The sequence below is a fragment of the Cygnus atratus genome, chromosome 2, assembly GCF_013377495.2.
Source record: "Cygnus atratus isolate AKBS03 ecotype Queensland, Australia chromosome 2, CAtr_DNAZoo_HiC_assembly, whole genome shotgun sequence".
NCBI classification, from domain to species: Eukaryota; Metazoa; Chordata; class Aves; order Anseriformes; family Anatidae; genus Cygnus; species Cygnus atratus.
Genome location: NC_066363.1, coordinates 12,673,849 through 12,818,027, shown reverse-complemented (window position 1 = coordinate 12,818,027; position 144,179 = coordinate 12,673,849). Strand labels below are relative to the sequence as shown.

Here is a 144,179-nt window from a genome sequence, read left to right as displayed (position 1 = left end):
TGGGAGATGAGTGTTTTTTCCTATAATTTCTACATTTTTTTTTAATTTCTTGATTCCTTTTTTTTTATTTATCATAATTTGTAAAAAGCTCACAATTAGTAATAGTCAGGCAGCTCAGTTTGTCTAACTAAAAGAAGGCAGTACAAACATGACAATTATCAAAGGTCAAAGGTATGTAGTATTTCAAGCAATTCAATAGGGTAGTATTTTTTATCATGGAAAAAAGCTGATAGATAAAATTCTGAAGATCTCTGGAACCATAATGTATGGAGAGTATGAGCAGGAAATGATTTTTAAATTTCCTCTCCAAGACATGCACTAAGGCGCTTCAAATGATGGTTGTGTATAGTTTCAAAATGAAAATTGAAAAGTTTCCAGGTCACATGAAATTAAGATATAGAATTTAATGTTTGGGGAAGTTTACATGTTAGCGTTACAAAGAAAAAGAAGGAGAAAATCAGTAGCTGTTACATATAAAATGTACTTTCAACTCAGGAAGCCTTCAAGCTGCAAGCACTCAGCATTCTTGGGAAGTGTGTCACAAACTTCTTGTAGGTTCTCATACTTTCTCCTGTGCATCTGTTATTGGTAACTCAAAGGATGAATCCTGAGGTAGATGAAACTTTGACCTTACTCAGCAGACCTGTCTTATCATCTTTTATATGCCTACATACGGTACTACTAAACCCATCATCATGATTCATTACACAGTTAGAAGTTATAACGACATTGTTAGGCATGTGTTGGAGACTTTGTGAACTTTGGCCCATTGTATTTATCCTGTCTGTAATTACAAGGCCAAACTGTCCGCTTTCAGAAAGGGGACAGAGGTGTCGGAAGTTATTTCCTGATTTTGAAGACCAGTACAGTTCCAGTTCAGTTTAGGTATGTGTTAAGCTGCCCTGGTACATATACTTCTTAGTACGCCTGCAGTGGAGGATGGTTAAGCATCACTGAGTACAACATAGTTAGGGAAAATAGCAGGTGTATCTATTATCTTTTTAGTGAACATAATTACACAGCTGATTCACAGCAGATTGTAGCAGAAGTGGCTCTTTCAGAGGCACTGAAGATGGAAACAGCAGGAAAGAGTTTTTTAAGAGAAAGTCAAGAAAGATAACCTTTTCTGAAAAGTCGCTGCAAACAAATGCAGAGAAAGAGGAACAAGACGTGACAAGTTCAGATCATATGTCAAGTTATAAGAAGTTCAATTGCTTTTCTATGACATTTCATGGACATATGACTATATCTATATGAACAGACTGTAAGATATGCTAGAGAAAACAGCACTATTTCGAATTATCAGGCATCTATCAAAAACAAAATCAAGATAATTTGATTTCAATGGGATGAGAAGCCAACACTAGGACCATTAATGTCTGCCTAATTGACTTTCATTGCTAAGTTTATTAACAGCCAAATACACCTTGTATATTCATTTGAATAATTATGTACATATATAAACAAAGTTGTCTTTAAAAATAAAAATAAATAAACAAATTAATTAATTAATTAATTAATTAAAGAAAAATTTAAAAAGGAGGTGAAAAACATACATATTTTATAAATTAAGCATAAAATATTCATTAATTCTTACAAACTGACATGAGAAAGATAAAACCTTAAGTACTGATGGTCAGTTAGTTATGAACACCTTCATCTAAAATCATTCACTTCTGGGCACCTGTGTCAGAAAAGGGTAATGTGGTCTGCTTAATTTTAATGTGTCCACCAATCTATATTGTGAATAGCTTGAAAAACCTTGGTTCCCAAACTGTGCTAAATTACTTGCTAAATTTACTCACTAATATAATGAAATCGAATAAAAGATCACCCACCCATGTTAATTCTAAACAGCATATCAGAGCCAGGCCAGAGCAGCGTCAATGTTGATTTGTGCTTAAGATAATGAAATTTGAAAGTCTAGAAATGATAGGGTTGTTTATAGCAAGTTCATCTCTGTAAAATAATTGCATCCAAGTTCCCATAAACATAAAAGAGAGACATTCTGTTGCAGCTGTTTGAAAGGATGGTTTGATTAAGGAATACAGATAACATTTACAGCTTCAGAAGAACTTCAAAAGACTATCAAGGAAATCAGGGAATTTTAAAGAGAGGATACAATTTCCAAACTTAAAAGCATTATTTTTCCTCAGACATCTAATTTAGATTATATACCAGAAGCCTATAATAAACCTCCCACAAAGAAATAATAGCACACTGCACATATTATGGTTGTTCAACACCCCATTTAAATACAATTACTGGCCCTTTGCCAGAAGCCAGGAAGCATTTCTTCCCATAGCAACAGTAAAAGAAAGGTCAGGATAATATTTTTGCAGGAAAGCCTGCCCTTAAGGAGGATTCAGGATTACATGGTGGATTACATGCTTTGGAAATATGGTACTTCAAAGGTAAAATTCACCTGTATCATCCTTCTGCTCCCGTTGCGATAAAAACTTTGGATTTACAAAGCCTGCACCTAGCTCCTTATCCACCACCCCTTCCCAGTACTTAGCCGGAATAGAGTAACTCCAACCGTTATTTTAACAAGGGTGTAAATGAGAAACGGTAAATGTTCCTTGCTAATTCATTGAGAGCATAGCTCAGGATGTATTTAATTAAAAGCAATGAACTGAGCTAATCTACCTAGTTCATTTTATTGGATTTGGTCTAGTAAGCAGCCTTCAGATAGTAGAATATTTAAAGGACAATGTATTCTTGTTTTTTACCTTTTCTTTTTTTATGTTCTAAAAATGTACTTAGTAGCCTTTGCCTCTGTTAGTATGAAAGCTAATAGACTCTTTCCTAGCATTGTTTTCCATTCTTCTGCTAGGAGCTAGCTGGGCATTGTGTATGACTGGTAAACTAATAGCATCTGTTTTTGAGGATTAAGCTTGCAAAAACATATGCAGATGAGTCACTTTGATCATGTGAATGATTTCATTCAACTTCTGTTGAACACTTTGAATCATAGTCTCCCTCAGAATCATAATCCAGGGAGAACAATATTATTAGTTTAATAAAACTCCTAAAATAGGTCAAGAAGCAGGCCTAATTGGAAGCTTTCAAAAGTCAACATCTTTTTGGTAACTCAGTGTTTATGAAGAATGATCCAAATATTTACTTTTATTAAAAGTCCCTTAAGAAAGGCAAAAATTTGGAGAAAAAAAAATACATATATATATATATCTACATAACAGATTTCACTGGATTTTAAGTAAACACCTGGTGAGCTGTTATTTTGTGAAGTCATTATGTTATTCAGTTTTCTTGTGTGTATATATGCAATCATGAGCGTAAAAATCTACATAACTAATTTGTGGAGAAAATGTTTGCACATAAATACTGGAGCTTATTACTTAAAAGGTTATCCTGAATGTTCACTCTCATTCAGGAACACCAGTTGGACTGCACTGGACTGGATTGGATTGGCAAACTCATCAGGTCCAGGGATTACGAACATCCCAGTGTAAACCCCAGCAGCTGGAGAAGCCCAAGATTTTGGTTCATGGCCTGGAGACATCCAGATCAGGCCAGCAGAGCCAGGGAATACAGCCTCAGACTCTGGCAATTGGCTCTACTTTCCACATTTCATTCACTCAGCCAGGATCAGTTCCAAACACAGAACAACTGTAAGCAAAGAAATGGATTGAAATGTGCAGTAAATGCAAAATGTAGCCCAATTATAATACAACCTCCTTGTTGTCAAGAAAAAGAAGAGTACTCAGAACAAAACAAATGGCAGAGTCATTTTCCTCACCTACTTTACACTGTTTTTCTGTTTGTTTTTTCTTCTTTATACAAATACCTTAAAAATATCTTTTTTTTTCTTTTTTTTTTTCTTTTTTTTTTTTTGTGATTTATCCAATTTATTTAATAACTAATAAGAGTTATCTTGAAGAACAAGCTCAGCTGTGGAAGGAAACGCAGGTGATGACTCACAAAGGCATTCCCAGTGTTTTTTTGTTTGTTTGTTTTGTTTTGTTTTCCTTATGTCATAAGAAGGGTCTACCAACATTAACATCATTTGTAGTGTTAGTGAAACAGATTTAAGGTACAGCATTTTTCATGAAAGAGAACTTTCACAGTAAAGCTGTACTACACCTAATGCATCAACCTTTTAACCTCTTTCAGAAAGTCATTTCATCCTGTCATTCTTCTGAGAATGAATCATAATCTTTTTCTGAGGGACAAGAGTGGACAGGGATGAGTACACTCTGTTTCTATTTCAGGAAATTGCTTGGGGGCTCTAAAAAGGACCTGCATGCAGCAGCCAAAACACTGGTTATCATTAGAGCCTTGGCACGTGGAATAAGTCAAAGGATGTTGACACTGACAGCACCTCAGTCTGCTGGAGCAAGGCATGATGTGGCTATTGATGGCAGAGAGACACTTCAGATCTGAATCCTACTTTGCTCCACAAAGTACAGTTGATTTAATTATTTCTTTGTTTTGGTTTGGTTTTTAGTTTTTATTTATAGCATTTGGTGGGGAAGTATCTTGTATATTTTAATTACCTTTTCAAAATTTACTGTGTCTTCCTGTGGTAACTTCATAATTTCCAAAGGACTAGAAATTCACAATGTGGTCTAGATCAAAATTTACTCTTTATTTTGGCCTTAAGCCTTTCTTAAGTATTTCCTTTTGATGTGTTTGCTGATTATTTACTGAAGCTAGACTACGAAAGGCTCAGTTTAGGAAGTCTGACAGAGAATTTGGAAATCCTTTCCAAATTTCTTTTGAAATAAGTACCTCATCAAAAATAACTTCCCTAACTAATAGTTCTATTTTTTATGACATTTTCCAATTCAGAAAAAAAAAAAAGTTTTACTATAAAAGTTTCTGATTATACAACACTAAAGATCTAAACTCTTACTTATATATATATATATATATATACATATATATTTTTAGCAATTGTAGACAGATAAATAACTTATAATAAGTATATCTCAAGATAGCCACTGTCCACATAAATCTTTGAACAAAGGAACCTCAAAGGCAGAACATAAGATTGTCAGGTGATGGAAGTAACATTTTAGTTTCTAATCCTGAACATCTGATGAATGGTAATCACCAAATTTACTCTATCTAACAGTGATCTCACACGTATATCACAATGTTTGAGTTTTGAACATGCAAATTTTAAATGCAGTCAAGGGAAATAATTCAAAATATTTTCAAAACCTGTTTATGGATTTGCTCCTGCTCACCTTGAAGACAATAATGCCTTTGTACTCATCTCTGTCAGTTCATCTCTTCTATTAACAATTGTTATCACGACTGTTCTTTCCAGGTGGTTCAGATGTCATGCATCATTCCATATTACTAATATGCTGGTCCTACCAACTACTTTAGAGGTGAAAGAATGAAGAGGGAGCTCAGCTGATGTCTCAAATGAATATATTTTCATGCATATGTATTTGAGGGTTTCAGAAGACACTTTATTTTTAGAGTAAATACATGTCACTTGCCTAAAATCAAGACCTTTAACGAGTTTCTAACAAAAGAATCACCTGTCACTTGGAAAATATGGGTCATAAGATGAAATGAATGAATCCTCTAGATGTATGGTAGTACTATGAAGAAAAAATTGTATGTTGATTCAAGAACATGACGTGTCTGGAAAAAAAGGCTATGCTTCTAAAACATATACAAACACACACACACACACACACATACAAAAGTCTCCATGTCTCCAAAAATTTTGCAATAGATTTTAACAGAAACTTCTAAAATAAGATTTGCTTCATTTTCATTTCTTCTTTTATGGACAGACAGTTTTCTGACTCTATTTTATGATATTTACTCCTGCCTCTGTCTGCCAGCCTCCCACAGAATGTATTTCATATGACCCTCTATCTTTTCTCTTATATGCCTTGCCCTTAGTTCAAAAGTTTCCAGGAATAGGGTGAATTTTAATATAGCATGTAAAAATGGCAGCTTGATAGAATAAGAAGTTATTTAACTCTAAATAGAGATCCTAAATCAATTCCATAAATGTAAAGAATAATAATCAGAGAGGTTAGATTCAATTTTAAATTAATTCCAAAATCTCCAACTCAAATTTTAAATCAATTCAGCCTAACAGCTTATGAAAACCTGGATGTGCTTTTAACTTCAGGGGCAATAAATAGTATTGAGTATCTCCCCATCTCCTGGTCAAGTATGGATCCATAACATTGAAATCATCTGAGAAACCTCCTTTTGCTTCCAATGGCATCAGAATAACGCTGTGTGTAAGATTCCAAATGAATAATACTTGACAGCTCTTGTGATTACCCTCTTTTCATTGTAAAAAGGAAAACTTTTAAGTAGATGAATTCAGAACCCAGTAAAACATAGGCAAAAACAAATCAAATCTGGCCTTAAAAATTTAATGTTTATGTGACATCTTAGGCAACTCAGCAAGCTTTAATAGCAGCAAGCTCAAATCAATGAGTGGTGTGCTGCAAGTTGCTGTACTAACTAAAACCACACTGCTGGATCGAGAACAAATAGTGCAGCCTCAGGCTTTTTTGTTCCTACACCTGCAGAGGAAGCACAGTCCTGAGGAAGCCACTTCCACTAAACCTGAAAGGTTTGGATACCACTAACTCATATAAAAGGCAGTTTTAGCAGACTAGTTCCTATCACACAGCATATGCATGAATGCACTGCAGCAACCTATTCTGACAAGGATGATAATGTCCCTTGTACTCTCGCTCACCTAGAAAACCTGTGCTAAAGAGAAACGTTTCTCCCATATTTATTGATCTAATTTTTCATATCAAATTTTCCAAAACCAGAGGTGTTATATGGATTACCTTTTAAATGAACTTGTTTGAATTTTTTCTAATTTTGATTCTCATAGCTGTTCTTAGTAAGTAGATCAAGCCCTTATGCTACCCTACAAAGAAAACAGAATAGGAAAAAAAAAAAAAAAAAAGAACAAATAGATTTCTCTGTCAAACAACAGATTTAATTATTATAAATATTGTTATTCTTAATTAAGAAAGCTCAACATTTAATTTCAACACACATAAACAGCAATAACAGTCTTGTTTAGCAAATGTAAAGCAAAAGACTTAGGGCCTTATTCTGCAATTAGTTACACGCCATGTGCTCTGACTCTGATTCTGATACAATTTTAATGAGAATGGTTGTAACACAAGCTTCTTAGTTAAGGTACACAAAATTAGCATTTTGTCATCCGGAGAACAGAGTGCATTCTCTAGTATCAGCTGCAGAGAGTATTATTCATCCAACACCATGTGTGGCTTGGTTTACTAAAAGCAGTGATTTTTTTCTATGAGGAAGGTCCAGCAAAATGTTTGCTCTTGCGTCAAATCAAGTCTACAGACACCTTAGTGAAAGTCTTGTCATCCATCTCTTCTGACTTGTCCAACCTGGTGGACTCTGTAAGGTGCCAGGGATGAGAGCAATCTCTTGGCCTCATTAGTTACCCCTTTTCCAGTATTACTGAGGCTCAGCCACACAGCCCTGATCAGAGGTTTTTGACAATAAACCCTGCATAAATAATCTAGTCCCATCTTCTAACCCTTCCATATACTCCTTCTGTCAGCCACTGACACATAAGGACAACCTTAGAAACAGAGATGAAGGCTAAGTCTTCATCACTAGTTAGTGCAGAATGATAGGAGAGGGTCTACAGGTCCTGATATGTAAGTGTCCATACCCCATGCAGCTGATTTGCTGCAGGTCTGGTCCTCTGAATTCAACGTTCATTAATGGTTGCTAGGTGTCTTCTGGAGCACATCACCTGAAAGCATTCACACACTCATTTAAGATGAAAGCATGCCAAGCAAGAATGATCAGCAGATTCACTTCAGAAGTGTTTTTCTAACCTGGACTAATACATTAATGAAGACACATTCAAAAAGAATATGCACAAATACCCTGCAGAGTCCATTCTGCATGATACAAAGAAACTAGTGGGGGTGACTTTGTATAGTCTGCAAATTAAGGCATCCTCTAAGCGTTTAGAATCTTGTTTATAGCATGATGGATGGAAACTGGATTAAGTTTCCAGATCTGCTACTGATTTCCTTCCTCCATTGTCACCAACAGTCAGTTAACAAGTCAAGGGGAATGCTAATGTAATTAAAGCTCTGGAAGTACTTGCCTCGTTGAACTGAGACCATAGATCGTCTGCTCCTTACATTTGACTTGGTATTAAATTCATGCTAATGTGTTGCTCAGAATAAGAATTACAAAATAAAAGAAAAAAAAGAGAGAGAGAGAGAGAGAGAGAAGAAAGGGAAAATAGCTTTTCATTTCTTAGTTTTCCATCTGTGAAATCAGACAATATTTACTTTTTCTCTCAGTTTTTTAACATCTGTGGTGCCATAGGCATATGTTATTCTGTATAGTCCCTAGCAAAACTAAGCACCATTATTGGTAAGTCTTCTGCACCAGTCCAAGTGGAACAATAAAAGATGAAGGAAAACATAGATCAACTAAATTTATCCAAGCTGTAGCTTCACTGACTTCAACTTATTTACCGGTTTTAAGATTACATTTCTGTTTCATTAGGAAAGGTCCACGAACTCTTAGCCAACAATCTGCTTTTTTCATTTTCAGATGTTTGAGGAAGCTGACCCACCAAGAATTTCTGGTGTTTCCTTGTAATAATTTTATTTGAGCAGAACAGTAAATTCATCTAATATTTTCCCAGAAGCTTGATTTAATTAAAACACTATGTTGCAAACTGAGTTTCTGATTTGAAGCTTTTACCAAAGATAAAGAAAATTTCAGTAACACAACTTATTTCTCTATCTAACCAGTAAAGGAGAGAGTGAAAAACATACAAGATATGGGAATAAAGAAAGTCAAAACACTATCCCTTAAGGGTTACAGAAGTAAGTATATGTGCTGTTATTATAAAAGTTACACCAATAATTTATTTTTAACAACTTGTGCTTTCTTTTCTCAAATAGTTAGGCTGATAATCTAATACAGACAGTAAATCATGGGATTTTTTTCAGTTCTTTTAACATCCACATTTCTATATTTTTTTTTAAGTTTTTTTTTCAGCTATACCAATGAAATTTTCAAACTCCAGTGGTCCTCTATCTTTATTTAATTTCAGTAAATCAGCAAAATTCTCTAAGTTCATGCTAAAAATAATTTGACAAATTAACAGTGAAATAACCTGGTTAGTAGTTTTCTAATGTTTCTTTTGACCAAACTTTTTTTTTTTTTCACAATTTTTTGCACAAGAACAGAAGAGATAAATGTAACAAGCATTGGCTAAATCTTCCAGTAAAGTTCAACTTACAAGAACATTAGTATTAAAGACCAATAAGTTTGATGTTTGTTGAAAGCAATTTTACCAGATGGAAAGCATGGGAGCCACATCATCAGACCTCAGCAGGGAAGGCGTAAAAACTCTCAGGACACTGAGGAATGGAAGCCTCTGAATTCTGCCAGGGTTTCCTGCATGGGCATTTAAATATCAGACAGTTACCCAGTGAGGAATCCCAGTCAAAGCCAGGTTCCTTTCTGTCATGTTGCTAAAGTCTGAGCCAATACAACTCTCTGTGCCAACTCATCTCTCATCTCATGTGTTACTGGGTTAGGTATTTGTGTGGTCTCTGTAGAAAGCTGAAAGCACACCCACAATCCATAGCACCATAAAATATGCATAACTATTAACTTGTATAACAGGAAATTAATGTTTATTAGTGGTCTTAATTGAGTTTGGGAAGACTGATAATTAGGAACAGGAGTACCTGTGGTAGCTAACCCTTAAAAGCGTCCTGAATGACATTTCCATAGTTTACTCCTCCCATGGCTGAGTAGTAATGAAAAAGAGAAAAACAGTTGTGGACATTTGTACCCAAAGCCTAACTCCAAGGAAATACAAGTGAGTTTTTGCAATAAAAGCTTCTCTGGAGACATAGAGCCACCTGGCAGATATAGCTTAACCCAGGTTTTTTGTAGCCACAAACAGCACAAGCAAGATGAGGGGCACTGAACCAGCTAAGAGAGCAAGATGCTGTTAAAGAACCTAGAATTTTGTTCTTCATTTATCATAGTTCCAAGGTTTTGTTATCAGTCTTGTTACTAAATGCTCAATCTTACATGTTAGTCAATATAGCCTTGTTTTGGTGTCAAGCCTAGAGCTGGGGGTGCTTGGTCTTCCTAGCAACAGAGACTGAAAGCCAGCTTGCACATTCATATCCCCTCCTGTGCTTAGAGATATGGATAGGAAACCCAGGAACAGAGAACTCCTCCTGCAAAGCTGCAAAGAGTCACAATGACTGCAGGAACTCAGGCATCTTCTGAGTTGATGTAAATCCTGAAACATCACAACCATGCACCATAACACAGGTATAGTTTAGAATACAGATTTTTCCTGTACACAGGTGAAGATGCTCAGGTCTTGGCACAGTGACCTTTCCCTTTCTTCAGTTCTACCTTCGTGACCCTTCAGTACTTGGAGTCCTCTTCAAATTCCATTAAAAACAGTGAGATAAATCCCTTTTGGTTTTATCAGGAACTCATCAGGCCTTAGCAAAACAATCATCTTACTGCTCCCTTTGGTATCTCACACTCTTATTTGCACAGTTCCTCCCAATCATTTTCCTTAATCCAAAAATCATTCTCTAATCCAGGTTAATGCACATTTCACCCTTCCACAAAGTCCATAGCACTTAGCTAGTCCTCATAATGCTGAAAACAAAGCTGTGTTATTAACAGACAAGACACGTTTTGTGTTATCTGCTTCCATGAGAGTGAAATGGTGTTGAAGTGTGTGCGGTGGCAGTGACAGAGATTACAGAAGGAGAGTCACATCCAGAGCTCTGAACTGGTCAGGGTACAAAATAACTCCCACAGGAGCTGAGGTGATACAAGCCGCTCAGCACTGGCTGGAAGTCTGAATAGAAACATGACTTTTTTTTCTTTTTTTTTGGTGCTAATTCACTCATCAAAAATAAAATTGTAAATTTCTCATATTAGAAAAGCAGTCTTACCAGCCTTAGAACTAATTCATTGTAAACTGTTTGCTTCAACAGGGTCCAGCCGTCAACCAGTCCAAATAAGAATCAGGATCAAACCTAACTCTTCATCTACTGTTCTCCAGAAGCTAACTGTTTTCTATGATTTTCTATGTCAAAATTTTCATTTTTAATTTCAAAGGATAATACTAATTGGGTATTTTTGAGGTGAAATAAGATTCCTTATGATAAAGCAAAGTATTTCATTATACTGAATAAGATACTTCACTGCACTTTATTTTATTTTAAGTGAAACACTGGTCCCAGAGCAAAGTCATGTATGGCTCTTAGACAAACCAAAGCATTAGATCTTATACCATGGAGGAAAAAGCATATCAGGAGAGAGTCAAGAGGGCCTTATGCACCTTTCGTCTGGTCAAGGTTGATATTCCCTTACACTTTACTCTCACTCCACCTGTGCCAGACTCAGCCTAATACCTCTCCTCCCTTCCTCCTTTTCTTCAGCCTTGCAGATGCCCAGAACTTCTTTATCCTTTCTTCATTTTATAAATCTAAGCCTTGAGTTGCATCTTCCTAAATACAGGAGATTCCCATTGAGAAAGAAAAAGAAAGTCACAAACTGTATGAAGTCACAAAAGAAATCTTAGGGAGAACAAGCTCTTCCAGCAAATTTTGAGCTAGTTTCCAAACACTTTGTGTCAGTCAGTTTCTGCCAAACAGACCAGCCCCATGCATCCTCCTGAGAGCACAGTGTGCTTCAAGGCGCATTGAAGAAGGGAAATTTTCCTGTGCTGCTCACAGCCTGAAACACCTGCAATCAATTACCATTGCCATTCTGCTGTGACAAGTCCAAATGCTGGCACAATAATGGCACGGTTTGTGTGTAATTGTCCATCAGACCACAGTATAAATCTCTGAGCAGCAGTTCTAATGCATTGAAATTAATTTCCCTTTTTAAAATTCTACCTACACTGGGAAAGAGTATGTTTTCCTTTAATCACATAGGGTGGTTTAATATATTTCAATGTTTATTTCAGTATAAATTAGAAAAGAGAATGTGAGATATGCTTTCATTTTACAAACAAAAACTAGCTCAGGCTCTACTCTCTCACCCAGAGAATAGAGGACACATTTGTAGTAAATGTAGTAAAAACCTAGGCTGCTCTCAGGTCTCATATATTAAAAATGGTTTGCCTTAGACTATGCTCAGAAAGGAGACTTGCAGGGGAAAATGCAATGACTAAATACCATGAACGGAAAGAAATGGTGTGAGTGACTCACAGTGTGGCATGATTCCTTCTGAGCTAGTACTCAGGACCAGAGCCTCAGAACATGATATACTTATTAGGAGGTATTACACTGCTGGAGCGACAGGTCTTGTATGATGCACTGGGTGGGATCTTCTAGTGGCTTACAGGGATTTCAGTAAAGTGCTCCCAATTTGCTGTACCTGGGTAAATGGGGTGGGGTATGGAGCGTGTTTGTAAAGAAGCAGCTGAATTTATTGGATGACAATAAACTAATCATATTCTAAAGTGGCAAAGTGGTCTTTGTGGTTTTAGCTGTGTAAGCTTGTTATATTTCATTCCAAGCAGACTATCTTGGAGTAAAAAAAAAATAAAAAATAATCTTTTAGCAGAACTAGTTGTACTTCAATGAGTCTGTAATCACTCCTGGCTACTAAATAGGCTTGAAAGTTTCTTTGAGGTGCATCTGAGTCTGCTCCACAATACACAAACATGAAATTGTTAGGGAAAAAACACTAGTTAAGGAGTTATTCTCTGAGGTGAACAGGGTATATTGTACAGACCTTCTGGCAATCAAAGAGGTTTTGTTATGTTTCATAAAATATTTCATTTTTAATAATTATAATGATGTTTTCATATGATAAACTCATGCAATATGTATATTCAAGAACTGATTATTGTTTTCAAAGCTTATTTGATCAGCTTTTCTACAAGCACCACCGTTGCACTGAGAAGGTGGTCAAGCACTGGAACAAGTGGTTATGGCCCCAAACATACCAGTGCTCAAGAAATACTTGGACAACACTCTTAGATATATGGTTTAACTCTTAAGTTTCCCTTTGTGGTGTCAGGAGTTGGACTCTGATCCTTGCTGGTCCCTCCCAGCTCAGGATATTCTGTTTCTAAGTTCTCTGAAGCTTGTAAATGGCTTAAAAATATAAAATTATTTGTCTAGAAGTTAGTGTGGATTGCAGAGAAAATATGTAGATTATGGCCACTTTTACCTTGTAAAGGTATTCTATGGTGCCTTTCTTAGCTGCAGCATAGCCTGAGCAGAGATTCTCAGCCTGTTATAATTGAAGGATCATTTAACCTCTGAAAAAGTAAAAATAAATATCAAATAAAAATGTACAAAATAATTTAAGTGTTGTCATAGTATTTTTCTATTGGTAACCATGTAAAAATTAAGTTAAATTATAATGTTCTCATGTTGTTTATATTTTGCATCACATTGTTCTTTTTCCTGGCTTGAAAGAGTAGGAAAAGGTCTATTTAAAAGAATACATGTTTTACCAACTACCAGTACTATTTTGGCTACAAACTGAGAAACTCTGACAGAATGTTTCACAGCATCATATTCACTCTACTCAACAAACAGCTTCTAACCATTTTGATTATTGTTTATTATTTCTCTCATAGTGGCATTTAGAGACTCCAACACAAGGCGGTATTCTAATATATAAAAATATAGGTGTATCTAGATAGATCAACTGGAACTTGAACAGTCAAAGAGAAATAAATTTACATCAAATTTCCAATATAATATTTTGAAGGATAATAGCACAACAATAGAGAAGCAAAGTGAGATTAAATTGCTTGCTGAAAGTCGGTGAAAGCATATCTGTCTTCCAGAACCAGGAATATTCAAAACAGTCAGCTGGGTAGACCCACAGCCAAGCTAGCTTCAAAACTGGGAGCTAGTATGTCCTCCAGTGCTGCATTACAGCTAGTACACCTTGCTGAGAAGCTCATTATCTTCAGGTCACTATGTCTGTATTGCTTTTGATTATCAAGCTAATATATCTCTCTAGCACTGCACTATTCATTGTGGACATTTAAGTTTGGTTTGGCATTAACCCAAGGATTTCTTCATGACACCACATTTTCTGCAATATAGACAAGCCCACAGGAAGTCTACAAAAGAGCTATAAAGTTAAAAATAGGGTTTCTTGGTTTTAGTCCACTGTCTTAACCACAAAACCATCCATCTTCCAATAATGTATTTGATTTATTTTAAGCTATCAGGTGTTTAGTGTAGAGTATAACGTATATATCAGATCAAATAAGAATTCCTTACCACAGTTTCTGTACATAATGCCCTAGAGAAAGAAATAAGGAAAGAAAATGCCTTTTGACCTTCCTCAATCCTTGCATACAGGTTTATAAGTGGATAAAGTGTTTTCCCTTGATCAAAATCAAAAATATAAAGCACGCTTTACAAATACAAGCTAAAGAGAGAACAGAAATTTACTAGAGGAGAGTATATTCTCATGGTTTTGAATATAATAGTGATCTTCTGTTCATAAATGTCCAGACAACTTTAAGAATAAATTTAAAAGCCAAGGTAGTACTATAAATGTAGGACGAAAATGTAAGGAAGTAGTAATGAAATCCCTGGCGAGAATTCACTTGTACTTTGCTCAGTACTACTTACCACATCATAAAAAACTGGTTTCTTAAAATTGTGGTGAGAAGGAAGGAGAGTTGATCCTGGTAATAAAAGTTATGAGCTGTGAAGACAAGAACAGAAAACCCCTCGTTCTGGAACAGTCACTGAAAAGGCAAATAACTTGGACACAAATATTAAGCAATACATGTGAGCTCACACAGAAATATTTTTGGAATTCATTTAATTAAAATTTAAAATAAATGTAAATCTAAGGATAGGCATAATTTATGCATTTGATTAATATCATATATAAGTTTATATGCACACACATGGGTATCAGTATCTATATATATATTCAGGAGAATTTGAGGAATTGCACAATTTTTACTAACTTTTCCTTACATTATTTGGTATGATAAATTTTACTGTCCACTTTAAACTGGGCAATTTTTACCAATGAAAATACCCACAGACTATAGAGAGCTGGCATGTCTGTTCTGTTTCTTCCTGGTTAACTGGAGCTTGAGTATAACTTCAAATGATATAGGAATACCAAATGGCTGAATGCAGGATTACAACTCAGCAAATCACATGAAACATGAAGTCCTATCACTCACCATGAGTGCAGAAGAACACTGTGATTCAATCAGTAACAGTATCTCTTGAGAAAGTTACATGAAGAGAACTGAAGCCTGGTTTTCTCTTTTTCTTTTCTTCAATAACAGTTATGTGGGAGACAGTGGTGACAGTTTTTCAGTCTATAAAATACAGGTAGGAGGCCAAATATTGTTCTCAGTGATGTTGATCTGATTATAGTATTAGGGTCCATTTTTACTCATTCACTTGGATTATATGGCAAGACACCAGACAATATTTGAAAATGTTCTTTAATGCAAGGTGTAAATTCAGAAGTAATTTTTAGTTTTAGAAAAAATCTAATTTGGCAGCTTAACCTTGGCTTATTTCATGTAAAGATTATATTCATTCATCTGGTGGTAGCGAAAAAAATTACAAAATCAGAAATCTCAGGCAATGAGGTACATTTGTGTAAAAAACACTACTACAGAAGGGAATTAAACTGCCACATCTCCATTTGCTACCCACCTTTCTCCTTCCTTTCCTTTTTCCAATTCCACTGACATTTGTGTCTCAGTATCTCAGAATTTTACAGGTATTTATGTTGTCTACTTCCTGTAGAATGAGAGCTTCTTTGGCAATGCAGTTAAGCGGACCCCTGGTTGGCAAAATCTCCCCCTGACATGGATGCCTAGCAGTGTCAAGGGTCATATGGAAAAGCTAACCAGCGAATTGAACCTCAGCTTTTTAACCCTTCAACCTCATGTCCTTGTTAGGTGTTTGCTGGAGACAGGGTATGTGCACTGCAATATTTCTCTGCTAGACCTATGGCCTTAGACGTATGATATGCTGAGCTTCATTCTAGAGGCTAGGTATTTTCAATGTCTACATGGAAAATATAGTGCTCTCATGATATTGTATCCTGTATTTTGTATTCACTAGAAACCCCAAGGTCTGTCTATTAAGGCACATGCCCTAGCAACGATTATAATCAAATTCTAAGGGGAAAGGGTGATTTCTCTCATGGAAAGAAATAGGTGTCAAGTCAATACCAGACATTTCAATTCATGTTGCAGAGAAAACAAATATGCATCTTGTACAGGTGGAGAGGGAACATCACACAAATAGTAGTATAAGGAGCAAAAAATAGAAAAAAAAAGTGCTACAATAAGCTAATTACTGGAAATACCAAGAAATTAAAAATAAAACACATGAAAAATATAATTGAGTTAAAATGCACTGACAGCAGTGGCAAAAGATGAGAATCATATACTGAATAAAAATTGTTGGGAACATTTTTTTTCTCTATTTGTTTTGAAAATAGAATTATTGGAACCATTGTACCAGAAAGATTGTGAGAGCCTTCCTGTGTTATAATTAATCCTAATCAAAAATGTTTTTTATTTGCCACTTGATGGATTTTATTGCAAAAAGCCCTAGATTTCCAAATAATGTTACAATTATCAGCAGAAAGTGAACTACTAAGCAGATGAAAACTGTCATATAGAAGCTAAGGCCCAATCCCCCTGACAATGTAAATTGGTTTAGCTTCTTGCAAGGTTTTCAGGCTGTTTCATACTCTCTTGACTCTTTCTTGCCCCTAGATGTATTCACACAAAAATAAATAAATAAATAAATAAATAAATAAAGATATTTTGTGCCTGTTTTCACCTTTAAACACGTAAATGCGTAAAAAGTACTCCAAACCTTAGTTGCTACTAACCTTCTTACAGGTTATTCCAATAAATAAAATAAAATCCTTATCTCTATGTTTCTCTTCAGCTTAAATCCTATACTGATTTTAGCTAACAGGGATGGATTCTGCGCTAGCTAGCTCCAATCTTTACATCAGTACTTTTGGTAAGATAATTCTTATAAGACAGAAGACAGCATGCTTTAGGTATTTTTATAATGGATTTCTTTAGAGCTGTATTCCTGTGCATAGATAGGTGCATGTAAACGAGGAAGCCTCTAACAGTTGCTGGAAGCATACAAAACAGAACATGGGGTTTACCTCCTGATTTAACCATCAGGTTACTTTTGACTGCTGCACATCCTAAATGTCTAACTTCACCAGTCCCCTGTGTGAGGAGCACAGTAACATATCGACTAGAGATTGTATAAATTCCTGTAGAGACAAAGACATGATGAGTCAATGAATGGATTTCTGCCAGAATTGGTGGGTTTGGGATTCTGCCTGAAAACTGAGGGGTGGGAGAGGTGGGGTGGGCAGAGATGAATTTTCCTACTTGAAGAATTCAGCTGTTGGAAAGAAAGTGCAGTTTTTCTAAGAACAGAAGGTGTGGGAGCTGCTTCAGAAGTACAGCTGTGAGGGGGAAATATACTGTGAAATACTTATATTAAGATATCTCATGCAAATGATACATATGGGTCTAGTGTCAGAGTCACTGTAGATCTAATTATGTGGAATATACATGTGAGTTTACTTCTTATAGAGTAGTACCGAATGATCAGCAAATGTCATATAAATTCAGACTATGACAATGTCACCTTTAAATGTGAGTAGTCTTCCTTAATATGAGAAGTGGTATTTTACTGCTCCAGATAGATTAATAACATTGGCTTACATAGTATAGACAGATGCAATGCAGGCTTCTCTGTTGTCTTCTGAATGAACCGTCTTCTGTCATATCCATATTCCCACTCAATGGCAAGCAACTAAATGCATATACACACTGAAAACAAGCACTAGTTATTTTAAATAGCTTGCAGTCTCAAGTACCTAACATTTCATACTACCTAATGTTGATCTCTCCGAAATGAGAAACATCTGAAATGCCTATCCCAACAATAGGAAATAGTTTTGTATCTCACAGTCCTTTGTAAACTGAAAGATATTAATAGTGATACTTAAAAAAAAAAAAAAAAGAAGAAAAAAAAAGAAAAAAAAAAGAAAAAAACTACAACAAACACTTTTGTGATTATCTGTATTTCCCAGGCTCTCATTGCCAAAATATGAAAATATGAAAGCTGGATTCAGGAACAGAAATTTCCCCACATGTACACAGAAATCCCCAGGGATACGAGAAAGATCTAACTAAGCATTGTCATTGTCCATAACATTGCTGTAAAAGGAAATAACAAACTGGTAAAATAAAACATGAATATCACACTCTCGGATTTGATACAGGTGATGGGATTTTCAGTTGAATCATTGATATTCCATTTTCTTTTTAATGTCTCAAGCCTACTCCAGTTTCTAATGCAATGGGAAGAAATCAGTTACTTTAGCTAGGTTTCCATTTCAAGCCTGCCTGAGCTCCCTGCACTTAAATTCAATGCCAGCCTTTTCCCACAAATATATGCTGTTAAAGAAGAGAGCTAAAATTCACAGGGCTGTCAAGTAAGATATCCATTAAGATAGGAAGATGCCAGTGTTCAAACTTCAACATTACAGCATTAAATCTCAAAGGAATTCACTTTGTTCATGAGAAACAAGAGAGGAAGGAGTGTGAGATGCAAGGGGGTGGGGGAGAGGATAAGAATATGGAACAATATGACAGTAAAATAGAAAGCACAGATTGAGAGATTGAGGAACCACGAGTAATCTGAATTCCTCAACTAAGACTTGTCAATGAGATTTTTAGCATATGATATGCAGTTTTAATTAAATTATGGCCCAGAGTCAGAGAACAAAGCCAAAGGCCCAGTTTTTTTATTTCATTTTTAGAACAGAGATCTTATCTTCTACAGCATTTCATGCACTTCTAATTAAATATGGATTTATGGCTTTAAAGTACCTGGAAACACAACATGACTTTTAGGATTCATCCTATGCTGAACTCAGAGCAGTACAGTCAAAGGCAGTCAAAAATTCTGGACCCCCAGTGAAGTCAGGGGCAATGTTCTTAATAGGTTCAGAGGGATGTGGATAAGATATTAGGAAAAGAGTTCAGCTTCAGCACTGTATACAGAAAACATTCCTATACCTTGAAGTAATAAAAAAAAAAATCTCTCTCTTTATGTGCAAGCATATTCAAGAGAACTTTAATTGTGTTTGCTTAGAGTAACAGGGTGTAATCGTATACAAAGCTAAGGATTTACGGATACTGCAAACAGTACAATTTCAATCTGATGGTTATTTTTTGCTGTGCTCGCCAAATTGTACATTTATTGGCAATTCTGCAGTTTTTCTCACCTCATCACACTATTTGAAGTAAATACATTCTCTCTTCCACTTAAAAACTACAATATTCTTTTTCCAATGGGAAAAGGAGCCTATTACTGCTGAGGATTTTGCTGGTGGTGATGACTTATTAAATATATTTAACGTAAGTTTACTGAATCTCTTAAAATAGAAGTGTGGGCTGGGTGAGAATGTTACCTCCAATCCTGAAATAGTGAATGAATGTCAGAATCTGTTTTGCAGTGTTTGTGTAAGGAGAAAGTGTGGAAATATTAGTAAAGTGAATTCACCTGAGGATCCTGTGATATTACTAAAGGTAGATAACTTCTTGAATGTCAGCTGCCCTTAAAACCATCTTTTAAATTCTCACTGGGTGAAGGGTTGAGGCGCTAAAGTGAACAAAGCAATGCTTACAGGTAACCAAAGATATATATGCATAAAACATCAAATTCAGGAATTTGCATCATAACGCAAAACCATCCTTGATACACTTACCCAGTAAAATGAGGATAATATTGCTGGCTCAGAAATAATGAGGTTTGTGCTTGCATGGGACCAAAGTCTGTTGTGTGTGATATGATTCCAGAATAATCAGACATATGGGTGTTTCTTGTGGGGGCAGGGTGTTGATGTTATTTGCCAGCATGAAGTGTGGCTGTTAAGGCAGGTTAGCAGTGGTTCTTATTTTTTCCAGGACTAGCATAAACAGTTTCCAAGTGTATGTGGCTTTAAAATTAAACTGGCTTAATTTTTCCATACGGGTAAGAGAGATGCATTGTATTTGATTGCTGAAGTTCATTTTTTTCTTTTTTCCACAGAAATGGCTGCTATTAGAGAATTTTGAATCTTCACAGAATCACAGAATCACAGAATCACAGAATTGAAGGGGTTGGAAGGGACCTCGAGAGATCATCGGGTCCAACCCCCTGCCAAAGCAGGTTCCTTAGAGCAGGCGGCCCAGGTAGGCATCCAGATGGGCCTTGAGTATCTCCAGAGAAGGAGACTCCACAACCTCCCTGCGCAGCCTGTCCCAGTGCTCCATCACCCTCACCGTGAAGAAGTTCTTTCTCATGTTGGTGCGGAACTTCCTGTACCCTATCTTGTGGCCATTTCCCCATATAAAAATAATAATAATAAGTAGCAAGATTCACCGCAATGTATACACAATCTTTATTCCCATGGAATGCAGTGGTATCTTTCTCTTCCTTTAATCACACTGTGGACAGAAAAGAGAGCTAAAAATAGCATTCCACAAAGAGGAATCCTGGTACAAATTCACCAACTGCTAAACTACAGAATCACAAGTAAGAAGAGAATCAGCCTTGATGCTCCACTGCAAGTTGTTTTCATTGATTCTTGTATTTTAATCATATTTCAGCTGCTGTTTCTGTGAGATGATTTCAAAAACCATTGGATTAAATTGTATTACACTGAAGAGCACTGATTTCATTTCATTGAGACCACACTCAAAAAAAAAAACAAAAAAAAAAAACTTGTATGTTAGAAAGATAGAGGCATTTTCTGATGTGATCGAGTGTAGATGGCTCTTTTTTAATGTTCCCTTGAAAATTAGGTCTGGAAATCTGTTTGAAAATCAGAATAAATCAAAACACCTCTCCTGATAACTTAGTCTTTTTCCTTTCAACATTCCAACTTCAGTGAAAAGACTTCTGTTTTATGGTATTAGCAAGTAACCCATAACCACTAATGTGTGCCAAAATACTATGAATTTTGAAACTGTAGATTCAGCTTACAGTATTACTAATTAGGAAGCAATTTTGAAGTATGAACAGAATGCACTTTATCAGGGACTACCCAAACAGGTAAGGACTTGTATCCTGCACTTGTATCCTGAACTTTCAATAACAAATCCACAGGAATCAAAATTGAACAACAAATACAGAATTATCTGTAATTTCTAAAGAGCCACCCTCCAGAATGTAGACTAAGATTTTAAAGACAAATAATTAGAAATAATTTAGCCAAATATAATGCAAACTTCAGTAAAAACAGCAAAAATTCCCACCTTTGATTATTATTGATTTACAAAAATAAAATTATAACTACCTGAGTCTTATGAACTTCCACCCAAGATCTGAATTATACTATTTTCCTTCAGTAGTCATGCACTTAAAGTGAACATTTACGCTCATAAGTTTAATCATTTGTCAGAACAGAAGGCTTAGACATAAAAGACTGATCTATTCTGGGACTAATTTATAATTTTAGGTTTAAGATGGCTGAAGAAAATGAAATACTTTTTCATGTAGTTTTCACCAAAATTTCTTTTGGCAGTTGGATAGTTCGTGATCTTGTGTTCCTTTGAAAATCTCTTCCATCAGCCACCAAAGGGTGTTAGGAGACAATCACAAGTGGTCAAGAATTAACCTCTTAAGCTCCTTGCCGATGAGCCATATTTATTAAGTCTGCCCATGCAGTCCAATGTTAGTTTTAACCACATTCACGCTTATCCTAAAATATGCAATAAGGTATGAGTTTGAGCATGGCCTGTTAGTGCACTCATCAGCTAAGACATGTAAGAATTAGGTAAGCAATAGGTTGAAATATACTGATGGTTTGCAATTATCCTATCTCATTCTAAGTGTCATGGAAAATATCTTTGTAAATTTTCCCTTAAATTTCTCTTTCATTTCCTGGGTCCATCTCTTCAAATGGTGACTATCAAAGGGAAGTGATGCATTTGATGATGAAAATGTCTCAGTCAAACAGAGGTCCAAACATTTCAGTACTTCATGCAAAATCCTAACATCCATTCAATAGCTGAGACCACACAAGCACACATAATTACATTATATGGAAATGACAATGGAAAATTAATTTAAACTTGTATGCTCTCAGCCATGCAATTTTGGAGTAGTCTAATTTTTCTAGGAACTATCCCTAAGGCAAGGCTTATGTTGCCTAGAAAGAAAGAGGTTTAAAATATTTCAAAAAATTTCAATCCTCTTTATCTACTACTTCTTCCTGAGAAGATTCATGCCCCCAAAGGCTTTTTCAAATCATTTAACCTGATGTTAAGAGTGTAGTATATTCAGTCAGGAAATAAAAATGATGTGATTTGTGTGACCAATTTAACTCCAAAACACAGTTCTAATATTCACTGTTTAATCACCAAGTAATACATTCATGAAGAAATAAGAGGATAACATTCAGAACAAAAATCTATCCTGTAAATTACAAAAACAAAAATAATTAAAGAACTCCATAAGCTGATTGCATATATTATATAAGAAAAAAGTAATTTTGACAAGTCTTATTTGCTGTAAACAATGCACAAAAGCTCACTCTGAATATACTTTAAAATTTTCCCCTCCACTTTCATATCTAATAATACTCTGTCTCACCACAGAATTATTTTCCTAAGCTTTAAGAAAAGATCATTTATTTTCCATTCTGCTTTAATAAAAAAATAATATATAAGCATAATTATTTCTGCAACCTCAGCACTCCAACATTTCGCCATGTTAAGGACAAGCCAAATGTTTTAGCCTAGTCAGAGCTTCTATGTATTTTTTTTTCCACTTGAGATTTTTTTGTGGTGATTTTGAAATGCTTATGGAGTCTTGCAGCATTTAAGCATATCTTTTGCTTTTCTTAATAGAAAAGCACATAAGCTCTTATTCACAATGATTTATCACTATGATAACAATATAAATGTTGATTTTCTTTTGTCAAGCTGCTGTTTTTTCTAGGTAGACTTACGAAAAACAACATTAACAAAAGCATAAGAAATAAATGTGATGAGAAATGCATATTTAAGATGCTTTTCAAGTTGTGGAAAGATTTTTGCATTAACAGTACTCAGGCATTCTCTACTGCTGCATAGTAGTATTCTCTGAAGTACAAATCCAATTTGAGAAAGAAGTTAAATAAGTTTTCTAGTAGGATGTATGTCAGTTTAGAGTCTGCTCTGCTTAATACAGTCTATGTAATTATATTTTTTAACCACATATATGGGCACATACACATATGCATGCACTTCTTTGTTGTCTTGCTCGTTTAGCTGATGTAATTAGTCCTCCACTCATTTCACTAGAGGGGAGCATTTGTCTGCCATTTCCCAAAGTATTTAATGCATGAAGAATTACTAACACACCCACTTTTGTCTCCTTTGTTTAGTTTGGGGGTAAAGAGGAGGGTTGGTCTGTAGATAGGATCTCATGAATCACTCTGGGAACTGCACAGTGAAGTCAGATATATGTATTTCCTAACCTTATTACTAAAGTGATAAATGTCCTCTTATATGCTGTAGCAATGACTCACTTGTGCACACACTCACCTTCAACCATTTGACCATAGTCACACCCCAGCTATTGAAGAAAATGTAAAATGAGGCAACAAGGTATATGGTGTTTAGGAGTCTGCTGCACAAATAGTACCAGCAGGTTTATTCTCTCTCCTCTGGGTGATTCAGAGAACAAATGTCACATCGCCTGTTAGCTACACAGAACACAACCATCTGTGAGGTGACTTGTGTTACTTAAACGGGTGATTTTGGAAGCTATAAGCAAAATGTCTGTGTGGATTGAAACCTGTTGTGTGGTTAGCTAGAGCTGTGGTCCCAGTTTCAGTGGGTCTTACCTTGCCAGTTGCTGTCCCAGACATCATGCCACAGTGCAGTGTGGAAAAGAGGACTTCATCAGTTCAGTCCTCAAAAATGTCAAACTCTTGAGAGATTTTCATATGTAGTGTCTCTCTTTTTGCCTATGACTAAGAGCATTTATTAATACAGTAGGTTTCTTCTAAATTAGTATTTTTTTTTTCCTCAAGTCCCTTTATTAAGGGTGCATCTGTACTTTTAGATGCACAGTTTTGCTGGATATACAAGACAGGTCATAAACTCCATTTTAAAAAGCATATTTGGATTAAATTCTAATACCAATTTTAAAGAAAAACAATAAACTTATTAGGATATTGTTTATCCTAGATGCTTTAGAATAAAAGAAATATGTATATTTATATAACTACTGTTGTGCCTAAGTCCTTCAAAAGGCCATGGATGACAACAATGGTTCTTAACAAAAGAGGGTAGGGAGAATAGTCATGGAGACAGAAAATGACCAAAAAAAGGAAACTACTTTCATTTAATTAAACCTTTCATCTCTAAAAAGTGTGAATTCAATATGTACATTATTGTTAGATCATAGTCTGTTCTAAGACAGGTTATAGATTTATTTCCTATTTGCACTCTCAAAGCACGATGTTTAATCTGAACTAGATATTTAGGCTTCTTACATAGATAAACAGGAAGATAGGCAATCATTTAGATCACATTCTCATTTATTTTAAGAAAGAATTAGTTATTCTCAAGGGATTTGTTGCCTGTAGGGAACAATTAGCACAAAACAGATATCTAACTTCTAGGTGAGTAGGGTTAGGTAATTATAGAACTAGCTGGGAAATGTCCTTCACTGTGATTAGCTCAAAGATACAGTTTCTGTGGCATTCCAAATATCAGGAAAAATCACACAGTGCAGAATTCATTTTTTATCAGAATGAGTGGAAAAATAATACTTGTCTAGGGTAATTAAAATATAGTACAACAAGATCAAGATCCATGGGCTGAGGAAATACTGTCTCCATCAAAACAGCATTTCTCCATTTCTAGTAGACTTTGAACAATTTGATGTTTGACAACTTTTTCTATTTTACCTTTCTGTCCTAAGGCGGGATGAAAATATGTTCAGAAATACTAGAAATTGTCATGACATGAACCACTTTATTTTAATTTATTTAAAAATTGTATGAAAAAGCCTATTTTTTTTCAAAGCTGAGAGTTTTGGAACAAAGATTGAAGAAATTAATTTCACAACTGAAAACAAAAACAAAAAAAAATAGAAAATCAGTTTCATAATCCCTTTTATTTTCTTCCAAACAATATAACTATCAAATAGCTATGTGATGTTCTTAGACAGGCCTTGCTGATGACATTTTAATGCTTGCAAGCAGTATAAACACCACGTATGTATACAGCCCATGTTTATGGTCTGTTTACTTTTCAAATTTTGCATAATTTGATCTGAATATACCCCAGCTTCTTCTTCTTTTTTTTTTTTTTCTTTTTTTTAAATTTCACTTAAACGTACATAGTACAATCAATTTCGGTAGGAGAAAAGGCAGAAATAAAACCTTTCTGCCCTGCCTCCCCTCCAATCTTTCTTTGATTGGAACTTATGAAAAAGTTCTTGATAGAATAATTGTGTTTATTTGGTTTCATAAGCATTATTAACTCCATCTAAATTTTAGTGATGATGTTTATGCTGGAAAAAAATATAATGTTTGAACTCTAACAGGTTGCAAAAATGATTTTATTTTATTTTTTTTTTATCTTGCATTCCTGATTTATCTGGGGTTTACATCTGCATTTCTTGTTGATGACATTTATGTAGTAATTGAAACTCAGCTAATTGAGCATAGTTAGTTCTAAGGATACTTCCTGTAGTTGTATTCAGTAAAACATGAACTTCTGAGCTTACTTCAGTGACTAAACTTCAGTTATTTTTGAAACTGTACAATTAATTTCCATTTTGCCAGAAATATACATATATATATGCATATATGTTATTTCAAGCTTTTCCCTGCTGGCCACTGGTCAAGCAATGATTTTCTTTGAGAATAAATCACAATAATGACATATCCTCTGAAGATTTGTAAAAAGCACAACAATTTATAGTTTCTTCCATCTAAACTCATCTCTACAATGATAATGAGCATTTGAAGGACTTAAACTTATAATGCTGAGTGGTATAACTAGATTATTACTTAAGATAACTGCTATAAAGTACACTTTGCTTGGTGCACTGTAGCTTTCTTCAAAGGTTTGTGTGAATTTAGACTCCCATAGGAGTTATTTCAGATAAATTTGTCCCCCTCCACCAAATGACTGAATGAAGCATTGCTTTACACCATAAGGACACTGACCACATAAAGGCAGATGCTGTAACAGGAATTTCCCTCATGGGACAGTGACACCCATAATACTAAGCTGTTGCTTGGAGACAGGCCACCAGTTTTGAGTGTAACTTCTGATTCAGGTTGCAGACCCAACAGTAGATTCTCATCTCCTTTACAATTTTAGCTCTTCGTTTGTGTATTACAGATCATAGCATGGCCTTTTTACAACAGATAGAAAAGGGGGCTTTGCTGCAGAAGCAGTCAGTTCTGTGAGCTTCATGCCTGGCATTCTGTATTCAGCAGTGCTTTTGCCCAGGGATTGAAGATTACACTTTATATTTTCACCATTGGAAAATATTGATAGGAAAAATCAATCAAATTTTTGAGAAACTTCTAAAGCAAGAAATGAAATCCATGACTGAGAAATAAACCAGCTGTAATTTTCTTTTATTAGAGATAGGACCCATATAATTCTTTCAGCTGAAACCGGTGCAGCTTTGGAGGGTTGCAAATGTCACACTTTGATCTCTGTCTGAATTTCTCAGAGGAACAGGTGTCTCTTTAGAATGGGCCTACCTGTGCTTTAAATATGATATGCCTTAAAATTCAGATCTGAAATCTTGGGTTTCAAAGTAATCATTATGGAGACTCATAATTTATACAGGTGTAATAGTAGTGCTTACTAAAAAGTATACTAAAAATGTTTACTATAATACATTAAAAATAAAATATTTTCCTGCTATACCATCCTCTCCTTCTTAAGTAGATGGAAAGAAAAAGAAAAAAAAAAACACAAACAAACAAACAAACAAAAAACTTAGAAATAAGCTACTTGTTGGGTGCAGTTTTCTTTTCTTTGTGCTAACTTTCCTGCAAAACAATTGGAGCTAGTTACCATGGTAAATAAGCAAATATTGTGCTGGATTGATGTGGTGTGACTGTTCCTGTGTTCTCTTTCTTACTTTGGGTGTCTACTGGACTTACAAGAGGCAGAGCTGTCTGCTCTGCAAAAATAAAAGATTAACAGATACTTATTGGAATGTGATCTCCTCAGAACTAAACACTAATAGAGGTTGAAGTTAATTATGCATTTAACTTCAGGTTAATGTCTAACCAGCTAGGGCACTGGGTGTACTCGTGTCATTTCAACAAAATATAAAAGATGACTCATCTAAGCAATGGCTTAGCCCTATCTTGGGTCTACACAAGGGTTTACTATTTTCTGCTAAGAAAGTATGAGCTGTCAAGAAAGGTAAATGTTCCATACGCCCCATACTATTGACAAGCCTTGAAATCACTTTGGTGTTTGCTAACTCATTGACAATCAGATATGATTGGCTTAAAATAAAACTCCTGACAAAAATCATTTTACTTAGGAACTACTATTCTAATACTTCTACTTGAGGCATCTCTTTAATTCATTTATAGTTCTCACATGGTCTTTCCTTGATTAAAGTTAGCTTCTCCTGCCCCTTTTCTAAGTCTAGCCCTCACATGACTTAACTGTTGGCTTCGGATTGGTTAATCTATTTGTCTCCTCTTATGAGGTAGATACATCAAAGGAGCATGAATGTGAAATAATATTATACTTCACTTCCTATTCTTATGAACACAAATGCTGCCCTGCTCTGGGAGATAAGACTCTTGGTAGATCTCTTGGTCTTTGTTTTCAAACTCCTATTATCTCTGAGTTACTTTCTATAAGGCAAGCTTTGCATCATTCCCTATATTCTGGAGTTCTCCTTGTTGTTTACGCATGCAGGATCTAGCTGTTCTATGTTTTTTGACCTTAAATTGCTTTTTGAGGTTGGTGTTTACAAAATGCAATTTGAAAGAGGCATTTCTTTCCATAAATCAAAGAACACCTTACTGTATTCCCAGAAATTATTTTTCTAATTTCTCTGTCTCTCTAAACACACTCAGAGATTCTACCTTCTCCTCAGTACCTGTTTTTTGATCTCATAGAATCATAGAATGGGTTGGGTTGGAAAGGACCGTAAAGATTCTCTTGCCATAGGCAGGGAAACCTCCCACTAGACCAGGTTGCTCAAAGCCCCATCCAACCCATGCCTTAAACATTTCCAAGAGATGGGGCATCCACAGCTTCTCAGAGCAACCTGTTCCAGTGCCTCACCACCCTCTGAGTAAAGAATTTCCTCCTAACATCTAATCTAAATATCCTCTCTTCTAGTTTAAAGCCATTCCCCCTTGTCCTATCACTACACTCTCTGACAGAGTCCCTCCCTAGCTTTACTGTAGATGCCCCCTTTAGGTACTGGAAGACTACTATTAGGTCTCCCTGGGGCCCTCTTTTCTCCAGGCTGAACAACCCCAGCTCCTTCAGCCTCTCTTCATAGGAGAAGCGTTTCAGTCCTTTGATCATCTTCTTGGCCCTCCTCTGGACTCATTCTAATAGGTCTATATCCTTCTTGTGCTGGGGTCCTGAAGCACTCCAGGTGGGGTCTCACAACAGCAGAGCAGAGAGGGAAAATCCCCTTCCTCGCACTGCTGGACATGCTGCTTATGATGCAGCCCAGGGTACAGTTGGCTTTCTGGGCTGCAGGCACACATTGCCGGCTCATGTTCAGCTTCTCATCCACCGACACCCCCAGGTCTTTCTCCTCAGGGCTGCTCTCAATCCATTCCCCACCCAGACTGTATTTGTGCTTGGGATTGCTCAGGCCCAGGTGCAGGACGTTGCACTTGGCTTTGCTGAACCTCATGAGGTTCACACAGGCCCACATCTCAAGCCTGTCCAGGTCCCTCTGGATGGCATCCCTTCCCTGATCTAGTACGATATAACTCCCTTTCCTTTTAAATTACCTTTTTTTCCACAAGGGACGTTAGTTTATTAAACTTAGCATAAGTAACTGATAAGTAACTGGATTGGCAGTGCTATAATGCCTTTTGGAGTTCAGCTGAATCTTGCTGGATCATTTTGATTCTCTGAGTTAAACCAATGAGCAAACACTGCAAATGTCTTTTTTTTTTTTTTTGGTTTGTTTTTTGTAACAAATAACCAAAATGATACTTTGGCAATATAGATGGAGGTTTATCAGAGATTAAGATATTTGTAATAACCCTTGAGAATTCACTTTTTTTTTTTTTTTTTCTGATGTGAGTTTAGGAACTTAGCTGAGAACATTAAGTTGAAGCTAAAATACCTCAATTTTTTCTTACAAAAGCAGAGGAAACAATTATCACATGCAGAAAGCTGAATATATTTTATCTTGTGCACAAGTAATCTGGAAATTAAAGTTTTATTATGAGTCATTCTTTTCAGTTCTATATCTGACCATTTTTTCTTTCTGTATGTGTTGGTTTGTGCAAGACATGAGTCAATATTTAATATAAAACTCTGACACTGTGTTATTGGTATCAGTATTATAAATGTTTGTCTAATACATTAGGCAAACTATTGCAGGATTTGATTTCATGTCATATAAGGAGAGGAGAACAGCACTTGTTGAGATGTTGATCTTATCCTTATCAGCATTAGTTGTTTGAGCTTCTCAGATAATTATACGAATAATGATCACAAGTTGGATAATACTGCAAAAAATAAGTGTTTCTTGGAAAATATAGAAAATCTTTAATACATCAGGAGAAAAGGTAGTGAGTGTTTCTGGATTGTGTTGAAATATCTCCTACAGCTTTTCTCCTCCCATCGGTACTAATATGTTTCAACCCTCCTAAGTGGTGGGAAATATTTTAAAGGGGAGTTTCTTTGTGTATTTAGCAATGTGGGAAAGCTATGAGAGGGGTGTTCCCTGAAAGCAGTGACTCATCTGTTGGGTTGATTCTGTAAGAATACATGCTTTGTTTACTGTGGAACTACTGAAATAAGATACATTTTTTACTTAGGCATATAACTTTCACTATATGTACCCAAAATTAAAAATCCACAAAACTGCTTGAAATGGTATGCTTACTATTTTAAGGAAGGGCTCCCAGCTCATTTGTTGCTTCCCAAGCAGAACCCTTGTTTTTGAAGGCTTTGCATATATTGGCACATATCCCAACTCATAGTAAAATATACAGCAGTCCTTCTCTGGTAACAAAATTCTGAACATTCTTATTCTTTGCCTGTTGTTGAGAGAGATACCTCTCATTCTGACCAATTTTTTTTTTTTTTTTTTTTTTTTTTGAGCCTGTGGTGGAAACACGGGTATTTCTGGTTAGGCAGATGACAATGGATCTACAATTTTCTCTGATTTGGAGGACTGAATCTAAACAGCATATTACTTTATAACACCAAGGTTAAGTGTTTTAAGGGTAGTACTTTCTCTATTATTGAAAAGGCTCCATTTTATTTGATACGTAAGAGTTTGCCTGAAGGTGAAGTCTCTCTCTAGCTTCTAAGCTATTAAGGTTCTCCCTCAGTCCAATAAATATTTAATTACTCCATACAAAAGGAAGCAAATTTTGACAAAAGAGGTTTTTTCCTCTCCCCACTGACTATACAAGGAGTATAATCCTTTATCTTTGTCTTCTTAATTCTTCCTGAATTAGTCACCTATATAGATGGTGTGAATACTGCATGTGTTACTGAGGGCTGTGAATTCCAGCTGGTGTCCTAACATCTGAAAGGTGATGTTGTAATACTAGGTTTAAGGGCCTGCATCACATCTAGGCTATACACAGAAGGGTGTTGTCACAAGAAACTCTTCATTTAGATAAAATTACTGTGATTCATGGTAATGTGAACCAAGATATCTTAATGAAGATCAATCTACATGTTTTAGATTTTTTTTTAGGGTTTGCAGTGTGTGGGTAGAATATTAGAAGTAGCTTCACATATCTTTAGCTGTCCTAAAGGTATGTGTCAGTCAGAGGGTTTTTCTGTTTAGCAATTGGGTAAAAAACTAGGGATTTTTCTTCCCAACTTAAGACACATGCCTAAAATAAGTAGAGCAGTTTACAATATAAATTTCTGTTTTTGAGAGAATACAGACTAAAAACAAAGTAAAATTTAGATATTTAGTATAAGCTGAGGTTAAGTAAAATGAATCTTACCCTCATAATCCAGTCTTTTGGTCACAGCTCCACCATTTAACTTTGGGAATGGAAGCAATATACATTCTATAAAAAAAACCTGGTTCTATACAGGCCAACCTGAAATTATAGTGCTCACCAACCTATTAACATGAGTTCCTGGATCTTGAATATGTCAAAGGAAATAGAAAGTTTTGAACAGATTTGAACAGATGAGCAAAATTGACTATGACTATGATAGTCAAAGTCTGTGAGGAAAAGTTCATAACGCTAAAAGTGTGTGTTTAGGGGAAGAATGTCCCTTCGTACTTTTTAGCTCCAAGCTTCTTTAAATTTAGATAAATGCTTTAACATTTTCAGTGCAGTTACACATGAAATGCAAGAATGGTGAAAATATTTTAAATTCTCTCCTGATCTGAATAAGCTTTCCAGAATTGTGGAGGTCCCAAGAGGAGGAACTGAACTGCACTATTCAATTCCATAATTTAATTTATTTAAAATTTCTTGGAAGAAACACACTGAAGTTATGAGACTATTTCTTATTGCCCTGACAGAACAGGCTGCAAATTGACTTGATAGGGGAGCCTCTCATGTCATTCTTTTTTATACTTGAAGTGAGTTGTTGGTCTTCCATATGTTAAGCTCAAATATTATCATAGAATGGCATGGGTTGGAAGGGACCTTAAAGATCATCTAATTTCAAACCCCCTGCTATGTACAGGGATGCCACTCACTAGATCAGGTTGACCAGGGCCTCATCCAACCTTGCCTTAAACAGCTCTAGGGATGGGGCATCCACAGCTTCTCTGGGCAACTAGTTCCTGTGCCTCATTACCCACTGAGTAAAGAACTTCCTCCTAACATCTAATTTAAATCTCCCCTCTTTTACTTTAGAACAATTCTCCTTTGTCTTATCATTATCTGCCCAAGCAAGAGGTTGCTCTCCATCTCTTTTATAAGCCCCCTTTAAGTACTGAACAGCTGCCATAAGGTCTCCCTGAAGCCTTCTCTTCTGTAGGCTGAACAGCCCCAGCTCTCTCAGCCTTTCTTCATAGGAGAAGTCCTCATCTTTGTGGTCCTCCTCTGGACCCGCTCTAACAGCTCCACAGCCTTCTTGTGCTGCAGGCCCCACACCTGGATGCCTCCAAGGAGAGGGATGTCTCCTGGAGAACTCTAAGTTGGGCCTCACAAGGGCAGGGCAGAGGGGGACAATCACCTCCCTCTCCTGCTGGCCACTCTTCTGTTGATGCAGCCCAGGATGCAGTTGGCCTTCTGGGCTGCATGCACTCACTGCTGGCTCATGTCAAGCTTTTTGTCCACCAGAACTGTCAAGTCCTTCTCTGCAGGGCTTCTCTCAATCTGTTCATCCCTTGCTCTGTAAAGAATTCTTCACCCAGTCTGTAGCGGTGTTTCAGATTGCCCCGACCCAGGTGCAGCACCCTGCACTTAGACTTGTTGAACCTCATTAGATTCACATGGGCCCGTTTTTCAAGCTTGTCCAGGTCCCTCTGGATGGCATCCTTTCCTTCTGTTGCATCAACTGCACCACTCAGCTTGGTGTCATCTGCAAACTTGCTGAGGATGCAGCAAGTGTCTATGTTGTTAATGAGTACTATATCAGTACTATGAGTATATAATATGAGTATATTAGTGCTATTAATATGAGTACTATATTAGTACTACAATTAGTACTATATTTTTTATAATATTAGTACTATTGTTATTCACCCTATCTAAGTAGAGTGACACTTTTCAGGCCAAACAAGTTCTATTGTGTTATAATTACTTTAACCTTCTCTTAAAATGGTATTTCAAGGAAAACGAGACCTAAAATTACTCATTCTGAATTGAAAGTCTAATTCAATTTCTTCCACATTTAGTTTGATAGTTCCATTGGAGATATAACTCTGCTCTTTTGATGGCCTTTATAAATAGATTGTTGTTAGCTGTCCACCCAAGACCACAGTCCAAATTTTTTCAAGCTTCTAGAAAGAAAACATAATGCAGTATTGAGAGTTCCTCCTTTTGTCTAGTGAACTTCATTGATAGCTTGGTCCACATATTAAAGTCAGAGTCACATGTCTAATCCATTATCATTCTTACATCAATTCTCATCTGAAATGTCCAATTGCATAGTTCAGAGCACAAATCAACAAGAGAAATGTTGTAATCAAATGCAGAGAATGTTTACTGGAGTACACGTGTGTGCATATTTAAATACACGTATGTTAATTTTAATATTTCATTGTAAACAACAACTTACCCTGTGCCTATTTATAACGCTCATGAAATGTTCAGAGATTTAGCTAATAACACATTAGCACTTAGCCAGCTGGAGAAATGGTGACGGCTGCCAATTACTTAGAATTCTTCTAATAAACAATAGTTCCTCCCCCTCTTGAAATATATGGAAATGGACTATTGTTATTTTAAGTGCTGCTGTACTGAAATGGCACCTGTGCATGCTGTAATATGGAACATTGCATTCCAAGTGAGAAACAAAGCTCCATGGAACTCCGTGTCCCAACCTATTCTCTGCAGAATCGATGGATCTATTCAAGACAAAACAAGGAAAAAGAAAAATGTGACAGGGCAGCCATCTTCACTGCTTTGTGAACAAACACTAGACCATGTTTACCTATCACTTATTTTGCCATATACCCATAGTAGCAAAAGACTGAGCATATTTGTGAAACATTGAAGACAGTCTGGAGAATGCTAGTTTTCCACTTTTTTTTTTTTTTTTTCAACTTCTATGCTAACAGTTTAGGCATACCTCATACTCCTGTTCACTCAACTTCTTCGATTAAATTTCCATTAAATTACTAGTTGTTGGGTTGTTTTGTTTTGTTTTTTCATTTTTGGTTTTGATTTTTTTCCCAGTTTTTCTTCTACTGTACTTCAGTAATGAGAAAAACACAATTTGTTTTTACAAATCATAAACTGACAAAATGTAGTTTTATTACTATTAAGATAATCCAGTACTTAATTTCCTGCATAAATCTCTCCTGCTCCAGTGCAATTTATGAAATAGTCAGTTTTATAGCCAGTAGAATGGCTAGTTATGGTAAAACAAAATGCTACTGCTGTGGTATATGGCTTTTTACCAAGAAAGTGGCATGCTTCTGTAATCATTTAAACTCCTAAATCTAGACCAACAATAAAACAGCACTTTAAATATATTTATTCAGGTGACTAAGTGTTTGGGTTTTTTTTAATTATTTACATATTTTTTAAATTTAGTTCTTAATGAATTAGAAATATCAGCATTACTCTTCTTTGTCACGTTGGTGGTTTTTTTGATGTTTTTTTTTTGGGGGGGGGTCTGTTTTGTTTTAGTGAGGAGAACAAGCAGTTCTGAACCTTGCTATTGTATCATATAACATGGTGTAAATACAAAGATTTATGATCATACTGAATTGCAAAACATCACCATGAACCAGTACATTAAGAAAGCTAAAGAAATCAATCTTATTGGTCTGTGTCCTCCTCTAACATTCAATAGGTGAACCAATATCACAACCAAAACCATTTTTTAAAATACACATAAACTTTTCCAGGCATAAATCTATTTGGACATACTGATATTCATTTGTAAGACAAGTGCAGTGGTCCAAGAGGCTGTAAAGTCTGGTAAAAGACTCGAACAAATTACTTCTGCAATGCACAAACATGTTATGATTCAGATTGTTGTTGTTTATGTGTGTACACATAGAAATACATTCTTGTGTTACTAATGTTCTCTTAGTTTAGACTTGGGTTCTGATTTGATTAATATATATATTTGATTTATATATATATATATATATATATATTTATATACTTGAAATTGCTCCAAAAGAAGGTTTTGGCTCTAGCCCACTCCAGATAAAACTAATGTCACACCATATTTCTGAAGACTTTTCTGTGTCCAAGAAAACCCTTCTAAGTATTTTATCCATATTCAGAGGTACAATCTGCAGAGTATATGACCATTATGTTCACTGCAATTAGCATATTAAATCAGCATTTCAGCAGTGCTTTCTCCAACCTCTGTAACTAAACCAAAAAAAATGTTAAATTGTCCTGAGGCATTGTAACATTCCATTTTAGCTCAGGAGGGAAAAAAAAAATTAAAAAAAAAAAAAATTAAAAAGTCTGATCAAAGCCAATTAACAAGATTAGAGTTAAATGCTTTACACCTTGTAATAAAAAAAGTCTGTTACTGTCAGTGTACAGCACAGATCTGTTTATCTGCGAGGCTTTCCCATAAATGTCACTTGCCAAAAACCACTCGAATGACCTCCAAGACAGTCTACTTAACTTGACTGTGCTCTTGCTTCTATGTTAATTAGAATATAAGTGGTAAATATTTACTAATTGCCCTCTGGGTAAAAAACTAAGAAGTCTTAGTCTGTTTTGTTAAATTAACATTAATCTAGCAACACTTTCAGAACACAATCTAGACAGGTCTATCTTAATTAAATGTCCTCTTCCTCTACCATTTTTAGAAGCAGAAGTTTCAGAGATGTTTAGATTACATCTATATGGAGGGAACAGGCCCAGCAGGGCCTCAGATATTGCTGTACCTCCATGCTGCCTGCTCTGGTGGGAGAGTGGTTTCAGATACCCCCATTTTAGCCTGCCCACATGCACTGTATCTTCTACCAGCCCCCATCACACCAATAGTGTGTTCAAGTTCTGTTCTTCCACATTCTACCAATGCCCTACTTACTTGTGTCAGGGCATTGTAGGGAATTGTGCAGGCTGGGGTCTGGGGAGATGTACCTGCATGGAGGACACCCACCTGGGGTAGATAAGACACAGCCTGGCAGCCTGGGCCCCCAGGCAGGAGCCTGGCAGCTGGGGGACATCAGGGCAAGCCACAGCATTGGGCAACTTCTGGGGACAGGGATGGGATAAGCCTCCGCAGGATGTCGGCCTGCAGGTGGGCCTGGATCTGCAGGGCCCATGGTTGAACAAGGCAGAGTAGTGGGTAGATGGAAACTGGCCTTGTTGTGGAATCACTGAGACAGGGACTGAAACAGGGCTGAAATGGGGTCCCTCACCACTGGGTGAGATGGGGGGTGCTCCAGCGGTCCCAGCAGGGACAGGGAGGCCCCTCAGTGCTCTCAGCCCTAATCAGCAGAAAATCTGCCATACCACAGGCTTTTGTTTTTCATATTCTTAGAGCTTGTCTGATTTCACTCAACAAAAATTTTCCTTAAAAATAAAATGCAAGGTTGATTAAAGAACAGGATAGAAGTTAATATCTTTAATGCCAGGTTAAATCAATAAGACATTCTTATAAGGAATATAGCATTCTTTTTATTTGTAGTCTTTCTTAAAAGTTCAGCAACAAGTGACATTATTAGATGCATGAGGGAGAAGGAAAGGAAGTGTTTCTTAGTTTAAAGACAAGATCAACAACACGAAGATGATAGCAATACATAAAGAATAATTGGAGAATGTTGTTGAGCAAGCATTGTAACCCTATGTCAAACTTTATTATATGGAATTTCAAAACATTTAGTTTTTAACACAGATAATGGGAACGTCCATAAAAGACAAAAGATTGGATTGGAAAACTATCTAGCTATTCTTCAGGGCATACCTCAGATAACAATCTAGAGGCGTCAGGAAGCAAATTCTTCTATTTTCTAAATTCTATTGTAAATTTGTAGCACGGAACTGATTACAATCAGTTATGATGTATGTATTTATGTAAGTAGGGAGAGATCCAAGTGAATGGAAAGTTTTATATCACCTTAATGACTTAGGATATTTAACAAAATGTCTAAAGTTCTAAGCTTTCATTGTGCTTTCTTGTTTCTTATTGGATCACAACTATTTTTCTTGGATCAAGTATTAAGTTAAAAAGAAAAGAAAACAAACAAACAAGCAAACAACAACAAAGACAAGGTAGGTAGTTCCTGAACTTCATCCTACATTTACATGCAATATAGGATCAGAATAACTGTATGTTATGCTTAGGGGATTTATTTTTGTCTAAGATCAGAAGGACTAGAAAATATATGATGGATCCCAATAAGACATTCTGTTAAATTATTAGTATCTATGATGGAATCCAGTGTCACTAAAAAGAAAGACAAGAAAAAAGATGACAAGTCTTGTCAGGGCTTCTCTAGTGATGGGGGCTTTCTCTCTGATGAGATGAAAACATAAAGGAGATGCTAGTGAAGCCATTTTCAACATGATTCTATTAATACATTTAAATGACTGTTCAGAGAACAGAATAGTGTGCTAAACTGTATTAGATTCAAGACAAGCATTTCTGGTCTTTTCCAATCCTGCTATCTGTTAAATGAAGATTGAAAATAAAAGCCATATTTAAATATCTGTATAGTTGTTCCAGTGTTTCTGGGATTTGGGAAGGTGGGAGTGGGGAAGGGGTTAAGATTTTTTCCTAGAAGCTTACAAGAGCCTTCAGCCAAAACCTATATTTTATAGGCAAAAATGCATTAAAAGGGATAATTTGTCCCTTGAGACATCTACAGTTTAAGCAGACATCTGGGTGGGAGGAGAAGAAAGGAGGCACTAAAGAGGGTCAAAAAACAGGTCAGCAGCAAAGCTATGAAGAGAAGCCAAGTATCATGTCATCAACCCTAGGGCCTCTAGGCTAGAACAGCTTACTTGGGAAATTTCATTGATACCTACATACTTTTTATCAAAATCCACTCAACAGAAATAATATTTTGCTCTAATTCTCTTAGGGCAACCAGGCATGCAAAGATGCTCCTTGGCTTGGAACTGTAATATAGCGCTGCAGCTGCTTCCAGAAACACCAGGAAAGCATGTGTGTGTTGGGAAGGAGGGGTGGAGGGAGAAGGTTAGAGATCTCCTGGAGGAATATGAAAGATATAGCATGATTGCAGCTTCTTACCTCGACTGCCAGTCCAGCCTGGAATCTGCTCTTTGAGTAACCTTGCCTTCTGCCATCCTATTGTTCACTATTCATCTCCTGCCTAGGCTTTTAAAGCTTTGGCTTGGACAGGGGTTATACAGGTGGTCATGTAATCAATAGCCAAATAAATACAAATGGGGGAACCCAGGCTGAGTTCAGATATGTTTTCATTAAATAAACTGTTGCATACCTTGTGGAAGGGAAATAGGACTTCTCTCACTATTGGACTTTCTCCATTATTTCTAACTTGTTGAAGTCAAAAACCTACAGCTGAACTTGTATGGAAAATTTCTGTTGAAATCAGCAGGAGATTTGCATATGTTTGCTATATGACCCAATCAGTGTGTAATCTACTTGTGTTCTGGTTTTAATTAGGTACAGATGGGCAACCAGTTTCCAAAATAAATAGTGATTCCAATGAAAATGTTCTTTACCTACTCAGAACAAACCTCAAACCATTTTTTAAATGTGTTTTATGTTTTTATTTGTGCCTTTTTGGGTTTCTATTTAGTCAAAAGTAAAGTACCATATTTCATGTGTTGTGTACTTCCAGCTGTGACCAGAGAATGAACACGAACTCAAAAGAAAATCTGTTCCTAAGTAGTTTTTCTGTTTGATTTTGTGACTCATTAAATAGTTTATCTGGCCACCTAACATGTATTCTTTAAAACTTTAGACATTAGCCTTAATCTTTTTACTCCTATAAAGTGACTGAAAATTATAGGAAAATTGTTGTATTTTCTTGAGATATTGCCCAGAATAGAAAATCTCTTTCCAAATCTTAAACTAAAGCTGATGTTGATATAGTTGCTACAGAATCAATAAGTATTTTCATTTATTATTCATTGTGGGTTTCTTATGCAATAATTTGAGGCAGGATATGGTTTATATATTAATCTTATTACATATAAGTGTTAAATGTACTGTAATTTGTATGAATAAAAAACGCACTTCTGATTATTTTTTCCTCACCACTGAAATTGCTTAAGAGAGCTATTGCGTTACTTAATGGATATGTTTCTGTAGTCTAGTTAAAATAGTTTGATTGACCAACAGCTACAATAAAACAATGCTATTTTATCTTCATCTGAGAATTTTACCTTCCCTAATGTTTACCTTCTCTCTTGCCTTGCCTGTTTTGAAGTTAACATAGTTAAAAATACTGGAAAGGGAATTATAAATTGAGCAGTAATGACAGTGAGGGTCTACATTATTCTAATCAAAATAACATAGAGTCTTTCATCTTCAAGAATCTCAAAGTAATACATGATCTTTATATATTTATGTCTTGCCAGTACTGTTCTCATCAAAGTGTGTCGATATCTTCTTTGATGTCAAAAAGTGCAGTGTTTGTCTTCAAGAATTCCAAAACATTAAACACATGGGAAAGAGATGAACAAGAAGAACCAGGCATGAGGAGATGTACTTGCACCAGAAGGATCAGAACTGCATTATGAGAAATGTTGTCTGGACTGGGTGGCCTATTACAGGGTGATAGGATTATGAAAGGATTTAAAAACAAGGTGAGCACAGGGTACTCCTCTTTTTGCTATACTCTTACAGTTCCTAGGAATCAATAACTAAACACCTTTCCAAATCAAAGACTTTAACTTTTTGTATTCATATCCACTAGTGGATGTGTTCACCATTTAATTGTGCTGTTCCTTTTTGAATACATTACAGTTTTCTCCTCCATAATAATCTGTAGCAACAAGGTCCAGTGTGCAGTGTGAAAAAGTATTCCTTTGTTTTCTTTTTGTGTTTAGTTTGTGGAACCAAGTCTGGGAAAAACACACATAATACTATGCAAACACACTATAAGTGTGTTATGAACCTTTCTTTTGTACATAAACTTTCTAATCTTTAAAATATTTTAACCAAATAGAACCCAAATATGAACTAGTGATATCTCCATCAGTGTAGCTTCTCTCATGAACACTGCCAATACGGAATTCTGGCTCAGAGTACAAAACTTTAAGGTAAAACTGGGAAAAGACAAGTTATACCAGTGGTATTTGTACTCAGAGGAGTTTATTTTCTTAACAAACCACTTAAAATCATGATTTATGCAAGTCTGAAGTGAGCGAGATTAAGTAAATCAGCTAATATGAGATAGTATGGCAGTGCATTGCCTTTAACAACATAATTTAGCCTTTCAGTTCACTGATGAGAAAGGCTTTGAAGATGCATTTTTCCTATAATATTGTGGAACTAATTTTTTTTTTTAAGTTAATGATGACCTGATTACTGATCACAAGCACATCCAAAACGTCTGTCTTTATTTGTCACACTTCTTAACTCCATATCCCAGTGGACATTTCTAGCAATTGTAGAAGGAAATAAAAAGACTAAGCTCTCAGTTTCCTCTCTTACTAGGGATGGCAGAGTCCTTTCTTTTGTTCAGGCAATTAAATTCTGTCCCAGTGCATGGAGTTGTCAGAAAAGATTGAAAATCTGATTATTTAATCCTTTAAATTCTTTGAAATTCCCCTTCTGGTATATATCAGAAGTAACTTCACTGAAGAATTTTGAGAAGAAAATCTCATCTTCTGCATATACATAACTTTTTTATTGGTCAATAAAAATTAAAATAAAATAAAATAAAATAAAATAAAATAAAATAAAATAAAATAAAAAAGGCTTGATTTTGATTTAAAAAAAAAACAAAACTATTATTATAGTTTCTACATTGAAAATTATTCTTAAGCAAAATCCTCAGTTCTGTATAACTCAATGAGCTGATCAGTTTCTTTGGATGTGTATGCAAGATGGTTGCAATTCCATGGCATTTTCTGTTTTTAGAAGATAGAACCCATCAAGCTGATAGAATATTCAGGAACATAAATATATACTATAATATGTGCTATAATAAATAGCACAGGCATATCTCTCAATCTTAATAAAAAGGTGGCATTGAAAAAGAAACCACTCTGTAATTAAATAAATAATTTTTGTAACTAAATATTTTTTCCGTACATTGCCCTTCTTTGTTTCTCCTAATGATACCAAATATGCTAGAGAAGTCATAAATTTACTTCTCACTAAATAAAAAGAACAACTTGTAGAATGAATACATTTAGCCATACTTTTATGTTTAGAGCCCTGTTTAATACAAATTTGAAGTTTGCACAAATGACACTATCCTACAGATGTAGCTCTAACACAGTATGTGGTTTATGCTGAGCCGTTAGAGCTATTAAAGCACATTAACATTAAGTAGTGTAATAATGTGAACTGTGCTTTGTGCATTACTGAAATGTTTCTTTCCTTAATACTTTTATTCTGTATGATTTATTACCATGCAGCTGAGCTAATTTCAGTATTGCATGTCCAAACATTTTGGCCCTGTTTGGGCTAGTCATAAGTCTTTGAATAAAATTCAGTTTGATTAGACAGTTATCTTTGGCTGATCAGGTGTGTTCATCTGAACAATGAAAACACACACTATCACTGTACAAGACTGCAATCTGAACAGATTATTTCTGTTGTATTGAGTGCTTTTTGATGAATAACTCTGGAAAAAATATTGGAATAGTTGAAACTGTTCACATGGGTTTTCTTGTTTTTCATTTGTTTTGTTGTTGGTGGTGGTTGTTTGTTTTTAAGAGAGGCCATGACTAATACCAAGATCATGGAGTGACAGACGAAGCTTAAACAGAAAAATTGAGCTGAAATAATTCTCCTACAGAAGCTTAGCAGAGAAGTGGCAGCATCAAAGTGAGAATTTCCCAGGTTAGAGCCTCTCTTCAACATTGCAGTTGTTGTTTTCAGTGATTTATTTGTCCCTTCTGTAGTTGAGTTTTATGTTAAAGTTGAAGAGTAGTAAACATTCTATAGAGTGTTCTGTCTTTCGTTGGGAACTTTAATATTGGTCATTCTCTCTGAAGTATAGTTGAATGTCTCAGATAAACTATTGACAGATAAGAGTACATTATACCTGACTAATGGAAAATCTTTTCTTCTGTAAAGGTCATGGTGCTTTTTTTTCACTTTTTTTTTTCTGTTAAATAAAGCTTCATGTCCAGTTCTAGCAACAATGTAGCTGAGATGTTCTTACTTTATCATAAAATAATTGCATTACAAAACTGGAAAATCTTCAAGTCCTTTCTCTCTCAGAACAAGACTGCACTGAAAAGTGAGAGAACAAAATGTTTCTGAGCAAACCAACATTCAGTGCCAAACATAGAATGCCACATTAAAGATTTTTTTCTTAAAAGATAGTGACACTGTGGAGCTTCTAGTACATCCTAGGCTATCTTGGCAAACCTTTGGGTGTATATTGTGTGTTATCCATTTCAGAATCACAGAATCACAGAATTGTAGGGGTTGGAAGGGACCTCAAGAGATCATCGGGTCCAACCCCCCTGCCAAAGCAGGTTCCCTAGAGCAGGTTGCCCAGGTAGGCATCCAGACGGGCCTTGAATATCTCCAGAGAAGGAGACTCCACAACCTCCCTGGGCTGCCTGTTCCAGTGCTCCATCACCCTTACCATGAAGAAGTACTTTTGCATGTTGGTGAGGAACTTCCTGTGATCCATTTTGTGGCCATTGCCCCTTGTCCTGTCCCCACACACCACTGAAAAGAGGTTGGCCAAATCCCTTTGTCTCCCACACTTAAGGTATTTATAAGCATTAATAAGATCCCCTCTCAGTCTTCTTTTCTCAAGGCTGAACAGACTCAGGTCTCTCAGCCTTTCCTTATAGGGGAGATGCTCCAGAAGTTGTTTTCATTTCATTGAAACCACAAAGGCAAATAGACCTCCCTACGTCAATCCCATCTCTTAGTCTGTTTTGGTTTTTCACTTAAAGACATCAATGCTAAGGACCATGTTTTCAAGAGTGACATACCACATAATGAGAAGGAGATATACTTTATGTACATCTTCTGTTTATCAAAAAAGAATTTCCCCTTACTTTGTAACTTATAGGATACCTAAAGAGCAAGTTCCTTGCAATACTGTCCTTTATGTTGCATTTGGTAATTCACAAAAATTCATATAAGGACTCTGATGCTCTAAACATATGACACTTTATATCATGCCTTAAAGATAAAAATAGTTAAGCATAATATTAAATGGAAAGCAAAATGTAGTCCAAACAGAGTTACCAACAGTAGGTCATGACAGGCATTTCTGAAAAAAAAGTCTACTACAACTTCACACAAAGAATGCATCAGTTCTCTACTACCCAGACTTCTGTAAATGTTTCAGGTGTGCCACACAGAAAGCTGTTCAGTGATCCAGACAATATAGAAGTTAAAGAAGAATTGTAAGGCCGGTGGGGAACTAATCAAAAAGAAGATGGCACTGGGGACTTTTAGAAACATCAGACTGGAGGGTAGGTACTAGCCAAATTACTTGAGGAACAGGTTCCATTAATTATCTTTGCATAGATATTAAAAGCATCCTGGCGTTACAAAACTGGAAGCAGTATCAATATCAGAGAGAACTGAGACTATATATGCAGAGCATGCCTGACAACCCTGAAGACTCATGCAAAATGCTAGGTCATGCACTTGGCAGAATTTTATGTTACATCCTATATGCTGAATATAAATGAGATGGAGGAGGATGGGTTAATGACAAGATGTAGCTATGAAATAGGCCAATGCAGAATATTCTCTAGGATGATGCCAGGAAGATTTTAAGGCATCTTTAGGTTGTGAGAACTGTTTCCTGACAAGGTTAGAGATAGAGAAATGTTAATGCCAATTTTAAAGGACTTTGTGAGACTTGACCTGGATTATTGTTTTGTTTGTTTGTTTGTTTGTTTGTTTTCTGTTTTGGTCACGGATATTTAAGAATAACTCCATCTCTGAAAGATGTAGTTATGGTCTTCTTATAGAATACCATTTGATCAGAAGTGAAAAACTTCTACAAACAAACTAATTAATAACACCGGACCTATCTGATTATCTATAAATAAATAAATAAATAAAAATGTGGTGTCTTGATGGTTTTTACAGAGGATGATATGAAAATAATGGAAGAATTCAATTTGCTGGTACAACAGCAAGTGGCAATATGTATGGATATGTTCTAAGATAGAAACTAGAAGGAGGTTTGTATACATTACAGCAATTGCACATTACAACGTGTCGCTTAAGCTACAGGCAAGTAACAAGTAGTTCAAGTGCATCTTTCTGCTAGAGCTATAACATATGACCTACAACAACCCTCTTCTAATGTAACAGCTGTTTATTATTCCAAATCCTTAATTATGCACTCCAATACAGCAGCAGAAACTAATGGATCCAGCACAGCAATGATCTCACTGTGTTTCCAGTCAAGCTCCAGATCCCTAACTGGAGCCACTTTTCTCTGGCCTATGAACAGCTTTGGAATATCTTCCCAGAGGTTTCTGAAGTATATGAGGCAGTATTGTTATGATAATGTTACCCAGAATTAAAACCAAAAGTTACCCAGTATTAAAACGTCCTGTGGGATCTAATATAGTAAACTGAAACTATGTGAATTTTACGTGGTACTGAGCTAAGTTGCATATAGAGTTTGCTGCTCCTGCGCTATGACGTAACTGACTGCAGGGGGGGCAGAAAAAGGTTAATCAGTTTGGACTACTGAATGAGTTCACCCTTCTGTATATTATTTACTGTATATATATTTATTATCTATGCTTTGTTGCTTCCCATTCCTTATTACGCTAGCAACTAAGCTAAATGACAACTGTGGTATACAATCAAATCTGTTGTTGAAAGTATTTGGTTGAAAGCCCTTGTTCATGAAAGAGACATTCTCGGGAACACAGTGGACTATATACCTAACTTTTAAATGGCTAAATATAACCCTGACCCTGACTGATCGTCAGAGATGTTTACATTTGGAAATAGCAAAGAAAACAATATAAGGAAAAAGGAGATGGAGAAAAGTATTATTTAATCCAGTTTGCTAGCTTTTTAAGAACAATTTATATTTTTACTTTTTTTTTTTCAGTATAGTCTAATTTTTAACCATTTTTTTCTGTTTTTCCTGAGTGCAATGTAACTTTTCATTAAACTGTTATCCTCTAAGCTTCAGAAGAAAAAAATAAAAAAAGAGTAATTAATATTTGAGAGCAACTTCACTTACTTTTAATAAGCAACCCAAAGTCTATGAATATAGCAAAAACCCTTAACAAACAAACAAACAAACAAGAATTCATAATTTTAAAGTGTGAGCTATTCCACATAGCAATTAAAAAAAAAAAAAAAAAGCCTATGCAGACGTGGTAGATCACTGAGTATAGTCCATAATTTTTCACGTTTTAAAAAATTTCATTTCTCCATCCAGAGATTAATGGGTTTAACCTCCTTCATCAATTGAAAATTTTGCCCATTCTCTAAATTCATCTTACCATTTGCAGTAGTCTGGCCCGATATCCTCACCTACAGGCAATCTTCTCCACAAAGTTAATCAGAGGACTACTTATCACAGGACGATACTTAACATGTACTGTAAGAAGGTAATGGAAACCAGGCAGCATCAACAGAAAAGCTAGACCTACTGTCCCTCCTGTTATATATTTATTACACCTTGAGAGATGGAGGGATAGAAATAACACAGGATAAGGTCTCACTCAGGAGCAAGCTCTTAGAGAAAACTGGCATTTCATTAATGAGACAGGGACTCCCACTATGACTATATAGGGCAGCAAAAGCTGTGTATTGCAAATGCTACTACTCACTGTAAGGTTTTTGGCCTTGTAAATACAATATGACACACATCCTAGACAAATATTTGGTGCCTAAAAACCAGCAGAAAGGAAACAAAAAGAAGGAAAAATACTTTTCTTAGAGTTATAAAGGTCGTCCTTTTTTTTTTTTTGCCTGTCAAATCTGGAAAATTTACCTTAAAGTAAATGTCTTTAATACCTACACAAACTACAATAAATACAAGAGAAATGTCACTGGAGAAGGAGGAAAAGCACATTTGCCAACTATTTCATTTGCTCCCCATCCACTCTTCATAAGTGAAAAAAGCTAATGTCTTGAAAGCTTATGAGCTGAATGTCTGTATCCCATCATGAATGCTGTTATTGATTCTGCTCAGTAGCAAAGTGAGTGAACAAAAGCAAGGATTCGAATGTAAAGCAGGTGAAACAGCTTTTGACATCTACTTCACAGTTTATTTTACACTGCTTCAAAAGTAGCTGGCTCTCCAATGCCATTAGTGCTGTTTAGATGAATGGGCATTGCAATGGCAGATGGAATTCTCTGATGACAAATGCAAGGTAATGAACACGGGAAGGAATAAATTGAAATACTTACACATATTACTAGGTTGTAAATTAACTCTAAGCAATTACTCAGGGAAAAAAAATAAATTGAGGATCACAGTGGAAATTTCTGGCCAATATACTGTAGGTGATAAAAAAGGAAGTGCAATGTTGAAATATATCAGAAATGAAATTGAAAATAATTTAGATACTTTATTATGGGTTTGTATTGTTCCTAGTAATCATGGTATTTGAGAATCTCCTATGCAATGCCATAAATATTAAGAAACATCTGTGGCATAAAATGTAGTTTCTGGTGTTTTATAATGTGCCCAGGCTTCAGGTGCTTGTGTGTGTGTACATGTGAGAAAGACAAAGGGTACTTATGCTCATGTAGGTTATATTTCTCTCACAGAATTACAATGAGCTACGGGATAAAAATATCAGACTTGTATTAATCTTCGGTTAGTATTCCATATGCTGTGATGATACCATTTAAATCTGGCATACACATAAGTTTTATTTGACTGGTACATGTTATGGAAGAAAAATAGTTCATCTGGGCAGCAAGCCTGTTGCAAGAAACAACCTGATTACCTACATTTTACCTGAAGTAATTAAATGATAGAATAACGATAGATTTAGGGCAGCCTCCACTCTCAAGATATATTAGATCTAAAAATGCAAAAATAGAAAAATCAGTTCACTTTTATTTATAACTCAGATGACTTATTTTTTCTTGTTGTTCCTCAGCCTGAAAGGATTACTCATTTTGTGTCTGCTTATTTTTCTGAAAGTTTCCTGCCAATTGACTCTCATTGCCTTTAACGACATAGCTCCCAGTGTCTAGAAGTGTAACTTACATCCACAGTAATTCTTTTAAAATTCAATGATATTAATATTCTTAATTAAAATCAGCTAGGGAAACCACAGCAGTACTATTTTACAATGGAAAATAGTACTTAGGGAATTAATGATTATGAATGTTCACTGGAATTCTCTTTTTTTTTTTTTTTTTTTTGACTGACTTCTCTAGGAAGCCTGTTGCAGTGTTTGACCACCGTCACAGTAACGATTTTTTTTGTTTGTTTGTTTGTTTGTTTGTTTTCTAATATCTAGTCTGAACCTTCCCTGGTACAGCTTTGTGCCATTACCATACATGCTATCATTGGTTACCACGGAGAAGAAATCAGCACCTCCCTCTCCACTTCCCCTCCTCAGGAAGTTGTAGACAGCAATGAGGTTGCCTTTTAGCCTCCTTATCTCCAAGCTAGACAAAACGAGTGTCCTCAGCCTCTTCTCATAGGATATGCCTTCCAGCCCTTTTACCAGTTTTGTTGCACTCTGAATGCATTCAAGTATCTTAACTTTCATTTATTTATTTATTTATTTATTTATTGTGGAGCCCAGGACTGCCCACAATATTCAAGGTGAGGCTACACCAATGCTAAATATAGTGTGAGGATAACCTCTTTTGACCAGTTGGCTATTCTTTGTTTAATGAACACCAATATGTGCTTTGCTATCTTGGCTGATAATTAAATATTGTTTGAGATAAGTGTTTTATCTGAACTCAAAATAAAGGAAAACTTGTTCTTAGGAAATTTTGACCTGGGTATTGGTAGGTAGGCTGCTCTAAGATGGAACAGCACCAGAATTCACCACGAAAAGGACTATTCTCCATCCAGGTTTCTTCATAAGTTAAATGTACAATATAGAGAGAAATGGATTTGATGGATCGACTATTTGGTGGATAAGGAATTGGATGGATGGCTTTATCTAGAGAATTGCAGTGAACAGTTCAATCTCCAGGTAGAGATTAGTGAGGACTGGTATCTCTCAGGGTCCGTACTGGGACCAGTACTCTTTAATATCTTTATTAACAACATAGACAGTGGGATTGAGTGCACCCTCAGCAAGTTTGCTGACGACACCAAGCTGTGTGGTGCAGTTGACATGCTGGAGGGAAGGGATGCCATCCAGACGGACCTTGACAGGCTTGAGAGTTGGGCCCATATGAACCTCATGAAGTTCTACAAGGCCAAGTGCAAGGTCCCGCACCAGGGTCAGGACAACACCCCCATATCAGTATGGACTGCAGGATGAATGGATTGAGAGCAAAGAGGTGGAGAAGAACTTGGAGACATTGGTGGATGAAAAATTGGACACGACCCAGCAGTGTGCGATTGCAACCCAGAAAGCCAATTGTGTCCTGGGCTGCATCAAAAGAAGAGTGGCTAGAAGGTTGAGGGAGGTGATTCTCCCCCTCTACCCTGTTCTCATAAGACCCCACCTGGAATGCTGCCTTCAACTCTTGGGCCCCCAGCACAAGAAAGACACCGACATGTTGGAGTAGGTCCAGGCCACGAAGACGATCAGAGAACTGGAGCACCTCTCCTATGAGGAAAAGCTGAGAGAGCTGGGGTTGTTTACACTGGAGAAGAGAAGGCTCCAGGGAGATCTTATTGAAGCCTGTCAAATCTTAAAGGAGGCTTATAAGAAAGATGGGGAGAGACTCTTTTACAAAGGCCTTAACAGGACAACGGGGTAACAGTTTTAAATTAAAAGAGGGTAGATTAGGATTAGATATTACGAAGAAATTATTTCTTGTGAGGTGGTGAGGCACTGGAACAGGTTGACCACAGAAACTATGGATGCCCCATCCCTGGGGGTGTTCAAGGCCAGGTTGGATGAGGCTTTGATCAAACACATCTAGTCAGAGTTGTCCCTGCCTATGGCAGTGGGGTTGGAACCGGATGATATTTAAGGTCTCTTCTAAGCCAAAAAAAATCTATGATTCTATGAAAATAACAAAAGATGTGAAATACACATTGGTTGTTTGTTGTGACTTTAAGGACTAAAAGGAACTAAATGTCTATAATTCATAAAGATAAGGAGCTGAAAGAAGATACAGACGGGATTGCACAGTGCAGATATAGTGTGTATTACAGAATACAATCTTTTGTGCATTTGGGAAGGATCCAGTGACATATTTGTTGCATTTCAAGTTGACAGAGGTATCCATTTTAAGAAAGACTTGAGTTTTCTGGAGCCACCTTAAATCATCATTGTAGGAAAATAGTCTCTATGGAGATATTCTTGTTACAGCATACTCTGCCACCTCTCCCTTTTCCCCCTTACTTTAAATAACATGATTTAGGTTTCTTTGTGTTTAATAAAAAGAAGAAAGGGAAGGTGAATTAAATAAGGATAACAATATAGATGTAGGAATGAAAGGGATATTCTGGGTTATCAAGTCCAGTTCCCTTTGTAAAATTATTTTCATAATAGTATATAAAATATGTCCATAACAGTTCTCTGATGCTAAAGCCACCTGACAAGGAATTGTCCGTGCCTATTTCATTTATAACTCTTGTTCTCCAAAATAGACTGCATGTTAGGAATGGTCCTAAAAACTTTCCAGATGCCCTGGGAGTTATCTGGGAGAGTGTTAGAAGGTCTGTGACAGGGATGTAGGCAATTGTGTTCCCATGCTCTAAAGGGTGTCTTAGCATTGATTCGATCACTACTATAGGCCTAAGTAATACCTTTTTTTTTTGTGGTTTAACCCGGGAGACAGCTAAGCACCACACAGTCATTCGCTCACAGTCATTCCTCAGTGGGATAGGAGAGAGAATCAAAGTTGGTTGAGATAAGGACAGTTTAATAGGGAAAAAAATTACAAACAAACAAACAAAAACAAAAAATGAACACATCAATTGCTCAATACCAGTCAATGGATGCCCAGCAAGTCCCTGAGAAACGGCAGTCGCCCCGGAGAAATCCCCCCAGTTTTATTGCTGAGCATATCATCATGTCATGTATGGGACATCCCTTTGGCCAGTTTCATAGAATCTCAGGATCATTCAGGTTGGAAAAGACCTCTAAGATCATCTAGTCCAATCTTTAAGTTTGGGTCAGCTGTCCTCATTCTGTCCCCTCCCAGCTTCTTGTGCACCCCATCCTCCTCACTGGCAGAGCAGTATGAAAAGCAGAAAAGTCCTTGGCTCTGTGTAAGTGCTACTCAGTAACAATTAAAACATCACTGTGTTATCACCACTATTTTCATCTTAAATCTGAAACACAGCACCATACCAGCTACTATTAAGAAAAAATAACTCAATCCCAGCCAAGACTAGGACACCTTTATATGTTGATTGAACTGGCTTGGAACTACTTATTTTTGGTTCTTCTTACTGGAAAGCTTTTCTAGAAGTTTGCTTCTTTACTGAATAAAAATCTTTTCTAATTTCCATTACAAATTTGTTCATAGCTAGATCATACCCTTTTGTTCTTCTTAACAATGCTATACAATAGTAAACTAGTATATATTCTGTTTTATCAAACCCATAATTTATGTAAAGTAAGAGGAAAATCACCAAGAATGCTGATAACAAGTTCAGAATCAAGTTGTTTGGCACTGAATATTTGACTAAGGCTGCTGCCAACATTTCCTGTAAATTAACTTTGTAATAGTTAATGGGATGCTTTATATCATTATGATCAAGCAGAGTACATTATTGAACCCTGTGGTTTTTGTCTGGGCTTGTGGACCCTGAAGACATAATGAAGAACGAGAAAGTTATGTTAACTATTTACTACAGAAATATACTTAGTAAATCAGTTCATGTAATAGCTTCATAATAAATTATCATTCTCTTTTATTTTGAATCAATTTAGACTGAAAATTCTTGATGAAGAGCATTTGTTGGATTTAAAAGTATTTAAAAGTTATAGAACTGAGTGTCTAATTCTCAGCCTGACTGTGCATTGCTCATTTGAATATCCCAATTAACATCCATGGGATGGTGGTGTGATTAAGTGTCACTTGGTATGTAGAATCTTGTCCAATATAACTTTGGCAACAATTTACTGACAGAAAATTTAAAGTGGTATGAAAAATGTATAAACCATCAACCTGAAAATAAACTGTCAATCTGAACTAATCATATTTTAGTCAAATAGTTTTTTCATCCTGATATATTTACAGGATGAAATCCAATCATTCATAGGCCAGCATCTGCTGAAAAATACAGCTTTTGAAAAATCTGCTGAAAATACAGCTTTTGGTACATGTTCTGGCTGTTCCAACTTCTGCAATATTAAGAAAACATGAATATTTTTGCATATTCATGCACATATATACGCTCACCTTGGCCTCTGGGTTAAGCTAAGCAAATTCAGTGCATAAGTCTGAAACTTAACCAGAAGCTATTCTGTGAGTTGTAATCATGGCTCAAAAGATGCTATCCCCATAACCACAGCAAACAAATTTTCACACCTGTGAAAACAATTCCATTTGTCATTGCATGTATGTAAGTATAGATTTTATAGCCACAAAAGTTAGGAAATTTTTATGTAAGTGAAAAAAAAAAGTACATCTTCAAATTTAGTTTACTTGTCCAAAAGAAGCTTGTTCAATTATAAATATGTAAAAAGAGGGCAAATGATGAAAATGAAACTTGATGATGAGTTTGGAAATTAAACTAGGTGTTGAGATCATCCAACACCACTGATGTCCTAAAAGTCCCTACAAACTGAAAGCTCAGATAGTAAAGCTGACTAGGTACCTTACAAACCAATATAATAAGGTCAAGAGAGTGGATACTCAGATTGTTGTCTCGCTATCTGCCAATGGTTCATGTTCCAATTATTCCTATCGCTTCTGGTTACTTTTTCTGCTTGCTTTCCTTCTGTATTTCTCCCTTGCTGTGCTACATTAGAAAACTGAAGTGCATGCTGAGTTCTCACAGAGCGCTCCTCCTCTGATTCCCCATGCCAACCCCCACCACTCCCCAGAAAAAAAAAAAAAAAAGAAGAAAAAACAAAAGAGAAGAAAAAAGAAAGAGAAGAAAAGAAAAAAAAAAAAAAACAGAAAAAAGGAAAAGAGAAAAAAGAGGAGAGGAGAGGAGAGGAGAGGAGAGGAGAGGAGAGGAGAGGAGAGGAGAGGAGAGGAGAGGAGAGGAGAGGAGAGGAGAGGAGAGGAGAGGAGAGGAGAGGAGAGGAGAGGAGAGGAAAGAAAAAAGGAAGGGAAAGGGAAGGGAAGGGAAGGGAAGGGAAGGGAAGGGAAGGGAAGGGAAGGGAAGGGAAGGGAAGGGAAGGGAAGGGAAGGGAAGGAAAGGAAAGGAAAGGAAAGGAAAGGAAAGGAAAGGAAAGGAAAGGAAAGGAAAGGAAAGGAAAGGAAAGGAAAGGAAAGGAAAAAGAAAAGAAAAGAAAAGAAAAGAAAAGAAAAGAAAAGAAAAGAAAAGAAAAGAAAAGAAAAGAAAAGAAAAGAAAAGAAAAGAAAAGAAAAGAAAAAAGAAAAGAAAATGTTTTTAACAGGAATGTGGGAATCATCATAGCTAATGCTGAAGATTTATTTCTTTATTAGGGAGTGCTAAAGAACTTCATATTTTAATTTCTTATGGAAAAAGAAAAAACAATATTGACTTATTTCTCCCAATATTCTAATAGTTCCAGTTATTTTGTGAAAAATAAATAAATAAAAACGTACCCAAAGGTTTTCTACCTTTATTTAGCATCTGAAGGAGCTTAAATTTTATTACAATCTAGTTTTTCTGTCTTAAAATAAATAAATAAATAAATAAATAAGCCAGTAAAAATTTGATGAAATATTAGCTAAATTAGCTAAGTTTAGCACTCAGCAGTTTCTTCAACTTAGGCAAGATTTTTCACAGGCATACAGGTAATAAGGTAGAATTTTCTGAAATTTCTTGAATACCTTGGAAAAGCTAGATAAAGATTGAAAGCTGCAGAACTGTTACTGCATGAAAATTATCCTTTTAAGTAATTAATTTATTTAAAACTCCTAAGAACATAGAACAACATGGATGTGTCAAACATTTTAAAACATTGGCCTTTTTGAGAACTATTCCAACTGTTTAGAGGATAGTAAGTATTAATTAATTACTTAATTTGTTTTTGTATAAGATGTAGACCATAAAAGTCATTAGTCATCTTACAATGTAACTTTAAGGAAATTCACGTTCTTGTGGAAGGTTTCTAAACTGTGCCCTTAGAACCCAGACTGCTGACCTGTCTTCAGCACTTTGGTACAATGTAGGATTCATTTGATGAAATTTACTATTCTGAACTGATCAGCCCATGATCTTTATAGCATGTGAAGATCTAGCCTCAGTGAAGTCCAGGATACAATTCATCCCCTAACTAAATAACTGTCTAAAATAGGTCAGATGAATCACATTCCGAAAGCATTTAATTCTCTCCTTTAACTATTAAGAGAGATTTAGGTCACTGGCTGTGATGTTAACATCTGCATTGTGGAAGCTGAGAATTGTAGGTGAGAGAAAATCCAGACAATGTTTTCTGAATTAACTTACCACTATGTTCCTTTTCTTCTGGTTGGGGAAAAAAAAAAAAAAAAAAGTGTTCACCCACTTGCCAGAGAACTGTTGCTCTTCGATTGCCACAAAACTCCTATTTGTCTGGCTTCCAGAGAATAAAGATTTCTTTTCTCCCCTTACTCTAGGTCAGTTCTGATTATTGATGTATTTTATGGATATGATGAACTCAATGTTTATGATTGTAGATTTGATGAACTCAAACAGTTGAGTGATATGATAAAGGTGATCAAGATTCAAGTCCAGTGAGATATTTGCTTCTCAGGGACTCTTGACCTCGAGGGGGAAAATGTGTGCTGTACAAGAACAAAAAGATTAAAACTTTAATATGAGTGGCCAGTGAAAAAAAAAAAAACTGTTTTTCAGGGCTTCTAAGCACTAAATTCTTTGATCTTATAATGGAAAAAAAAATGCACAAAACATTTAAAAACATTTTTAAATGTTTTTAAAAATCAGTATAGTCTGTTTCCACAAACACTGAAGTTCCATATTCATATAGCTATTGGCTGACATGATTACAAAACACAGTAAATATTGTTTGCCTCCTTTAATTATGTAGTTCCCACATGAGTTCTTTTAAATAAAATCTTAATTCTCCACTTCATCTGCTCTGATACTCCTCTCTAGACATCTCTTTTTAAAGATGTTTATCTTAATATTTTTCAGAGACAATTTTCAGTTTCTATACTGAATATTAGTTAATCTCTTTGAAGCATAGGAGAAATTCTTCTGGGAAATTGGAGTGAGTAGAGAATAATGGTTCTCCCAACTAGACAAAGAAACATAGCCTAAATACTAAATATAGGGATCAATAGGAAAGAAAAAAAAAAAAAGAAAAAAAAAAAAAAAGGACCCTGGAAGAAATGTATGAACTAAAAGTTGTTGCCAATGTGGAAAATTAGTACATTAAGAAGGACTTGCCTACAGGCAAGTGTGTATATATATATATATATATAGTATATATACAAGTATATATATATATATATATATATATATATCTGAAACATGATCTTTATACTATAAACACAGAAATGTGATTGTGATAACCAACCTATTTTGGATAACAAAAAAAGATATTTGAAATACTTCTCAAATATTTTGTGATTTTCTGTCTTCATCTTTCCTACCCATGGTCCATTTCATTTTGATTCACTAAAATCCTTCTCCAACTCTTTAACCATATTTTTTGTTCCTGTCAGTTCTATTCTCTACCACTCACTCGCTGAGGTCTTACTCATTTAATTTCTACACAAAGTGAATTTTAGGGCATCTTACAAATCCCTTAAGGTGTTTTTTATCTGTAAAAATCTGACAGACCATTAATGACAGCAATACACAGCAGGCGCCACCAGAATTAAGGAAACATTTCAAAAATGTAAATCGCTAGTTATGATATTCTAAGACTTGAAAATGAAAATTAATTAGACACATTGCGGGGGGGGGGGGGTATTTGTTTTTCTTGAAGCCATTTTCTTTTTTTATGGAACTAGAAGCTGCTTTTTTGTCTCCTTCCTCCTCACTTTGTGCAATGAGGTCAATAGATCTGATTTGTGATGTCCCTTCACAGGTAGCAATACTGGCTATGGTAGGTGGTCTGATCCAGATCATAAGCTCCAGTTTTAACATGCCTAAATGCAATTATTTTACTTCATCCAGAGTTTCCCTCACATTTCTTTGTCATAAGTACTTGGTTGGTTTTTTTTTTCTTTTAACTTAAATTAGATTTCAACTGTTTTATATATATATATATATATATATATATATATATATATAAAGTCGTAGAGCACATAGGGCACATAATTACTATAATGAAGATGCATTGCTACTCTTTGGGATATACATCAACAATTTTGTCCAATTTGTTTAGGCACTGAAATGACAGTGTACTCCTCAAGAGAAATATCTAGAGATCAGATGATCCTTGCATGTAAGATGAAAAGAAATAGGAGGGTAGCCAACTACCTATACACACACAGTCAGGGGCTTGGTAGCCTTTAAATGGAGGACTTTCTCCTGGATCCACCCGATAGTATCATACCTCTGCTGTGTATCTTATTAAAAATATTGCATTGAATTTTCTATATATTTTTTTTTCACATCTTTCATTCAAGGGTGTAAAAAATCATTGTTAATACTAAAATGTATTCTTCACATCATCCTCAGTGTGCAATTGACATTGGAGATAGTGGCCCAGAAATACACAAAGGTCTTCCTCTGTCCCTCCCTTAGGATGCCATATTTTCAGTGTAAGGTACCACTCAAGCAGGAAGAATTTCTTTGGGTTTAGCAGAACTCAGAATGGCTCTTTGAGGGTCTTGCCCTTGCTGATACTCCATTTCTGGGAGGAAACAGTTATTTGTGAGATTTATTTATTTATTTATTATGTTTCAGATTTTAGTTTTATTCAGTTTAAACATATTTTAATCTGTCTCTCTTCTCCTTCTGAAGTCCCATGGCAGAAGAACTAGAAAAGGAGGAAAGAAGACAGAGATGGAGATGGGAAAATGGTGAGGAAGTGAGATAAACACTGAGAGATGAACTTAAGATAGCAAGAGAATGTTTCCTTTCTGAATAATCATTACCTTGGCTACTTTCAGGACATATCAATGAGCCAGCCACAAAATCTTTGTTGTTTTTGCCAAACTGGTTTTGAATAAAACAAGATTTCAGTGCAATTTATCAATTTTCTCTCTTTAAAATTCACCTTGCGTGTCATCTGCAAATGACTTCATTCTTCTATATAATGTTTTGGTTTGTCACTTGTTTCTAAAACTGCTCTTTTGTTTGTTTGTTTGTTTGTTTCTTACAAATATCCATGGAGCAAGTATTCTTGTATCTGCTGGTTTCCTTGTTCTCTATATCAAAGAAGGCATAAATAGTATGTTATTGAGAGAACAAAATAAAGACATTGCTTAAGGTGTTGGTATGTTCCAGCTTATTTGTCTGAGCATACAAGAGACAGCTGCTCATAACACCTTACTAGAAAGAATTTGGATGTCACCCTTTTGGTGAAAGGTTCTGATAAAAAAATAGGAGAGGTCAAGTAATGGAACAGGTTGCTCAGAGAGGTTGTGAAGTCTCCATCCTTGAAGGCGCAGAGCAATGAAGTGCCAGATGATGCCAAAGAAGGCTGTACACAAAATAGACAGATATCCCACTAACTGAATAGTGAGACTAAAGAAGCAGAGAAGTTAAAGGAACAGAGAAGCACATTAGTAATACCCTTGCCAAGACCATAGTGGGTTTATGAGGCAAGGTTTTGGTACGGGCAAGCTGCAGGGGTGACCTCTGTGAAAAGAATCCAGCAGCTGCCCCATATTAGGTAACAGCCAGTTTCAGCCAGCTTCAAAGGGACCTGCTGCTGGCCAGAGCCAAGCCAAGAAGTGATTTTCTTTGCGCCTCTGTGAGAGCAGATTTGAGAAAGGGGAAAAAAAAACTGCAACACAACAGCAGCTGGGAGAGTGAGGAGTGAGGAAACAGCCCAGAAAACCCCAAGGTGAGTGCAGCAGGACAGCAGGAGGTGCTCCAGGCACACAGCAGCAGTTCCCCTGCGGCCTGTGGAGAGGCCCCTGGTGGAGCAGGCTGTCCCCCTGCAGCCCATGGGTCCCAAATGGAGCAGATCTCCACGCTGCAGCCCGTGGAGGAGCCCCCGGTGGAGCAGGTGGATGTGGCCTGGAGGAGGCTGCGGCCCATGGAGAGCCCCCGCAGGAGCAGGCCCCGGGCCGGAGCTGCAGCCCGTGGAGAGGAGCCCACGCAGGAGCAGGGGTGCTGTGGGGAGCTACCACCCGTGGGGGACCCGTGCTGCAGCAGTTTGCTCCTGGGGGATGGACCCCGTGGTACGGAGCCGTGTGGGAGCAGTTCTTGAAGAGCTGCTGCCTGCGGGCAGCCGCCGCAGGCTCAGTTCGGGAAGGACGGCATCCCGTGGGAGGGACCGCACGTGGAACAGAGGCAGAGAGTGACCGTGAGGGAGTGGTGGAGGTGAAGCACTATGGACTGACTGCAGCCTCCATTCCCCTGTTCCCCTGTGCTGCTCAGGACAAAGAAGGGAGAAGAGGGTGGATGGGGGGAAGGTGTTTTTAGTTTGTTTTCTTTGTTTCTCACTTCTCTAGCTTGTTAGTAATAGGCAATAAATTTCATTATCTCCCTATACTGAGTCTGTTTTGCCCATGATGATAATTGTTGAGTGATCTCCCTGTCCTTATCTCAATCCTTGAGTTCTTTTCATTGTATTTTTCCCCCTTTCCCCTTGATTAGGGGGAATGAGAGATCAGCTGAGGTGGAGCTTGGCTGCCCGTCTGAGTAAAACTACCTCAAGAGTCCTCCAATATTTCATCTGAAGAACAAAGGGTCAGGAGATACTGCATTTTGACACATGCTGTATATGTCAAAGTTGGGTTCATTGAGGACTCAGGCAATACAATGAATTGTTCTTCTCCTGCCTATCACTTCTGAGAAAGATTCACCTTCCAGAAATACCCAGTCATACCTGATTAGGCATGGGGGAAAGAATTTAACTTACTCTGGGAGTCTGAGGGAATTTCAGACAGTGATGCTGCACCAGGGATACTACTGTCCCCTTTCAAATTCAAGCCCAGATTCTTCAAGTATTTTTCTACATTCTACTTATATTTACATGCATGAAAATATAATTGTTTTCCATTGCATGGAATGTTTTCTGTTTCACTTCTGGGTATAAATTCTAGCTCTGCTGGTGAAATCAAATCATATTTAGCTGGAATCCCCATCTTTCTGTGGTTAGCAGGCAGTGTCATTAGAGGGTAAGCCACTGGGAAGCTTAGGGTATTACCCTGCTGACACTGTAGACCTCTAACAGTAATTTACATGCAGCACACAGTGGTCTGGCACCCACTCTTGCTTAACTGGAGTAAATCCAAAACAGCTTCTCAGAAAAAAAAAAAAAAAAAGAAAAAAAAAAAAGTTGCATAGAAAATGCAGGAGTCACACAAGCATTAGCTGTAAGAACAGAGTAGTCTTTCCTGATATTAAAAAATTTTCATGCAGCTCATTTTATGCGTATATCTCAAAAGAGTATAAGGGAGATGAAAGCAATGCAGAGTGCTTGAGATGTATTTCTTGGCTTTACCAAACATGTCATTAAGTCATTTTTATGAGAAATGGGGAAACTGAGGCAGATATCAGTAAACACAGCAGGTCAATGACTTAACTAACAGACTGCAAACAATCAGAAATTAGTTTAACTATATATAGGCTATCTGCATCTAGGTACCACTTAATCCATTTACTTATATATTGTGTCTTTTTTCTCTATTTTTTTTAAATAGTTATAAAACAAAAGCTCATTATGCAGAGATTGTGGTTTTCTTTACAGTGAATACTGTTTATAAAAAAAAGTTCTTTATATCAGTGGCTACATCCTTGCATTTAATTTTTCAGTATGAAGTTGTGATAAATGTCCTTTTTTCATGCCCCAATAGTTATTATATCTAATGGTTATATCATTTAACTGTAATAGCCAAAGCTGAGCAAATAAGTCATAAATAGCCAATCATTTATTCAATTTATTATTCTTCTTGTATTAATGAATTGTCAATGACATTTTCATGGGCATATTAACCTATTGGAAATTAGTTATCAAAGAAATGCTGCAATTATTTCTTGGTCTATAATCTGAGAATAAGTAAGGCTGAGGTATCCTTTGCAACAATTAGAGGAGTACTTTTTCTTACTCCCTTCCCCCCCCCCCCCCGCCTTTTTTCTTTTTTTTGGCTAAGCAGTGTTTAAAGTTTTTATGCAAGAAAATGTATAATTTCACATCAAAAAGAAAAGATCAAATATTTCATCCAAAAACAAGTTCCTTATCTTACAATTAGAAGATGTTTTTCAATTTGCAATGATATGTACATATATTTAATTTTGTGTACATTTTCTACAGAAAATTAAATTCTGACAAGCTATGATCAGTGTGGTAAACACTGACTATTCAGTTGTTGCTTGGGTACATTTGACAGGCCACATGAATACTCCCTTTACATCCTCAGATAACATCTACTTTCCAAAGGGAAAACTTATGTGTATACATTTCACATGGCTTTCTTAGGGAGATTTTTTTTGTGATTCCTCTAACACGTTAATGTTTCAAAATGCTCCAAGCAAGAAGAGTCCTTTAAAGTGGTAACAAAAGCACTACAATAAAATAACCTGTTCATTGGGACAGGAGAGACAATATTATCGAACAAATTTTGTCTAGCTCTGGACTGGAAACTCCAACAAAGAGGAGAGGAGGCCACTTTCTTTTATTAAGTCCACATAACTGGCAGCACCACAGTTTATCTTCTGTCTTAGCTGGGACTTCTTAGTAAAACTGCATGTGCAGTAAATGGTATAGAATAATACAAAGAGATGAACTTTTGTCATGGAAACGTTTCTCTTCTTCCTGTCACTTCCCAGTGTTGGTAAATATACAAATTATCTTTCAGAACTAATAATCGGAACCCACAGAGTAAAAAAAGGAAGGAAAATGATCTTGTATTTGTATGAGGAAGTCTATGTACAGCACAACTGAATAACTGTGGCTGCCACGCTACAATAGTGTGTTGACTAAAAGAAGGATATAAAGAAGTGACTCTGTTATCAATGAGCATTGATCCATCCTACAAACAGATATCATCTGCTAAGCCTAATAATCTCTTACAGCATTGTTCACTGAAGAAATAAAAACAGCAGCCACACTGCTGAGTCAATATTTACAACTCAGTGAGATTTAGGTGCACCAGCAGTACAAATGTGCCATGTGTAAGCAGTTTCGGGGCTCTGCTGTTGTGCCCCAGACAGTCCTGAGCTGCAAGGAAGCAGCCACCCTGCACTGCAGGTGCCTGGTGCCCCACAGGGGATGACAGGGTTCCAAGTGTCATACGGAGCCACGTGGTCTCAGGAACGGTTGTGAATGGGGGTAGCAGGAAATAGCTTTGTTTTAGGAGACAGAATAACTCATGTTCCTACTGTTCCGTTTGCAAGGCAGAAATATTTCTCAGCTGATGTAATGAAGTACATTTGAATGAGTTGCCCTAGCAGTTTTTTTTAACTCTTTCCAAAGGCCTTATTAATTTGATAAAATGTGGTGGAAAGTCACCTTCAAAATTGCCTAATAGTGTTTTATCTTTTGGTTAAAACTGCAATTGCTAATACATCTTATGGATTTATGGCATAATATAAACTTCTTCAATAGAATTACTGTGTAAATTTTCTCACTGTGCATGTAAGCAACACAGCTTGTACAAGTAACTCAAAAGAATTCCACAGATTTGCTTGGGCGTGAAGATTGGCAGGACCTAGCACAAACAGTGTCTTTTTGCTAAAAGGACTGAAATAACAGGAAGGTTTTGGGGGTTGTTTGGTGGTGGAGGTTTTATGGAAGAGGAAAGCCCAGATCCTCCCAGAAATGTGTCTATAAACCTTGTCTATAATATATTAAGAAGCTGCAACTTCAAAGTAAGGACAATCTTTTTTCAAAGAGACTTTGAAAGACCAAAGACCTTTTGTAATGTCAAGATTAGTTGTTGAGAAAGCTAGATGTGTACGATGACCATGCTGATTGAAGCTTGGTGGTAGCACCAGAAATTCAGCTACGGTACAGACTGTCACTAATTTTTGTGGAACTATACTGGTTTGCATAAAGCTGTTGCAACCTCACAGATGAGGAACTGGGATCTAATTAAGGCTGGGATTTTTCTATCGCGGTAAAGAGGGAAAGGGCAGAGTATGAGCCAAGCAACAGAAATGGGGTTGTGGGGAGCTGTGTGTGTTGTTGCAGCTAACCCTAGACTGGAGGTTGACAAGAATTGTTGCTTTGGGGATTTGTCATCTCATTCAAACTGATGTTTTTAGGAAGAGAATGGACTTCTGGGATGTAGGATCACTGCTTCAACTTCATGTCCAAACCTCATATGCATCAAACCTCTCTAGACCACAGGTAAAATCCTAAAGTACTAATAAACCACTTTTCCCATTTCCTCTCTGTCCACTAAAATCCTGGCAAATCTTCTCAATGCTCTTTTGAGGCAGAAATATCAAATGTCTGCAAATATTTTTACTTACTGCTTGTGTTGCCCTGGACTGCAGAGAGGGTGGAGTTGGTGGGCAGTGCTATTTACTAGCACTGGCACTCTGCCTGTGAGAAAAGGAGTAGCAGCAGCTTTTGCTCATGTGACTTTTGCATTAATTCAGCATGACCAAAGTTTGCCCTTAGAGTAAATGTGAGGTTCCTTCTGGTAGCCACTGAGTGTCAGGACCACAGTCTTGACTGCTGGCCCAATAGTCTCAGAAGATCCAGGTTTAAAATAAGAAATACTGATTGATTTATTTTATTTTATTTTATTTTATTTTATTTATTTAGTTTATTCATTGAGTTTGATTCATTTTGATAGTGCCTAAATAGTGTTGTCTCCTTAAACACAGTCTGAGACACTTTCTGGGGTTAGTAAAGGTGCCAACTTCAGGTATCAACGAGTAGCAGAACAATGAAGTTAAATAAATGTGGTTTTTGGTATTTAGGCCTTTTAGAAATTGAAAGTGAACGCAATTCCTTTTTACATGAGGCCATTCTCGTTTCTTTTCTTCACTGAGCTCTGAGTATCTACTAGCACCTTGGAAAGCAGTTTTTAAAATGCTTGAGGAACTGTCAACTAACTTTGAAAATTAAATTTTCTGTTTCTTGGCCAATGGCATAATTGGTGCCTTTTTTTCTGGAAAAAAAAAAATATATATATATATATATATATATAATTTCCCATAGTACAAAGTATATTTTATTAAAACCTTGTCTCAGGGAGACCATCACCCTATTTGTAAGTGCCCATGCTCTCTCCATGCCAAAGTACATAATTTTATGAGGGATAAAAAAGTAGGGAAAATATCAAATCTGCGATCAAGTAAAAGCTCTCCAGAAAATTCAGATATTTTAAAGGCAATAAAATAATAAAATAAAGTGTGGATTATTTTTGAAAACATATTGGGGGAAAAAAAAAAAGATTAATTGTTCTAAAAAAAAATGAAAAAAAAAAAATAAATGACATTTGATAACATCCACTCATGGCTATTCAGTATGTGGAGCAAGACAGTGTGCAATAAAACTCCTGACACATACAGAGACTGAACATAGGACCTTAGCACCAAATTTTTGCTCTGTGGGTCCATTCCTTCTTGACTACACTACTTACCAATACAGAAACATTTTAGTGTCATTTGAACATCCAATTTTTGAAATCTGACAGCTCAGCATTTGGAACCAGAGCATACTAGATGGGGATAATGGGAAGATTTACTTAAAAAAAAACCCACTGAATCCAAGCAGAAACACTCGTGCAGACATCCAATGAAGAAAGATGTATGTGAGTGTGTTGCCCTTAAAACTTCATAAAGGTTACTTATATTCATGTGCTATTATTTAAGGCCAAAGGAGATCTCCTTTCTAGTAATTATCGTAAGGCTATTCAAAAGCAATTTTAGTAATGCTGGCTGGAGAGTTTCTCTGAGCTGGAACTTATGAGTCTTTACATAATAATAGGTTAACATATAAGTTAAATTGTAATTTGTAAGGTTAATTTGTAAGTGAAGAAGATCTCTCTGCTGCTCAAGTTTCTGCCTCATTGTTGCCAACTGTTCCAGGAACAGTACCTCTAGCTGTAGTATTTTTAAGGATAGATTATATGAACAATATATCAGGCTGTCCATTGAGCTACCTGTCACACTGACCCACATCAAGAGAAGCTTTTAGGTGGACCCTGGGATATTGCCTGGTGCCACTGAACCTTTGCTCTGTTCCCCAAATGCCGGAAGACTGGAACAGCCTCTCTGATACTGAAGCAAAACCTTCTCTGCCAGGAGACCCACACCTAGGAAAAAAAAGCAACCTTTGATTTCAGAGGTGATAACCAGATATATGCATATACTAACTGAATAAAAGTCATACCCTCCGCTGATATCCATTATTAGTGCAGCAGGCTGTGATCTGGAAATGAAGTTAAATAGCTTGGAGTGTTCCCAAGTAGGCATGGGTCTAGTTATAAAAGAGATAGCTTTGTGTTCAGTCTGAGTGAGCAATATTATCATGGCTTTCTAGTTGTTTTCCTCATGAATATGTATAGATGTGTGTGCATGTGTGTTTTTTAATTGAAGCATAAAGCTGAAGAGAGGATACATTAACATACTAGAGTTAATATACTGTGTCCAGTGAGATATATTACTTAAGTTAATGATTATGGTCATACTAAAAGAAAAAAAAATATTTAAAAAAAAAAGTCACATATCCTCCGGAAGAAAGAAAAGAGCACTGATTGTCATCAGGTGCTCTTAAGGGCACATCCAATGTTAAATAATGAGAGGTTGACTGTAGACTTTCTGCTTGCTGTCCTTCAAGTCCAGAAAATGGACCACCCCAAGTGCACGTACACAAATAAGGCACTACTAAGGGCACAGCATGATGGGGGAAGCTCTCACACATTTTCTGGAAAACACCATGACTGGGTGGCTCTCTGGAGAGCCTGCATGGAGCATGGGGAAGAGACAGCAGGAATTACAAGTTTGCATGTTATTGCAAGGCTACAATCCCACTGGGATCATGAAGGTGTGGTGGGATAGCTCACGACTGAGAGCTGCCGTGGATGGTTACAGGCTCTTTATGAAGGACAGGCTGGGAACATGGGAGCTGCCTGTTACGTAAGGGAGCAGTGGGGACACAAAGAGCTCTGTCTGGGATCGGAGGAGCCAGCTAACAGTTTACGATCCAGAATTAGCAAACATACCAACATGGGTGTCATTGAAGTGGCTGTTTGCTACAGACCACCCGATCAAGAAGATGAGACCTTCCTCAGAAAGTGGCACAAAGTTCAACTGGAGGTCAGGTACCAGTAGTATACCCAAGCATAAATCGTGGGGTCAATACTGTTTACCTTCAATACTGATCAGGACAGTTGATGGGATAGAGTATATACTCAGTTAACATATAGATGATACTCAGCTAAAAATGCATGATATACCAGATGGTTTTGATGCCATTTAGATGGACCTGGACAGGCTGGGGAAATGGGGAACCTCAGGAAGTTCAACAAAGGGAAATGCAGAAGTCCCAAGCTAGGAGAGATGCAAAGACATACAAAAAACAAAAATGTGTGTGTGTGTGTGTGTTGTGGTTTTAACCCGGCCGGCAGCTAAACACCACACAGCCATTCGCTCACCCTCCCCCCTCCCTCTCTGGGATGGGGGAGAGAAACGAGAAAACTGAGGCCTGTGGGTTGAATAGAGACAGTTTATTAGGACAGAAAATATAATAATAATAATAATATGTACAAAACAAGTGATGAACAATACAATTGCTCACCACCCGCTGACTGATGCCCAGCCTATCCCCGAGCAGCCAGCCCCCCCACCCCGGCTAGCCACCCCTATATATTGTTTAGCATGACATCAGATGGTACGGAATACCCCTTTGGCCAGTTTGGGTCAGCTGTCCTGGGTCTGTCCCCTCCCAGCTCCTGCTGCACCCCTAGCCTGCTCGCTAGCAGGGCAGAGCGAGAAGCTGAAAAGTCCTTGGCTTGGTGTAAGCACTGCTCTGCAACAATTAAAACATCAGCATGTTATCAGCACTCTTCTCATCCTAATCCAAAACATAGCACCCTACCAGCTACTAGGAGGAAAATTAACTCTATCCTAGCTAAAACCAGGACAGTGTGTGTGTGTGTGCGTGCACGTGCGTGTGTGTGACTTGCGCTCCCCTTTTAAATTCTAATAGCCTTTTCTTGAGGAGGAAAAACATGAGAGACAGAAGTATTTTTAACATCAAGACAACATAGAAAAGCTTAACATTTTTAATTTAGAAGTTTTATTTAAAATAAGTTTCTTTAAAAGTTCTGCTGTAGTGAAATATTTTAAAATAAAGTATTTTTAATGAAGACATTTCAGCAGTCTCTATTACAGGGAACACTCCATCCTTTTTGAAATGATACACACAACAAAAGAAGCTATTAGATGACCTTAAAAAGACTTTTGTATTTTGTTCCAAGTCAGATTTTGAGGGCTTTGAGTTTTGTCTTGTTTATGTAAAGCTAAAAGAGATCATCTACTGTTGGTCAAAATAAATTCTTACTTATTCTGTGAAAAACACATATCTTATTCCACCTAAAACATTCAAACATCAATAATTTAAAAATTATTTAGACTTTATGAGGGGTTTTTTTTGAAAATTAATTCCCTGAATCTAAAATGAAAAGCTTAAAGACACTCAGAAGATAGATAAAAACTTGTTTGAAGGCATTTAAAAAAAGCAGTAGTGTCAAACAGCAAACTCGGAGCTAGGAAGGAAGGGGTACATCATTTGCACAGCATAGCTCATGAGGCCTCAGAGAAGGAACTGGACAGTAGCCAAAGAGCAAGTAAACAGTAAATTACTCACAACTCAGCAAAACTTTGAGCGTTTTGAAAACATTTTTCATAGTTATGGCTTATGGCTATTTTTGGATTCTCATAATTCCTTAGGATACACAAGGATCTACAGGAATGAGTTTCTACTACATGTTGCCACATTTTTTACACAGTAATTGTGTGTTATGATTCTATAATTTATCTGGATCAGGGATAGAATTGACCAGGTTGTGGAGGAAAAAGACAGGAGAGAAACTTTTGTGATCCTGAGTATCCTCTAAATGCATCCCCCTGCTCTGTTTGTCTCTTTAAAACATCTCTCTGCAAACATTGGCAATGTTTTTATGGCTGTGGTTTGAGCCTGGTTTTAATCTCATGCTTATTTTTTTCATAGCAGAATCATCTGTCTGTACCAGATCACAGAGAGGGAAAAAACAAGCAAACGCATTTATAGTTATTGGATTGAATAGTGCATATCTCTGTAGCAGAGATTAACTCTTGTCTGTTAATAAGCAAATAAAACATGTTCTAGAAGTCTAAAGGAAAGAGCTTTATCACAAAATGACCAAGTAACCACCACATCCCTTTCTGGGGGACCTCTGCACTGGAGTAATCCCAGAGCTCATAAAATCATAGACTCATAGAATGGTTTGGATTGGAAGGGACCATTAAAGGTCATCTAGTACAACCCCCAAGCTCCATTTGACCTTGCTATTACCATGCTCTGTTTTAAATTACCATGTATTTAAAAAGTATATTTTCTGTAGAAATATACACATGCACACTGTTTACTATCAAAACTTACATTTCCATGGATTTTTGGTGTCAAAACTTTCCATCGTCCTGGAATTCCTTAAAATCACAACAGTATTAAATAGTTAAAAAGAAAATTTTGAAACCAGAATATGGTGAAAATTAGTTAAATTGATTTAGCAAAGTAACTGTCCATAAGCTTTCTGTTTGTTTGTAAATATAGATATTTGAGTTCAGTGACTGTCAGGGCATATAGAGTTAACTGAGACCATTCTTGTTTTCCTAATTTAACATGACTGATTAGTCACCATTAATTGTTCTGTGTTAGTAATCTTTGTTTCATTGATTGGGTGACTCAGTGTTATCCAATCATATAATGACGTCTTCAGAAAAAGGCTAGAAGGCTGCAATACTAATTAATATGAAATATTATCCAATGTGCAGTACTACAGGCTAGTACTTCACTGAAATATAATTGCATGTCCGCAGCTATTGGATAGGACATAAAAGATGATTATTTTTACTTTTGACATACACAGCAGCTCATACATTTCTGTAGAAACTCTTATCATTTTTTTGTTGTTGTTGGCATAGTGGCTTCTTCTTTATATGAAATAAAGCTTAAATTTTAGTGTTAAAGAACCCTGGGATCTTAAACTCCTTGAGTTTTGGTGTTAGCGTAGAGCATGGAGAAGCAGCAGCTATGCCGCTAATTAAAGGCATATTGATTTGTTTGGCCTAATCTAATCATAGTCTTTATAATAAATCATAAGGTGTTTTGCAATTAGGAAATCCATACTAAATACCAAAAGGACTGCTATCTTTGTAACCTTATTAACTATGGCTTAATGCAAAAGTATTGTTCATACAGATGTATTTTATGACTTTTCATTCGTGCCTCATTCAGTATTTTAGTGGGATATATTACTCTGCTAAAAGTCACTTAGAATGTGTATACCTAATATAACAGTAATGTTTTTGTTCCCTCGGGAGTTTTCAAAATTTTATTTCTATTTACATGTTTTCCTCAATTGCCCACTGCCACAACCATTGCTTAAAATCATAGCTACTAGAACTAACATCTAATTAGACATCTATCATAAACTCAAATTTATAGTCCACACATAAACGTATGGAATGCTTGTGTTTGCATGTGGGAGACACTTTAAAAAAAAAGTCTTGTATGTGTACCTCCCTCTATATACTTGTCACCTTCTAAAAATCAGAGGGTAAAAGTAGTGTCATTGCTGGGTTTGGACAGTGTGAAGCTACGTCATTGCTACTGGTATCTAATAGGTAAACTGGTGTCACTGAAACAAAAAATTGTTTGTTCTCTACCAGTGATACCTTTACCTTTCCTAAATGACTGTTTACATTGGATAATTGTATAGGGAGAGTAATGATCAATAAAAGTTTTTCAGATGCATCTATCAGAAACTTCTGTGATATAAGAACAGAACAAGAAGTTGTAATACTAGAAGTTCAATGAGTTCAGTATTTCTCTGTTGCTGCTTCTTAACTCCCATTTTGAATATGGGTTGTAATACCTGCCTACATTGGAAACAATAGCAAAAACCACTGATTTCCCCCAAATAATATTCAACCATAGAATAGAAACACATTTAGCCCATATCCTATTTGATCCTAGGGAGGAGCACAATACTGGAAGCATACAGACTGTTTTTATTGGTCTTCAGCACTCTTGAACAAGGTATGCATTTTGATCATATAGGCCCCTCTTTGTTTCCCTAAAGGGAGCTTTCAGAAGGAAGTGTATCTAATATGCTTCTTCCAGTGACGGGGTAAACTATTTTTTGGTCTTGTTTTAAGGAAATAGCTTCTTACAGTGGAGCTCTTTAATGTCTCGTGAGGAGTGCATCAAATAGGGATTTCTATCTTCATGGAATACATCTATGTGCACTAAACTGTGCATAGTTCAGAAGAGAGAAGGTAATGACTTAATAAGAGCTGTTAATTCAAATAAGGGGATTAAAAGCCAATTTAGGAGCAATTCATTAAATCAGGATTTATGTTATAGAGTAAAAATTAATTGTGGTACTGAAAAAGAATACCTGAAATTAACGTTAGGAAAGAGACCATATCCTAATTTGAATTAGTGGTTCTTAAAAAATATAGAAGAAAGATTAAATGGTTCCAGTTAAGCTTTCAGATTCACTAGTTTAATATACCTGTAGGCAAAACTTGTTGCTGAGGTAGCCTAATTCTCATTTTCACTTTGTTACTGCAACAGTATAAAAATGGTCTGATCATGGGTGCAAAATCAATTTGCTGGAGCAATATGTAAATTAGAGACAGGATGAAAATCTCTGTAATATTATTGTATTGAGATTCTGATACGCTCTACATCAGCAAGTAAAGACAGAATTAAAACTGAAACAGTGCTAATACACTCAGTAACACCATCAGTTCATTCCATTGTGCCTTAGTGCTATAACTTAGATGTATAAAGAGTAGTCTGAGTCCCTTGACAGTAGATAATATCACCATTAATACATATGGTAAAGCTGAAATTGTGCTCACTCTTTACCTCTGAATATTTTGCTCTGGTAGATTAAGTCTTACCCTTAGCACTATTGTAATACAGTTTTTTTGTTGATTTAGTTACATACTCAGGGGTATACTCTCCCTTCGAAAGGAGCACATAACTTCCATTAATGGTAGTGGCAGCCATGTGTGCATATCAAGAGGGGAATGTTCCCTTCTAGAAATTATATAGGAAGTCCCTAAGGGAATAATATTTTCTACAACTGCAGCATTACCCTATCAGAGTCTAAAAAGTTAGTGTGTACAGTAATTAAGAAAGCACAACAGGCAAATTCAAATTTCAAGAGTCTGGATTTTATTGTTACAGATGTTCTTCAGAGGAAAGTCTGCTCAGCAGTTCCTTGAGTCATAAATGTTTAATTTTTAATCTATTTTTTATCGGTTTTGTGTAATGCAAGCTCCTTGTACGCCAAAAGAATTTTACAAGTGTTTTTTATTTCTTGAAATTTTAAAGTGATAGTGGTTGTTTAAGATTTCTCTTTTAAAAAATAATTTGCCCAATAAAAGAGCAGTGTTATTTTTAATTCTAAACATAGATTTATTTGCTTTTGACTATTCTCTGAATTTGGCAGCAAACAAGTATCACGGTTCATTTGCTATTGTTGTTGTTGTGTTGTTGTGTTTTGTGTTGTTTTTTTTTTCTTGTTGTTGTTTGTTTTCAAGTGAATTCTGGGACTTGACTCCCTTAAAAAACACCTATGTGACCTTAAAAACCTGTCCCATTTGGAAACGATCCTAGGCTACTAAGTCTCATTGTGAAACCGGGCGGCAGATGCCTTGAAAATGTCTTTGGGCTGTCAAAAGAAGGTGAGGGTACACAGCACCCTGAAGGATCAGATCTGGTGAAGGATCAGATCAGGCACCTCATATATACACTCCTCATTTATGTTGCTATTTACAGATGGTAGACTATTTGCACAGATTGAATTTTCTCCTGTGAAAACCATACAAGTTACTCTGCCAGTGTATTGTTGGATTCACTTTGGGTTACGTCATTTATTTGCATTGAAACTATCTATTTAGTAGGCTCAGGAACTCAAAACAATAGCTGTTTCAGGAGATATTTATCTTTTGTGATTCAAACAGCTGTCTTGTCTTCTCATACTTGCATGGCCATGTGATGTAGGTTGTTAGCTAACAGGAGCTGATAAAAGGTAAGCTGTTTTTGAAAGACTGGAAATATAATAGCATAATGATTGGGGGGAAAAACTCCTGGTGATTTAAACTTATTTACATTTTATCTTCTGCCATCTGCTGTAAACCAGAAATAAACTCATCCACACAGTGATGTGTGTTCCAGTCACTCAGCCTACCAGACAGGAAATTACTGTTTTTGACTTTACAGAGTTAAATATTCCTCTGGCCACTGCCTGACCCAGTATAGCTCTCTTTATGCTAAGTTTAAAAAATATATATATCTTCCTTTTAATCTATAGAGAAAGGTCATCTATTATATTTTGTACAATTAGCCTCTAGTCAACAGTGCAATACAAATAATAACCTACAATTAACTAATTATTCTTTGTTGGTTTAGATGGAATGTTTTCTTGGGGCAGGGTCGCGTATTTACTTATTTCTCAAAGGTGCTATGGAAAATAATAATAGAGTCCTGAGGAAGCAGTTTAGTATTTCAGAAATGCATGAGTACCTAGTTCACTTTGCTTTCCATGAGATTTAGATAACTGACTAATTCTGGATCCAAAATGGATGGGTCTGGATCCAAATTCCATGGGTCTTTCTGTGCCCAAATACCTTTACACATCTGTGTCTATATCCCACTGGCTTTTAGCTCAACATCAGGACATACAGTTAATACAAAAACCTATTTTTTAGATTTATTCTTTTGCAGTGAAGGTGGAGGATAATCAGGCTGGTGCAGAGTGTGCCTGAGATGAGAGGACCTGTGTGCAGGGGGTTGTGATGCAGAGTCAATGGCAGCACCATGTACAACCTGGGACTCTCCATGCCTGGACAGGATGCAGCCATGCTCCACACCACCTGGTGCAACAGCTCTTACAACATCAGGACATGGATTGAGCATAATTGCCCTAGACTTGTTCACAGGCAAGAGTGCCTTAAAGAAAATACTGAGGCTTATCTGTGGGATAATCGTGTGTGAGTGCTCAGGGCTAAAAAACAGCATTCTTGGCTATGCAGTAGGGAGCGTGGCCAGCTGCTAGGGGCCATCCTCTCTCGCCTTGTCATACCTGCTGATGTGTACCTGGGAATTAGCCTGACAGAGGCTGAGCAGGTTCTCCACAAGACCAGGGTGGACAGGGAAGAGAGGGTTCCCATAGAGAGCACACGTGTTGGGGCAGGAACGGGAAGGAGGACTGGGAGACCGTGCCTGGTGGCACCTCTTGTGCTATGAGATGAGGTGCTGGTGTTCACGGCTTGTCCCTCCAGACCACACTGTGATTGCCATGTTGTGATGGAGAGCATGCAGTTGAACACAGAGAGAGCAAAAGTGCACCCCTCTCCTGCGTGAAATGGATTCCAGCTTCAGCTCTGCACCTAGTGCTTTCAATCAAATATATTATTGGAAACTGAGCTGTAATAACATTTTAATATTCTCCAGTTATTAAAGTTAAACAGAGAGGAATAATCCTCCTTGGTAATCCAAAGCATTCAAAAATGAGAACCCCGGTATCAGAGGATTGGCATAAAAATTAAACTATTTATACATGATAAGTTTTCGACTTCTTTGCATTCTGATTCTTACTTGCTTTTTCACCACTTCCAGATTTCACCAACTGCCATTAAGGCCAAACACTCCTATAAAAAGGAGGAAAAAAAAAAAAAAGAGGTAATGAGTTAAAAGCCAAAATACCTTGAGATTTTTTTGGTGAAAACACAAGGGGTAGCAGAAGTGTCACACATAGTTCCCTTGGAAAAGGGTAACCTCTCCACATGGCTGCGTAAGCTCATGCAGCTAGGGTCAGGGACATCACTCACTCACAAAGCCAGCCCATTTGCAGACGAAGGCTTCTTTGTCTTGCTGTTGTGCCTGATTTTAGAAATGTTGACAGAATAGGAATGTTTTGTTTCATTTTTTCCCTTTCATGGGAAATGATTTCTGTGGGTTTTTGTTTTGTTGTTGTTGTTTAAATAAAAGCCAAAATATTTGATATTCAGAATTGTCTGAAAACTGAATCTTCTCCCCTTTAAAGAGACCCATGAGCCTTTGTGAAACATGAAATTAAGATAAGTAATGATCCATTTTGTTCCATAACCTGAGTTTGTAATTTATAATCACTCCTATTCCAAATCCTTCAGTGTTTTACTACTTTTTGAAGAGAAAGGAAAAATGCAAGAAACATGTAATGCAGATATACTACAAGGCAGAATCTGTCACTGCAGGGAATACAAGAAGCATAAAGCACAAACTGAAACCTCTGAGGACACCCTTTTTCCTCTCTAAATCTTGGATTCTTAACTGCCTCTAAAGTAAAAATGAAAGCACTTGGGGTTGTGGTTATGGAACATTTCCCACTAAATTTCAGACATTTTTCCCTAAAAGAGTAAAAACTCCTCCCCTCACATACATACACATACACACAGATACAGTGGTGAATTTATAGTTAATCTGCTTGCTCCTTTGGTGTTCTTGACGGATCTGTTTCCATCCATTCTGCTTCTATCCCCACATTTTTTATGTAAATCTTATTCCAAATTCTTCTTTCTGTTCAATTCTACTTGTATTCTACATCACATTTAAGCTCCTCACCTTATAATTACCCACCATAGTTTAATTCCTGCCTATCTCTTTATTTCAGTTCAACAGCCAAGCAAATGTCCATCCAGTTGTGTCTACGCTTACTACATACAGTCTGTGCTTTCACCCCAAGTTTTGCAGTTCCTCCTTGGATGGCAGAATTTTTCCTAAAATATATTAAAACATATTTAAATCACTAAACCCTTTAGTAACAAATTTTGTAATTAACTGTGAAGAATTTTTCCCTATATTTTTCCCTAGACAAAAGCTCCAACACAAATAGATCTCCTAGTAACACCTGAATATCTTTTATACCATTGAATGTACACAGCTGGACTCAGTGCACTCCTTTGACTGATGGTGGTGGAAATATTGACTCTGGTAGTGAAAGATGAAAATACAATATACAATAACACAATACATCCTCTCCTTTTAGAAGTGATTTTCAAGGCTAGATATTTAGTAACTGCTATAAGAGCTGTTCATAGATCAATTTTTTTTTTGTTCCGTGTCCTTCAGAAAATGACCTTGCTGCTAAGAATGAATAAGGCAGCACATATGTTCCTTTAGACATGCTGAAATAAAAGGAATATCCTCACACATAATGCTCTTTCTTCATGCATATTTCTATATAGCACTATAGCTCACGCCTGTAAATCACAAGTTTATTACCCATCTGGATCACATCCTGCACCCACTGAAAATAAGAACAAGTTTTCACTTCAACAGAATTTTCATCTGATGACCTTAGGTCCAGGTCGTAAATGGTAATTGAGTGCATAAAAATGAATACTGTGAGTTAGACACCTAGACCCCACAAATCCCACTTGCCTGGAAAATTTCTCAGTGTCTTCTGTAGGCATATGTATCGGCTCATGGCTCATTTCCAGACCAGCAAAAATGTTAGAGGAAAAAAACATCTTTTGTGTGGATGAGCTTGCATTTCTTTAAAATAAATAAATAAATAAATGATTAATTATGACAGCTTATATGACCTATTTCCTGACTGAACAGCATTTCCTGTATAAAACAGTATTTTCTGGTGAATCTTCACTAAGACTTAAGAATCAAAAAAAATATATATATAAAAAAAAAAATTGGTATTTATCTGTATTGTGCCCTGATGTCACATCATATTTACACATCAGTCTTTTGAGTAGGGTTTCCAGATTCATGTGGATGTTTTCAGACGTAGCTTTCTCACCAGTGTTGTGTATCGCTTGCTTCAAAGTTTTTGTTTTTTTGTTTTTGTACATATCCATGCCATAAAGCTGTATCACCAGAATATTTGAAATATTTCAGTTGTGACAAGGAATTAACTGAAGCCCTCCATGCCTCAAATTCTCCATAGTGGCCTGCTTATCTTCTGTGCCAGCTGTCCCTGAGGAGGGCAGAACCTTCTTTCTTTTCCTGGCCTTCCAGGTCTTCCAAACTGGGAGCAAAAGCTCTACCACTGGTTGGTATCCCTATCTCTGCTGGACAAAAGATTCACTTCACCAGTCATAAACTGGCTGAAATACTTTTCTTGGCTCAGCCTGCACTATTTGGAAAGAGTGCAGGTGTCTGGAAACACCTCCACAGGGCAGCTCCTATCCCATAGTAGCATGAATTGCTGAAGTGAAATGCCTAAAATTCTGATAAGCTTTATTCAGGCTGATCTTTGTATTCATCATGTTAAAATTTGTGTCATGTTCAGTCATTCATTACTTCAGTCACCTCTGCCTTGTACTGCTGTGTTTCTTAATGGACTAAGGTTTAGAAACAGGATGACTGTGGATACATTCATTGCACCATCAGAACTGGTAAAAAAAAAAAAAAAAAAAAAAAAAAAAAAAAAAAACAGAAGCAAGTAGGTTAAGGGAAATAAAAGGACAGGAAATAAAGCATGAAGGTACAAGGTACCTGACATTACAAAATCAAGTTTCTCCACTTGGGATGTGATTCATCTAAGCGAACCTCAGGCATCCACGTTTTGCCAGTCTTACTGGAATCTCTCTTATCATAGTTGCTGAGTGAAAAACATTTTAGGGCGTGAGTCATCTGACTTAATGCAGACATCTAACTAACTTTATTATGCCATAAAAATACCTGTCACAAAGAAGGAAACTAATGTAACTAGCTCAAACATAGATGTCTCCACTATGGAAGTGTACATATGGTCAGATGAATCCTCTCCACAGCATGAAAAATACCTGCACAGCATAGAATCAGAACTTGAATCCTTTCTTGTGTGAAAAGGATATATGCATTGTAGAATAGAGATGACTTTGGATATAACAGCTTTATTTTGTATAACTAAATCAACCAACAAACAAATATTTAAGAAAAGCATGCTTATTTGTCAAAAGCTAGAAAAAGTGTTCTGTTTTCATATAAAAATCTTTATTCTCTAGACTGAGGTTATTCCTATAAAAAATAAGAGTATTTTTTGTTTTGTTTTGTTTTGTTTTCCACTGTGCTTGTTCCATATTTTTTTCAGGGATATATTATTATGACATTTTTCAGATGTCAGTAGAGGTTTCAGGTATTTTCAGAATTAAGTACCAAATCTCTCATGTTAATCAAGGTCTGTGCCTTCACTCCTTCAGTTGATTTAAGAAGCTTGGCAGTTAGTCTTACAAAGGACAGAGTGTCAGAAATGCTGAGCACTGCAGTGATTAAAAAGAGTGGTAGCAATTCTTAGGACATCAAATAATACAACCAGAACATTATGTGACTAATAACACTACAGCTATTTTCAAAAAGCAGGTATGTTCACGTCTCTTTTGTTTTCTCTTTACTTTTGCTTTCTTAAAAAATATTAAATATTAGTGTGTGTTTTTTTTCCTACTGCTATGAATATATGCCTTCTGCCCACCGCACAGAAATACCTCACCAATGTACGAATTCATTTTAAGTGGACTTTTTATCCTGCCCTCACCCTTTCTGACAATATTTTTATTAAAATGTTTTACACATAAAAAGAACAGATAAGACAGAAAAAATGCCCTCAAAATATTGGTTTATTATCACAAACATATTTTATATACATATATACATGTTCTGCTGTTTAATATTTTTACATTGAACTATTATTAAATATTTTGTAATCATAAGCAGAGAGGTGATGATGTCTTTCCTTCATGTATCCCCCTACTCACAACTAATACTAGTAAAATCTAGAGAGACAGACTTGTCAAGAAGTAAAGTGAGAGGAAGCAGGAAAACAAGAGAGAGTAGGAGAAAATGCAGGCATTTGAATTACTTCTTGGAATTTGTTTTGCAGTGATAATATATAATAGATAATAAATTGTAACTATTGTGCACACATGCTCATAAACATACAGTATGTAATCTATTCCTTTAGAGAAAGAGTATGTGTGTGAATATATGTACACTTTCCTACATAATTTTATATAAACTGTAACAGTATCATCATATTTACAGCAATTTTTGTAATCTATGGTTGTTAACTCTGGCAGGTTTCTCAGTAAAAATTATTTATAAGCCTACAGCAAATGTAGGGCTATGTTCAATTCATTTTACCCATTACAGGTAGCTAAATAGGTTACATGAGTTCACACTGCAGTTAGTGGGGAGAGAGGGAAAGAAAGAGAGAGAGGTGTTTCCAGTAAGTGATTCATATCATCCAAAAAGACACATGAAAAATAGATGGGGTGAATTGCTTCTGTCTGTAACTTTGCTAGCTGTGGATTCACTTGAAGGTGTCTGCATTTAGGTGAGTGATTTAACACTAATGAGTCATTGAGATGATAGATATATTAATGAAAAATAAATACTTTCTTTATACAAGATTATATGTTTCTTTTAGGTAATCCTGTGTTTCACACAGTTATTTTAATGTTACAGCTGCCTGTGCTTTGGGCACTATCACCATAGTAACTAACTAACTGTTAAACCAAGAGTTCAAAAGTCAAGACAGAGATTTTCCAATACCATAGTTTACAAACAATTCTGTCTTTTTAGAGCCACAGTTGAGACAGTCAGCAGTTTTCATGCTTTCCTTATTAAAAAAATAAAAAAGTAAAAAAAATAAAAGAGAGTTAAAACCTACTTTTCAAGTACAAATTTACTCAGATTACTTGCTTCCAGAATAAGAAACTTTGCTGCAGAAAAGTCTTCAAATATGGTACAGTTACACATTATTTATACTTGTAGTTCTCTGACTTTCTTGGGGTAGAAATAATTCCAGTGACTGAAGGTGACCCTCACACTTACTAACAATTTAACTGTTTTCTCTCTATAAATATTTCTGATTCGACTGTTTTTTCCCAACTGTATTAGTTGTTTCTTAACTTTTTCAATTTAGTTGTGTTTTTTTTGAGTGTTTAGTGATTTTGGAGGTCCCAGCATACTGAGTTCATTTAGAGATTTCTCTGAGGCTTCTGATTTTCAGGAAGAGCTGAATAAATCACAAGTCATAGATTAAGTGTTGCTTGAGTGTATTCTATAGGTTGTTCGTGACTTGCTTGCAATGAGAAATGGATAATTTGGACAAATCATGCAGTGTTTTTTGGCACCTCTGTCTAGGGGTGTTTTGCTTCCTGTAGAAGCTTATGAAAGTGTAAATCTTCTGACCCTAGGTTCTGTAGCTTGATTTGAATACATCACTCATAAGCCTTCAGGCTGGGGCTTTATATATGTGTTTCATGTTTTCTACATTAATAGGATACCTATCCAGAGCTGCCACATGCTTACCTCTTTTTCCATGCAGACTTAGCATGCAAGATTGTACACCTGGCCATTAAGTGCATCTGCTTTGAAACTATTTATCATGATGCTCAGAAGACTAGGCGTACACATGGCATCTTTGTTTCCAGGTGAAAAGAAATACAATTCATGTTATTTGCAGAAAATGCACTTGTAAGGGAACTGCCTACAGCTCCCTTTCTCACACATGTGATATATGTATTTGTCACCCTGACCTTTCAGGATCCTGTTCAAATGGATCAACACAGGATGTAGCATAGGCTTTTAGCTTTGGGAGTCATCACATTAATTCTGGGCCAGCATCTGCATGACATCCACGGCACGACCACAACCAAAGTGACTTAAGGATTCCAGTGCCCCTTCCTGCAGTAACCAGCTGGGTCTGCCAGCATCCACTGCATTGGACCCTGAGGGCTCCACACTGTTTTCTTTTACTTATTCAGTTACACAGGGATGAATTAACACAGAATGAGTTTTACAGCACAGTTAAACTTTCACAATGTCTAAAGTTCATATTTTTTATTTTTTTATTATTTTATATTTTTTATATTTTATAATTTTATAATTATATAATTATATAATAATTATTATTAAAAATTATATATTTAAAGCTAGAAAATTCTCAAACCGTTGTCTAAATGACAGGGACTCAAGCACTTGAGATGAGCAAGCAATGCAATCCAGAGAAAGATAAGGAATGTTAGTGGTTTTGAGATACTTTATCCCATTTGTTAAAAATAAATGAATGAATAGATTAATCAATACAATTTAACCTTTTTTTACTCTAACTGTGCTAAAGTTAAATGATAGATACTTCTTTATGTACACACATTTCTATTCTAGTATCTGTTTAACTGGTCATCAGCAGTACTGTTATTTAATGAGAATGAATTATCAGTTGTCTTTCTTTAAAGATGTAGCCTGCTGTTATCTTTTACCTTCTATTTGAAAACATGGATCTCATAGTTCACATTCTTCTTTTGTAAGTTATTCTTACCGTGCTGTAACAGAGAATTCAATAAACAAATTAGAGATTAATAAATTATACTAGAGTTTTCAAAAGCACCTAAAGAAGGTGGTTGTTGCTTTCTTGGGAAAACAAAGAGGACATGGCTGTCTAATTCTTCTAGTCTCTGCTGAGAGCTCAAATTCTGATTTTCTAAACAGGAAACCTTAAGAAATTTTAACAGGAAAATGTTCTGCAAGCCTGTCATTTTAACCATAGTTGAGCCTATGAGCATCTGGATTAGAATCCTGAGGTATGTAACAAGAAACCTTCAGCCAAAATTTGAATCAATCAATCTCCACAGCACTCTATACCTGACTCTGCTAAGCATGGAGGGGGACACACCATACACAGGAAAGCACCTTGTCTCTTGTTCACTGACATACATACACAGCACAGAAATCTTTCAAAGGAGCATGATGGCTGGATAAAGGTCAGCAGTCCTAAAAAGACCACAAATACTGTTAAATCAGTTTGGCTTCAGAGAAGACACATCACCCTATCAAAATTTCAACTCAAGCAGCTCTAATTGGGTTTGCTGGCAATGTATGAGGCCAGGTTCCCAGATTTAGCAAAATTCACTGTATGTACTTGCTTAAATTTAAATCAGCAATAAGACTTGATACTATGGAGGGCTGGGTTCTTTCTTCTGGACATGTGTTTTCAGTTAGGGTTGAACTCTTCTCCTCCTTGTGCTGAAGTCCTAAAACATCTTGCTGTGGCAGTAAATTTTGCAATCTGCTTATTAAAGGAGCATGTAGACATTCTATATGATCTGAGCACTCCTCTTATTAAAGTTGTCATTTGTTGACAAATGGGCCACAATTATAGTATTTGTAAGAACATTACATGTTCATTGTGCTGACATGCCTAATTACATAATTTTATATATATATATATATATATTACTAAGCAAATCAGAGGGAATAGTAATGGTGGATTTGGATAAGCAAGTAAGAAAATCGAAGTGACTTTATTTAAATGATAATGGTAGAACGTGCATTATGAATAACTATTAGGTAATGAAATATATTTATTTGATTTTTGTGGTACAAAGCAGACCTCATACTGAGATGCAAATGGCTCAAGGCCATTTCACAACATAAAATAGCTATCCAGATTAGGGGAGGAGACCTGCAGGGTTCTGGGTTGGCATCCAACCAACTCAATACAGACGTCTTTTATTTGTCTAAAGAAACAGAGCTACAATTGTTCATTTATATAATCCTCCACTTACTGTCTTGAGGTTTTTGCACTCAAACAAGAAGATATTAGGAAGTGGTTCTCATAACCAAAAGTAAAAACAAAGAAGAAAGGGCTGATGTCTGGATTTAAAAACACCTTCACACAATACATTTTTATGGCTTGTGGAGATACTGGCCTTAGACAAACTTCAGAAGCCTTTGTTTCCTGAGGATATCTCAGAAATAACATCAAACACGGAAGTCCTGCTCTAAATATTGGGGGATCAATGTGTGTAACCACATTAACTAAGACTCGGGTTCTATTCTTGGCTATGCCACTATGAATCCAGAGCTATTCCATTAATCTCAATTTCAGATGAAGGAAGAAAACAGCTTTGGAGTCTGGTACAGTATAAAACATGGACTCACTGTTGCCTTCTACAGAAGACAATATATCCTCTTGGTACACAGACATAATTTGCCATAGTGATGATGGGAGACTGCTCCAAGCAAATGTTGAGTGTAATTTGCAGAAGTTAGTTAATTTTAAGTAATATTTTTGTGTGTGTGTGTGTGTGTAATTAGTGCAAAGTACTCAGATGTCTTCTTGTTGGAAAGCCAATACAGTATCTAAAAAAATGATCTAACAGTTCCTGTGCCATCCAATTGGTGTATGAAATCAATGTTGCAAAGATTTTCTAGACAACTGCAAGAGCTATGAGCTAAATTAGGTTCTGAAAATGCACCTGAGCCAGCTTCCACAGCAGTCAGTGAGAACTTCATTAGTAAAGTTGCCAGAAATGGTACTGGGTTATATGGTCTCAAAAATTTGATGGGGACATCTGCATGAGGCTTTGTTTGTTTGTTTTTTGAAAGGATCTGTGAGAATAACAGATCTCAGATTTGCAAAAGCCTGAGCAAACAGGTGGGTTTTACATTTAGCTTTTAGTGTGGCAAGTAATCACTCTTGTTTCTTCACAGCAGCAGGAAACTGATGTAAGATTTGTCTGATCCAGCTAAATGAATATACTGTTTTATTTCTATAATAACCCATTTTATTTCTATAATAACCCATGATAACTATATTCCCTAAGAAGCCAGTTTTTTAAGTAGTTTCAGGACCATATTTCAGACATATTACTCAGTTACATATTTTTAAAGTATGTTTAAAATATATTTTCTTAAATGGCTTAAAATTTGACTAGTCATTGCCTATGAAAAAAATAATAAATCAGTATGAAGTAAGGTTTTCACTTGAACAGTATGAAATTTAGATATTATAAGTATCAATATCCATGAAGCCACTACTATGTCAACAGTATATTACTATATGAAGGGTGACATTACCACTGTAGAACTAATATATTTTTATATATATATATGTATATATATGTGTGTATATATATATATGTATATATATATATATTGCTGGAAGCAGTTCAGGTATTTTTGCTCTATTTGCACAATACAAAAATAGCCTAAATACATTTTTAATGCAATCAGCTGAATTCCGTAAATCCAAATTGTGTGCTAACTGCTCATGCTGATTAGTGTGAAATATTAATTTGCACTAATCAGCCTGAGGCAAGGGAAGCATAATAAACTTGACACATACATTTCACGCTTTACTGTGTTGGAACTGTTTTACAGCACAGTCCCTGTAAACAGTGTTGGTGCTGTTAGTTATGTCACAGGGTCCGTATATTCAAGGTGTGCTTGGAAAAATTTCCTTAGCTGATGCTTCAGCTAGCTCAGTGTTTTGAAAACCCTGGTCTTTCAGAACTGATGGTCTGCACCAGCTAAATGTTGTCAGAAGCATTTGTCTCTGCAATGAGCCGAAGCATCTGATTCCTGCCCTAGCAGTTTCATGGCTAACTCATTTACATTCACATTCCCTCTGCTCTCCATGTACCAGGGTGCAATTAGGTTCCACAAGCCAATGGCTTCATGATTCCCTTTACCTGAAACACATGCATTTACAAAAATATAATGTTAGGCCTAACGAAATATGCCAGCTACTAAGCAAACACAAAAGAGAGCACCAACATGTCAGGTTTTATATATTGCGTTTGAGGGTCACTCTTTGCACTCCCATCTCAGTCTTTTGCAAAATAGAGCTTTCAATTCCTGTTTTTCATGGGTTAGCATTACCTACAATCTGATTTAGCAAGCACACCCTCCCCAGACACTATGTTATGCCATAAATCCATCATGAAATGTGATAAGCACGGTCTCCTTATCTCTAATACATGACTAAACATGTAGTACCTTAGATGCTGTGAAAGTGAGAACCTGAGCAAAGGCTGGAGGGGAAATGAAATCTATTATGTGATTTAAGACAATTATGTGCATGAGTGAGAAGGGATAATCAGTGCAGGTAAACCTGTTGCTCACCACTGCCTGGGTCATCCATGTTGTCTCTTTACTGCTGTCTGTACATAGCTCTGTCAGGTTCTCGCTGGGGTCACAACCCTGCAGAGCACAAAGGATAGACATGAATGAAAAGTGTGGTGAAAGTTACCATTTGGTTGAACTGAAAAATTGCAAAACTGAAAAATTTTTATCTTCCTTTTAATGATAAATTACCCCAGGAGACAACCATGTGTATGCTGTGTTCACTGCTGTTGTTTTTTAGTTTGTTTGTTTGTTTGGTTGGTTGGTTGTTTTAATTTCCTTTCAGAGAGGTGTTACAAGTGAGATATAAAATGTGAGTCACCTAGCTTGTCACAAAGAAGGGGGCATCCCCTGTGTTGTACCAACAGTTAACATGGAAAAGTTTGAAATTGTGGTGTGATACGTTTGCATATGATGAATATAATCTAATAAAACAATGGAGTTATCTCATATGTTCTGCTCCCAAAGTACTCTCAAAGTACTCATGACAAGCTCATTGATCCCAAAGAAACCAGCAACTGCCATTTACACATAACCAGTCATACTTTTTTTTTTAAGAGATATTATATGCTCAACAATACCAATTTGATTAGTTATTAATGCTTTGTAGAAGCATATGGAATTTTTCTTTTATAAAAACATAAAAGGTGAATTTGAAACTTGAAACAGGTTGACAGTGTCAGTTCTAATAGTAAATGGCCACATACATCAAGGGCCACATGAAAAATGTACGGCATTCATTGGCTCTCTTTAGCTTTGAACAATATCTTTAGACTTGGAACAAATTTCATTCTTAGTTTCCTTTCCCCATCTCTGAAGATTTTCTCTCTGTATACATCAAAGGAAATTAAAAAAAAAAAAAGTAATTGTAATTGTATGTGTACAGATGTTCAGTTTGGGATATATTTTTAACTTTTAATGGTCTGCAAACAGACTCCAAAACTCTCTTAAATATCTTTGATGCAACCATTTATCTATGTATTTCACTCCACTATACTGAACTACAAAGTATCTAATCAAAAAGTGAAGCCAGTGTTTTATTAGGTATGTTTAACCTGAACAAACACAACTCCATTCTTTCATTTTTCACAACTCTGTCAAGTTTTATAAATTAAATATAGTGTGGCAAAGTCATCTGCATGGATGAAGATTTAAGAATACTAGATATTGCTACTTTTATCTCTTCTCTCACAAGAACATTCCACTTAAGTCCTTGACAGCTGGATGAAAAGGAAAACGAAAAAAGAGGGAGGGAGGGAGGGAGGAAGGAAGGAAGGAAGGAAGGAAGGAAGGAAGGAAGGAAAGAAGGAAGATTATGGCCCTTAAATGCATTTTTACCTCTGCACTGGGGAGAATTCCATTTTTGGAAAAATGTAACATTTTAGTCCTGACCACTCATAACTCATTATATATTCTCAATAACTGCATTCCTCTGTCAGAATTCATTTGTGTGATTATACCTGGAGAAACTTTAATTCTGTTTGTGGTTTCAACTTATCACATCTCTATATTCTCCCTTTTTAATTCTGACTTTTTCATCAACTAAACATTTTCTTTCTTTGCAAGTATTCCATCTCATTTTATCTTTTTCTTCCTCTTAGTAAGAGCCAACGAGAACTCATCTGAACAGAATTTCAAGACTTAACTTTACAACAGGACTCTTCTCTAATATTACACATATTTTTATTTACTAAATTAACATTAAGTGAGATAGAGAATATTCAGCAACTTAGAGTTTTAAGCTCTTTTATTTTTATTGTTATGGGAACAAAGCAACATATTAAGTTTTTCAGTTTGGGGTTTTAAGTTAGTGTGTTATATATAACAGTATAGGCTCTTTTGATTTATTTAAGCATTTATACTCTTTATAGTCAAGGCAAAAGGTAAACAACATAACATATGCATTTTGTTAAAATACACAATTGAACCTTTTTCCTTAAATTTATTACTATTCATAGGACTGGCTTCATTGTTTTAGGTTCTGTACAAACACTTAGGAAGAGACAGCAATTACTCAAAAGCACTTGTAATCACACTTATCTGTAGTTAATTAATTAAATTAAATCAAGAAGAAATCATTGTAAAGTAATTTAGCTGAATCCACCAAGGCTTTGCACCCTTTTAGCCTCATGTGTTTAAAAAGTAATTTTGTTTCACTGATGCAGATTGTGTTTAAAAATAAGATTTAATCATACAATACAATAAGGCTCCTGCAAACCTCCACGTTTGTACATAACATACATTAGAGGAAGAACATGTGTCACTATACAGAAATGGGTGTCTAAGTCTTCAATCATTTAAACATCTTGTCTAAAGAAGGCAAGTCAAGTTCAAAGCAGAGAACAATGGAAAGAATCCCAAAACAGGAAGTATCTGTTACAGGCATTAGAGATGCAGTAGATGATCCAGGTGCAGTCACATGCTGACCAGGAAAGCATATTAGGCTTTGTTGCACAGAATAACAAATCCCCAAAGCATTCAGCTTGATATGCAGCTGCAGAGTACAAGACAAACAAAAATTATTCCAGCAATAAAAAAATACAATAGAAATCAAAGGATATAGTTCTGCTTCTAAAAATAACACTACTCATTAGACTTCACCTAACAGGCAATATGCGGTCTACTTACCATGATTTAGAGATGATGTGAATATAAACTACACCAGTGCCTGAAGGCATGCAGTGTTTGGCAGGAGGGATATAAATTTTGGTGTTTATTAGCACCAGAATTAAAGAATAAAGGACTGAGAATGTAATGAGCCAATATAATTATTTCTTAAATGTCTCCATTTTGTGGAAAGATTGTTATAGAGTGCACAACAGTGACTAGGAGAAAAATAAGTTCATGTAACACAAACGAAGGAGAAAGATACAGTTTACCAGAAGGCTTCCAAGACTACTGGATCAATTGAATTTACACGTTGAAAAATGCACACACAAAGCCCTTTCCCCAAAAGCAGGATTAAGATCTTGCTCAACATTTTGCCTAGTTAAGAGCAGTCCCCTTTCACCAAAGAAAGTCAATCAATCAGCTTCTCACATATGGTGAAAAAATCTGTTTTGGGAAGTGGGGATCCAAAATCATAAGGGAATGAGCTGGAGGAAGGGTGATGAGAGAGCACCCTGAATCCCCACTCTGTGGTGAGGGATCCAGCAGCCACAGGGAAGTTGGTGGCTCAGGGGGATAAGCAGCTGTGGGGCTGCCAGCCAAGCACACCCCTATATGCCAGGAGTAGGTCTAAACACACAGCCCTGCTTCATTTCCTCCTCTTGAATTCTCAGAATTCTCAAAACACTAGTGATGGCTTCATGCCATATCATCCTCTGTAAGCCAAAAATAAAAAATAATAATAAAAAAAATGCAGTACATGTGCGTTGACTGTCACCAGGGTTGCGGAAGTGGAAGGATTTTCTTCTGATGCAGTGATGAAGTCTTTCTATGTAAACATTTTCCTCCAAACTAGAGACTGGTTGGACAAAACAAACTCTAGCAAAGTAATCACAAGGCTGTTTCCAAGAGATAGGGAAAATAAAACACGGAAAATATTACTGGAAACAGAAAAAAAATCACAAAAATTCAGCTACAATCTAACTTCTTTCTCTGAAAAGGCAAATGAAAGCCTTTTCTGTTGGATTGACCTGATCCTCTTGTGAGAGGGGTTGAGTCAGACATAATGCAAGAGCAATGCCAGATTATCATTGTCATATGAGAAGCTGCCTTTCCCTCTGTGACTGGTCATTCATCAAAAGACTGAGTGAGTTTGAAGTTTGCCACAGCTGGAATAAAAATATCACACAAGGTTTCAAAAACAGCAGCCTAAATATAGATAGGTTTCTAAATAAGTATAACCTGTTTTCAAAAATGTGCTGTTCTGTCAGCTCCCACATGAGAATCAGACCAAATCTACTTCATTGCTTCAGTAGGGATTCTGTAAGCCAAGTAAAAGCAGCAGCTTTTGAAAACTTTATCTCTGCTTTGATTTCAGTAGCTTTTCCCTTTCAAGTTAAGCACTTCAAATTCAGTCTATGAATACAGTAAGTGTACATTCACAAGTAGGTACACAGGAGGAAGATCAGTTTATGAGTTATCTGTCAATAAATGTCTCCTACCACAAAGGCTTACCTGCTCTAGCCAAACTAAGTGGGGATCTGAGAGTTGTGCTTATCTCAGACTGTGTCCCATCTCACCTTGACTAGAAAGCAACGGGGGGAAAGATACCCAAGCACCAGATTTACCAGAGCAGTTTTGGCAGATGAAGAAGCTCTTCCTCATTTCTATAGTGATTTGCAGACATTACATTAAACAAGTTGAAAAGTAGAGAAAATGGATAACAAATGCTCATAAAGCCCAAGCAATCACCCAACTTTTTGAACTGCAGTGTAAATTTTGATTAATGCACTGAAACCAGCAGTGTTAGTTCTAACACAAGAATTGGTGCTTGTGATCTTGCAAGATGCCGAATGGCCTCAACTCTGTCTTCAGACCACATTCTGGTAGTCAGTACGCTGAACCTGGTCTTGTATTATTTGGAAAACAGGAAATGAAAAGGAAATTTCAGAGAGAGGATTTCCTCAAGGAAGGGAGATTCTGAAGGGTGTGGAAGACAGATTCTTCAATGACTGTTTTGAGCTAGTGCCAAATTCAAGAAAATAGACATATTACTTTGAACCAAGAATGAAAATTAAAGTATAATTGATGTAGACGCCATTAATTACATGATAAAAGTTGAAATAATCAAACCTATTATAAACAAATTAAGTAATTACTGCTTATAACCCCAATGTCACTTCAAACAAGAAAAGGTACCTCATGCTTCAGCCTTAGGTTGTCTACGTATGCAGAATTAATTTCTAAATGATACACCAGATTGTCTTTACTGCATCATTAAATCCACTAGCTTTGTTGTGCACAAACACTGTATCTTTAGCTTTGAATAGAGGTTGCTGTTTTTACAACTGTGTCAGGAGTATTTTATTTCTCTAAAATATAATTTGTATTTGACTTCATTTACGAGATATAATATCAGTGGATTATGTCTTTTTAAACTAGCCAAATTTGATATTTCAACATAGTTTTGCGGTGAAGTTTCCATGCATAGAAATATAAAAGTGAGGGGTTCCCAAATCTACCTGCTTTCCCTCATCATTCAAAATAAAGCTAGGACAGAGTTTACAGAACACAGAACTAACCCTTTAAAACATTTTTTTCAGCTCTTTAATGGTATTCACATTGTTTTGCTTTAGAATTCACTAGAAACTAATCAGGGCTCACAGCCAGGACTGAATGTTTGTATATGCATAGTAAATATAGTTATTTGTAACCCAGAACTACATGTGTATTTATATTGTTTCTGCTAGGCAGAGAACAGACACAATAGCATCTAATAGTGTCCATAATTTGAGACCTGTAATTCCAGTGAAGTCAATGGGTCCTCTTTGGTGCTTAGACTAAGATATATGCTGGAATTACTTCAAACATGTTAAAAGAAAGCAATCTTAATATTTTAAAAGACATCATAATTTCTATATTTAGAAAAAAATTACTCTAAGGGAAAATTATCCAGACAGAACATGCTCTTAAATACTTAAATGCAGGTTTATTTTTTGTAATTGTTGACTGACTTCTGGGGAGATACATCAATTACTAAAAATAGACCTAAAGTAAAACATGTAGGAATAAATTTGACTTTCAATAGCAGTTTCATTTCCATAAAGACAGCACCATTCAGGGAATACACTTAAAATTAGGCAATTTATTTATGATTCCTTAAGCTGCATTTGCGTACTACAGTATCAGCTGTTTGCTCCTGTTAGCCAAAACTGCATGGTAATTTAGTCTGATTTCGATGCATGAAGTGCAAAAGCCAAATTCAAGTTTTGGCACCTGGGAATTTTCCCTTCGGAGGTATTTATGTACCTTACTCTCCCTGAAATAAGTGGAATTCAGCAACTAAAAATGATCAAAAATGTGACTTCATAGCAAAAATGAATTACTTCTCTGGTGTGCTGAAAATGCACTAGTTAAGTTCATGAAAACAAACATGCACAGCAGTGGGTTTCCAGCACAAATGCAGAGGTGTAAACTCAGTCAATACTTTTACCAGTTTTTAAGTTTGTTTTATTTTGTTGGGTTTTGTTTTGTTTTAATCCAGACTTAATAATTCCAAGAATCATGGAAACACATAATAATTGGGGTTGGTATGGACCTCTGAAAATCACCAACGACCTACTCCAAGCAGGATTATCTACAGCAGGTTGCTCGGGATCACATCCAGTAAGATTCAGAATATCTACAAGGGTGGAGATTGTACAACTTTTCTGTGAAACTTACTCCAGTAGTGTTTGACACCCCCATCCCTTACAGTAAAATTTTCTTCCTTTGTATAAATGGAATTTCACTGGGAAGAGTCTGGCACTCTCTTCTTTATACCCTCCCAGAAGACATTGATACATGAGGATAAGATGACCTCTACCTCTCCAACAGTCCCAACTTTTTCAGACTCTCCTTGTACAACAGACGCACACCTTTGTGGGCCTGCACTGTACTTAGTCCAATATGTCCAGGTTTCTCTTGTACAGCTGAGAACAACACTGGACCAAGTTATCCAGGTTTTTCTCATCAGTGCTGAGCAGACGAGAAGGATCACTTCCCCTGACTTGCTGGTGATGCTCTAAATCCAGTACATAAGGCTGCCAGAGGGACCCATTATAGGCTCATGTTTAACATGGTGTCCACCAGGTCCACTAGGGTCTTTTTTACATGGGTTGCTTTCCAGTTGGTCAGCTCCCAGCCTGTCCTGGTGCATGAGGTTATTCCTTCCTAGGTGCAGGACGTTGTATTTCCCTTGGTTGAACTTCATTAGGTTCTTGTTTTCCAATGTCTAGGTCACAGCCACCTAGTATATCAGCCACTCCCAGTTAGGTATGATCTTTGTATCAGTGCTGAGTGTGCTCTATCTCAACATCCTTCTCTCTGTGACCACAATGCAACTGTAGCCCTGCAACTTCATGCAGACGTCTAATTCATCTTGTTTGTTCGTCCATTCTGTATACTGATTTTGCAGAGTGTTCCACCTCCATAATGTTCCATTCCTGGCAATTCTTTATTTGTGTGCATGCAGGTGCGTTAAATTGCTTTCTGCCCTGTTCTGTTGATTTTGAAGTCTCTCTTCTCCACAGCAGCCTGTACCTTTTGTTTTCTGTCCCACTTAGAATCATAGAATAATAGAATGGTTTGGGTTGGAAGGGACCTTAAAGGTCATCTAAGTCCAACTCCGCTGCCATGGGCAGGGACACCTCCCACTAGACGAGGTTGCTCAAAGCCCCATTCAGCCAGGCCTTGAACACCTCCAGGGATCGGGCATCCACAGCTTCTCTAGGCAACCTGTTCCAGTGCCTCACCAGCCTCATAGAATTTCTTCTGAATAGCTAATCTAAACCTACCCTTTTTAGTTTAACCATTATGCCTTGTCCTATCACTACACTTCCTTACAAAGAGTCCCTCCCCAGCTTTCCTGTAGGCCCCCTGCTGGCCACTCTGCTTTTGATGGAGCCCAGGATACAGTTGGCTTTCTGGGCTGCAAGTGCACGTTTCTGGCTCATGTTGAGCTTTTCATCCACCAACACCCCCAGGTCCTTCTCCTCAGGGCTACTCTCAATCCATTCTCCACCCAGTCTGTATTTGTGCTTGGGATTGCTCTGACCCAGGTGTAGGACCTTGCACTTGGCCTTGTTGAACCTCATGTGCCCACCTCTCAAGCCTGTTCAGATTCCTCTGGACGGCATCCCTTCCCTCCAGCATGTCAACCGCACCACACAGCTTGGTGTCATCAGCAAACTTGCTGAGGGTGCACTCAATCCCACTGTCCATGTCACCAAAAAATAACGTTAAACAGCACCAGTCCCAATACTGACCCTTGAGGAACACCGCTCATTACTGATCTCCACTTGGACATTGAGCCATTGATCACTACTCTTTGAGTGCCACCATCCAGCCAATTCCCTACCCACCGAGTGGTCTATCCATCAAATCCACATCTCTCCAATTTAGAGACAAGGATATCATGGTGGACAGTGTCAAATGCTTTGCACAAGTCCAGGTAGGTGATGTCAGTTGCTCTTCCCCTATCCACCAATGTTGTAACCCCACTGTAGAAGGCCACCAGATTTGTCAGGCATGATCTGCCCTTAGTGAGCCATGTTAGCTGTCACCAATCACCTCCTTATCTTCCATGTGCCTTAGCACAGTTTCCAGGAGGATCTGCTCCACGACCTTGCCAGGGACAGAGGTGAAACTAACTGACCTGTAGTTCTTCCTTTTTTTCCCTTTTTTAAAAATGGGGGTTATGTTTCCCCTCTTCCAGTCAGTGGGAACTTCACCATACTGCCAAGACTCCTCACATATGAGATGATTGTGGATTAACATCTCCCTCCCACATTTTTCCAAATTTCAAACCCTCTGCAGGTCAAGTTTAAAACTGTTCTGCAGGTCAGCCGGCCTGCTGGCAAAGATGCTCTTGCCCTATTTGATCAGGTGGATCCTATACCTTCCTAGAAGTTCTTAGTCCTTGAAGAGGGATGTGGCTTTATAAAACAAATCTCTATCACCGACACCAGCTGTGCAACCAGTTGTTGACTCTCAGGATCTACCTACAACAGATGTGCATGAATAATCTCACAGTTATGATACTGCTTAATCATAATACTGTTTTATGGAATAGGCAGTTGGGGCTGATCCCCACTCTGAAGCAGACCCTGGTGATGTGATTCTTAATACACAATTCTGGGCTGAATTCACTGTGGTTGTAACAGAAAGTTAGTCTATACAAGTAGAGATTTGCCATGTAGATCTTGATGTGCTTGTCTACTATGGAGGAAAAAACTGTTCCTGGGGATTCTTTAGAGAATTAAGACAATATATATACCGAGTGGTTTCGTGAATATCTGGTGAGAATTTTTAAAAATAAAAAAATCTTGATTTGCCAAGTACTTAAGCTCCAACACAAAAATTTCATAAAGAGGTCAAAACCCAACCTGACTGTAACTTTGTCCATTTTAAAAAGAAATCCCAATCCCAAACTTTTTAAACTACTTTTAAAACTTTTTTTTTAACTAGTTTAATCTCTGCTAATTATTGTGAATTTATTGTTATTATTAATATTAATATTGTTCCTAATCTGAATGTGGTTGAAATGATGAAACAGCTGTAGAACTTCAAAATACTTTCAGCCAGTATCATGTTATCAAAGTTTTTGCAAGCAGTTTCTCTTTCTCTTTGTGGCTACTCATTTATTGGGAATAAACAAGCAGCAGTAAATTCCCAAATGTCAGTGTTTCACTAGAAATAACAATTACTCAATGCCTAGTAATATGCATTTCAAAAGTGTTTGGTGTTCTTTCAATATTCATTGATTACTGTTATCAGCTCAACAAATTAAAATGCATCAATAGGTATGAGAAGATATAGGATTTGTCATACTGTTTGAAATCCTGGTTATAGAGAAACCATTGACTTTGCCACTGACTTTAAAAGAATGTCAATTCAATGATCCTTCAAGTCAGGTGTTGAGTCTCTGTCAGTGGTCAATGAGTGATGGTTTCTTTTCCTTTAGAAAGGAAAAGAAAAAGAACAATGTTCATTTATTTTGGTTTCAGTAAGATTCTGGCTTTCACTGTTCTTCCCATAACCTTCAGATGAACTAAGTACTGATATTTGCCTGGGGTATTCCTAAGTGATCTTAGATACCACTGCTACTTCACGACATAGTGTAGAATATCTGTATCACGTATCCAATTAGTGGGGGAAGCAGCCTACCCTAAAGCAAAGAATTTAGCAAAGAATATGAAGAAATACACATTCTGCTGTATTTCTTCTGCCAGTTGACCAGTCGACCTTGGAACAGTTAGCTTGCCTTTCTAACACAGATGCTTAAGAAAATGTTTCCATCCTACGGAACCCTAGGCAATGTAAAAAGCATTCCTTTCCCACAAAGAGGTGAAACCAATGCCTTTCAATGTTGTGCTGCAAGTCCCAAATGATCACAATACGCTGATGGGAAGGGCATTAACTGGTAACAAACACAAGTTCAAGATGCATTTTAATCACTTAAGCAAATATCCAGCAAATGAAACTGAAATAGGTTTGAGATTTTTTAAAAACCTAGACTGGGATTCATCTTTTCTGAATGTCGATGCCTCCACTGAGACATCTAATCAACTGGTCTACTCACTCTAGGAAGCCTTTACAGCCAATGTAGACTGAGTCAGGGAAGTCTAAGTCTGACTTGTCACAATTCAAAAACCCTATAAATATGCGCTTTTCTGTTTTCAAAGAAGACTGAGGATGGCTTGCTTAAATGTGCATGTGTATATCAGAGGCGTTTGGGTTAAAATTCCATGAAATACAAGTGAATAAAGTCCAAGCTTCTTGTCTAAATTGGTCAGTTTAGCAAACAACATAAATCATCGGCTGTTCAAACAAAAGCCCCAAACGTTTGGTGCACACTGGTGCACCTTTGGTAATCACACTGGGATATGTCTCTTGCAATCAATAGACAAGTTTCGTTTAGAGAAATCTACACTGCTTAAACTTTTTTTTTTTTTTTTAATGGAAAATTCCTGCCATGTCTACCATGTGTGCCTCTATATTCCATTGTAAACTAGGAATAGTGGTTGCAATTTTCTGGAATATTACGAGATCAAAAGTGTGTAAGAAGAATTAAAACAGTATTATGGTTCTTAAGTTCTCTTAGAATCAGTAAAGTCAGGTAGCGAACATAAAATTAGAAATTAAGTGCCATTGCACATCTGGGCTTAAATAAAGGAAGAAAAAAAAATCTATTTCAGTCAAGCCTGAGTTTCAGTCCTGAAAAATGTCATATTACTCTTTCAACATAAGCCTGGAATCCTCATGGGTATTTTTGGCTAGTTCATGTATTATGTTGCTGTCTGGCTGAGTTTACATATGAACATATTGGTTTTCTCTTCTCCCTTCTCCTGCATCTCTCCCTCTCCAATATAAACAGCATGGAAGTATCAGCACTTCCATGCAGAAAAGAAACAGAAAGAAAGAGGCCTTAGGAATGGGCCAGCTCCTGGCTCATGCATAGGGAAAATCTTTTTGGTTTCTGACCAGATGCTCTAGAAACATATACTTTTCATTTCAGGCTTTCCTGTGACAAAAACAAGCTCTTTCTGAGTCTATTAAATCATTTCAATTTGAGGTCACTGACATGTTACATTTTTCAAGTGCCCTGTATTGTCAGCCTTGTTCATCTCGGGAGATGTTAAAAGTAAACATTTACTTTTACCTGGTGTCTCTTGTGGATACCAGTCAAATGTTTAAAAAAAGAAGTAGATTTGTGTGAGTGTGGCAACTTTTTTTTTTTTTTCTCTCCAGGAAATGCGGGTGTATGGTTAGATTCACTTAACTGCAGGGCATTTTAATCAAACCACATCATTGTTGTTATTTTAATGTATGTCTCACTGTGACAGTATGTAAAGGATCTAGTCAGTCTCATTTTACATGGATCTTTGAATGAGTTGTGCTTCATCTAAATCTCACCATCTAGAAACTGGGATCTAATTTAGTGCTTAAAACAACCCCTTAGTTTTCCTTTAATGAATGAAGTTTCACCAAATTGTCATCACAAGACTTTGACACCTCCAGAAGAAAAGTTAATATAAGCTTACCTTATACTCTGTTTAGGGCTATCACCTATCTACTGACAGAAGGCAAAGAAGATGAAGCTAAATGAAAGTCAGTAGTTACTTGGAAGCATGAGGAATGAGTCCCTCTCCCTCTTAAGTGCCTAAGGAAAGCAGGAGTTATGAAGCAACTGGAGAAAGGGTGCAATAGTAGGCATGTCTCTGGCCGTCAAACCTGAGTCCCAGAGCTGGGTAGCTGCAAAAGAGAAATATTCCAAACCTCAGATAGGCTAATACAAATAATGTTTCTTTTCTTGCTCAGGTGAAAGGCTCCAGGGACAGGTGCTTTTCTGAAGAGTAATGTCAGAATTCTCCATGTAAATTAGTAGGTCCACGATCTATTCCTTGAACAGAACACTAGAAAGTAGACCTGTGAATTTATCTTCCACTTCCCTTAAGAGAAAATATAAAACTTAGGGTTGCATTGTTTCCCTATAAGGAAAAATGAAAGAGTAGTGCCTTTATCCCACACCTCCCACCCCACCTCCAAAAAATCATGGTAAATCCTTGCTGCACGGTGAAAACATACAAAGGTCATGTAAGGCTAACATCAACTTCTGTTGGTTTGGGGTGATTTTTTCATTACCTTGGGTTTGAGTCTGTATGTTTTATCATTACTATTATTTAAATTGAAAAAAATATATATTTTTTTTTTATAACACATAAGAGTAGACATGGAAAAAAAAGTCTGACAGGTGTCTATGCTGTTGAGGCACAGATGTTCCTCTCTGAAGATACACTAATACAACTGTCTCTAAATAATCATGAGACTGTATAGTGAACAAAGTAAGTCTTCATTTTATTTATCTCTGAGCTGACACTCAGGTCAAGCTAAGAATTTTGCTTCCAGCTTTCCAAAACAATCCCTCTCATAGCCAAATTTGGAGTTGTCTCCAGAAAATATTCGCACTGGTTGCAACAGCAATACTTGGCTAGTGGTGAAAACTATGAGTAGATGTGTAGGAGTCTGACATCTAGAAGAGATAAACCTAAAGTCTGAATATATGAGGATATTCTGAGGGGAAGAAAGAAAAGGTCACCAGTCTACCCTGAAATTCCAAACTGTGATGGGCTTATGGCTGCTGAGCTTCTGAGATCATGGCAGCGTATAACAGGCAATACAGCTCAGGGAGAAGTGCTGGAGACAGAAGTGGATTTCTGTTCCATCCAGGAGTGTGGATTTCAGAAATTAAAAGAGAAAGAAAGATTGCAAACCCCAGAGATACACTAACATAAACACTTAAAAATGTAAGTACCACTAGTCTTTAGCTGGGTTCAAAAAGAAATTCCAAGGGGAATTACAGCTGTACAGGCTTACTACATGCATAGACTTAACGTGAAAATCATTACAACTTTCCAAGTTTCCAGAGCAGAGTAAATTGTAGCTACCTGGAGCTCCCCTCTCTTTCCTGTCCAAGTTCATTTTGCTTCCGCAGCTTGCCTTAGAGCTTGGCAATGTATAATCCTACAATTCCACCTGTAGTTTCTTTAGCTGCTGCTGCAGAGCATCCTGTATGACATTCCCTGGCAATATCCCCAGAATTCAGCTTTATTATTCATTCTGGCTTGCCACGAGGCTTCTGCTTTTGAAGCTTCCTGCTTCAGTGGCTTCCAGACGAAGAAATAATTTGGAGACAGAAGAAAGGTAAGATAAGAACAGTGATTTTCTGCTAAGAAAAATTCACCATGATTCCTGTGAAACCATTAGTATCACAAAAGTTCTGATACTGAGATTGAACTGATATAATTTAAGATTATTTTTCGGAGGAAAGGAACCTACAGGACAGCAGAAACTCCTTTGTTACAGGGAAGATGTTGGTATTGAGCTTTACTGTATGACTGTTATTGTAATAGCAGTTAGGTTATTTCTACATTGCACGACAGCATTCCATATAGAGATACCCCAGTGATCTGTAAAAAGGCCCTACTGAGAAACTAATTAGTCAAGGCAGAGCTCTGTGTTAATTCTACTCTGCTGCTGCTGGTATTGCACTAGGTCTTTCAGAGAGACAAATAAAAGGCACAGTGAGATGAAATAACTGGCCTGAGGATATAGAGGGTGGGATTCATCTCACCTGACTTCAAACATCAACAATGTAGGCATTTAAAACCAAGTTAGCCCCTGGGGCTCCATTTATAGTCACTGGAGATAAATATGCCCTTTTAGGGTGCCAATCATCTGCTGTATTTCTGACGTCTAATTTAGGAGGCAATGAATTGCCCCGTGGATTCTATTGACTAGTTCTTCGCTGACTATCAAGAGAGCCAGAAGCCCAATGCAGATGTCTTCCGTACAGACATCTGCATTTAGTCAATACAATTCCACCTGCAAAGTCAGTGATGGAACAGGTCATGTTCCCTTTGTTCCCAGTCCTGTATACTATTCTCTAGATCATACCACCACCTTGTTGCCTCCTGTAGTAACAAAAAGACTCATAGCTTTTGCTTTATGATGCCTGGTGATAGTTCGATTATCATATTAATTAAAGTTTATTTAATAGACTAGTCAGTAAACAGTTGGCTGGTATCAAAAACTAACATACTAAAAAAATGAAACCTAATTTTAGTACAATTAAAATCCATTCTATGCTTTTAGTTACATTCTCACTAGTCAACATCAAAACGGATTAATAATTTAAAATTTTGATTCAACAGTGAAAACAGAGATGTAGTCATGCAGTTATAGTGTCAGGTCTTGTCAAATGGAAGGACACAACATCATGAGATATAGCCCAGTCATTAAGAGTGCAGAAGGAGATCCATTTCCACTAGATCTGAATTAGTACCAACAACTCAGCAAGTATGGGCCGTGCTGTGAGAGTAAGCACTATCAGATAAATGAAAACACATCTGTGGTATCCTAGCTTCAATTTGCTACAGAAAACACAGTGAAGAAAATTCTCTTAGAAGAAGAGAAACTTATCAAAGAAAGGATAAAGGAAGGATACGGCAGAAAGTATAGCATCTCATCACTAATACTGGGGAGGGGGTTGGCTGAAGATTCAGGCAAATAAATCAGCTGTCTGCAAGCTAGGTGTCTATATGTGAGCTAGGTGTCTACGTTCCCAGCAGAGCTAACTGATACTTCAGCAGCACATAGCTGAGGGCTGGGCTGATCAGACACAGATGTATCCTGTATAGGGTAAACGAGCAGCTCTACCGGCTCTGTTGACACCAGAAGGAACTTGGATGTCTACCTCAGCTGTAGACACCTACAGTATAAATCTCTGTGTTAAGGTGTTTCAATACAAAGCCTTAATTAACCCTTAATGGCATGCAGGACAGTTATATCATCTTCCTACCTCTGCCGCAGTATTGTTTGGATTAGAGCCAGACACTTACAATTAGCTATCAGTTGTTAATTTTTTTGTTCCCTGTTTTCTGGGTGTGATTTGCAAAAATTCAGAGGGCTAAAGCACATGGATGTATGACTGGAATGTAGATTCCCTCTTTAATACTATTGCCCCTAAGAAATTACAGGCTAGGTGTCTAAAGTCAGTCATCAAAAATTAGTATAGAGATCTGACAGCTTTGGCTATAATTTATGTTGGTTTTTTTTTTTTTTTTCAGTTCTCCATCTGTAAAATGGTGGTAATAATGCACCTAATTGCTAGGGCTGCTATGAATATAAATTCATGATGTTTGTGAAGAACTGACAAATTACAAAAAGAGCACCATAAAAAAAAAAAGAAACACATGAGGAACTTAATAACATTGTAGTCAGCTGAAGTTTTAGGTTTTGATTAATAGGATCTGGAGCCATACATTGAATAAAGGAGATATAAACAACTAATTAATAATTATCCACACAGAAAAAAAAAAATAATAGATAACCATGTAATTAAAGTCTGTGTCAAAGCACACATGCACAAGGGGCAAATGAAGATTACAAATGAAAATACTAACATTTATAAAGCAATGTCAGTGAATGATAGCATAAAAATCTCTAAGTATGGTGCAAATATTGTCTCATTGAAGGAGGTAGAGGCAGTAAACCAACTTACAATTACCCAGTATTATGGGAACTCACTGAAGAGACATAATGTTGTTTGACACCCTTTCTTCATCACCTCTATAACTGTGTTCAGCCACCATAACTGTTATTTTCTTAACTCTGTGTTGAACCTCATCCCTCAGTTCGATTCATTCCCTCCTCCTTCCCCTTTTACGCTGTGGTTATAGGGATATTTCCTGTAATGACTCCACTTTCAGCTGCTGGATGCTTCTTGCTGCCCATAACACTGTGGCCACAGAACTATTTCAGCAACCAGCAGATCTTTGACTGGATCCAGATTTGTGTCAGAAATAACCTTTTCTCTCCACTTTTTCATTCTGTGCTACATTCAGGATTACTATAGCTCAGCCCAGCCCCTGGTCTGGTTCAACACAAGTCCCTATGAACCCTAGCATTGGCAGAGCTAGAGGAGAGATGTGGGGGGAGAAGGAACATCTCTGGGGGGAGAAGGAGCATCCAGGAGGGAGGGGGCAGATGAACAAGGGAGAAGGGCAGCTGGGTAAACTAGTGGGGACAAATAAGTCTGTGTGAAAAGCACTGCAACTGGAGGTCCCTCTAATCATAGTCCATCTATAAAAAAGCCCCTGAAAAAGACAGTTGGTTCATGCAGAAAGCAGTTTGCATTTTATTCTTTTCTTTCCCGAATGTGGCAGAAAAGTGCTATCCTCAGCAACAAGAATTCCCCTGAGAATGCACCTCGCCTTGCAGCTCTTGTGTACTGACTTCCCCTGGTGTGAAGGAAGGTTGAAGTGCCAGCTGTTAGAAGAAATAATTATTACAGTGCTTCCTGCTAGCACTTCAGATTTAGAGAGGAGGAGCAGAAGTTACCTGTTTCTACAATTGGTGTGTGGTTTTTTTTTCTTTTTTCTTTTTTTTTTTCACTTTTGCATTTTTTTTTCCATCTCCTACTCCCTTAAAGCCTTTGTCTGTAGTCAGTGAATGAGCTTTTACCCTGAGGATTCAACACGTTGCTAAGGGCTATCATTACAGTGAGCACAATCCTGTAAGTCATATTCACAATGTCATTTCAAATGAGGTATAGACTAACCCTGTCCCATTAAAGACATGGAAATCCTCTCACAATTAAATTTAAACACACCTTCTAACATTTAGGAAGATGGGGTGACTAGAAAATGTTGAGAAATGTGTCTGTACTCCAGATTACAGAATACAAAGGCAATAACTGTAATGTGCATTGCCATTACTCACCGCCTGCTTGTAGCTTACAGTTAATTGCATAGATAGGGACCATCATTTACTGCTGATGCCCATGCACAATTCATTCACACACAGCAGTCCCTTCCTTGTCCTTATGTTAATTGTCTGTCACTAGCACTGTAGCAAGTACCTCTGTGAGGGCATCTAAACATGCTGTTACCCTGCTATCCACTCTGCAGTTACAGCTTGCGGTCCCAGACAGACCGTAGCTGATCATCTCTGAAATAACAGCTATGTGTATTGGCTTTACAATGAGCTGAGACCAACTGAATTAACAAACCTGCTTCAGTTGCTTTCTATTATCCTTCCAAGACCTGATTAAAGCCTATTTGAATGATGCTGTATTTTCTCCTGTCACTGCTTCATTTCATTTTGTAAAATGTTGACACTCAAAATAAAAATATAATTAAAATATGGCACAGAAGCAGAGAGCTTAGATCCCACCTAGCTTAGTGAAGAAGACAAAACAGGCACATTTAATCCACTGTTTGTTCAGTTACAATGTGCTAGTTTTTAGCTATGCACATTCCAGTGAGTGTATGAATATATGAGGAATGCCAAAAATTAACGTGAGTTACTATTATTGCCATACAAAGTCTGTTATAGTATGCTCCAAAAATCTCTAAACAATGAGGTCATGTCACCATAAAACATAATGCATGGCTAAATCATAATGCAAAAAGAATTTTGAAATACCATATTTTCACGTGGCCAGCCTGTGATTCAGTAGAGCTTATACATATGCATTTGTAGAAAAAGAGATATCCCCTCTCCCAGATTTCCCCCCACACACACTGATTCCCTCATCTTCTCCCTCTTCACAAATTCTCCCCCTGCTTCTACTGCCCTCTGCCTTTGCCTCTGCTTGCCTGCGTATTGCCTGGGGATTAGTTGAGGGTGTTTATTAGCCTGAGGATTTATTTGCATAGGCATGCAGTTTATATGATATGCAAGTTTTACACATGAAAGTACAGTGTTCATTTTTTGCAAAAAACACACACACGGAGACACACACACACATCGCCAGGTGCGATGAAACCCATGTTCAGCATTTTTTATCCTCAAAATGCCCTACAAATGTTAACTAATTAATCCTCAGAACACCTCTTTGAGTTAGGCATGTTTATCCCAATTTCTTAGGCTGAGACGGGGAAGCAGAGAGACTAAGTGACTGTGAGAGCTCCTACTGAAATCAGGGGGAGTGAGAGGTGACGCAGAAAATAAAATACTCATCAGCTTTAATGGGACTTGAATCAGGTCTAAACTGATTTGTCTAACACCAACACAATGTCAGGATTAGAGCAAAGTTACCCGCAAATGGGAGTTTCTGGGACTAATTCTGATCCCGGCGTTGGTTTGTGCCCAGATCAGGCACAGGCAGTCCCAGCGCCTGCAGCAGCAGGATCCGGCTGCTGGCACAGCACCTGCATTTGCATTGCACCCTCTCCCCAGCACCTCTTTGCATCCCTTTCCCAGCAGAGCACAGGCAGACAACAACAACAACAAAAAAATGACAGCAGATGACAAGGTGGCTCTCCATCTGTGACGGGGCACCGAGTCATGCCACACATTTCAGTGGACAGCCATGGTGAGACGCTTTGCACTCCAGTGAGAGGTCCAAGGGCTGCAGTCCCTCTTGTCTCTTTACAAACAGCCCCCACCCCGTGATGATCTCTTAGTCATGACAGCTGAACAAAATGAAGGCTATTTCTGATTTACAGCTGCAACCTGCAATGAATTATACTTGGGTGGTTTATTAATATGAAACACGTTAGCAAGAGTATACTGTATGTCTGTCACAGATGGAAAAACTAACTCTATCGATGACTGCAATCCATTCATTGTTTTATGAATCCAGCATCCTCCAGAGAGCATCACAAAATCCCACTCAGTGTCTCTGAATGTTACATTTTACATTTAGATTTTCTGGCTTAGAGAAAAGAAGTGTAAAATCACAAGCCTGCATAGCATTCCCCACTGACTGTTGCATTTATGAAGTCTTTTGTGGTGTTATTACAGTAAGCATATGAAATACGATGTTCATGAATCTAGGAATAGGGAAATAAATATGCCTGTATTTTTTAAAGGAACAAGAGGCTGATATACATGTTTTATCCCACATTTTGGAGTTGGAATATTATCTTCTTTATTCTAGCTATAAATGCACAAACCCTAAAGTCACACAGAATTAAATCTGGGGTAAGATAGGCCTTTTGAGGCTTTTGCTCAGCAGTAATTTTGAGGTCTCCCCGTGGACCTTGTATATCCAGTCACATGGGTCTGGTAGATCACAGGGGTTCAGGCAAAGCCCTTGTAGTTAGGAATAAGAGCATATGGAGGTGTGTCCAGAGGGATTTAAAGTTGCCCAGGGACTGGTCAGAATGGTTGTAAAAGGTAGACCAGAAAGTAGGCCACATGGATTGTGTCACTTTTGACCAATTTTCCCCAAGCCCTTGGGCTGCACAAACATCAGAACTGAGTCCTCTGGGTCTAACTAAAAAGAAATGTGCATTGATAGGATGGACTGAATTTCCCCACTTTAGACTGCTGGACTTACCTTTCTATAGTATTTGTCATGCATAAACCTCTATATCCGAGTGTATTCTTGGTATTATGAGACCCGGAGCAAACATGGACCAAGGGGTTTTGTCCATTCCTTTCTTTTCAGATGGCTTTTTTACACCTGAAACCAACAAAACTGCATGAGGCTGAGCTTTCAAACTGTGTCCTTTGCAAGACATTCCTCACAATTAGCTGTTTCCCATGTGACTGAAGAGTGACACATTTTTAACCAAACATCATTCACATGAAAATTTATCCCAGAACATAAACCAAACCTCACCATGAAGCTTGTGGTCCTCACAGCCTTGCACCTCCACACAATGTTCTCATGTTGAGGGCTCTTGGGACAAAACTGCTGCTGGCCTGAGCCTCAGCCCTTCTTCTTCCTATTCCACCTGCTGGTTGAAGCTTCAAGATGCACTCAGGGTTCAAATAGGATGCATGCCTAAGCCTTAACAGCCAATGGGCATGTGGCAACCCCATAGGTTGGCACATGTATCAGCTCTGGGATCATCACCAGCATCTTACTTCACAGAGCCAGCCCAAATTCTCTAAGACCACTTCAAGGTTGAATTCTACACCAAACACCACATAATGGACATTTTCTAGGATATTTGCTCATGCAAATACTCATCTTGAATTCTGCAAGTCCCTTTTTGCCCACAGGTATAAAGCTATTTACTTACCTCAGATGTAATAAGACTTACTTTACTATGTATGAAGAAAGATTTCTGAATAATATATAAGAAATCAAAGCATTATTATTAATAAGCAGAGATCATAAATAAAGCCCTGCTTTCATACCCTTTATCAATCCAAACTGTTACTGAAGTCAGAGCATTATTTTGTGGAAACAAGTACTGCAAACTCCTTTAGAATTCTCCCTAATTGCTGCAGAAGTTTTGCCAGAATGAAGACAAGAGGGTTCAGTCTATTGCAGGAGATTCAGCCTAATACAAGAGATGTTTATACTTACTGAAACAAAATATTCAACTTATATTAGTTAATAGGAAAACAATCAGTTAATTTGCAGGTTTTTCTGTATTCTGAAACAAAAAATATATATATATATATATGTTTCTATTCAGAAACGTCTAATGTTGCATCTTCCCATGTATGAGAAGAGTGTCTCCCCTGAATACTTCTATGGTTCTTACAGTTCCAGTTTTTAAGACTTCTTAGAGACCTTTTAATTTTTGTTTGTTTGTTTGTTTTTGTTTGTTTGGTTTAGAATTTTTTTATCCTTATAACTTTCCTTAAGGATTGTTTATAGATGAGGTATAAATCTCAGTCATGTGATCAAGTTATTGCAGCTCAACAATTCGATATGCATTATCTGAGACATGGTGACTGTCCTTGTGCTAACTCAGCCTGTAGCAACTGCAAGGTTATGCTATTTATCTTAAACTTTCTTCATTGTAAGCTAAGTCAAGCTGAATTTGCTGTGGGCTATGGTTATGAACACAGGCAACTGTTATGGGTCATCTGACTCAGAGAAACTTGTACGAGTAGCTTGACTGTGCATCTGGGCCTACTAGAAAGCATGGAGTGATTTTCTTGAAGCTGCACAAAAAATCTGTGCCAGAATAAGGAGTCCTACTTCATGTTGAAACCAGCAGATACTTCTAAGCCATGAAATGCCATGATGAAAGTAACTGGTGATCCTGAGAGAACATTCACTCTAAGCAAAATATATTTTTCTTTTCAAAGGGGGTCAAATATATGAGTGACCTTGTTTCCAATCACCTAACAGAATGTTGAATACAGTGACAAGAACAACCCTACATTTGCATACAATTTCTCTGAACAATATTTTCCCTTTCTAATATTTTCCTTTTTTTTTTTTTTTCTCCTTTTACTTACAGTTGACTGAACTAACATCTCTTATCATGGTTTGCAAAGAAAAGCTGTAAAAAATTAAATTGGAAAAGCTAAATTATTTATACAATTTCATGTGCTGGATGTTTTGGTACAGTTGAGCCTTGCCTCTTCCTAATAGCATAAGACTATTAGGAATTGTAATACTCCTCGGGGGATGTAAGATTTATCAACCCTTGCAGAATGGGATGGAAGCCAAGGCAAGAGATTAAGGGATACTAGTTAAATTAATCAACCTTCTCTCCATATATCGGCCAGGAGAATGCAGTAAGTTGTTATTAATACATTTTACACAGTAGGAGCACAATTTGACCACAACCATATGCTGAATTTAATATTAAACATTGGATCTTTCCAAAAACAACTCCGTAAAAATGTCAATACTTTTTTTTTTTTTTTTGACAGATGACTCTATTCATTTTTAAGGCATTTAAGCGCGCACGTGCACACACACATACACACAGTGTTTTTCTTTACTAGCTCTCAAAGAGACCTTCCATTTTAGCCCTAGTTCAGGACCCCATTGTGCTTGTTTATGAGACAAAGTCTAAAGCAAAGATTAATGGAGAAGATACAAGAGATATGAATATTCCTTTTTTGCCCTCTATTTTTAACTATAACAGGGTCAAGAAGAAATTTTCCCTGTTAAACTGCAAACCTTGAAATGATATATTTTGCTTTATGCACAACACTGAAGTTTAAGTTTCCTGAAATAAATACAAATTATTCTTTTTCTGTACAAATTGAAAAACAATGTTACATAAGCAGTTTTTGGAACATATTAAAACTATAGAATAGTATTTTCTCAAAACCCAGAAATTTGTTAAAGTATTATAACACCAAGACTTTGGAGATCATCAAATTAGACCATCAATCTGTGCAGTTTGAAGTAAGACCATCTTTGTGTTATGTTTAACAAACCCCACAGGAAATTAATAGAATAGAACACAACTCTACATTGCAGTCAATACCTAAGCCAGTCATTAACACATATTGCTAATGAGGTGACCGTAGCTTGCCTATGACTTGTTCTGTAAGAAGGCTTGCTAGTCCAAAGAGTCTTTATATGGTGTTGCATCCCCCCTGTTTTCAGGTTACTTTGTGTAGCCTTACAGATAGGCTCTACCCATGCTGAACACCAGTGTGCCAAACTGAGCTATGGCCATCAGGTTTTAGAGGAGAAGCATTTGGTTGCTCAGTTCACTGTCATGGCCACATTGCCAGCTTTGTTGCTAAAGATGGGTGTGAACAAAAAAACAAACAACATGCCTTGTATATTCTTCGCATGAAGAGACTTTTCTTCAAAGATCATTTAAGCATGTCTACCATAAAGTATATAAACATGTCTCTTAAATTATACATGTTTAGGGCAGTGAATCATGGCAGGAAAAGAGAATTTCAAAAATTCTTCATGATAACTCTGACATCAAGGCAACCTATGAAGTCAATAAAGATAAAACATTTGACAGTTCAGATATTCAGTTATTTTAGGTAGATGAAATGAGGGAAAACTAAACATCGTTTATCCGTCAAACATGTTTCAGAACTATTTATTTTTCTATGAACTCTGACACTGGTGTACACTATAGGGCTGTAATTTTTCATGCCAATGAGCAAGATAAGGCTGTGAAATAACAAATATATGGAAAAGAATGGTTAGGGTAAAAAAGGATAAGGAAAAAGTAGTAATAATAATAATTAAAAAAAAAAAAAAAAGACAACGGGTGGTAGACCTCACAGAAGGTGTAGTACATACTCTCAGTCACATGAAAAAGTGCCTGCCATACCACTCAGAAATCCTCGACTGTATCTGGCTGTATATCAGCTGAGTGTGGAAGTCATCCCTCACCAATTATTGTTCTGTTCACCTTTTAATTGAAAGGGATCAATAACATGACTGTTAAATAACTAAATAAATAAAACCTTATTAACAGAACATTTCATACGACAACACAAAATCTGGGAAAGAAAAAAAAAAAAGAGTAAAACAAAAAAAAAGAAGTCATCCGCTGAGAAGATAACAGTGTTTGCAATGGTAAAATAAATCAATTGAAAGTGGAATGACTTCTGTAAAATGTCAACAGAAGTGTCTGGTTCACACATTCATATAATGCATAAGCCATTCACCTGACATTGTATCCACTTGCTGTTATAGTTTACCTGAATAAGGGCCTGTAAAAATTCATTTTTCACTCTATTATGCTATCAGAAGTGTTTGTTGTAAGTGAAACCCTTTCTAAAGTTCATTTATTATAAACCAAAGACAATAACATTGACATTAAACCAAGTAACCTTATTGCTTTCCAGTTTTTCTCTAGATGTACTTTGCGTTCATCTGCATTGTCACAGACCACCTAATCTAAAAGGGGATTATACAATCCTCTCTTGAAGGTACATAAGCTATGCCTGAAATAAAGCATGTGATTCAACAGCCCACAGGCACTATATTATAGCAACAGCTATGAAAGTTAGTCATAAACATACATTTCAATATGATTCAAAAAATCACCCATTGGAATTTATTGATTTGAAGACCAATGAGGACTTTTCAGTCATTTAGCCTGACATCTTGTGTTACACACACCATAGAGTTCACAGAGTTACTTCAATATTGAAACCAATGGAGCCATTTCTCTTGTCAAGATCAAACGCAGCTGTAACATAGGAACCTGTATGCCACCCCCTGAACCGAGGCTTGTGTACCTTTCAGGACTAATGGAAGGGTGGCTGCACATTTAGTTCTCCCCTTTTTCCTCCTTTTTCTTGCTCTTTTCCCAGTAAAGTCCATGGCTGATATTTTATATAAAACTTCTGGCAATAAAGTTCTTCTTAGGACAACAATTCCATAGGAAGAGAAGGAAGCAAAACATTGGTGCTATTTTCTCAGAGTTCAGGCAGACTGAGAACACAGGGTAGTAGTGGAGTATAGATGTAGAGTTCCCATATAGGAAATGTGTGTAATGCTGTGGTCCAGCTGAATTCATAAAACTGAGCAGCATGAAAATAAATTCCCAATAACAGAGTACACACGGTTCAGACAGGAAATAGTTTGCAAGAGATCCATGCCTGGTTTTGCCAGTTGTATTCACTCTGAGCATAAATTTACTCCAGAGTAGCCCCAAAGAAAAAAAAAAAAAAAAGTGAATCTTGTTTACAAATTATTTCTTTAAAAAATAAAGCGACTATATTTGATGAATGTGTTGTGTGCTGAGAATAGTTCATTCTACTCTACATGAGCCTGTACACAATGTTCTGAACTGTGCATGGTATTCAAAAATCTTCACATGAAAAAATAAATGCATTGAATCCAAATGAAGATATATTCCAAGCCTACGTTATGCACTGGGAAACTCTGGTCAAGAGTACCAGTTTTTGTTTATCAGCACCCCACCTGGCCATCACCTGGCTTTAAAGCTCTGTAACCAGATAAACATGTGCAACTAGTCCACAAAGGGAAAAGATCATACCAATCCATTCCAGCTATTTCTTTCTTCTCAGCCTAGTAAACAGGAAAAGATAATAATTGGTGAGGTCACATGAATTGTTTTCATAAAATTAAACATTTTCAAAAAATAGCCAGATATGTTTGCTGTCTTGATCTTTGACTGGATAGTTTCTATATCAAAGAAGTAATTTAGTTGCCCAAAGACTCCAGGAAGAAAAATCTCAATAACTGAGTGTTTGAGCTTGTAACTCAGGTGTCTGGAAGTGTCTCTTTGTCTCACAATGGCCATCTTTATTTTTCACATCTTCCCAAAATAAAGGCAGTGGTGTCTATACAGTTTTGAAACTGCCAATTTTTTTACCAGCCTGATTCATGACGATCCATTCTTTGTATAATGAACTTGGCAAAATTTAGAAGTTTAAAACTGTTTTTCAAGATTACTCTTTAGCAGAACATTAACTGAAAGAGAGAAAATCATCTGTATGGATGAAATATAATACATGTCAAGGAAGAGCAATACATCTTTCTTTCCAAGAATTCTTAGGACTTCATTAATTTTCCAAGCTCATTTCTTACCGTTTATTAATCCTGTGCTGCTGAATCTCCCTTTCTTGTGCTTTTTTATGATCTCTTTTATATTCACAGGTTGGGTTTCCCTTGTGAATCATCAAAATTCACATTATTTATATTTGCCTTACCCCCTCTATTTTTGCAGATAAGTCATGTCTGGGTACTGACTGAGACTGGGGTAACAGCAATGTTTTCTGGGTGCATATGGTATCACTGATTGCCTGTGATCACTGGCCTATAGACTGTTATCAAAAAGATCAGTGACATGAAAAGGATTGTGCTATGCTCATAAGACTATCAAGAGGAGTTAGCTATCTAATCTGCTGAGATACTTCTGTAAATCTTGTTTGTCACCTACTGCCTTGTAAAGAACCTCAATAGCTGCATAAATCCTGCCTTTGATCTACAGTTCTTCCTTCATATTGTATTACAGCAGCACCAACACAACCATGCCCGAGGCACTCTACAAATTCAGTAAAACATATCTCCCATCCTTAAGAGCTTAAAAGACCTCTTCTACATGTATGAAAAAGGGAAAAAAATAAAATAAAAAAATAAAAAAAAAATTAAAAGAATCAGAGAAAAAGCATAAGGATGACCAGAATTATGGAATGGCATTTTTCCAAGAGGAATCACCAAATATGCACTCCTTCCTGGAAAAGGAATCAATTAAGAGTCCCCAGAGGAACATGATCTATAAAATCATGAGTTACATAGAGAGGATAAACAGAGAATGATCATTCACTGCTCAATGTTGCAGTACAATGACATGAAATCAAAGTAGCAGTTGGCAGACTGAAAGCAAACAAGAGGACTTGGTTCTCACACGAAGTGAATATAAGACACAGACTTTAAAGCTGCAAGGCACTAGGGAGATCCAAAGGTTTACCCAGCTTCACACTGACAGAAGAGAAGTCTATCAGGGGTGATTGACTACTGAGATAGTGCTTCTGCCTGAGGCAGTCCATAAACATGAAATTGCTGGAAGTAGAGAGAGAATTCTTGGCAAGTTCTGCCAACTTTGCCCTGTTCTTAAACTCATCTGGTTTTGTTCCTTGTCAGAGAAAGATCTTGGACTAAATAAACCTTTAATATGGTCCAGAAAAGACTTTTTATGTGCTTATGTTACATTAAGAAAACAACACAAGTACAGAAAGCAAATTTGGATCAATGTGCATCACAGAACAGCAGCAGAACTAGTATCAGGTCTTCCATAAGAGCTGTACACTAACAACATTTGTATTTGTTCTCGTAAATAAAAGTGACCGGAGAATGTTCTTTGGCCCTGAAGCCAAGTGGCACAATGTGGCCATTATCCATAAATTTGAACTCTTTTACCTGCTGGAACCAGAGTTATCATATCCAGACTGGTCATTGGAAATGTTCCCTGGCCAACACCAACTCTTGAGAATTATCATAATGCAAGGAAAAGCTTGATCTCTTCTCCAACACCAGCCCCTGTCTCTAAAGAAAAAATTGAAAAAAAAATATATATATATCCTTTCTCAGTCAAGCACCTTTGGAGCCCACTGGCATGGGTTTCTTTTGTTGCAGAATAAAACAAGGATCCTACTTAACAAGTGCTTAGTGTGACTCGTATTATTGGCCCAGGCCTACTGTCTATCCTGGAACACAATGCTGATGGTAATTATTAACCAGTGTCAGCTAGTAATGATGCCCAGTTCTATCTTTCCTATCCATGGTTACTTCTATTACACAGAAGTACTCACAGAATGTATTTACATTTCAGTGTCATTTGAAATCCTGGTATATACCCAAAAGTGACAAAATGCTCTTGTAGTACCTCCCTGGGGATCCAGATGCTGAAATTAATGTCTTGCTATGGAAAGTTGTGTGTGAGTTCCCAGAGAGCTGAAGAACGGTGAAGAATGGTAATTCTGTGTCATTTATGCTGCTTTTTCCAGACTAGCTTAACTCCCTGTTATGATAGCTTCTGTTACTGAGTTGGAGAAGGGAAGATAAAGAATCCTAGCTTTTTGTTTTCCTTCTTTTCTTGAAATTCAGCATCTTTAGTGAGCTAAGAAATATGGTTATCATCTCTCTCAGTTGTATACACACTGGTGTTATTTGATATTCCTGACACCAGGAATATACTGTTTAAAAAGTGGAGCAAAACAATGGGCATTACTCCTCTCTGTCCATATTTTCTGCTTCCCAATCAAAGAAAAGTACTTGAAAAGCGTGAACATTATGTTTAAAAATAGTTCTGCTGAAATATGCCCGGAGATCAGAAGAAACTTCCATATTTGGAAGAACCTACAGTATGTTCTGCCAAAGTATTTGGTTTTTCTTTAGGTCAAGGCAACCCTGGGCTTTGCTGCTGTTCCCATAATGTGCTATAGACGGGGTGAAAGTGCTCTCCTGTCATTTCCAGTTTACAGTACAGTTTGTGCTAGCTGGTATGGGAAATGCCTTCGCAGTCATTTCTACACCAAAAACCTCAACAACTATGAAAGCACCTTCTCCCCTGCTGTACTTGTATTTCCTGTGAGTACCCATGGAGAGCAGTCAGAATTTTGTTCTGGAAAATTGTAGGATTTTTCCCCCTTTTTTTTTCTTGTCGACCCCTCCTCCACCCATCTGTTCAAAAATATTCCCTTGATGTTATAAAAGCTTTTTCTTAGAAAACTTGGAACGAAGTAGTGCAAAAATTGCACTATTGCATCTATTTAGTTTCTATTTCTTCCCTTCATTTTGTTTTACTTCTCAAGAAGTCAATTACATTGTTTTCTTAAAATCCAGGTTTCTATCACATATTTCATGTCAGGAACATTCCAGTTACCAGCAGTCATAGTGAGTAAAAATTATATTTATGTTAAATTGGATTCAGCCAACAAACTGAGATTTTCTAATTTTTTGCCTACTGACACCCATTTGTGTATCTAAAGAATCAAGTGCCTATGCAATGCTTCCAAATACTGTGATGTATTACTATGTGATTAACTCAAGTATGACTTTATATTCCCCTTGACCTACTCTTTGGGTAGCTAATTACTGCACTGGTATAGTATATTGCTTTGTATTTTTTGCCTTGTTTTATATTTTCCATCTTTCCTGACTCTGCCTTTCATGCTCTACTTGACACTAGCACTCATTTTCATGTTATAAAGAAGGTTGTTGCCTAAGCTGGAGAGCCGGAGGCATTACACATCTTCAGTTTTGTTGTGTTATCTGAGTATTTAAATCTTGCTCTGTTAGCATATGGATCCCAGGCCTTCAGAAAGCAGGTTCAATCATGGTGTTACCTCTGATCTCCTTTGCTGTCGTTCTAGTAAAACAGTCTGCTCCATTAAATCAGTGACTGTCTCCTAGGCAGCCCTGGCAATAAGAATGTGCCATTTATCATCTCAGTATTTCCTATCGCTCAGTCTGCTTGGTAGCCCTCCCTGATCAGCCCTTCTGAACCCATGGCATAGGTATCTCAAAGTCAGGGTGAAGTGACTTCTCCTATCCTCAAAGGGTGGCTGAGTTTGTCAGTTTTATTCAGTGTACAAAACTCTATGCATTGAAAATAATAATAAATAAAGTGTGCAGGGCAGTTGGCAACAATTAATGTCCAAAAACCATTCTTCAGTGCTTCACTGTAGCTCGAGCCAGCATACTTGATAAGTTTGATTAGAAATAACAGCAAGCAGCCAAAGACTCTTAATTCTGATTCAATTACGTTTGCAATCCATTTCTCTACCACTCTTTGTCCCACCACTCCTGAGGTGCTGCCTGGGCTTGTGGGGCCTTTTGGCCAAGGCAGCTCTAATGCAAAAGAAGCTGAGGCTCTGCTCTGTACTGAAGGACTGTGATGAGCTCACATTTTATCATAAAATGCAGTATAAAGTGTTAAAGATTTGCTTTCAAGCTGGAAAAAAAAATGCAGCCAGTAAATCCTACATCTGGGTTTATAGGGACTTTGTTTTGTGGGCAATATCAAAGTTAGGAAATAAAATTTGCTTCAATGATTAAGCCTCTAATCCTTGACTCTCCTTTGGCCAATAAACCATCTGATGGATAGTGTAAACCTCCATCAAATTCTGCTTCTCAACACTGATTTCTCTAGTCCCTAGGGCAAAGAAAACCAGAAAACTTTGCATGCTGCTTGGAGCCATGTCACCAAGCAAATCAGTAAGTTCAAAATATGACTTCAGGAAGATTCATATTTTGCATGACAATTGACTAGTTGATAAGTGTTGTGGAAGCACCAGGGGCTTAATTAATGATATGGCATGTCTCCAAGACCATCTCTTCATTCAAGAGGATACTACGCAGAAAGTCAACATAACCATCACAAAACTCCTCGGCAAGCCTTCCCTTAAAATCCTAGTGAGCGCACGATATAATTTGTGAATATGCCTGGTTTGGGGAACTCAGTCATTTAGGAAAACTGGAGAGGTACTCTTTATCAGGGAGCGTAGTGATGGTACAAGGGGTAATAGCTTTAAATTAAAAGAAGGTAGATTTAGATTAGATATTAGGAAGAAATTCTTTCTGATGAGGGTTATGAGGCACTGGAATAGAGATGTGGATGCCCCATCCCCGGAAGTCTTCAAGACTAGGTTGGATGGGGCTTTAAGAAACCTGGTCTAAAGGAAGATATCTCTGCCCATGGCAGGAATTTGGAACTGGATGATCTTTAAGGTCCCTTCCAAACCAAACTATTCTATGATTCTGGGAGAAAATTGAGGCCTGTGCAGCAGTCAGTGCAAATGTTGGTCTTCACTCTATTGTTTTGTTGTTATTGTTTTATTTTATTCTATTTCTGTACTTAGAGAAAAGCCAACTGAGGTAAGGATTCGATCCTTTTTCCAAGGGGAAAAATTATAGCTGCTTGGTATAATGACTTTGTGTTAGCTCTGACTTGATGACTGACGACAATCCAAACGTAAGAAAATAAGGTAACATCTTATCTGTCAAGAGAAATGAACTGCTTTCAAAATCTTAGGTAAACTATGTGTTTCACTTAAAAAGAAAAAAAAAAAAAAAGAGATTATGGGTGAGGCTGAACTGGGACTTGGTACTATTCAAATAGTAGAATTTACACCAGCAATATCTATGGTTTTTTTTTGTGTTTTTTTTTGTGTTTTTTTTTTTTTTTCTGAGACCTTTATAATTTGATTGGGGTTTTAATCTGTTAAACATTCAGTTTGCACTGAATTTCAGTGGACTCTAGATATTTCTTCCTCCTTATGCTCTTCTGACAATCTCCCTTCACCTGGAAGTATGGCTTATATACAATCCTGGAGGAGACATGAAGTACATGGACAGAATGGCAAATGTTTCTGCTTCAAAGTGTGTGTGACAACACTCAAGTGTTGCAGCAGTAGTGACAAGCAAGATAATGTTGGCTCCAAAGCAGCAGTCATAGCAGCTTAGATGCACTTAGCTCAAATCTTTTCTACGGTGGACTAAATTGTCTCAACTCACCTGATTTGTGCCTTTGGCTAAGAAGGCTCATAGGAGTGTTTGTCATGGCTCATTTGATGCGTGGTAGCCTGTTACTTTGAAGTCATTTGACTGAACATCTGACTCTACCTCATCACTGTCTCTTCAGCTCTCACACCTGAAAGAGTGAGCTAGGAAATTAGGGAACACCTTAAAGAGACTGAAGGTTTTCTCTTACTCCACATTCATAATTGAGCCTTCTGGTTTGTCTTGCTGGAGCTGAGGAGCAAACACTGGGCAGTTGAATGCCCTCACATCCACCAAGACTTTCAGTAGTGACTTCTTCAGATGCTCAGAGGACCAGGAAGGACTCCAGGCTGGTAAACCAGCTGCCATATTCCTTCTGGATTAAACCCACCAACAGTCTGTTTGTTCCAATGGCAAAAATGTTTGTCTGTTGTCTTTATCAGTCCTTCCACCTTTACTCTTTACATGAAGGACATTGCCAACTGCAGGCTGGCAGCTCTTTTTAGTGATCCTTAATGGGAATATTTCACAGAGTTACCCTTTGTAGTACAGGAAATATTTTAATAAACACCATCACTGACAGAGGCTGAGCCAAGGAACATAATATATGAACATAAAGAATTGCCAATTGTTATAGGTTTTGTCTAGCACTTGTGGAATTGCACTTCCCATACTTCTTTTCTTTTCTGATGTGGTATATACTCTTAGTCTTTCACATCATATTAAATGAATGTGTCCTTACTGTTGACTTGCTTTCCTTTTCCTCCCCTTCTAAGAACCGCTGGTTTTATTTTCATTTCTGGCTTACACTAGAGCCAGCTTACATTTGATCACTACCAGTACATCAGAGGGAATGTATAGTACATACTGTGCTCTCAGTTGGGTGTGTGGGGAGCTATACATAAAACTCAGTTAACAATAATATGACTAATGAATATGCTGTACCATGGGTTTCCTGCAAAAGAGCAACTTACACAACCCAGCCTTTATCACATTGTTTTTGTTAGCCATCGCTCTTTATTTACTGTCACTGAGACTGGGAAAGATAGCTTATTTTCTCAGCGTTGTGCATATGCATCTGTGCTGGAGCTGGCAGTACAACTAGTTCTTCTCCATTTTCCTGCATGTTTTATAACTTGTTTTTATTTTATAGTGCTCCAGTAAATTATTTCCCTCTATATTGAAGTGGAATGTCTGTACACATTCTACCTAGCACATTGTATTCTCCTTTTAAGAAAGCATAAAGGATTATAGTAGACCTTACACAGCTCTCATCAATATACTGAAGATCCTAGAAATGCAGGGTTCTTACCTGGCTTATTCAGAGTCAGGGGTTTAATTCCAAGGTGTCAGCTCACTAGAGGCCTTGGATATGATTTCCAAACCTCTATAAAGCACACTGCTTACGTCGGTATCACTTTTACATGCTTATGCATGGGACAGATATACTAGATGTCCAGGAAAGCTGTTGCTCCCTCCTTTGTCCTCATCAGTCCATGTGCTTTTGGAGGGTTAGAAAATGGCTGCATCACTGCTCAGCCTCTCCTCCCCCAGAATATTTTCCACTCTGTCACAAAAGCTGTACCTTTGCTGCCTAGGTGCTCATACTTTAGATTCAGGATAGAACAAATATTTTACTGAGTGGATTTTATAACAATTGCTGTAGTTGGGTCCTGAGTGCTTGTTGATGTGAGAGATAAAGGAAGAGTACAAAAAGTTTGGCAGGACTACCTAGTCTTTAACACCTTCCTTTCCTCTGGGTTTGTGCCACTTCCTTCTTTAATCTCTACGCTCATTAGAAATGCAGTCATCGTAGCAAGGAAATGCTGAATTTCAAGGCAAGTAAATTGTAACCCACTCTCAGAAAAGATCTACAAGGGAAATCTCTGAGACATGATTGTCCATTTACATAGCAAATATATATCTTAGCAGAACAGTTCAAAGACAAGAGAATGGCCATTAGAGTCATTGCCATTTCAAATGAATGCCACACAGCATCCCCATTTCAGATCATTCATCCATCTAAATATTTAATTGTTTCTCCTAATTGCTCTTTATTAGCCCCTTTAGCCACTTCCCCAGTTGTACTTTACAGTGCAGAACCAAGTAATTTACAAAAACATAATTATTCATATTTCAGTAAAAGTATCTCTTTTAGACTGAAGGAATAGGGGAGTATGGTGCAAAATGTGTGGGGTTGATGTATACTCAGTTCAATGTTTCTTCTAGTGATTAAGCCAAATCTCCTTCAGAGTTTAAATATTTAAAGGAAGAATTCAGTGTTATTCTTGGAAAGCTTACTATTTACACAAAGGAGTGGACTCTACAAAAAATCAATTCTCAGGCTGTGAGAGGCAGCAGCCTCTTAGGTTTTGTGCTTCTCTGACTCAGACAGATAAAAAGGCTTCATGTCACATTTTGGCTCCTCAGTGAAATCCTTATCCTGCTTGTTTGTTCCTCTACAAAAGCTACATGAAATTCTTTTCAAGTCCTATACCCAGCCGAGGACTGATCCCTGGGCTATGGAGAAGAAGTGACTTGCCAGTCTGCTGTACCCCTCACTACCAATGAAGCACAGATTTCTGCATGACCAGTCTGGAGCAGGTGCTACAAAATATTCATTTTTGTATCATAACAACACACCACTTTTGCATACCTCCCCCTTCCCAACATCTTCCCCCAAGATAAGATTTTTATGCATTAATAATATTGTGTACATCAATTAAGGTATTTAAAATATTTCTTATTCTCTCTCAGAATGACAGGCCACCATAAGGTATTTTTGTCTAGGAAATAAAATGGAAATATCAAAACTACTAGGTACTTTTGGGAATCAAAAACAAATCTCTAAAACAAGACAATCCAATACTATGCATTTTTAAAATGCATTCACTTGTTTTCATTTTTTTCCTTTTTTTTTTTCCTTTTTTTTTTTTCCAAATACCCCAGATCTACAGAGAGGTGAAATAAACATTATATATTGTACAAATGTGAAAAAAGATACCTCAGTATTTTGGAACTGCTTAAAACAGTGGGAGACCTAGCCTGCAATCCTTATGTAGAAATTACCCAAATAAAGCTCCCACTGAAGCCAATTATTTTACTGCCATTTATACAATTGTATAAAATGAGCTACATGCTTTACAGAACAAATAAAGAAAAATCACATGGTGCCTTTATCGTCTTTCCTAGTTTGTCTTACTCTCACAATTCATTGCATAACAGTAACAAACCATAGGAGCAGAGTAGAAAAGAAACACCATAAATGGCTATAGAAAACTATAAAAACAACAGCTGGAAGGGAGCAAAAGTTCCTCTGTTGAGGTCAGATGGATACTTATTTTTAAGCATTTAACAGAATAACTTGCTTTTTGATTGACTAGCTGATAAATCAACTGGAGTTTTACCTAAGTGGATACTGAATGAGGACTTGTGAATAAACCTGTTATAAACGATTAGATCACTGCTGTGTATTATGGCATTATTTTTATCCAAAGCCTTTTACTGAAATAGCACAGCTCTCGCCTGAGCTCCCTTGCCAGACGGTGCTGTGAGGAGCTTTTTGACACTGCTTGCTCCCCCACTGATTCCCCAGCCCAGTGGGCATTGCAAGGACGTGGGGGAGCAGTAACCCTGCTGTGCTCCTTGCCATCCTCCCTCTCCACTCCAGAAGCTCAGCTTCTCCCCACAAGCACTGGGAGGGGAGGGGGAAGTAATTTACCAGAGTTGTTATTATTACTATTATTTAGCAAAGAAATCATCTGCAATTTCATTTTTGCTTGAAATCTGACCATTCATATTCTACAAGGCTCTCCACAAAAAGAAGCTCAAAAAGGCCAATCTTAAAGGGAACTTGGCTTACAAAGATTTCTGATCCTTTCCCTTCCCTTGGTGACTCCAATATAAAACTCCACTGTAGTCGACAGGATTATATTGCATTGAAATGGAGCTATGAGTGGGAGTACAGTGAGACCATTGTACGAGACTCCCATTACTAATCATTTAATTGGAGAGTAAAAATATTTTCAGATTAGCTTTGGCATTAATAAGAAGAAAGAACAGGGATATCTCTTTCAGGCACATTAGCAGTAGAGCAGAAGGGACTTGAAAGAAATGTGATGAGGACATATGGAATGGTAGAGCAGAACCTGGAGCTGGGAAGGGGAAAAGAAAGGGAAGGAAAGGGAAGGGAAAGGAAGGGAAGGGAAGGGAAGGGAAGGGAAGGGAAGGGAAGGGAAGGGAAGGGAAGGGAAGGGAAGGGAAGGGAAGGGAAGGGAAGGGAAGGGAAGGGAAGGGAAGGGAAGGGAAGGGAAGGGAAGGGAAGGGAAGGGAAGGGAAGGGAAGGGAAGGGAAGGGAAGGGAAGGGAAGGGAAGGGAAGGGAAGGGAAGGGAAGGGAAGGGAAGGGAAGGGAAGGGAAGGGAAGGGAAGGGAAGGGAAGGGAAGGGAAGGGAAGGGAAGGGAAGGGAAGGGAAGGGAAGGGAAGGGAAGGGAAGGGAAGGGAAGGAAGGGAAGGAAAGGAAAGGAAAGGAAAGGAAAGGAAAGGAAAGGAAAGGAAAGGAAAGGAAAGGAAAGGAAAGGAAAGGAAAGGAAAGGAAAGGAAAGGAAAGGAAAGGAAAGGAAAGGAAAGGAAAGGAAAGGAAAGGAAAGGAAAGGACAACTGGAGCGAAACTTTATTATCATAGATGTATTTAAGTGTGTTTATATACCACAGAAACCAAGGAAGAGTTAAAATATACAGAAATGACAGTGCACCTGACAAAAAAAAAAAAAAGTTCTTCTATGAGTAACCTGTCTCCTAGGTGTTTTATAAACATGATGAAAGGTAGTAAAAGAAACGGGGGGAAAAAAAGAAAAAGAAAAAAAAAAGAAAAAATAAATAAAATATTTTGATAAATGAGTAGACAATGGATTATGAAATGGGAATATTGTTGTACCCGCATAATAACCTTTCACTGGCTTGGACTGAGATTTAAGATGGTTGTGAGATTCAAAATGTTCTACATACTCTGGCTGCAGTATTTTTGTGATAATGACACATGGCAAGAAAATGTATTACTATATTCTGCTTCAGCAGCAGAAGCACTTTTCTCTCCATTCAGGTTCAGCAACTTTATGACACTGTGGAAAGAAAGAGATCATTTTTTAAATATTCTGTCATCAAAAAGGAAGCAAAGTGAAAAATGCAGAAATGCTTCTCTCCTCTACTTCAGGGCTGAAAATCCCTTCTGCAGTTGTGCTCACCTTTCCATTGAGCATTTGTGAGCCAGTGCTGGGGGAAGCTCCCCCTACTTTGATGAACTGAAAGAACAATAGAACAAACTGGTTTTGCGTGTACACTAGGCCAGATCAGACATGTTTTCTGGGCTAGAATTTATTTTGTATAGATATTCCTAAACTGAAAATATCACCCACTAAAATGAAAATGCAACTAATACTGTAACTGTACTTTACCTTGTTGTGTAACTAAAAGTAGCATTCGGTGTGACCTGAGTTCCTGTGCAGCATAACTGATACCTTATTCATAGATATTGGGGCTCAGACCTGACTGAAACTAAAATAAAGGGAAAAAAGGAAACATGACTTCTGGTATTAAATTTTCTGTTTAAGGATTGTGTGTTTCCATAAAACATTATCTGGCTGAGGACCTGGATCTAGTATAAGAAGATCTCTACTCACTGAAGCAGAACTCTAAATCAAATTTTGTGTTTTGCCAATGAAGTAAGAAATGGTATAGTTGTGGCGAAAAGGGCTTTACTGGCTATTAAAAGGGCTCAGATCTAATACCAGCTGAGTGGATAAACTGATGCAAATCATGAGCTGAAAATCACTGCACATTGCTCTAGTGGGCACACTGAAGCCCTACTCTTTTCCACATCATATGCCATTTGCCACTCTCAAATGCAGAGATAGATGGGTATCACACAAATATATTTGTTCTTATATTCTGTGTGCAGGAGATGATGTGTTGACAACAGCGCAGTAGAAGAACAGATCAGAGAAGATACTACACTGAGAGACATCATGGCTAAAGGTAGCATCTCTTTTCTGTCCAGCAGGCATTATTTCCTCTACATGAAAGCACAGCTGGGATAGGATATTGCTAAAGCCAAGAATTTTTTAAGATGTATTATTTTGTACTTAGCATTCCAAAACTAGAAATGGATTAAGTAGAAGGGAAATAACTGAGGTACTTCCAGTGGGACTTAAGTTCACACCAAATTTACATGCGTAATCTATTCTCAGATAAATTATACAATTACAAACTATCTCCCCAGTGTGTCCCACATTCTGAAACCATGGCTCTGAATGCAAACATCACAAACAGCACCCCTGTAAGCAGTACTTATTGGCACCTTCATAAATCATCTTATCAGAATCAAAAGCCTGGATAATCCCAGGGATTAAAACCCAGATTCTTAAAGGTATTTTAAGGATCTGTGTGTGCCGTGCCTTTTTATGTTTATTGCTGATTCTTACAGTCTCTGAGAAAACTGTGCCTCTGACATTTCCTTATCTCTCTGACCACATTCCCTCTGCTGCTCAGGTCTCTAACCATCCCTTACCTCTTCAGGTGGAGTCAGACAATTTCTCCATTCTCAGCCTGGGTATCAAACAGAGCCCCTGTATAGCAAATGAGATTTGCTGAAGAAGGTTTAACTTATGTCCCAACCTTGCAGTCCTGGTCCCTTTGAAACGGGATCTGTGGTAAAAGCTTTCTTTTAATTAAGAACAAAACTGTTCTTGAGAAAACATATCTCCAAAGCAATACAACAGAGAGTTGATTGATATATCTTTTCTTCCATAGCTTTGCTAATTCTGACAAATCTCAACTTTTTGCTGCTTACACTCCCACATTTTCCTCTTCAGGACATACTGTTCTCAATAACAGCTTTACCAGGTAAACCAAAACCAGCAGTCCTGTCTCTGAAAGTGAAGCAAATGCTTATTAGCACCAAAGAAGGGCAAGTACAGAGTAACCTTCCCTCTGTCACACATGCGATCCTTCACTCAGATGTTGCATGAGACAACTCTTTTCAGTGTCCAACAGTGGACCTATCTCAATAAACTTTTTTTTTTTTTCCCTACAGATTAGTCATTTTTACTTCTTCGGTGCTCTTTTATCTTTCTTCCTTGTATTGTTTTCTATGTTTTTGAAAAAATAGGGCTTGCAACCCACTAAAAGTGAAAACAGGATTATTTCAGATTCCCTTGACCCTTCTCTCTATATGCTAGAGCTATTTCAACAAATCTATAGCGTGTGGATTTTTTTTCCAGACCTTTTTTCACACAGCCTGATGTTAAATTATTTTAATGTTTTCATATGGAACAGTTCTTAGTTCCCTCTGTAATTTACAACTATCTAGCAACTTTTCCTTGTTGCTCACAGTATTTATAGTAAATATAATTATCCACAGATGAGATGCAGAAACTGCATAATTTTCTTAGTGGCCCTTCAGCATTTAACTATGCCAACTACATTGTGGAGATGTCTGTCTGTTGTCTCTAGGTAGACAAAAACTGTTTTCAGTCTCCACTGCTTTCATTCCAGCACAGACTATAGGCACTCGTTTGTCTTGGAAACATGACAATATAATAAAATAAAAAATAAATAAAATAAATAAATATATATATATTTTTTTTTTAAGGTGGAGGATTCAGTTTTAGAGGATTCGATACAATGCTGACATCCATTACTCTGGAGTCAGAATAGCTCTGAGAGGAAAAGAGATAAGAGATCAAAAGAGAAAAGACAAACCCAAGAATTATCACTTCCAAAGAAATGATGGAACCAACCCAGGAGGACATGTGAGGGCAGAGGGATAACATTGTTCATCACATTTTCTGTGGTATTGCCTAAGGGTAGAAGAAGAGTTTTCACTAGATGTCTATAAGCAATTTCATCGCCTGTGTAGCTCTGGATATTATACACCCTAATAGTCGAAACTTCTGATTGTAGAGATTTTGAAAGATATTGTTAGGAAAAAAAAAAAAAAAAAGAAAAAAAAAGAAAAAAAAACATGACTGGTTTATCTCTCTGAGACATGACTGCTCAGAGCTTGACTCAGGATAAGCTAACTCTCTATTCTTTCAGGGAAACCTAATCATCATTATTTGTGTCTGCAGACAAAAACCCTGAGGAAGAAGGGAAGCTGAGGGACAACTACATGTACTTTGTGTGTATGTGCACAGGGTTAGATTTGTGATGTCAGCCAAAGAGTGAAAAGAAAAAAAAAAAAAAAAAAAAAAGGAAAACCTTGAGGAAATGCAATGGAGCATGGCAATATAACCAGTCACCAACATAAAAGTTCTCATGATGGAAACATAAAGCAAAGCAGAAGATGTTTGGCAGTAGAGCCTGTTTCTCACCACCTTGACCTGAGGATAATCCTAGTAGGAAACAGCTTTCTCTTTAAGTTTATATAGACCTACAAGGATGTTTTGTGGGGACAGAGGGCAGTGAGTTTGTGATGTTTTGTTTTTCTAAGCTACAGAGGCTTGGGCATTTCTCATTAAACTAAAGAGTTATGTTCTGAAGCATCAGGCAAAATTCTGCAGTATGCACTTACATCCCACATGTGCTAAGTCTGTGATGGTTATAAAAACTAATCACAAAGCAAATATTAAAAGCCTGAACCCATTCACAGGTATTCACTACGGTCCAGATCTCACTTCCACTTCACATAAGATTTTTTTAATAGCATATAAATTATGAGATCTTCAAGACTCCATACAAAAAAGTATCTCATAAAGATATGAAAAGCTATGTTTCAGGTCTCTTGAGCAGTGGCTATAATTAAAACTGTTGAATAGTGATTATAGACTTGAACTACGAAAATAGTGAAGGAGAATCAGTGAAAATAAAGGTCTTGATTAAATTGGGACCTGATGGGGAAGAGCTCAGAGACTTTTATAAAACATAATCTGTAATAAAATTTTGAAAGTCAGAGATTGAGATTACAACAGGAGAATTAACTTCTAACTAAATTTCAGCTAACACTGATTTTTACTTATTCAAATTCCCTTTGACTTAATTTACAATATACTTTAACAATTGTCACAGAGTTTTACCAATAGTGGGTTGCAAGAAATCAGCCAAAGTTTAGACCAGGTGAACTTGTAAAAAGATTAAAGCTCTGGAATTTGGACTAGAAGTGTCAGATGATGAGTTTTTCTGATTCTGATTGTTCTTGAAGGAGTTACTGTAAAGACAGGCTGTGCTTTGGCCTTTCATTTTTGGGGGTCAGGGGCAGAAACTGCTAAGATATACAAAAATATAATGAAATGCTAGTGGTTTCTTTGCTAGCCAACTGCACTTATAAACTTACAAGCTTGCTACATATGCAGGCCACATATGGACAAATGATTAGGTAGCTTGCTTCTTAGTTAATGGTCTGAATTAATCAGTGACATGAAGGAGAGTGACTTGAATGAAGGACTTTCTGTGCCAAAAAGCTTTTATGTGGGGACATAGTTAGACATGGCACTGATGCAAGATTTAAAAAAAAAAAAACAAAAAAAAAAAAAACCACCTAAGTGCTTCCAAGCCAAAGATCTGGTTTGTGCTGACCCTGCTTTGAACTTATAAAGGAATGAATGAATTCTGATTAGCAGACTAGTTTTCTCCTTCATCACTTAATACACAGTGAGAGAAATTACCATATTGATAGAACCATAACAATTGCACTCTTACCTGAGCATGAGAAATGAAGGAGACTCAGAAGAGGGGGATGGAAGGGACTAAAGGGTTGTCTGCCATGGGTACCCTTGCAATTCCTTCTGAAACTAGTTGATCATCTCCCCCTCACACTCAAATGCTTTGCCACCAAATTCTTCACCACCTGAAAAGGTGTATGCAATGGAAATGCTTGCAAACAAAAGAAATTAATGAAACTGGTGAAACAGGACATGAGAGGCAGTCCTTGTAGTAGTATCTTCACAGTGCACCTTCTTACATGTTTACTATACCCCGTGTCCGGGGCACTGACTCTTGGATTATGCACCCCCACACTCCCAGTTTACTGGATAGCACTGGTAAATCACTTTTCACATTCTCTGCTTCCATTTTCTGAAAAGTTTGGAAAAAATAAAAAAATCATGTTTCTGGCTTTGTTTGTAAAAGGTACTCTGAGCTTGAGCTATGTGCTATATAAAGGCATTGGTATTGGTATTCTTTTTTGTTAACAGCAGTGAGAATTATTTTCCATATAAAGAAACAACCAAAGACATGTTCGAGCTAGCTGAGAAGGCAGTTCTTTGCTCTGCTGAGCAAGAGGCAATCCAGGTGCCAAGCTTTCCCCTTAAGCCAAAAGAAGAATGAAAAACCCCAGGAACAAAGACTGACTCTTTCTTCTCTAGGGTCTCAGATCAGCATGCTATTTGTAGGTTCAGGAAACCTTGGGTCCATATCTTCCAGACAAGCTGAGAGCTGCTGAAATGAGATCTAAAGATAACATAAGAAGGAGGAAAAGCAGAATAGGGAATCCCATGGTAAATTTAAATTCTCTGAAACGCTTCAAGAAGAGCATTTAAATGTAGCTACCCCTCAAAGAGGGTGATGACAAGCTATGATGTGCAAGGATTTTAATGCATGACTTCAGTTTTTCAGAACTTAAATGTGAAACCACATGTGTGGTAAGCTGAGATATGTCTTCATAACTTGCAGACTGAGCAATTGCAGTCTTGAGGCTGGGAAAGGAGGAGCCCTGATGAAAGGTTCAGATGTTGGAGCTTCCACATGATCTTTGCAGATTCCCTGTTCAGGACCCAAGGAAATCTCAAATAGAGAAAAGTTTTCTTTTCCCCAAGTACATCTGCCTTCACAGAGGCAAATGCATAAACCTGTCTGGATTCAGCCTAGCCAGTCTGGGAAGCAGATCACAATAACCTTGCAGTCAACTCTTTCTCTCAGCAAAGTCAAACTGGCTTCAGGACAACAGCAACAAGCTATTGCAAATGTGACCATAGAAGATAGAATGTTTTTCTTACTACCTCCACAACATAAGAATGCAGTCTTTCCAGGTTAGGTTAAAACAGAATTACAGCCTAACTCAACCATTGCATGTCAAGGTGACAAAGTGGACAAAGTGAACACGATATGGTGACATCCTAACAACAGTCATCGCATCCAATGATAATAACATCTCAAGGAGAAAGAGCAGTAGTCAGGGAACTACAAAAAAAATCATGCTTCCACAAATTCCTCACCCTTGATTATGACCATACAATAAAATGCAGACTATGGCAAGGACAATCTTGACCATCACCTAACACCCAGTTACCAGCTGTATACAAAAAAATCAGATCTGACATATCATTATATCCACTGGCATGTTAAGACAAACATCCATGGAGACAATTTAATAGATTAATGACTAAAGTTGTCAGCAAAATATGATTATTACTCCTCCAAAATATAATTAATACTCCTCTATTTGGCCCAAAATTAAATCCAATGGCTTCTTTCTTGGCCCCTGAAAAAGAAAAAAGGAAAAAAAAAAAAAAAAGACATCAGGAAGATGGCTTTAAGATCAAATGTAATGGAATATGAGACAGGCCATAAAATTCATGGATTCATGGTAAAATGGACACTGTCACTACTGTAAACCAGACATACCGCTCAGGCATGGGGTGATAAAAATGTACAGTTGAGGCACAGAATTTCAAATGTAATTAATTTTGATTGATTAAATTACTTGATGTCACCATATGTTTTTATTTACTTCTAAGGCATTCTTGCCCTCAAGACCAGAAAATAAGTACAAAGTGTCAAGGCACAAGTATGAGATAAGGTGCAAGTCCCAAAGCAGGAGGAAAAAGCTGTATTTGAAAAAAAAAAAAATAGAGTTGTACTGACCCATTCATTAGCTTCAGAGTTCAGCTATTCTGCCTTGTATTATGCTGTTTGTTCATGAGAGCTGATGAATCATTGAAAGAGGAGCTCATATGCCTGTGATAACATGCTACAAGGAAAAAGTCTGAAAAGTTTAATCAAATTATCTCAATATTCAGTCAAAAGACTGTATGTTGATTTGAAAGATCTCAGTAAGAATCTAAGGCCACTGACAAAACAGGAAATATTGAAGGAAAAAATCCATTTAAATACTAACATCAGCAGAAAATCACTAGGAGCTGCTTGTTAAGCTCAATGTCATTTTAAACTTCAGATTCTTTCAGTTGATACCCAGCAGGAGTAAAATTTCTATGTACTTGTGGAGATATTGGTGTTTAAACAGATGTCAGAAGCCTTTTAGGTATAAATGGAAATTGAGTTACAGATTATGGTGGCTTAGGGATTTGAGTGGTGTATAATATCAAAAACTGTATCTGAGAAAGAATGTAGTGTTGAAAATAATGATCTTCAAATTCCAGTATATGGAAAATGTTAAGTTTTTTAAAACTAGATTTTTTGAGTTATATTATTAACAAAGTAGAAAACTACTAAAACGAAAAAGAGAATCAAATATTTAATTTGGTATTCTCCATTTCATCCTCCTATGTGCTTTTTCCTTCCAGACTTTTTATTTCTTTGCATTCTTTTTTAACTTATACTCTCCAGAGTGCCTAATGCAATTCCTATATAAACTCAACCTCAAAATCTGATCCACAAACGTAACAGATAAAACCTAAGCTCCACCAGCTACAAAAGGAAAGTTATATATCCCCCCAAAAGCCTAGCTACCTGCTGGTGTCCAAGCTCATTGGGAAATGAGCCCAATGGGTTGTCCAGAGTTTAATAATTTGGGGCCTTTTCCTGTCAGGGACCTAGGACTTAATTTCTATATCACAATTCCTTACTGGCGGTGGAAGTCAGGAAAGACTGTACATTAGGTTAGAAAATGGAGCACAGGGGTTATGCAGTGGACTGCTCTGAGGAGAATGAATGCATCTGAGAAAATCTCCATAAAGAATGCTGTGCTATATCTTGAAACATTCTTTGAAAAATTAACATGGAACTACCGGTATTTCGGAAAGAAATACCTCAAGCAAGTAAAAATTACTAGAGGCCCACTCTTTCCAGTATATACCTGCATCCATAAAGTTCACTTCAGAAGATTTTTAACATGCTATTTTACTCTACATGTAAGTTTTGCAGATCAGTGACATAAGACTTCTGTATACGATCAGCAGCTGAGAGGTAAGAAATTGCTCTTGTATCTAGAGATTACTTTAACATACCTCTCTGGAAGGCAGAAAACTCATCCTGATTCCTGTTTGCACTATTTGCTATTTAGAGCTTCAACCTGAATTTATAGTTACACCTTAATTAAATCTATTTTCCATTCCCAGACCTAGTTAAATATAAATATAAACCTACCAAACAAATACATAATCAATCTTTTCCTCAACTTAATCTAAAAAGCCTAAAATGCCAGTAAGTATTTGAGCTTCTCTTGAGCACTTCTGTCAAACTGGCAAGGAAACCAAGGCATTCTCTGGAGCTGAAATAAAACTTAGTGGTCCAACTGTGTGCTCTCAGATGGTACCATCTTCAACAGGTCATCTTCAGAGAAGTGATCTTTTTGTTCATTCTAAAGGTGCTAATTCAGAGCATGTCTGAATAGAAAAGTATTCGTTATTACCCTTCTTTTTTGACTAGGTCTTGGGTTATATCAGTCTGTGCTTTAGAAATCTGTGACAAAGGATTGAATAGGTGATAAACACTGCAGCTTTTTCCATAAATAAGGTTATTTCCCTCGCATGGGTACTTTTGGATCTATTTTTGCTATTTATCTATTTTTGTCTTGGGTTTGATGCGTGCGTGGTTCCTGTGACTTCAGAGAGAACGCCGCATGTGTGTCAAAGCTCAATACAGCTTTTTGTTCCATGGGCCAAACCATTTTTACAGAGTTCTGATTGTTCCCAGTTCTGAGACTTCTGTCTTTTGAATTGTTTCCTAATGCATGCCATTAATCTGGCATGATTCAGGTAAACCATCTAAATGAAGAGTTTTCATTTTATGCACAGTATTCCACTTCCAACGTAAAACTACACATAAAAGCAGACATACTGTGTCAGACAAAAGTACACCAATCCCAATTGTCTCTGCTGGCGGTCAAAAACAGATATCCAGGCAATTGTACAGTCCCAGAAGTACAGGATGTTGTCTCTCCCAGAATACATTCTGGGCCATCAGCTGAGCACAGATCAGGGATCTCTTTGCCTTCAGTAGTCTCAAAGGAATTTCTCAAACCACTAGCCCATCCACGTACTCTTTTAGCTAATGGAAACATTTAGCATCCACATCATTCTGTTGCCAGGAATTTCACGGCTTAGCTGTATCTATATGAAGAATCATTTTCCTTGATTTGAAGGTCATGCACGCTGGTTTATGTCCATGCCTCCTAGTTCTTTGAGAAAAAAAAGTAAACAACAGATCTTTGTTTGTTTTATATACCATAGGCCTTTATTTTATCCACCTAAATCATCTGCTTTGCAGACTGAAGAGTCCTAGCCTACATAGCCACTCCTCACAGGGAAACCATTTTATACCTATGATGATCTTTTTTGCCCTTTCTGAAATTCTCCCACAGCTTTTTTATTACCCTGTATATTATCTTCCAGACACAAATGCACCCTGGATTTACACAGTGGCATGCCGAAATAGTTGAGGTTAGTCTAAATCCTGGTTCACTGTGTTGCTGGGGGTGGGTCTGTGTTGAAATCAGTCAGAATCGGTCAGAACATTCCACTTACTGTTGAGTACTGTATCCTTGTACAAAGTCTAGCCTGACATGTGACTTCACTCAAGTCACATCTGCTTTAACATCACAAGAATCCTGACCCAGCAAGGTATACATGCATATTTATACAAATACATGAACAGAGTAGGAGGCAATGAAATTTTGATAACGTCTTTATACTTTTCAAATTGGCAGGCCCACAAGGCTCATACAAATCATAGAATTGGAGGATGGTAGAATAATTAAGGTTGGAAAGGACATCAGGAGTTCTTCAGTCCAACTTCCTGCTCAAGTCAGGGTCAACTGTGAGTTCAGACCAGGTTGTTCTGAGCTTTGCCCCTTTAGGTGCTGAAAATGTGCACTGGGTTACCTTCATCACACCTGACTGTCATCAAGGGTAAAAAAGATTTTCCTCACATCCAGAACTTCTCTATCTCTTTTTTTTTCTTTTTTTTTTCTTTTTTTTTTTTTTTCAGTTTATGCGTATTGGCTTTCTTGTTCTTACCATACACTGCTGCACAAATCCAACTCTTCTTCTCAAAGGCCTCCCCTAGATGCTGGAGAGCTAGTGTTAGGCCCTTGCAGAGCTCATTTTTTCCCTAAAGGTCCTGTCTCCAGGCTGACCAGGTCCATCTCTCTCAGCCTCTCTGCACACAGCAATTGTTTCAGCCCTGATTACTGCAATGGCCTCTGCTGAACCTGTTCTAGTTTCTCAGTGTCTTTCCTGGGAAACCAAAACTGGACAAGGTACCTAGATGTGGTCCAACACATGCAGAACAGAGGGAGATGATGTCTTCCCTCCTTCCTCTGGCTGTGTGCTGTTCATACATCTTGGGATGCTGCTATCCCACATTGCTGCCAGGACTCATTGCTGGCTCCTGCCCTGCTTGCTGCTACCCAGGCTCCATGGCCCTTCTCACAGAGCTGTTCCCCAACCACTAAGGCCCAAGCCTATGTCACCTATGTCCTTCCTGGCTGCAGGACTAGGCACTGGTGCTGGCTGAATTTCACATAGTTCCTGCCTGCTCTGGCTTGTTCAGGTCCCTCTGGATGGCAGCCCTGCTCTCAGGCGTATTGACTTTCTCTCCCTCCCCGTCCTCTAGTTTGGTATTGTCTGAAAACTTGATCAGAGTTGCCTCCTTACGACATTGATAAAGACATCTTTTTAAAAATTGGATAACAGTGTAGAGAAGCAGGCCTGTTGTCAGCTTCTCAGTTCACTATGGTACATTTGTTATTTTGAATATTTGTGTGAAGTAAGCTGTAAATCAATTGTTTCCATGTATTCTAATGCACCAGTTTATGTCTGCATTTACCTGTGTAGTTAATACTGTAGAAAAGACCTAAACATAGTGGTTTGGGTTCTCAATTGTGTTTTTTTATTATTATTATTTCTTTATTTTTTATTTTATTTTTTTAATAGCAATAATGCTTGCAATGCCTGTTTTCAGAATAATATACTATCCCCACAATCCTGAATGCAGGTCACTGTCTTTTGCTTTGCATCTGAGAACCACACATATAGTCTTCTCACTTTTTCTGATCCTCTCCCTGGTGACATTGAAAACAAACAACTTCCTCAGAGCACAGAGCTCGAGCCACAGCAAAAGCCTACAGCCCCATGCCTACAGCCCCATGTACAATTACTGCTTTCCTCACGGAAAATAAAGTTGCTTGTGAGCTGCACTGATTATAGACTAAAATCAAGTAATTATATTGTGAAATAACTATCTTTTATATGTAGAATGGAAAAATGAGACATGCAATGGGTGGTTGAAGGGAAAGTAAAATGTTTTACAAGATGAGTGATAATGAGAAAGGAATCCTGCCATCCCACTCTTTGCAGCATCAGCCCTTAGCAATTACAGGACTTGTTCAATAGAATTTCATCAGGAAGGAATGTGTCTGTCTATTATAAACACAGTAGCCATAGCAATGTGGATCTACTTTGAGTTATTCTACAAATTAAAGAAAGAAAGAAAGAAAGAAAGAAAGAAAGAAAGAAAGAAGAGGATTGTGACCCTAAATCTGTTCTCAGTAATACACATTCAACCCTCTTGACATTATGTAACTGAGAAAAGATTTTAGTCCAATTAATGTATTTTTTTTTCTTTCAAATGTCCTCAGTGTCTACAATAGCGCTAGTGCTCTCTCCAAGTTCGTCATTTTCTGTCAACTAATGATGAACCAGGCAAAGGGCTCTCAGCTACTTCTCAAGCACTCAACAGGTCATTAAATGCCAGGAAATGCCTGTTCTACCAGTCATTAATACTGAAATAGCAGTTTCTGTTAATAATAGATGAATATTCTCCTTCCAAAAGAAGATTGGTCTTTTTGCCACTAATGTACCAGATTGTACTAGACTTTTCCTTAATCTCATGCAATAGCTTATAGTCACAGAACAATAGAATAATTTATGTCAGTACAGACCTCTGAAGGTCACCTGGTCCAACCCATAATCAAAATGGTGATAGTTTAAAAGTTATCTTGGTTTTCTCAAGCTCATATCCTGTTGTCTTTTTAATATCTTTGAAGAAGGACATCCCAAAACATCTGTGATCAACCTGTTTCCATTGCTTAATCACTCTCACTATGACTTTCTTTTCCCTGTTTCTGGTCACAATTTCCCTTCCTTCAATGTGTGACCATTGCCCCTTGTCCTTTTTCTATACACCTCTGAGAACAGTAAGGCTCTGTCTTGTGTATAACCACACATCAGGACAGTTAAAGATAGCAATTAGAGCTTTTCCTTCTTTAGGCTGCACAAACCACACTTCCTCAGACCCTCTGCACAAGCACTCCATCCCCCTGACCACTGTGGTGTCCCTCTGCTGAACTCATTCCAACACATCACCCTGCTCCCAGTGTGGCCTTCTAAGAGTTGTATAGAGGACAAAAAACTCTTCCCTTGACCTGCTGGCTACTCTTTTGCTAAAACAGTCCAAAGTGCTGTTAGCCCTCATGGCGGCAGGGGCACAGTGTTAATTCTTGTCCAGCCAGATATTTACCAGGACACCCAGGCCCTTTTTGCAGAACCACAACCCAAACAGTCAGCTCCCAGTCTGGACTATTGCACAGGGTTGTTTCATCCCAGGTTAAGGCATTCACACTGATCTTTGTTGGACTTTGTGAATTTTGTATTTACCTGCTTCTCCAGCTGGTTGAGATCCCTTTTCTGTACTATTAACTCTTCTCCCTCTTTCGGTGCCACTTGAAAACTTGCATTTTGTCGCATCATTGAAGTCCCCAGTAAAGATTTTGAAGAGTATTACATGCTGAAGGAAAGATACCATAGTTTTCCTGTCCAGTCTTCTCCTCCCCCAATTGCCCACTCATAATCTGTCCAGGAGAATAATAAAAAAAAAAAAAAATAACAGCAAAACCCACAAGAACCCCCTGGTTCACATGTGTGTATCACTAGGTAGACTGTGCTATCACAACAACATGCATAAATGAGGAAGTTTAATTTATCTAGCTCAGCTGAAAGAGGCCATCCTCAACTCAACTCTAAATAGGGCGGAATTTACCTTTGGACAAGTTGATTGCTTCTTTTTTTTTTTTCTTTTTACTATGTTTTTGCACATTGTTCATAACAGTGGAACATGTTTTCTGTTTTGGAACATGTCGGTAAAACTATAAAGCCAGGAATAACAATAGGAGAAGGAAAGCAGCTCAGCCAAAAAGCAAGTTGTCCTTAAAAGGAGGTTAGATTCATAAATACAGACCATGTGTTAAGTGGTGAAACAAATTTAATGCTTACTGAATAGTGTCACAGATATAAAAATAGAACATGTTGCCTCACGCTTAATGGACTATAACAGATTTAGAAGAAAGTTACTAGACACTTGAGTTAGTTGAAAAGAGCTGTGTGACATAGAACACATTCACATTGCCCTGTGTTAGTAAACAATAAGCAAAAATAGTCTGTTTTTAATAAAAAGCAGCAAAGTCAAATGTGTTTTTAATATCAGGATCATGATGAACTCAGTATATTCGATCTTCTCCTCCAAGACTGAATAACATCCTACGTGGCAGAAAGGAGAATTGGTACTTTCCTAGAAAGAACAATCCCACCCCATGCATGCATTACTGACCCCAGCTCTGGAGCTTCTCTGCAAGCTGTAAGAGCACTGTCAGCATCTTACTCCACTTTGCTTAGCTAGAGTGGGTTATTTGATGACGCTTGTTATGTAGTCTCTTGGTCTTAGCCAAGATGTGTATCCTTTGCTGACTGATGTCAGTGTTGTTGTTTTGCATCAAATTCTTTTCTCTTTAACTGATATAAACTCTGACTAAAAGTCAGCTGTTTTTCAGGTTAAAATGGGAAGAAACTCACACCCACTGACTTAATTTGAGAGGTATGTACAGGATAGGGAGAAGTAAAAATTTATATCTGCCACTCAGCTTTTCCTACCACACTCAAGAATTTCTTTACAGAATGAGTCCAAACTGTATCTAATCCACTTCCTTTTCCAAAAAGATATCTAGGGAAAATCCCTACCAAAAAAAAAAACCGCTGCCTTTACAAACCCTCGTGTAGGGTAGTGTAGGAAAGATGATTATATTACAATGGTGGGAAGCATAACAATCCACTGATAGCCCTCAGAGGCTATTGTAATGTGCATAAATATTGAGGTTACCTAAAATTTGGCCAGGATTTCTTCTGCTCAGAGTCTCTGTAATGAATACTGTGTGGCTTTAATCTGGAAACCTTGTTTTGTGGGGAAAATGCAAAATGCCATTCTGTAACAGAATAAATATTTACAGCTTGTGCCCTATACTAAAAGTTAGAGGGAGAAATCTGCAGTGAACTGTTAAAAATAAAAATAAAACTTTTTTAAAAAAAAGCCTTCTGTTTAAGTAAACCTTCTGTTTTTAAGTATAGAAGTACAAATTTAGAAGAATATCCAGCAATCGATTCTGGGTATTTATTCTGTGTTAGGGACTCCATAGCTTTTCCTAAGTGTTCACAAAATAGTTCTTCAAGCAAGCTGTTATTTAGCATGTGCTTCAGTGTGTTGCTTGGTGTGAGTGATCATTTACTGTTTCTTAATGAAAAGCAGGATACAACATAAAATGTGAATAGTGTCAAGAATGAGACATATTAAAGCCTCATGCTCTGGTTTAGACCTCTCTGATACTAGTATCACACTGTGACAACTAGCACCGGTGCAAATAGGAGGAAAATTAATCTTGTCTTTTGTCCTAGGATTTTAAAGGATGGTGAAGGAACATGTGCTTGAGAAGCTATGACAACTTGCAGTGTCTTTGGTCAAAGGAAACAGGACTTGGTAAAACCAATGGTGTCCCATATTTGCTGTTTTAATTCTATTCGTTATCAGTGAAATCTACTTCATTTCCCTTTTGAAATGGGATTGTAAATCCTGAACACGTCTTTCCAAGGCTCAAAGCAGCTCTGAATCTTCAGCTGAGCTATTTTCTTCAAGAAACACTAATACAACTTGTAACCACTCATCCTGGTTCTGTGCCAGCTTACTTGGCAAATGCATGGATTTAGGCGGTTCCTTTCATCCAATTTGAAGTTTTGCCAAGGTTGGTTATTTTTATTATTAACCTTCTGTCATGCCTGCTGTACAACAGTCCAGAAACCTCTTGAGTCTTTGGCAAAAGCAGTGTGGGAGACTCTCTGGCAAAAGAATAATAAGGACTCAAAACCAATGGAATTTGAATGATTATGAAGAATAATAAAACACTAAGTGACCAGATTGCTTTTAAAATTTCCTGAAGACCCTGCTGCATCCAGCAGTGAGAATTTAGTGCTTGCTGACAAAGAAAGTATTTTGTTATTGTCAGGATGTTTCTGTGGCCATGCAGAGATGAACTTGGTTTTCACAGTAAGATGGTAGATACTATTCCCTACCCTAGTTCCAAATATCTTTTTGGCTTATGTCTAGTTACTTCTCATGTAAATCTCCCCTGCTGAAAGGCACATGAATAGGTCCCACTTTTGGTCTAAAATCCCACGATTTGTTCATGACGGATTGTTTAGTTTGGAGTTACATGAGGAGTATTTTTTAACAAAGAAATTGACAAAATATTTTGGATAAACTATGATTCCTTTGAGGAAAATGAGGCCAACCAATCTTTTGTAACAAAGCTTTATGAGGATGCATGTTAGGAACTTCCTAGCCAAGTGCAGTTCTTTATGGGTAGCCAACATCCAGTTCAGAATTTGATTTATAACCTCAAGCATTCTTCATGCAAAAAAAAATCAGATGGGCCTGCCCTAGAATTGCTTATCCTATATCCTACCCTTCGCAAACAGGCAATTCTGCTTGGCTTGAAAATCTTGAAGTCAATAGAAATATGTACTTGAGAAGCTTGGGTTGCATACAACACAGTAATCTGACCAGGACTTTCCCTCTTAATGGTCAGGATTTATGCTTTATTAGAAAAAATCAGTATAGGATGATTCAGCTTCCCGAAGCTGAAGAGCTACCTTTACCTTTAGGAATTCGAAGTCCAAATCTTGCTAATTCATAGAAATAGTCTGGGGAGTTGTATAAAAAGGGAGCATTTAAGGAGGTATTAGTCAATGCCAAGTTGAGCATCTTATTTTTTAAATTCTCTCTCCTTTTAACTTTACATCAAGCAAAGTGATGGATTAGACCTGGTGGATTAGACCTTTTCTATCTTAGGTTACATTTAAACAAGAACAATAAAATTTATAGGAAACAGCTTAATAACAACAATGTTAACCAAAAGAGGCTCTCAAAATTGACAAATGTAAGGAGTTAAAGGGAATTGATATAGGCACCCACTGCTCTCAGTCCTTTGTGTTTTTTTCTTAATATTTCTCTACCACCCCTCACCCCAAAAACAAACAAACAAACAAACAGTCCTTATGTGTGAAAGTTTCCTCACATATTTCTCACTCTCATATTCACTGTAAGATTCGGTCAACCCTTGTCACACCACTAGGAGAATGCATTAACTGACACGACAGCAGATTATGGCCATTAATAAAATTCACTGCACAACCAACCTTCCAATAAGAATGTGCCCTGTGGTGACAGGGAAACTGTCACTAGCAAGTAAAAAGGAACAGCAAATCTGCAAAATAAAACTAATACTCATCTAACCTATGTAGCCAGCAGTAATGACCTAACTAAAATGATTTAACTGAATAATACAATGTTTAACTTTTCTCAGTGAGAAAAGGAAAGCACAAAGGCAGACATGCTAAGGATTTAATTTTAGAATGCTTGCTCAAGGGAACATGATTGTTTATTATTGCTATTTATTCTTTACTCTTAGTATTACCTATGGGACTAGTAATTTACCCTTTAACACTTTCACCAAATCAAGCATCAAGTTATTTCATTTGGAGAAGGAAAAAAGGTGGTGGTGGAGGAGGAGGCAACAAACAAAGGTAGGGTAGAAATATAGAGCTCCGTATTTTTCTGTTTGTTTATGAAGACCATGGTCCTTTCATTCTATGTACACAGCCAGAACAGATATTTCACTTTCTATCAGACAAATTGAAATGGAAAGATGGAACCTATGTGACAACACTAGTTTCTGTCAAGGAGCATTTAATGTACATCAGGCTACAAAAGGTTTTAAGGAGAGATTTGAAAGAAATAAGGAGGTTTTAAAAGAAACACAAAGGTTTATTGGCCATGCAGCACTTATTGCATTAGCACTGGAAAGCCTGGACTGCTGAAGCTTGAGAAACCCAAATAAAATCAATGGGACCATTTGTATGAATTAAGCTTACATTATGTGGCACAGATACTGTACACAGCTGTATGTTCTTCATGGAGTTATTTAAGTAATCTGCTTCTGTGGTATAAAGTGACACAAATTCTGCCTAATGTTTGCGGAATAAGAGAGACCTGATCAACAGTGAAAGGGAGAAAATATCAGTGACCATGATCATATAATATTAGAGTGTACGATGGTAGAAAAGGAGGAAACGGAAAAAAAAATGGGAACAAAACATTGTGTTAGATCCTGATTTTCAGCCATAAAAGTCAACAGTGTTTTGCCATTGACCTTCACAAGCATTAAATCAGGCTGAAAGATGATTCTGTGATTCTATGACTGAAGGATGAGGAAGGATGGGGGAGGGGAAAGTGGGCCTCTTTCTCAGAATAATGTAATTCTGTGCATGTTTATTTTGGCCTTTATAGTACCTGAGTCAGTAATAGTGAAAGGCCGTAGGTGAAACAGTGATACTCTACCAAATCTCTGTCTTCACTGATCTCCAGCTATATGCAGAAAGCTTCTTTGTGCAGAAGGTGCTAACCTGCTACTGCTGCCCAAAATGGGGAAGTGACTGAGCAAGGTCTTCTCAGAAACTGTAAATATCACTCTTCAATGTGTATAAAGAATGCCTTTCTTTACCTTATTTTGCCCTTCATGATCAATTTTAGAAGTGGGTAATACCGAAATTTTTGGAAAGCAGAAGACTCCAGAGAGACAGATGTAACAGTAAGAAAAACTGCAGATAAGCCTGTGAGTCACATTTTCTGTTGATCTAAATCACTGTCTTCCCAGTTGTTTTCATCAGAGACACCATGATTTATACAGGTTGAGGATTTTGTCTTGTGTTTCCAGGAATTAAAACACAGTGGATGATTCAAAATTTCACAATAGTTCTTATGTTGTAGTTCTATTTTATTTTCTTGGGAGGAGGAGTATGGCTTTATGTATGTATTGATATATGGTTATCATTAATCGTCTTTTGGTACATGATGCATCTCTTATTAATAGATGAACTTCCCAGCTGTAAATGTCAAGATAAATTGATTGGCCAGCTGGTACTTTGGAGATACAGTATTTCTCTAAAGTATGCAAAGCTTGAAGTGGGGGAGGGGGAAAGGAAAATATTTTTGTTTTAACCAAGATTCATTGTTGCCCAGTACAAAAAGGACTGATAACAGAATTAATCTGATTAATTAATCTAGGTTAAGGAAAAAAAAAAAAAAAACATTTTCCTTTAATTGTAGATTCTGACTTACAAAACATTTCCTCTCCTCCTCCCCCCAACACACAGAGAGTAGATGTACCTTTGGTTTACTTTCCCATATTTTATAAAAAAATGCATTAGCTGAAACAGTAACAGGCAGGCTGCCATCTGCTGGCTGCTGCTCTGCGAAATAATCTCATTAGCTGAGGCAATTGCATTAACCTGAGAGAAGTGTGCTGTATGTTGACATTGATTCAGACATTTCAGAGGTTACTATTGCAAATCAAAGTACATTTGGAAAAACAGAACAATAAATCAAAATGATCAAAATCTAATCTGGATACAGTCTTTAGGATATGCCTCTATTCACACTGCAATTCAAAGGCAGACTTACGGTAGTCTCAGCAATCCTGATCAAAGAACTTTGGTTTGCCTGCTGGAAAACAGAGGACTGAACCTGACACCATGTGCCCCTAGCAGGAGTCCTCAAAACTGTTTCTTCTTCTTTAGAAGCTCAAAGGAGAAGTGATGGGGGAAGGAGAGTGGCTGGATTTCTGAAATTCTTTCTTTGTGAATCAGCAGATAGTGCTTCTGGAGATGGGAATGTTTCCTCTTGGACTGACTCCATCTCCTTTTTTGGTTCGCAAACCCTTGAGGTTAATGGTTGGGGTTGGGGAACTGGGAGCACATGGCAGTGCTTTGAATATGAAAAGAGGAATTTGCGCAATATGAGTGCATTAGTCATTTGCAGTTCACTAATTATCTGTTTTATGTTAATGCTAATGCTCCATGTAAGTAAAGTAAATTAACACCATAACATAAGAGAAGCAATTAATGAAATATATAACATTTGTAGCTATAATAAAGCTGATTTCATTCCATACACACAGAAAGTGCCTATTTAGGTCCCTAAAATAAATGAGGAGCTTGCTGAGACCTTGCTGCTCTAAGTAACACCAAGGACAGACTCACATGACATAATATTGTTGCCATGGTAACAGGGATGTGCACCAGTGGAATCATGCTCGTATATCATTAATTTAGTGCTCTGCTAAACACAAAATAATACCTCTCCTAATTATATTGTGCCTTAGATTCTTAAGAATGTAATGTCACTATAACCTAGAGCCAACAGTGTGAAATGTGAGGTGCAATGGCTATCCAAACCCACAACTCCCAGAACATAGAGCTTGTGGTACAATTTCATGGGGAGGAAATAAATAAATAAATAAATAAATAAATAAGGAAAGAAAGAAAGAAAAAAAAAAAAAAGAAAGAAAAAAAAATTAATACACATCCATAAGTCTCCCACATCCACCAGTCTCCCCTAATTGTCCTAAATATGCCACTGAGGAAGCTAATTGGACATGTGCCATTTGGCAACACCTTTACAGTCTTCCTGAGGCTCTGTGATATCAGCCACTTCCCAAAGCTCGGAGGCTCAGCTTGATTTAGAACCGCATCTGGTGCTTTTGGGAAGCACACTTGATATCAGCAATCACACTGCACACACGCAACTTCCTGAATATCACATCCATACCCAGAGTACTCATATCAGCAGCCAAAAAATGGGGGGAAAAGCTGAGTAAAAGCTATAAGTAAATTTACTGATGAGAAAACACTGCTGTTGATGAATCTACAGGATGATTTGAAGTGTTAGTAATATTATTAAGTCACCCTAGGAGAAATTGCCCTGGAGACTAATATAAAGAAAGGCTATTTTTTATGACATTGAGTGTTTCATTCAGGTGATGCATAGATTCCAGAGGATCTGCTAGATCCACAGGCTGCTCCCAATCCTGACTTCTGTCACTTAGTCTCATTCAGTCAGGTACTTCAGTGCGTGCAGTGGAAACACACCACATGGTCTTGCTGGAAGCAAAAGCACAACTTATCTCTATTAACTCACCCCTGTGAAAACACCTTCTGGATTTGGAGTCATGTTGTTTCTATACCTTGATAGTCAAGCACATCACACTGCTTTTTTCTATGCAGGTTTGCATGATCTGCTTGTTTATTTTAAATCTTGGCCTCTTACTTGCAGAAGGCAAGCAGAATTGGGCAGAATGACAGGCTAAGTTTATAACTAGTTTATTTGGATGGAAGGGAAATATCTGAGAACCTGAAACTTCCCAATATTTTTTCCTAACTCTGGGGTATGGATGACCCATTTTGCAGGACAGCAGTCAGATGTATCTCTCCTTGTAGACACCTTCTGATATTCTGATATAACATAGATGCATTTATGTTTTGTTTGATTTTCTTCTACTAGGAAGGGTGGGTTTGGAGGACTTTTCCCTGCCCTTTTCAACTTGCCCAATTTCAACTTGCCCCCCTTAATTTAAATAAGTTTATTCTTTTTTAAAAGATAGTGAATTCTTGTTTTATTACAGTATTCTTTCCTAACCTGAATTCAGTGCCAAGCCTGAGTTCACTGCATGGATCTCCTGAGGTGTAGACATAATTGCCAGTGCATTTCTTACATATATTCAAGTTCTATTTTTAGCACATTTAGCACTTTAGCATTTTAGCACATTTAAAACTCCCAGGGTTTTGTTGTTGTTGCTGATTTTTTTTTCCTGAAAAGACAAAGCAATTTGTATACAGTTTTTCTACTTATCATTCCGGTGGCATTTTTTCTTCAAACGATGACTACGGTCCCACCAAGACTCGGTGCGTGCGCCCGTTTCCCAGGGCGCGCCGCCGATTGCGAGGAACACACTGACACCCAGCGGCGCGCCCGGGAACGCGCCTCGGCCCCCGCGCACGCCGCCGGGTCCGCAGCCCCTATTAGCGCTGCTGCCCGGGTGTTTCATCCCTTGCTGCTGTGCCTTTTTCCTATATGGAAAAAAATAACAATAATAAATAAATAAATAAATAAATAAATAAATAAATAACTCGCAGACAAGCTGAAGAAAGCCAGTAGGCAAAGTCTGGGACGGTCTGTTGCTGTTATTATCTCTAGGCAACTGAAAGCATCACTTCTACAGTTGTCTGTTTAGAAATATGTTCTCTGAGACGCGGACTTGTGTCATTCGCAGCGCTATAAATAAGAGCTATATGCATGAATGGATACGAGACTGTCTCTAGACCTCTAAACGAAAATCCTCTGCTGGCAAATGTTATATAAAATTTAATGCAGCGTACTCTTGCTTTAGATGCTTCCTTCCATTGTATATAGGTTAGAAACGGCATGTGACAGAGCAAAGTAACATGTTCTGCTCTTATCCTCTTCTAAATTTGATTACACTAGCTTTTATATTATTGAGTTTTAGCAGGCACCTGATTTATAATCTGATATTAAAAGTGAAATTACTCCTGCCCTTAGTCTTAAGTAGCACTTACTTTTAGCCTCTGCTTCTTCCAGACAGGAGCCTTCTGACAGATCTGGGCTTTCAAGATGGATTTGCCTAAAATAACCTCTGATTTAATAAATCAGCAACAGGAATAATCAGCAGCAAGAATAGGACACATACTGTACTTTGGACCAGACCTTCCAATATTTGTCTAGTTCCACTGCAGTCAATAGAGATATGTGGTGCTTGTGTCTAAGCATCTGGTTGTGTATTTCTTAAGTTGGATCCTGGCTAATTTTGGCAAGAGTTGCAATGTTCAGTGTCAGTAATGTCCCCTAAACACCCTAAAATCCCTTTAAAATGCTCAGCCAGGCTGTAAGATTGTTTGTGCTAAACCTCTCATAAAATATTCTCTGGAGCCACTTTTGTCTTCTTTAAAGCCCTTGTACACTTTCAGGATGGCACAGAGAAGTGTTGTTATAGCAGATCATCTGCCCTTTATCTGTCTATGCTGGACATATGCTGAACAGCAGAGTGCTGGGTGCTCTGTGTCTTCTGGCGTCTGCTGGGTGCAATTCCTGTGCAGCAGGAAAGAAATTCAATCACTGAGAAATATATTGCAAATAGAAGAAAGCAGAATTTTATAGTCAGTTTTTCATATGTTAGAAGTGCTTCATAAGGTAGAGTTTAATAATTACTGTTTATTGCAATTGTTTAGGCAAATGTGACAGTACTAGGTACTTAGCAACAGATCAGCCACAGCATGGAGAAGCTGAACATATTTTTTTTCTGGAAGTGGGAGGTTAGACAAAATTACAGGAGACAAAGGGCCAACTGCCATAAATTTGCAAATCTTCAAATTGTGCCATCATGCATAAGCTTTGCCATGGTGTGTGCCACATTCTTCTCATTCTTTCAGTACCCAGCAAGACCCTTCAACAGTGACTTTTATCCTGGAGTCTAAAATAATTTCTGGATCTTATGTACCAAAACACTAAATTCAAAAGACATGATGACATGAACAGTGGCTTTCATTGTTTCTTGTAACATCACGATCATGCAGGGGTTGTACTAGGTTAAGTCAGTCTATGTATCCCTGAGCATTTGCTTGATGGACAAAAACTGAGTTATCCTTTACCATTTCCATTTCTATTCAGAGAACCCTCAGAATGCAGTGTGAATGCCTGGAAGAAAGACTCACCAAGCAAGCTTTGTAACAGACACTGGAGGACATCATCATCAAATTGCAAATACTGCTGTCAATAGAAAGAAAGGAAGCTCTATTTTTCAAATCACACACCCTCTACAAATTACTGCCTCAGCTGTAATTAGGAACATGCCCTTAAGTATAAATAAAACACACAATAGGAAAAAAAAGAAAAAAAAGAATTTCACTCTGACTTTTGACAGGGACACTTTGTGAGATCCCAATTAGGATTCTTTGTACTTAAACCAAAAAAATAAATCAGATCCATGCTGTTGAATACTGACTCACTGTAACAAATTAGCCACTGGGACATGAAGGTTTCCTATTGTAACCTGCTGGATATCACCATCATATTTTGCATTGCTCCATATGAAAATTATCTGCCTCTTTTCACACCCTAGCACAGATTCTTTTTTTTCCTTTCACTCTCCCTTAGCCCTTCTACATATACAGAACACCTGTTAATTGTCATTAAAATTGAATATCACTGACTCAGGACAGATCATGTCTGTCTGCTCTGTTGTGAAACATGACAGTGCTGCATGAATGACTCTCAAAGACTGCTATTCACAAATATTCTTTTTAAGCCTGTTCCAGCATCCTGTAATATCAGTGGAAGTCCTTCCTTTGATTTCAGTGGGAGTTGGGTGATATCTTTAATTCAAAAATTACGAAAGCAGCTGGAATTTGAGACAAACCCTCAGATTGAAATCTACAGATGTGTGGGATAACTTAAAACTACAGCATCTGAGGAAGGGTAACACAGGATTTTATTGTGTAGCATTTCCCCTAGGAACTTATAGTGAATTATTGAAATAAGACGTGGTTTTGAACAGCTTTACATTCAACATTTCATATTCTGAACGTTTCCAGGTCTCAAATGAAATAATATGACATTAAGCACACATGATGTCTTTTACTGGAGGGTCCTACAATGTTTTAGAAACAATAATTAAGCTTGCAAGGTATTTAAGTGCTGCTACAGATGGTCACTGAGGCACAAAGACATTTCCAAGGTCACTCAACAAATCAGCGACAGCAACAGAGCCAAACCCCAGGAGCCTCCCTTGCCCCACTGTTCAAAACACTGCAACCAAATGCAGGACCAGCATGTGCCTCTGCTCCGTGATCTCACTATTCCATGCATTTTTATTCCTTTTCCTGAAGGTTTTTTGTGAGTATTGGGTGTTTGGTTATACATAGCAGACAGGCTAATATGCTGATGTAAATTGGCTGGGTTTGATTGACTTCTGTGCACTGTATCGTGTGCAAGAGCAGCATTTGCATTTAGCTTTGATATAGAATGATGTGAAATATGACAGTTTGATGCAGTTGGCTGCAGTCATCCTCAGGCCCTGCAGGTCTAATTTAAAAGACATTGTTGCTGACTTCATTGGAGCTATGACAGTTGAAACCAGCTGAGGACCTGACCCAGAAATTTCATAACACCTTTGAAAACAGAGAAGAAGCTATAAGTTCATGTAACAGGAATGACTGGTAGATCATAAATCATATTTGGGCACTTTATACATTCAATAAGCTGTTTATTGAACTGAAGTCAAGGATTTGGTATGCAAATACACAGGATTGCTTCTTTATTCAGATGTAAATACATAAACAAACACAAACTAAGAATTAGGAGTAAATGACTCTTTGGTACTACATGTTTCTATTTGCCCAGTGAAGGAACTCTGGAACCATTTTCACAATCCCCTGCTATGAGGCAATTCTCATCACCCATAATAAATGTTTATTTTAAAACTTTAGACTCTTAGAAGGGGAATAAGCAGAGTCTGAGAGCTGACGATCTTTCCACTGACCACAGAATAGGTCAGTAGTGGAGCAGGGTTTAGACTTCAGCATTCCTCAAATCCCCTTCCCGTATTCACCCTTCTAGAGCTGAGTCTCCTAATTTTGGAGTTGACTTTTAGTGACATACCATCAAAACAAGTCATCGTTTTTTTCAGGGCGAGATAATGGGACTGGAATTTACAACTACCAGAACCTTTGCCATGTTTGATCATCAACATAAAACTCTGTCTGACTCCTATAGCCAGATTTCCTCAAACTTTGAACTTTTCCACTAAGTGTAATTGCACAGCCCAGTAACTCACCATTTCCTAGGTCAACTCATCTGAGACACTGACTAAACCCTCATTCACCTTCCATTTACAAAGAAGAAAGGGAATGTGTTTCTGAATTTATTATAATCATTACTCAGACATATATGCTTGCCTTTAAACTCAAACCAAAAACATTTAAAAATCGCTTTTAAAAAGAGAAAGACTATCAAAAAATTATGGCCTTTCACATTAATTTAGAAGCTATAAAAATACATATTTTTTCTGACTTATGACCAATATACAATATTTGGCCATGTTCTGAAGGGCAAGAGAGATTGTCTGGACAGTAACCAAAATGTTATCTTATTCTCTGACTACTTTCAAATATTAATTAGGGTAAACCTAAGCTTGTAAAATGGAATAATCATTTTAGCACTTTTATCATAACTTATGAGTATTGCATGCTAATGAACAAGAAATATCATCACTGCTATAAAGTACCTGAGGACAACTACAGTAACTTGGAACTGACTCATTTCAATGAAGATGCATAAGACAGACAAGAAAGAAAACAGAAGGCATGTGATGGTTATGTAAAAAAAAAAAAAAAAAAAAGTTCCTTTCTTGAAGATTTCCTTCTTGAAGATTTATATTCTATTAAAGTCATCATTATGTTCTTAACACCTCATTCAGAGAAAACAGGGTGATTTATTCCACTCTGAAGCCCCTTGACCTTGTTATGCTAGGA

At 37.2% G+C, this 144,179-nt stretch overlaps 4 long non-coding RNA genes across 9 annotated transcripts; 1 reads left to right on the top strand and 3 right to left on the bottom strand.

The window, feature by feature from the left end:
* Nucleotides 1-2,962: 2,962 nt before the first annotated feature.
* LOC118256910 (uncharacterized) lies at nt 2,963-13,303 on the bottom strand. 2 transcript variants are annotated; one of them, XR_007707862.1, is made up of 6 exons: nt 13,219-13,303; nt 9,339-9,441; nt 7,682-7,765; nt 6,810-6,892; nt 5,520-5,582; nt 2,963-3,633 (listed from the first exon to the last, which is right to left on the bottom strand). It is a non-coding gene; the product is annotated as an uncharacterized LOC118256910 (long non-coding RNA). The 2 variants fall into 2 exon arrangements; XR_004781386.1 differs by lacking the exons at nt 2,963-3,633; nt 5,520-5,582; nt 6,810-6,892 and having other exon boundaries at nt 6,923-7,765.
* A 47,766-nt stretch (nt 13,304-61,069) lies between these two features.
* LOC118256909 (uncharacterized) lies at nt 61,070-143,944 on the top strand. 3 transcript variants are annotated; one of them, XR_007707861.1, is made up of 5 exons: nt 61,070-61,181; nt 61,578-61,662; nt 119,204-119,280; nt 133,140-133,221; nt 141,319-143,944. It is a non-coding gene; the product is annotated as an uncharacterized LOC118256909 (long non-coding RNA). The 3 variants fall into 3 exon arrangements; XR_004781383.2 differs by lacking the exons at nt 61,070-61,181; nt 61,578-61,662; nt 119,204-119,280; nt 133,140-133,221 and adding exons at nt 133,248-133,483; nt 136,330-136,411; XR_004781384.2 differs by lacking the exons at nt 61,070-61,181; nt 61,578-61,662; nt 119,204-119,280; nt 133,140-133,221 and adding exons at nt 136,147-136,256; nt 136,330-136,411.
* On the bottom strand, nt 84,094-137,621 carry LOC118256908 (uncharacterized). Of its 3 annotated transcripts, XR_004781378.2 has the most exons (5): nt 137,260-137,621; nt 131,076-131,269; nt 102,215-102,332; nt 101,930-102,055; nt 84,094-84,928 (listed from the first exon to the last, which is right to left on the bottom strand). It is a non-coding gene; the product is annotated as an uncharacterized LOC118256908 (long non-coding RNA). The 3 variants fall into 3 exon arrangements; XR_004781379.2 differs by lacking the exon at nt 102,215-102,332 and having other exon boundaries at nt 137,260-137,606; XR_004781380.2 differs by lacking the exons at nt 102,215-102,332; nt 131,076-131,269 and having other exon boundaries at nt 137,260-137,579.
* LOC126913192 (uncharacterized) lies at nt 105,334-109,293 on the bottom strand. The gene is made up of 2 exons (XR_007707860.1): nt 109,166-109,293; nt 105,334-107,311 (listed from the first exon to the last, which is right to left on the bottom strand). It is a non-coding gene; the product is annotated as an uncharacterized LOC126913192 (long non-coding RNA).
* Nucleotides 143,945-144,179: the final 235 nt, after the last annotated feature.